A 123,723-nucleotide genomic window follows, 5' to 3' on the forward strand; every position below is an offset into this window, starting at 1 on the left:
TGACTCCTGTCTTTTTCCATTGTGCTGAATGTTTGGGGGGAAGTCTGATGGTTTTGTAATCACGTCCTTTCACCATGACCTCAGCCTCATGTCTGTACATTGCGTAAAACACCGACGTAATGATTAAGAGTTTACTGGGCCATGACTGAGCAGCTTACCACATTAAAAGATGTTGGTTGGCTTCTGGCTTTTTTACACTGCGGTAGCCTCTCGGTGCAGTTACCCTCAGCTCCGCTCTTGTGCTCTTTTGCGTCTGATGGCTCGCTGTAATGGATTCTTTATGTTACTGTGTTTGATTAATAATCCATGGCCCTGAAGCCTGCTGGCTATATCCAAGCAGAGAGGAGGAGAGGGGGGTGGGTGATAATAATGGCCACCAGAGCCTTGTTTGTGAGCGTTTGTGACACAAAGAGATGTAAATGCTTGAGATCTGTCCTCTCTAGTGGTTTCAAATGCACACTGAAACAGACTTTTAACCACAGATTTTTGGAGAATAGCGCAGCCAAAACCGAAGCTTCCATATAACCGCTATTCTTGTTGCTGGGTGAAGTACTTTTGTCTGTTTGTACAGATGTGTACATCACACAGCTTCTAAAACAAGCTCATGCACAAACAGACACCAGCTTTAGCCCTTACCATATTAACCTCAGTCCACGCAGACTTTGCTGCATATACATGTTTTATTCTCTGGCCATTTTTCAAGATCGGTCAGGTGACCAGAAGTTTTGTAACTCTTGTGCACCCCTAATTTCTCATTAATTAACTTTTACCTATCACACAAAGGTCTGACCACATTCATAAGAATAGTTCTGTAATGTGGTCATTTCTGCACAGTGCTGGAAGTAAGAAGTGTTTATAAAGCGGCAAAATCTGCATAAATGTACAAAAATGACTTATCAAATAATATAAGAACTAATAAAGGCTTTTATCTTATTTCTAAGATATTTTTTTACTTCAGCATTTTTATCTTGTTCTAGTGGTACATCATTTTGCTAGTTTTAGCATTCGTAGCATTATGTCCTGTAACTAGCAATCTTATCTTCTTATAGAAAAAGACAAATTCTCTAAATACAACAGCTGAAGCCAAATTAACACCTAGGAATGCGTTGATTAATCCTGTAAAACTCTATCTACAGCCTTATAATGAGAAATATCCTGTACTTGGCACCAGTTTTAACCCCAGCTGAAGGTTCTTGAGGTGGCCTTGTAGTGACATTGACGTAGCTACATTAGCGTCGTAGCCTCAGCAAAAAAGCTAAAGAAGCTTATGCCATGTTTAAGATGGAAATTTAAGGTTTTGCCAAACTATTCCTTTAAACAGTGTCATTTTCTTTAGAGGGCTAATTGGAGCACATGCTCAGAAGTGACGTGTGTTGGTTTGTCTGCAACCTCTTCATCCTCCCACAGTTCAGCGCAGGAATATCATATTGAGTTGTGCAGTTGTTGTGTGCGTGTTTAAAAGCCTAGCGTGGGGGACGCAAGTGTGCGATTTCATAATTGATTTTTTTTCCTCCTCTCTCTCTCTCTCTCTCTCTCTCAGCTCTTTTCTTTTATCCTCTCCAAGCTGAAAGCTTTAGATCTAATCTTCCTGCTGCTGTAATCCAGTTATCTCCCTAACGACACCTGGGTATAGGCTCATCGGTGGCACATCCAGAGCTGTGCAAACGATATAAAGCTTTTATCCAAAGTCCCACTTAGTTGTAGTGGGCCTGAGAGGGGGGAGGATGGGTGGCAGGGGAAGGACGTGAAAATAAATTTCGGAGGCTCAGTTTTATTTTAAATATTCAGTATCCTGCCCATGGCCTTTAGCACTGTTTGCTGTATTATATGAGTTCATGAGAGATATTCTAAAAATATAACTTAACTCAATTAAACAGGATTCATTTTAATGCACCAAATTATGTTTTGTTTTTGTAGAATGCTGGCCTTATAGAATTTATATTTATGTAAAAATGAACATGCGAGACTCGTTATTGTAAACTCCAGATATTTTATCCATGGTCCTGACCACTGTTCGCCAGGTTAATTTAGTTAAATTCAGTTCAGTGTTATCTACAGTTTACCATTGGAATATAGATGAGTTATATAAAGACACCCAAACACACACACACACACACACACACACACACACACACACATACATACACACCCCCTCCACCCTACCACTGTCAGTCATCTCTAGCAGTTTCCTCTCAGTGCAAATCCCAGTCTTGTGGTTTCTCTGTGGTTTTTCGCTTTGAGAAAACCCAGTAGCAAGGTACTTTTTGTGAATTTTCTGAGCCACGTAGAAAGAAACTCTTACCTGCTATGATCTTTTGGAGGTGTTCGTCTCAAGTTTTGCAAAAATTGCTTCGTCGTCTTTCTCAATGCGTCTTTCAGAGAGCTCCTGGATGCTCTCTGTGACGCTCCCCAGGGTTTTTCTTTGCCTAGGTGTAAATGCATTTGCGTTTGCTGTGGAACCACTTCCTCGTTTTCAGCTGGACTTTATTCCCCAACACAAATTCTAAGCATAAAGGAGGATTCAGCTGAATTCTCAGAAAAGTCTGTGTTTCAGTATTCACACTGATTTAAGAACTGGTCACAGACTTTGTTTACATGATGTTTACCTGATGTCTGCCAAAATGTTTTATGATTTTTCTGGAATCTTTGAACCCAGTGGAAATATACATCTATTACCTCTATTTACCATAAAGAATCCATATTCAAATTTCAGAATGGAGAGTACATTTAATGGTAAAACTGATTCCTTTCAGCTTCACTGTGTTGAATTTAATTTGGTAAAGTTACATTAGAAAAGACAATTTCTCAGCACCAGTCCTGAGTGATATGGTTTACACCACAACAAATGAAATATGCAGAAAATCTAAAACCTGGTGTGAGTGATATGTCACTCACTAATCTCTGCCTACTGCAACATTAACATACAGTCGATTACCACTTCAACGGTCAAATCCTTACAGCGTTATTCGGTTTGCCTGTATAAAGAAGCTTCTGGGGAATACACACCAATACATTGCTTTTGTTGTTTGCTTTCATCCTTAAAAGAAAAAAAAAAGGAACAATGCAGTCCACTCTCGGCGTGTGTGAGTCCGTGCTGTCATTTGATTCTTCCGTGTCGTCTGACAAAAAAAAAGATGGCAGTGATAAAAATGCTAACAATACTGATGTGAACAATAATAATAATAATAATAATAATGATAATATAGATGCACAGAACGTGTAAACTCTACATGTACATGCTAAATGTATTCTCCTGCAGATATGATATAAAATCTATACAGTTGATGGTACTCCGATGTGATATTGAAAATATATTTCTTTTTACTGATCTAGACGTCCGATGTTGAGAGTCTGTAAGATGCAACAGGATTGGTGTCTATGGATAAATAAAAATAACTGTTTTTCTACTGTAGTGTGCGATTATTGATTTGTCATTATTGTGTACTTACATTAAACTAAAAAAGGCTTTATTCTGTCGCTGTCCAAAACAGGAACCGTACAACGTACATTTAATGTAAGTTACTGTATAATTTATATAATGTGTATAAAGTGTGTGTGTGTGTGTGTGTGTTTGCATTTGTTGCTGAACAAAGAAAAGTGTGTCTTCAAGATAGTAATAACTTTACAGAAGAAGGTTAAACATAACTTTCAGTAGAAAAAAGTTTATTCCAAGTAAATTTGTAGCATATCTATTGGTCCGTTCATTCATCATGACGTTTTCACACAGTGTGAAGGACAGCGTTCAAATGATGTAGTAAACTAAACATCTACATGAATGGAGCTACATTTTATTCATTGGACAGCAACAATATACATAATTACATTTTTGTTTTGATAGCAATTAATAGCGATACAGCCCCCACCAGGGTGTATTCCCACCTTGCGCCCAATGATTCCAGGTAGGCTCTGGACCCACCGTGACCCTGAATTGGATAAGGGTTACAGATAACGAATGAATGAATTAATTCTATAAGCACACCACAGAACAGATCCAGCTCACCGCCCACTGAATGTCTGCAAGCATTTTGCACTTGTATAAATACAGACCGGGCATCTTTTTCTCCACCCCCTGTTTTTCAAATCCAGGACCGTCAAAATTTGGTTGATTCTAAAGTCCAGCAGTGACACTGAGGAGTTTAAAACTTGTGCAGTACTGCTGTGTCTGATCCACTTGTACCGGCACAACACACACTAACATATTACCACACCGTCAGTGTCACTGCAGCACTGAGAAACGCCACAACCCAAATCATACCTGCTCCATGGGGTCCTGACCATTGAAGAACAGGGTGGAAGAGACATAACAACGTATGCAGAGCAACAGATGGGCTATAGTCTTTAACACAGTAGAACTACAGTGTGCCCCTGTGTGGTCAGTGGAGCTGAGAGAAAGGACAGTGAATGTATAAACAAAGAGGTGGTAGTAATGTTATGGCTGGTTGATGTAAGTTGGGGAAATACTATGAAAAAAGGTATAAATAAATCATATATTTTAAAGCTCCTTATGAAATGATTATGATATGAAGAAGATCAGATTCTGGTTGTCTTCCTGTCTTCCTACAAAATCCAAATGTAACCAGTCCACTTTGGTAAGATTTGAAACAGTGGCTGACTGTGAACATCTCTGGAGCTGGAAGAATGTACTGCACTGAAACACAATGAATTTCTGAGCTATCGATACAGAGAGCGGCACAGAGTGAATTACACAAGCAGCCCTTGCTCCATAATGATGACCAGGCAGATCTCAGCAGGACTGCTCTGCAGAAAATAAAAAGAGTGAGCAGCCCACGCCGTAAACAATGGACTGACCCTTCAGGGGTTTGACTGCAGTGCAGATTTCACAGGAAATAAATAGAAGACCAAACAAGAAAAGTGATGCATTGAATATGCGCGTACGGTCAAATGATTTCCTGATGTGAAAACTAGTTCAAAAAGAACCTCCACCGTAGACACACTGCTGAACTTTTCAACGCACTGCCACTGTTTATTTCCTGAATTACAAATGGAAAAACATCATAGCTCAAATTATTAATTATTATCTGGTGTTCTATTTGTTTTCTTGCACACAGCTGTAAATGTGTGAGTGGTGACATTGCAGTGGAGCCAGCCTCATGGAATTACCCAGGGTTTACCACTTTGGGTGGCCTGTCATTTGGGTGTTGGGCTCTTGGATGGAGGGCTGTGAGGTGACTGTTCCCCACACAACAAGAATGATAAGGGGGCACCGTCATGCAATGTGGCTCCCAGTATGCTCCTGTAGACACCCCTACACATTGCTGTATTTGTTTGGTGGATGGATCGAATATTTGTTGATTAAGGGGGTTATCTTTATGTGTCTGTGAAGTGTTGGTGATTTTCCTTCCATTTCAGGTGAATTCAGTCATACACAGGGTGTGGGTAAGGTGTCCCTAGGCCTTTGTAATGGTTTAAGGTTTAAGCGCAGCGTATTTTAAGGTGGAACGGTGTGTTTGAGGAGAATAACGGCTGTTGTTTGTATGTAGCTGAAGTTTAACTTGTCTGTAAGTTTTTATTTACTGTTAGAATTACCATAGAAACTCATTTGTAACTCAAACTGTTTAGTTTTGTAGCACTTTCCGTAACGCAGATAGCCATCTCCTGAGTTTGGAGATATTTCCACTTTAAGGGATCCGAAACAGCATAATAGAATAGAGCAGTATCCTCATTTCGGTTTGTTCTCTCCGTTGTCTAAAACAACTCCAGATGTCTCTGCCATGAGCAGAGAGAGAGAAAGACTAGTAAAAAAAACAGTTTGTTTTTTTCATTCATTTACAGACACAGGGGCTTCCTAAACACATTAGACTGGTTTCATGCACAAACTGACTGGAGAGCAGCGAATGGTGAGGAAACATCTTCTGAGTTTTGTAAGACGTTTTTTGATTACAATCATGAACTATGCCTTTAACTGGAAAACAAATTTGTATCGCTATTATTCATTCATTCATTATTTGTAACCCTTATCCAGTTCAGGGTCGCAGTGGGTCTGGAGCCTACCCTGGATCAATGGGCACAAGGTATGAACACACACTGGAGGGGGCGCCAGTCCTTCACAGGGCAACACACACTCACAAATTCACTCACACCAATTTATTCAAAGGACAATTACACAATCGTCAACAACTGAGTTCAATATTATTTTAAGTGGTTAATATTCATATATAGTTTATGCTTCACTTTATGCTGTATGTTCACACAATTATTAGCCATTTTGGTTCCATCCTGTTAGCTGTTAGCAGGCACATGCTTCTTTCAATGTACGTCAAATCAACCTCTGCCTCTTTTCACACTGCGACTAAAGCCACTGGACAGTTCAGTGTGCCATAGGTAAGAGTGCCAACTGCCCAGGTCTGTCACATCACCATGCTGTGTGATGAGGGGCGTGAGAGAGCCATACCATCAGAGCCAGCCATCTTGCAATGAGAGCGCCAACGTTTAGACCGCCGGGCCACTGAGGATCCCCATGTGTTCAGTACTTAATGTGCCCAGCCTTTGATTTCATACAGATTACACTCACTTCTGCTTTTCAACAAATTCTGCAGAGGTTTATTTCATTTCCCATATTTTCACCTCTTGAGTTCACTCTTGGAATTGCTAGCGTTATCATCTTTAATGATCCGTGTTCGTGTTCAGTGTTGTAGGGGTCAGGACTCTGGGTTTGTTAGTCTGTTGTTCGGAAAACATCAACAGCTTCTTTGTTTCATTCTTTTGTGTCTATTTCCTGTCCTCATTCACACCTTTTTCAAAGCTCCACTCCATTTCAGATCCATAGTGTTGAGTCTGACACAAACGGTTGTGGACGTGTTCAGATCTGAAGTGAGAGACGAGCTCGAGTTTCTCCTCTTTCTCAAAGACGAACGCTTTAAATGCTGTTCCTCTGATGGTGTCCTATAATGCGTCCTGTCTTATGTTCAGATCTGAAGCGAAGGTGCGGCTTGATTTTCTCCTCTGTCTCAATAATTAAAGTGCTGTTCGTCTAATGGTGTTTTGCACTTTGCAGGGTTCTTGGAAGTCATTTTTTCTTCAAGATTTTTTCAGTGGTTTTTCACCTCCAGATTAGGAAACCATACCATCACACCATATAAACAGTGCATCTTTAAAATGCACTGTGTTAGCTAAACATTGCTGTAGCTATTCATGACATTTGAAATAGCATACAAAGCAGTATAAGGGGTCCGAAAAAACATTCAGGGCCCACGCTTTTTTTACACCACGCAAAAGCGTCAGCTGCCCTTTACACAGTGTGAATATCCCGTGATGAATGGACCAAAAGAAGTGGGACAAAAAAGGCTTAGAATAATGCCGACTGTACATTAGAGCAGTGTTTCCGATATAGGAGTCTTTGATTGTCAGCGGTGTTACTGCTGCGTCAAGCCATTTTCATTTTCCAGTGCATCATCTCAGCCCCTGTTTACTATAATTCTGTTATTTCCAGATCATCCTCCTCATCACCGTGCCAGACTGTTATCTCTTAATCCTCTGTGGCCCCGGGTTGTGGCTGTGGGCCACAGGAGTTTGCTCGATCCTTACAGTGTGTGGTTTAATTAATCTGTAGATGATGATATATTACCCTCTAACCCAGTTGTCTTCATCACATTAAACAATTAGAACAAATGGTCTAATTTGTCAAGGACTTGAATTGTAAATTATGGAATGGCTATCGAAATACAATAAAATAAACAGCAGCACATGATGAACTCACTTCTGCTCTGAAGGCCTTTCTCTCCTCATCTCGGGGTCTAACGCTAATTTTCACATCTGACACAAATGTTGGCTCTTTATTATTAAAAAACAAACGGCACAGAAAAACTGCGTTACTAAAGGAGATTATGACAAATAAGATAATATCAGAGTATGAAAATAAAAACTATTTTATGAGTCATTCAAATATTTTCAAGGTTTCACTTTTAATGCCTTTGCCGTAACCCAACTACATATTTTCCATTACAGGGAATAATGATAAATTAACATAATAAACTCCATCCAACCTCCGCCCCAGCCTTTCTTTTTAATTCTGTATCAAATTATGGCTCCGATAAAGATGTCTTGATAGTAGCTCCACTTCCTTTCAGACAAATAGTGTGTCCTCCTGTGCAGTTCCTCTGGTCTTTTCTCGGTAATTATAACGTTGTTCGTCTGGTGGTGTTCTGTTATGGTTGTTAGCAGCACTGTTTTGTTTTGTTTTTATTCTTATCCAGCTTTGAAATCTCTTCAACCCAATCTTGAAGTGCAGCATCTCTTGAAAATGATTACCACAAACAAAGGGCTGGACGATACGGCCAACATTTATATCACAATATATTTCTTAATTTTGATCACTACAATATAACTCCAATATCGATACGAACTGTGTAAAATACACTGAAATACATCCAAAAACAAACAAGAAACATGACACAACATAAACCTGTTAGCTCTGTAAATATGAATAGATTTAAGCTAAATTTTAAATTGAGTGTTGAACTGATGACAGCGCCGTGTGATAACTGTCAGTCAGTTGATGTTATAAATAATTTATATTGAAATACTGAAATCATTGTGTTTGAGACATTTTTTATTGGGATAAATATTGACCAGCCCTAACGTGAACCGGATCTGTGTCGTGGTCAGATGGTGAATAAATAACCAAAGCTTGTGTGCTACGATTTACACACAGTGTGTAATTTACATAAGAACAGACAGTATATGTAAATGTATGTCAGTTATGTAAGAATAGGCCGTGTTCAATAAAGACGGTAGGGGGGCTACAAAGTCACCATGGTCCAAACGTCAGCTGCCCTTTCCGTCGTGCGAAGACGAAGGCAAAATGTCCCGAAATGAAATCTAGGTTAACGCACAGTAAATCTGTTGGTCTTTTCCTATACGTCCTCACAGCCCCTGTTTACTCTAAATCTGATGTTTTCAGATCATCCCCCTCATCACATTTCCTTCTCCGCCCTCACTGACCCTGGCTTGTGGAGGAGTGTGTTAGAGGTGTGTGAAATTGTGGCTAAACTCAAAGAGCCCTTGATCTCGATGTTAAAAAAGGATGGACTTCCCCCTGATGTGAGGAAACTGTGATGATGGAAAACGTGCAAAAGCCTTTGCAGATTTATGCAAAATAAGCAACAAATTTAGCAAGACCCCAGCTTTCACAATCCTCCTAACTCCCTAGATCCCACACTACAGCGACGGTCGAAGTCACAGCTAAAGCTTATAGACATTTTTCTGTGTGTTTTGGACATTTTAATGTGTCGTAATGTGCAATCAAAACAATTTTCTTAAAACATTACTACATTTTAATGTATTTTACATCTTACGGATGTTAGCATTGTATTAAAACTGATACATTTATTTAATTACAGGTCAATAGGTCTATATTTGATGGCGATGTCTTGTTTCTTGTTTGTTGTTTTTTCAGTGGATTGAATACTGTTATACTATTTTATTTATTTCTCCTTATTGGTTAGCTTTTGTTTTATAACCATCTTTGTACAGCACTTTGTTCCAGCTGTTGTTGTTTTTTAAAGTGGTCTATAAATAAAGTTGAGTTAATATCTATATTGAAATGATATTGTATCAACCAAAAATATTGACAGAAACATATTGTGATATATTTTGCCCATATTGTCCAGCCCTAATCCAGAGTGGTTCCAAATCAGTGAATCAACTGTAGTCACACAATAATAGGTTTCAAGGCTAATACCTGAATAATACACCTAGGGTTCAAAGGGTTAACAGACCAAAAGAAATACTCCAAAACACACTGGGGAATAGTAATGGCTCATAGAATCTAATTTGAGTAAAAACACACTGTGCCCAAAGCAGTGGCAGTCCAGTCAAAGCTATCAGAGTTGTGACATTTTAATATTCATATATATTCATATTTATACTTATATATTTAAATTTAGTCAGAAAAATACATGTATCTCAAGAGTTAAACTTAGAGAATGACACAAAAATGTTTAACTACTTAATGGAAGCTATTGAAAAGGAGTATTATTTATTTTCTTTATTTATTTTTGTTACAGAAAAATGAAATTCTAAGAAAATAAGATAAAAAGTTCCAGCTTTGCAGGTTTATTTGCTCCCTTGTGTTTCCTTAGATACTGTGCAATAAAAACAATGCAACACATCCATCAGCAAAAAGAAAGCAATAGAAAAAAATGACTTATTCATTTTCCTCCTTTGAAAAATAGGTCAAAATAAAGTAGGAGATGTTTCACTGTAGCAATATCCACCTTCAGATCAGCGCACCGCGAGTCATAACCAGAAACACAGAGCAGCTCGGTTTACGCTCTCACGGTGACTAAGGTCACATTTAAATGGGTTTTGTATTTTTTTAGAAATTTGAAATAAATTAGATTTTATTCTTTAATGAATTCGATTACATTTTGCTCAGTTACATTTAAGCCACTGACATTAAATTACAACATCGGTATGTGGATGTGGGACAAACTGTATGAAACCAGTAGTAACCCATATATTATACATTCTTATTTGACCCACAAGCCACAAATCAGACATGGCCTACTTCTGGTGAAGATATGGCTGTGTTGTTGATGCCAAAATTGGTCTCAAAAGACATCTCTGTTGACATGTGGCCCTAATCCTAGTGTTTATGTGTCCTTAAAGGGGACATTCTGCTCAAGCGCAGTTCCTCAATGTGGCTCTGGGGCTATTAAATGTGGGGGACGTTGGGCAGACGAGGGTTGTGTTTAATGTCGTTTTTATTGGATATTGTAGTAATTAAATGGTTTTCACACCTCTCACATTGGAACTATATCAATGATCTTAGCAATTGATAACAGCTTTTACAATTCTGACCTAACACAAAGTCTATTAATAATTTGATGAAGACTAGATTCTGTGTTATTTTGCTCTGCACATTTATTAATGGATTTGTAATTGTAATGCGGCCAAGAAATGAACTTTTTACAATAAAATAACAGCGTTTCTAAATGTACTCTGAAATGGGCAGTAATTAATAATACCTTATTTTGATGGATTTGTATTTAACTGAGTATTTTTAGCTTAATTAGTGACTATATTAACGTCATTCAAATTTCTTTACTCTTCTCTTGTCTGTGTTTAATGTGAAGGTATTTTCTTCTCGCAGCGCTTTTAATTTGTCATTCATTAAATCACTGAAGCAATTTTTTTATTTTTAAACATTTTTTTAAATATAAAACGACACACTGAGTGAACTCAAAAACACACTTTGTGGTTGAAGTGTGTGGTATCATTAAACCCAGAACAAATAAAGTTCTCAGAGGCATTGAGAAGTAAGATATCACATCTCTAGGAGTCAGGCAACACCTGGAATTCCAATTTAAAACATTTTACACTTTAGCCAATTTGTCCAGGTAGGACACACTGTAAGTTCAAGATAAGAGCAGAATGAATGACACTAAAAGAAGTCCCAAGAGTTCATTATGGGTCTGTTATATGTGCCTTAACACGGTTGATGTCAAAGTGCGTGAGACTGTCATTAGAAGGAGGCAAACTTCTGCCAGAAGGAAACCTTTGATGTCAGAGAAACAATGTGCTTTGGCCAGACGTGTCCAGGATTAAAGTTGTCTAGTCACAGCAAAAGAAGACGTATTTTGGCTGTAAAGCATGGTGATGGAAATTTCATGATTTGCATCAGCTTTTCTGCATCGAGGCCGAGTTCATCCTCCATCACAAAATCCACTATGAATTCTTCATTGTACCAGAGGGTGCTTGAGGAAACTTACAGGCCACTAGTCAGACAGTCTAAACGTAGGTAAACATAGACATAGTAACATGAATATGACTCTAAATAACCCAGTAAATCCACCAAGGAATGGCAGAAAAGAAAGAAATGGAGGGCCAAGTCAGAGCCCTGATCTAAATCCCAGCGAGATGCTGAAGGGGATTTGAAGCAGGCTGTGTGCAAGGAACCCCTCGGAGATCTCACGGATAAAGGAAGGCTGTATAGGGGAGTGAGCAGAGGCAGGAAAATAGTTATAAGAAATTTAACAAGGAAAATATCAACTCTATATCCACCAAGGGTGTACGGACTCTGTCCACAAAGAAAAAAAGGAAATAGCATTTCTGTTTATTTTTGTTTTAATTAATAGTTGCAGCTAATTTCTTTATAAATACAGATTAAATTAAACTAATATAAATAGGTCCACATTTGAAAATTGAAAAAAAAAAAAGTGCTGTGGGGCGGCACGGTGGCGCAGCAGGTAGTGTCGCAGTCACACAGCTCCAGGGGCCTGATGGTTGTGGGTTCGATTCCCGCTCCGGGTGACTGTCTGTGAGGAGTGTGGTGTATTCTCCCTGTGTCCACGTGGGTTTCCTCCGGGTGACTGTCTGTGAGGAGTTGGTGTGTTCTCCCTGTGTCTGCGGGTGCTCCGGTTTCCTCCCACAGTCCAAAAACACACGTTGGTAGGTGGATTGGCGACTCAAAAGTGTCCGTAGGTGTGAGTGAATGTGAGCGTGTGTGTGTGTGTCTGTGTTGCCCTGTGAAGGACTGGCGCCCCCTCCAGGGTGTATTCCCACCTTGCGCCCAATAATTCCAGGTAGGCTCTAGACCCACCGCGACCCTGAACTGGATTACAGATAATGAATGAATGAATGAATGAATGAAAAAAGTGCTGTCTGACACAGGACTCCATGAATATCCAGAATGGCTTAGTCCAATAACTGTCTTATGTCTTAATATGTTTTAGACTAAAACCGACTAAAACAGACACAATATAAATATAGAAATGTGATGCGTCACAAAGATATGATGATAGTTTTTCACAAAAGCAACATAAATGTCATGTTTAATTGACACATATTCGTTTAACAGCCATGTAAATCATTACTCCTGTGCCCATAGTGCATTTTTATTGTCATATACGGACAGGAATGTGTTAAATGCATTACACATGTGGGTTTTTTTTGCCTATGTAGTTCACTAGTGTATTAATAGGGCAATAGGCTATCGTCAGTGGAGCAGTGGTTATTGTGGCAGGAAGGAGACGCAGATGGAGATTTTTTGATGTTCACAGAGAATTTTCTGAAAAGAACATCAGAAATAAAGCTGGTCAAATGTGGTTCGTATTTAATCCTCTGCCAGTTATCACAGGACGTTTAATCATCGATAACATCATCATTTCTCAAAAGTATGAAGGCACTGCTGTGTGCAAAAAACAACCAGCACCCTCTTTGAGTCGAGTCCGTCTGCATAAAGCGCTTCAACACCTGCGCTGAGATGTCAGAGACTATAAAGGCGATATATTTTAATGTTAATAAAACCTTATGCATTGGCTGCCTCCCATTTCTACCAAGTAATTAAAATATATAAACTTTATTTAAAACAACACCTTTACAGGGTGTTGTTACTTGACAATAGCCCTGTTTTACAGTTTTCTGTGTTGTTTCTGAATAGGGCTGAGGATGTAATACCCCAAGGTATTTAAAAAGTTTGCACCTAAAGATATTGAAATAAAAAGTTGTAGCAGTCAGAATAAGGGTCCCTGAGGAGTCATCATCCACATCCTGAGGGGTATAATGCAGTATGCTGCTTGATGATTGAACAGCTGTTAAGTTAGAGCATTGAGGGGTGGGAGCTGCTGTAAATGTGGTGGGTGATATTTGATTCCCTGTTGGTGGTCCTGACACAATTACGGAGACTGATAGCATCATTAGTTCCTAGGATATTTTGTGTAAAAACCATACCCTTTCCAGAAGGCTGCATCTTAGCCAAAGACTGATCTCTTATTTATATTGAAACATATTGGAATAACATTGATTATATCATTGCAGTGGCATCTGTGGAAGATATCAGGAAGCAGTTGAACAGTTCTTGAAGTTATGGGCTGAGTGTAAGAATGTAAGCCAGGACAGATCTGGTGGTGTGTTCTTGGAATGCAGTGTGTATTACCAACTCGGGGGAAAGGTCTTGGGTGCCCAAGGCTCATTGATGCACATGGGGAGTTAAGCCTGGCCTTTTTTAAGCACAAACTGCTTAAAGAGTTAATGCCAGCTCTGACAGAAAGGTGTCAGAACACACAGTCCATCAAGACTTGCTGCGTATGGAGTCCCTCACACATCAGTGAGCCTTGGGGACCCATGATGCTTGGACCATTTTGATAGGTAATAACCACTGCCTACTGGGAACATCTCACAAGACCTGCCACTGTGGAGATGCTTTGACCAAAACTATATAATGTGGCCTTAGTCTCTCCTTACTCATTTTTTACAGGTGAATAAACCCTTCATTATGTTAAACCATGTGTCAAAGAGATCAAGGAGAACATCTGGAAACAAACGTTGTCCTTCACACTCACTTACAACACATTAACTACTTTTAGAGGTAAAAAGCCCATTTACTTTCACTGTATTTGTGTTTTTGTATTTATTGTAGCTATATATAGTTTTAAACAGACGCCACACTTATTGAGAAGATCTATTATTTTGCGCTGATACATTTTTGGATCTCTGCAGCCTACCTGGAAGGATTTTGTTGATTGAAGGCAGACACACACACTGTGTCAGTACATCAACATCACACGCACACATTCATTTACACACTCACACCTACTGACACTTTTGAGTAGCCCGTCCACCTACCAATGTGTGTGTTTGGACTTTGGAAGGAAACCGGAGCACCTGGAGGAAACCCACGCAGACACAGGGAGAACACACCACACTCCTCACAGACAGTCACCCGGAGGAAACCCACACGGACACAGGGAGAACACACCACACTCCTCACAGACAGTCACCCGGAGGAAACCCACACGGACACAGGGAGAACACACCACACTCCTCACAGACAGTCACCCGGAGGAAACCCACACGGACACAGGGAGAACACACCACACTCCTCACAGACAGTCACCCAGAGGAAACCCACGCAGACACAGGGAGAAGGCACCACACTCCTCACAGACAGTCATCTGAAGGAAACCCACGCAGACACAGAGAGAACACACCACACTCCTCACAGACAGTCACCCGGAGGAAACGCACTCAGACACAGGGAGAACACACCACACTCCTCACAGACAGTCACCCGGAGGAAACACACTCAGACACAGGGAGAACACACCACACTCCTCACAGACAGTCACCCGGAGGAAACCCACGCAGACACAGGGAGAACACACCACACTCCTCACTCTGGACAGGGTCCTGAGGCCAGGATCTGTGTGTCCAAGGACTGCTGCACCAATGTGCCACACCGAAAAACATTTAAAGGTAAATCTCAATACATTAGAATATCATCAAAAAGATAATTTATTTCAGTAATTCAATTCAAACAGTGAAACTCATATAATCTAAAGATTCATTACAAACAGAGTGATCCATTTCAAGTGTTTTTTTTTTCTTTTAAACGTTGATGATTGTGGCTTACAGCCAATGAACACCCAAAAGTCATTATCTCAGAAAATGAGAATATTGTATAAAACGAGGTCAGGTGAGTTTGCTGGTCAAACAAGCACAGTGTTACTGTGGTCATTGAACCAGGTATTGGTGTTTTTGGCGGTGTGGACAGGTGCCAAGGCCTGCTGGAAAATAAAAACTCGTCAGCAGAGGGAAGCATGGAGTACTCTAAAATTTCCTGGTAGATGGCTGCACTGACTTTGGACTTGATATAACTGTTCCTTATTCTGTGTATATATATTTCACCAGAGTAGGGCTGGCTGCTGTTTGTTTTGGGAGTGGGCTTTGTGTGTGTTTTTGTGTATACCTAGGGAGTGAGGTAGGACATTGTCTTTTGTTTCCTTTTTGTTTCACTTAGGTAAGTTAGAGCTGTCCGAGGGTCAGTTAGGAGGGTGTTTGTTTGTTATTTTTATCGATATAAGGCCATCCTGAAGTTCACTTGTGTTTCCGATTGTGTCCCTTTTGTCCACATTCTCATCTCTGTTACAGTTGTTCATTTCCCACACATTAATCCTAACACACACCTCATTCTGTTACGGCTCAACGCTAGACTGGGTCATAACAGAATACAGTGGACCAACACCAGACTCAAGCAGCTTGGATTGTGTGCCTCTCCACTCTTCCTCCAGACTCTGGGACCTTTATTTCCAAATGAAATGCCAAACTGACTTTCATCTGAAAACAAGACTTTGGACGCTGATCCAGACTAAAGGACCATTTTAAAGGCTTAGGGAACCTTTGCAGGCGTTTTGTGATTATTCTAATGTTCTGAGATAATGACTTTCAGGTTTTCATTGGCTGTAAGCTGTAATTGTCAGGCATTAAAAGAAATAAACACTTGAAATAGAGCACTATGTTTGTTTCACTTTTTGAATTTAATTACTACAATAAATCAAACTTTTTGAGATGCACCAGAACATAAAGTTATAGTGTAAACAGGTCCTGGGTGGCTTTGAATTCTAAACAGAAGTCACGTTTCTTATGTTGTAAACTATTTTGTCTCTTAAAGAATTAATGCCTTTTCCTCTGACATTTTAATAAAAGGCGATTGTGTCACTCCTCCGGCCTGTATCTGGCGAGATATAATATTAATGTGATGTGAAACGTATAATAAAACTTAAAATAGAAAGAATAACATTTTATGTAGTTTAAGTGATGATTAATAACGCTCTACATGTTTTATAACATTTCTTTGGTGCACAATGCATGAAGTTATTAGTAAATAATAAGTGTGAGCACTGTAAGGAGTTCTTCTGGCTCATATTCATAGATAACACATATTTATGCTTTTCCGTATCTTTATTTAATCTTTTCATATAAAACATACAGTCACAAGACAACAAAATAAATATTGGCATGAATTAATAAATAATGGACAAATAAATAATCAATAAATAAGTTACACAATAAATAAATGAATACTTATATGTATGAAAACGTATGAAAAAAGATTAAATATATTATCAGTTTTTGCCCGATCTCGCTCATATCTGGAGCTAAAGGTTTGTCTGTAAACTACCTGTAGATTGTTGTAGTTGTGCGGTGAGTACAGCTCACTTACGAGTTTACATTGATTTAACCTGTTTTAACATAAAACAAATATGTCCGCTTCCCTATGTCCCTCCTGAGTGACATCATCAAGTGTGATATCATCAGGTAATGAAGCAGTCAATGAGACTTACAGAGGGAAAGTAGAACTTCACAGATAACTTAAGCCCAAATGAGATCATAAACACAAATAAATAAAAATAAAAAGTGGTCTAAAGCCAATAAGCTCTACAGCTTAATATCATAAATAATACCAGTATTTTCCAACATAAGGAATTTAATATCCCTCTAATTGGTCAGTGATGTGACTACTGGACTAGGCTCAAAACTTAGACACCTCTGCTAAATAGACAGGCACTGTTGATATTCTAAGTTAATATATGTTGACACAACACATTAGCAGTACATGACTATATAGCAAAGGTGTCTAAATTTAGAGCCTAGTTCTAATTCTAGTTCTGTCTAATTCAGGCTTAAGTAATCCAGCTTACTGAGGTAGGGATCCTATACAGAACCCTTCCCTTCTCCAGAATGCACCACACAAGTGGCGACATTAGGAGTACAGTCCACTAGAAAACATTTTAAATAACGGCACTTGGGTTTGTCCTCTTGATCCCCTCCATCTTTTGTCCAGCTCACAGGGAGAAGACGCCGAAGAAGGTCTTTCCGTTCTGGCCCTCCACCTGCGACAGGTTGGGGTTGTACTTCATTATGGTGTTGAGGCGGTCCCCTGCCTGCAGTTTGAAAACGGCCCCCACGTAGACAGCGCTGAACCAAGGCTGCTCGCTGTCCCCATCAACAGAAGGGCTCTTCTTGCAGGCCGACCTCACAGCGCTCAGCAGTGGCTTATTGTCGCTGTATGATTCTGACCAGCGTGAGACCATGTGACTGAGGTGGATTGGAGTCGCTTCTTCAGCATTTTCATCAGAACTGAAGCTGCAGCTGACCCTGTAGGACACTTGACTGTACACAAAGTACAGGCCGTCCCGAGGGATGTGGATCTCATTATTCTCCAACCTCAGGCCTCCCTCCTTAAATGACTGATCCTCATTGTCCTTCCACTCGACAGAGTCAGACATCTTTTCGTTGTAGCGACCTGTGAAGAGTTAAATTTCAGTCAGCATTGTAAGAAAATAATCTTCTGTAAGTCTTAGCCTGTTAGGGATGAGACGTTTATACCTAGAAAGTCTGAATAGGGTCATCAGGATACATTGGTTATTAAGACTACCTTGTGCTTGGTATAAAGTAGGACTGACATGTATAACAATGTATGAGACATTTATATCTTATAAAATTACCAGTTTCAATTTACAACAGTGAAGCCTAAGCTGTAATTTAATTTTTTAAATGTTCTTGAAATTTTGCTACTCGTCTTTATCTAGACCCTGCTGGATATAATACAGACACTGGATCATTACCTGATAAGTGAATGGCAGCTTTGGCACTGCTGGACACCTGCCTCAGTGTATGTCTGATATCTGGAGGAAGAAAGGGTAGGGTTTATTAGTTTCATGAATTTCAAGCTGGGAAAATTACATACGAATGTTTTGAAGAACTGAAAGAAATCTGGAACTAAACTCACCATCGGTTTCACCAGCTTTGTTTTCCATCTGTCAGAGGAACAAGAAAAGGAAGAAGAAAGGAGAAGCGGGTTATTTTTAATCCAACACAGAAAAAAAAGGTTATTGGTGATTTGAACTCATTCACATTTGTTAGTGTGATAACACACACTCATTCATGTCTCGTTTGGATATTTGGATAAAATTGTGATAAGATTTAATATGAACTCCAAATGCTGGACTGATTTGAAGCCATTCTTGGACCAACTTGGGACCAATTTTATGCAGAATTTGAGAAGATTTGAGACTAATTTTGCACGTATTTCTTTCCTGTTTCGCTCTGTTCATCATGAAACTATCACAGAAAAGCTAGCCAACATTACGAAAACAAATAAGTCAGTAACAGTAAGGTTTTAAAAGGTGAGACTCACTTTGTTGAAGGTAAAGAAGACAGCAGCAGCAGTACACAGAGTCACGGCCATGACCGCCATCAAAATCTTCCAGCTTCCTGACCATCCTGAAGATACCTTCTCCCTGGAGACCATCACCTGCGCCGGCTCCACATCCAAAACCACCTGCTTCTCGCTGCTCATGTTGGGAGAGTTTTGAAATTAGTCCTTGCTAGAAAAGTAGTCCGAGACTAAGCTTCTTCTCAGAGGTTTGTAGAGGTTGTTGAGTTTGAAGGTGGCTGAGGTTGTTAATAAACTCTCCTGATCTCTTCTGAGAGTTAAGCCTGCCTTGCTAAGAGGTGAGTGAGCGCTGCTTGAGGGTGGCTTGTGTCTGTGGGCCTGGAGGCAAGCTCTTTTTAAGCTCTGCTCGAGAGGGGAAACTCCACTGATGTCACACACAAAAGGATGTGAAGGAAGAAACCATGAAGTTTTCTATTTGTGAAAGCCCATCAGACACAGACTCCCACATGCACACACCCACGCACTCGCACAAGAACAACCAATAGTGCAATCATCTACAAGTCCTCGATGGCTACAACAAAGAAAACGCTTTTAAATGTATTTTGTTTGTTTGTTTTTAATGCATTGTATAAAACTCTCTTTAGCAACACTTATTTACATACTGTTAATCTCACATCACACTTTAGAAATTGTTGTTGGACTCTCCTTATATGATATGCCTTTTTTGTCCACACTCACTCTAAATGTTCAGAATTTAAGAAGTAACACCTTAGGACACTTTTCTAATCTTTCTTTTCATTTCTAATCTTTCTTAATCATTCTTAAAAATACATATTGTTTTTTGACATATGTTAAAATTTCCATGATAACATTCTTTACAGTGCAAAAAGACCTATAAATACACGATTATAAATATACATTTTTAAAAAGGTAATTATAAAGTCTGTAAATACATTTTATTTATTTAACTGAATTGGTATCTTCACAGAAAAGAATGCTGTGTTTCCCTGTGATGATTATCCAGATAGATGTATGTATCAGTATTGGAAGATACGTCATATGAAAATGGAAGGTACTGACATAGGCAGAAATTTTTCATGTAAAATAAGATTACATAGAATACAGATAGTATTCAATACTGTATCAACACATATTCCACCTGAACAGACAGAACATCAGTGCTCTGCATGTGTTATACTTTTAATGTGTACTATAATACTTTAATATTTTTATGTTGTGAATTTCAGAAGTACTGCTCTTCTATTTTAGAGCAGGGATGTCCAACATGGGTTCTGTAAGAAACAGAGCCTAAATAATGCGGCCTGTAGGAATCAGAGAACTATTTTTTTAATTTCTGAAAGTACTTTATTCCTTGTTTAATTGGAATTTAAGGATAAAGGAAGTTGTCCTCTTTTTATTTCCAAAGAGATTTTGGTTTTACTACATGTGATTTTTTTTTTTACTGATTCTGATTTATTTATAAAAGGCCAAATGTAAAAGTCAACGGGTTTTCCTCACCTTCACTGATATCTAGGTTTCATGTCCTAAGGGTTTTTCTGATGCTCCAATGCAACCCTTTCTTCCCTTTTCTCTTTCACTACACTGTACATTCTCCTTTCTCCTTTCCTTATTTTCTGTTTTATTTCTGGCTGTTTGTCACTGGAGGTACAGCATATTGTTTATGAGATTATCATTTTACACGCATTGTGTTTTTAGTGAGTAACACTTTATTTTTGAAGAATACTAAAGTACGCTAGTGTCCCTTTAAGCACACCGCAGTAGACCTCTGTTGGAAACATGATTAGACTTGTCAGTAGCCTTGACGAAAGCCTTTATCAAATGATGTAAACGTAAAACCTTTGTTAGAGCTAATGTGGGTTTCCCCATTGAAGTAATGAGCAAGTGTTCTTATTCACGTTATGTAGATTTCTGTGGCTTGTTGTCCTGTGTTAGTTTCAGATATCTACACCTGATACAAACACACTCAAGAAAAGAAGGCCAGGGAGTATACTAGGTTTCTGCCACTTTTTTCTCACTCTCAGTTTCCTTCCTTCACCTAAATATAGAATCCCATGTTAAAAGAACTGCTCCTCACTAGTGCACTGCCGTGGAGTGCAACTGTTTCTCTCCAGTTAAAAATACATCCCTTCTCATGGCACTTCTCACAGCAGTTGACAGCAGCGTTGCTAGCTTTGTGCTCGCGGGGCTAATTTCTATGTGCCTGCTTCAATTTCTATGTGCCCGTAGTGGCACACAGCTGTGAAATGTGTTTGTCACTAGTTAATGCGGAGGCTAATAAAAAAAAAAAGAAAAAGAAAAGATTTGAAATAAGGGTATTCACCCATAACAGGAAAAACAGCATTATTCTTAATGCACACAGTCATCATACGCACAAGCATTATTCATAGCCACAAATGTCCAGGATATGGCTTTTGCTGTCTGCAGTCTTTCCTCCGTCCCAATTTTTGCTCGAGCACTAAGATCTTCCTTGATATGTGCACTTTGATTACGTCTGATGACGTTATTTAAAGCAAATGTGGTGCGAGGGGTCCAGCGTTGAAAGAGTCATGGAACTGAGAATAGAATGTATGTCATTACGCTACAAAGACTATTGTTTATTAATTACATAGTAATATTCATCATAAACACAGCCATATTTAACAATAACAGTAATATTCAGCATACAACAAGACATACAGCCATATTTATCACACAGAAATATTCATTTCACAGCCTTGTTTATCATTTACATAGCAATATTTGTCATACACACAACCACATTCAGCATATACACTATAATATTCATTACACATGCAGCCAAATCTGTTGTATATACTGTAAAATTCATTGTACATTCAGACATATTTAACATATACACTAGAATTCACCCTACACACAGCCACATTCATCATACACAGCCATATTCATGATACTGTGTTTATTAGAATTGGTTGAATATGAAATAGGACTGCTCGATATTAATTAGAAACTGTGTGATTATCAGCGATATATCATTGAAAGTGAACTCTTTCACCCCTGAAGAGCCGTTAGAATAAACAGGCCATGGGACTCTGCCAACACAAGCACAGATAACAGCACAGAGTGATTAATGATAGTCACAGAGTGACTGCACTTCCTTGTATATGGTTTAAATAGCAGCACAGGAAATTATCATATGATGTAAGAGACAGCACCTCAGAGATTCCCACGTAAATCCTAACTCACTGATTAAAACACGTAATGCAACCCTCATGATATCACGAGGCCATTGTTTGATTTCAGACATGTATGTTCAACAAATGCTAGTGTACCAAAGTAGGTTTAAACATTATATGGGATTTCCTAAGCCATATGAAACCATATATAAAACTATATAATATACAATATATAATATATATATATATATATATATATATATATATATATATATATATATATAAGAAACAAGTATTATTGGTATTATTTATTGTATAGGAGTATTTTCAAATCTTTTTCTCAAAATGAATTTGGTTACAGGGGCGACATGGTGGCACAGCAGGTGAGGAGTGTGGTGTGTTCTCCCTGTGTCTGCGTGGGTTTCCTCCGGGTGACTGTCTGTGAGGAGTGTGGTGTGTTCTCCCTGTTTCTGCGTGGGTTTCCTCCGGGTGACTGTCTGTGAGGAGTGTGGTGTGTTCTCCCTGTGTCTCCGTGGGTTTCCTCCGTGTGACTGTCTGTGAGGAGTGTGGTGTGTTCTCCCTGTGTCTGCGTGGGTTTCCTCCGGGTGACTGTCTGTGAGGAGTGTGGTGTGTTCTCCCTGTGTCTGCGTGGGTTTCCTCCGGGTGACTGTCTGTAAGGAGTGTGGTGTGTTCTCCCTGTGTCCGTGTGGGTTTCCTGCGGGTGACTGTCTGTGAGGAGTGTGGTGTGTTCTCCCTGTGTCTGCGTGGGGTACTTCCGGGTCACTGTCTGTGAGGAGTGTGGTGTGTTCTCCCTGTGTCCGCGTGGGTTTCCTCCAGGTGACTGTCTGTGAGGAGTGTGGTGTGCTCTCCCTGTGTGTATGTGGGTTTCCTCCGGGTCACTGTTTGTGAGGCGTGTGGTGTGTTCCCCCTGTGTCCGCGTGGGTTTCCTCCGGGTGACTGTCTGTGAGGAGTGTTGTGTGTTCTCTCTGTGTCTGTGTGGGTTTCCTCCAGGTGCTCCAGTTTCCCGCCTTGCGCCCAATGATTCCAGGTAGACTCTGGAACCACCGCGACCCTGAACTGGATAAGCGTTACAGATAATGGATGGATGGAATTTGGTTACAAATAATTATTAATTTATATTTTGGACACATCAAATATTTCACTTTAGTGCTGTTAATCTAATAATCATTTAAACCATAACAAGTTGTAAAGGACTCCTATATTAAAAATTAATAACCTTGATAACATGGTTCTGAGGTGTAGACCTGTATTTGTTTGAGTACAGTATGTGTATTAAGCACTGACCATGTCCAAAAAAAACAGTTTTTTCTTCACAGAAAATCAAGCGCTATTTATTTTTCCTAGGGAGACAAAGAGCTTAGAACGGACTTTCCTTGTAGACAGTCTAGACCCAGTCTAGACAAAGATGACATGATCTCAGAGGTCTATAAGCTTCAGTGTTAGAAGTGTTTAGATTAAAGTGTTAAAATAAGAGATGAAATTGAATCAAATAAAAAGAAATGAATATATAATTAAAAAGGACAATATGAAAGAACCGCTGGTGATTTGACCGACCTTAACGAGCGAGGAAAAAAGCTGGAGAGCATGACGTGGAAGATGGAAGCTGAAATGACAGCACTGTTTCCACAGGGTTTCTGAGAGGTGAAGTTTACTGCAGTATCTGAAACTGGAACTGGGAAGCTCTGCCACAATTTAATGCAGGGACTGTGGCAGGCCTCTATTGTACTGTATTTACCTACAGATGACACCCTGCAGAGATAACATCAAAGAAAGACTTTACTTCTTTAGTTTTTTTTTTTTTTTTCCTGAGCAGATTTTCATCCACATCATGTGATACATTTAGGGCAACCGCACACAAGATTGTGAGTGTGACTTGTGGGCGGAAAGGGAGGTGTCAGTGTGAAAGAGATGTAGGTTTCAGTAGAAAACCATTGGTCTGAAAGTGGGGCATTTTAAAGTTGTACAGTGGACCTGCAATTCTCCTCAAGCGTGGGTGAACATTTGTAGTGTATTATAAGGGGCTACATGAGGGGCTTCCCCTACTATTTGTCATTATCTAACTCACATTTAGAGTTCTCTCTAAATTAAACCAGTTTGAAGGAAAATAAGTTCACTTTCAATCACAGAGTGGGAGTAATAATCTATTCTTAGAAACATTCGGCGTCTCCCTGGAAACGTGCATCCATGCACTGAAACTACAGATATCTACACAGGTTTAACCAAGAGAAATGCTGACATTTAACACCTTTTCTGCGGAAAACGAAACATTATTTTTCAGTTTAAGTCATAGCTTAAACTAAAGGAGATGCTGTAAACATCTGAATAAGAGTTAAGAGGGTTCTTAAGGCTTTTTAATATTCTTAAGAGTAAACTGAATATGGTGAAATATGTAGAGTTAAACATCACAAACATTACAATTTATTCCAAAATAAAGCTTAATGTAGAAGAACCCACCCCTGCAGGATATATTGAGGTAAAATAATAATATTAGTATTTATTTTTGGAAGACTCTCTAAACAACTTTTTTATTTTTATTAAACTTATTTTTATCAAAGGGGCGGCGCAGCAGGTAGTGTCACAGTCACACAGCTCCAGGGACCTTGTGGGTTCGAGTCCTGCTCCGGGTGACTGTCTGTGAGGAGTGTGGTGTGTTCTCCCTGTGTCTGCATGGGTTTCCTCTGGGTAACTGTCTGTGAGGAGTGTGGTGTGTTCTCCCCGTATTCGCGTGGGTTTCCTCTGTGTGACTGTCTGTGAGGAGCGTGGTGTGTTCTCGCTGTGACTGCGTGGGTTTCCTCCGGATGACTGTCTGTGACGAGTGTGGTGTGTTCTATCTGTGTCTGTGTGGGTTTCCTCCAGGTGACTGTCTGTGAGGAGCGTGGTGTGTTCTCCCTGTGTCTGCATGGGTTTCCTCTGGGTAACTGTCTGTGAGGAGTTTGGTGTGTTCTCCCCGTATTCACGTGGGTTTCCTCCGTGTGACTGTCTGTGAGGAGTGTGGTGTGTTCTCCCTGTGACTGTGTGGGTTTCCTCCGGATGACTGTCTGTGAGGAGTGTGGTGTGTTCTCCCTGTGACTGCGTGGGTTTCCTCCGGATGACTGTCTGTGACGAGTGTGGTGTGTTCTCTCTGTGTCTGTGTGGGTTTCCTCCGGGTGACTGTCTGTGAGGAGCGTGGTGTGTTCTCCCTGTGTCTGCGTGGGTTTCCTCCATGTGACTGTCTGTGAAGAGGGTGGTGTGTTCTCTTTGTGTCTGCGTGGGTTTCCTGAAGGACTGCCTACTGTAGCCCACACCTACTATATTATGAATTAATGAGGTAGTCTTATAAAAGTAAAAGTGCACTTTGTTTATAAAACAAATTAGTCTAAGCTAGCACTGAGCAAACCTGTAATAAAATAATTAAAATTAGTGTTCTCCTGCAAGTGTGTTGAGCTCTCTAGTGACATTGTTTTATAAAAGACGCAGTGGTGCTTCCCAGCCTTTTTCATTCCTTCCTCAATCTACTCTTTATTTGTTTATTGCAAATAATGCTGGATTATCACCTTATTACTCTCGGTTCCTTAATGATCCAGAGATCCGACTGAAGTGGCATATTTAAGCCAAATTTGGAATCACAAAGAGCAGAACAAGTGAAACCCGTTTTTGCCACCTCAGCACAAAGGAAAAATATTAGCGGCACGGGGAAGAGTGCACCCATGAGTCAGAGCATTCAGAAGTGGAATATATTGCTTCATAATCATAAATTAGATATTGATTTAAATAAATGAGTCCCTGAGACAAAAGCATAGGATTTTACACATAAAAAGAGCACAATATGCATCATCTGTAGCCTCCGTTTCCTAGAGCTCTAGCTTCTTATAAAGGTGAACAAATACAAGGAATTCATTTTAATATTCTGTACATAAATAATATTGACCTGTAAAGTCCCCAGAGAGTCCCACCTGTACTTTCACTGCAGTTCATTTATACGACAGTAACCTAAATGCTTAGTTGCACATATCAGTTTCCTTTCTCATTTCCTATTTATGACACCTTCAGTTCTAGTGAAATTCAAGTTTGTTTTGAAGTTTGTAAGATTAAAGATTGGACCCTTACATTATAAGATCAACCTGAGGACTTTTGTTAGTTCACTGTGAGAATCATCAGATTATCACTGTGTAAAAGCCAACGGGCATCATCTGTTTTTGTTGGGGTTTATTTGTGTGTGTGTGTGTGTCAGATTTCATATTTTTATATAATTTCCACACCAGAGATGTCTTTAAAATAACTGACCATTAGAAAATTTAAAAAATGACACGGAATAAAGCCATTTCATGAACTGACATTAAAGGTCAGGTGTGGCATTCTCATAAAGTGGCAGGTTTGGATTTCCTGGTTATATATATATGTGCAGAATTATAGGCTGTTTTTATTAGTTATGGCAGTTGTGTGTGTTACTCGGCTGACTGCTGTGTTTTTTATTCTTAAAGACCTTGTGTCTTTTATACAGTGACTGAGAGATCACAGTAACACACAGTAAACTCAGATTCTACTCAAAACTATTAATATTTTATTGTTTTCCATGTGGAAATTCAGAGAATGTTATCCTTCCTTCAAAATATTTAAGTGAAGATCAGGGACCACTGCTGAATTATAGAAAATGCACTTGGTTTTAAAGTCTTACCGGTGTCTGTTTTTGTGTCTGAGTTTGTAAACCTGCAGTATGTGGAGGATGCTCTCAGTTCTCTTTATGCCCTGGTGAAAACCTACAGTGACGCTAACCCTAAACAGACCGTCCTCTGTGTGTTTTTCCATGTGAGCTTTTTTTCCAGTGCCCAGTGCCCACTGATTCTGGGTTGGCTTCCTATCCACATTGATCAGGATTAATTAATTAATATATATCTGAATATCTCACTCTAATAAATTCAATGTAAATGTAGTATTTAGTGTTTAATACTAATTGTTTGGTTTAGTTTTATGTAGAATAAACTTTAATAACCTTATATATCATGTAGTTATATATCATGTAGTTGCATTAGAACTGAAGTTATGTTGACATGCTGTAGTGGAATTAATGCCCATATAAGGAATACCACGCCTAAGCTGGATTTCTCAATGACAAAAATGAATGGGATTTTCCAAAACTGCTGCGGCAGCCGATGGGACAAGTGCCGTGTCGGCTCACATGTGGGTTTATGTAGGTGTATAATTCATTATAATTCTTTCAATATAATTCTATTTAATCTTATTCCAGAGAATCAAGTGACATTCAACAGGAAATGTCCAATAGGAGGTCCAAAGTGTACATCACCTTCATTTCTGTCACTGAGAAGTTGAGCTTAGTCCTTATTCCTTATACGGGTGTGACACCAAATACAAAAGGATGATTTGACTTGACCTGACTTCTCTTCTATTCTTGGGGTCACCCACATAATGATAAATGAAAAAACAATCACAAGTGGAATTAAGAACCAATGGTTAATGACTAAAACGTGACTAAGCAGACAGTAGATTAATTTCTTCATATGAGTGTATACTGAACAAGGCCTACATCAAATATAATTTTACCTGAATATATCACAGTTCTGGTGACAACACTGACACCTGTATGACGTAATGTGTTCAGTTCTCAGTGATCAGAAAATATGAAAAGGGGCTTGGGTCATAAACGCAAAGGAAAATACAGTGGTATTTTACAGAGGTGAGAGAAGTGCAGACCTGTAAGAATTTGTATAATAATCATGATGACGCTAAAGTGCTGTGGACAGAGTGATGCCATGTGACCGGACACTTCCTCCCCTGTGGTCATTTTCATCATGGGATTGGTGACAGACCGAGTGATGTAACATGTGGTATTGCTGTTGGATTGTGTGATTGACAATGAGTGAGAGAGGAGGGGAATTCAGAGGTCCAACCAATCTAGGTCTACACTCAGTGTTGCTGTAGGGCTGCTACGAATTGCACAGGGCTCAAACTTCCGTTCTGAATTGCTACCTATAAAATAATATATGATCTCATTATAATTTATATAGATCTAAATATAAAGCAAAGCTTTGTTACACTGTGTAAAGCATTATAAATACACTGGTCTTTAAGGACGTGGAGCTGTCCAGAAGCTCTTACTGGGAAAAGATACTTTGTGACTGAAATTTCCTTAAGAATGTATTTTAATACAACATTCATCTCTTAACATTAAATATTCAGCTGTTCCATTTACCAGGCAAACCCACCTGTCTAAGGGGCTTGCCCAGCGATGCTCCTGACTCACTCACTCACACACACACATACCACACACACACACACACACACACACACACACATTCTGTCAATCTTGATTGTGATGTGAGTTGATGTGTAGGAGATAAATTGTGGAGGAGGTTTCTGTATTTACTTATTCCACTGAGAGATACTTCGGTAAACCCCACTCTGCCTTCCCTTCACCCAATACACACATCAATGTGCAGTTTTCAGGTCCAGGAAACCTTTCACAATTTGACTGTAGGCAATAAGCTGGTATTTGCTCATAAAAATAAAATAAAAATAATTTTTAAAAAAATACAGTGAAGGATCACTGGATTAGGAACATCTACCTTGTACCTCATTCATTTTATGAGCTCCACTGACCAAACAGGAGCATTTGAGTACTATAATTACAGACTGTAGTCCACCTGTTGCTCTTCATATTTTCCTATCTCCATTTCACTCTGCCCTTCAGAGTTCAGGACAACCACAGGGCCACCACAGAGCAGGTGGGATCTGGTGGTGGATCATTCTCAGTGCTGCAGTGACATTGACGTGGTGCTGATGCGAGTGGATCAGACACAGCAGTGCTGCGGGAGTTTTTAAACCCTGTGTCCACTCTCTGTCCACTCTGTGAGACACTCCTCCCTCGTTGGTCCACCTTGTAGATGTAAAGTCAGAGACAGTAGCTCATCTGTCGCTGCACAGTGTGTGTCGCTCGTCCTCTAGTCCTTCATCAGTGACACAGGACGCTGTCGGCTGGATGTTTTTGATTGGTGGACTATTCTCCAACACTGAGGACTTTAAAAACTCCAGCAGCACTGCTGTGTCTGATCCACTCTACACCAGCACAACACACAGTAACATATCACCACCACATCCGTGTCACGGCAGCGCGAACTTTCTTTTTCTGTAGAGCGTTAAAGCTCTGTAAGTTCTGAAGTAAAGGAAAGCATGACCCTTTTCCCAGTTGATGCTGTCTTGTCCTTCCTTGGACTACATTTGTTAGGTACTAACTAGGGCTGTGCCATATCGTATCGTTCGCAATAATATTGATATTATATCATTTTTACAATGTTTTTTTTAAAGTGATATTAGTGACATTCAGAGTTGTTTATATAACAATGTCACGTATGCAGAAAGTGGCGCTGTGGTCAAAGAGACGGTTCCCAAAACAGAAGTGAAGTCGTGTGGAGGTGGGGTGTGGTTTTAAAATATCAGATGTACAACAACCACGGTTATATGTAAGAAGTGAAAGAAGACTGTCACAACACAACGGAAACACAACTAATCTGTTTCAGCACTAGCAGAAGTTGGGTAAAAGGAATTTCAAAAACACTGCGAGGAACTGAACAGCCAACAATAGCTCTAACACGAGTGAACAGACCACGCCCACTCAAACCGCTTCACCGAATTCCAATAAATGACTTGGAATAGCATCTATTCTCTAACTGTTTTGTTGTTTTGTTGATAAAATTTGAGTATTTTTATATAAATATTTAAATTTGCTGGTTTTATGCATGCACTAACTTTTCTGCACATTATTTTTGTGGTAGGTTATTTGTTACATATTTTATTGTATACAAAAGTCTTGGTAAATTACTGCTTTTTATAAAATAATTACAGTTCCATTTCTACAAAAAACTAATATTCAACAATTATTTCCTTGCAATAGATTGAATAGTTCAAATGTTTTTTCAAATGTTTCCAGTGTTTTGTCATGTTTCCAAAAATATATTTTTGCAAAAATTCCCTGAAATATAATGATATTATTTTAAGGCCACATCGCCCACCTATAGGTACCAACCATTGGATAACAAAAACAAACCACCACACCTGCTAGTACCCAGTATCTAGTATCTAGTATCTGCTAGTATCTAGACTTCGGTTTAGCACCGCTGTCACGCTTTTGCCTTGTGTTCCTTTGTTTACCATGTGCTAATGGAGCAGACGGTTCTGTTTTTATTTTGTTTTAGTCTCCTTCCTTAGCTCCGCCTTAGCCCCACCTTGTCAGCGTTCCCACCTGTGTCTCCTATGTTGCCCAGCCCTCTTACCTCTCCCAGGTGTTCCTTGTCTTGTTTTGCCTGTATATATACCCCTTTGGTGTCAGTGCTCCCTTGTCTGGTATTGTGTGTAGATGTGTGTTTTCGTCTCTCAGTGGATTATTGATGTTTACTGCTGTTTTGTTTGTTCCTGTCTTAGTCCTGTTCTGTTTTATTAAATTGAGCTTGCAAACATTATAAATTAAATAAACAAATGTTCAAGATCAAAAAATACTGATTTCCTACATTTGTAAATTCAGTACATTTTAAAACAGTGGTGGTTTACAATATAATACGCTTCATATTTTACAAATCCAGTATTCCTGTGTTTTCCTTAAGTATTCAGACTGCAAATGACGTCATAAAAGTAAGCAGTACTTCATAACGTTTCGTCAAGTGAATGTTAACAGCAATAACATTTTTATCCACATGGGTCACTTATCTCCCCGTGATAGATAAATGAGAGAAGTGTTACTTTGAAGTGTGATAGAAGTCTGTGACTGTTCAGTCACGGCTCTGTTCATGCTCTACTGTTGGAGTCTGACTCACACACCTCTCTTTACCTTAAGGTGGGTCTGTAGGAGAAAAGTGACTTGAGATACACGCATACTCTACACCCTCTGAGTTTCCCTGTGTGTGTTTGTGTGTGTGTGTGTGTGTGTGTTGTCATTAGAGACGTATAACTATTTTATTCAGCCAGCGCCCGTCCTCTATCACAACATTTACACGAACTAATAAAAGTCTTCCTTTTACGCCTGGCTGGAAACAGTACCTTCCCTTTAACACCTCTACAGTCTCAGTCTCACTTTGAAAAACTACTGTTTGTGAAACTGTTGTCATAAGTTCCACAAAAATTGACAAATTAATTGACAGCTAAAGTCAGTTTGATAAATATGTGAATATCACTAAGGGCTGATTGTATGATTAAACACACAGCTTTTATCCATGAGTTGTTTTTGTGTATGAACTATGTGACATTCGGTAAAATGTGTTTTAATTCGTATGATGGGAGTCGACGCCTGATTACTCCCTCTTTCTAATAAGCTTCTTCTTGGATCTATAACTATCCTGACTAATTTGATGATGAGCCAGTTTGTGGCCTTCCAGGCAGCTACTTATGACAGCTATTTGGTTCCCAGACCATTTATGGATTTCCTTCCACTTAATAAATACATGCAAATACTCTGCTGAATATTCATATTATAGCTAGTATAACCAATAGGGCCTGAGTTAAACAACCACATGCAACAGCATGTTTTGCAGTTCTGCAGCATTACTGCAGAGACAGAATTGTGACTCTGTGGTTTCAGAGTTTTGAGTTCATTGGGATATTGCAACCACACGTGTCAATCATAACAACCAACATCTACAAACAGATACAACAATTTGTTGTTTACATTATCCTCAAATATTCCTTAAATTTTGTTGCCAAATTTTATAAAATATGGAATCTGACATTTAACTTAGAGTCTTTAGATCTGAACTCTACTAATTGCTATGATTGAATCACAAAGTCTACGTGAGAACATATTCATAAGCTTGTATTTATTCATCCATCTCTTGTGATCAGGCTCACAATTGGTCTGGAGCCTATCTGACATCACTGGGCATGAGGCAGGACTCACCCTGGAAAAAGGTGCAGGATCTTGTGAAGCATCAAAGACTCATTCCATCACGAGGACAATTTCGAACGTCCAGTCAAACTACTACCAACATGGGTTTAGGATTGTGGTAGAAAATTCAAACACCCTCCTGCTCTGTTGTCATTTCATGGTACATTTTGTGAAGTACTAAAATGGACGGTTTTCATTTAATTCAACAAAAATGTACTTAAAAATTAAATATAAAATTGAGGTTGAAAATGGCATTTGACAAGAATTTACTGATAACTAAATTCATTATAAAATCAAGCCACCAAAACCACAATCAAACCTCCTTGATGTGCATCAGTTAGTTCTGTTCTTGGGGATAAAACTGTATCTAAAAGTGTGAGTTTGGGTTTAGGCTTTTTATAAATGGTGATTTCTATGTAATTGATTGTGAACATAGCGTATTAATACTTTACTCAGACAACAGTTGGGGGTTACGTTCTGCTGAAGGGTACCTCAGCTATTGATTGAGGTAGGTGCTGTACTTTCACTCCCCTGGCCCCCAATTTTCCTGCTGGTCAAAGAGGTCAAACTGATGACATTCCAGTACTTTTCTTACTATTAGTCCACAGCTGTCCCCACGAAAACCAGTATTAGTACTGACTGGTGTTATTAATCACTAACTCAGAGTTATGGAGTTCCCCAAGGTTCAGTATTTGACCACCTGCTATTTTTGGAATAAGTAAAATTCCCTCAAGCTAGTCCTAAGAGATCACTGATTCTTATGTCATTGCTACAGGGGCAACAGCAGACTATTAACTTTTCTCCAGTTAGGAATTAATTAGCTCCTGTTTCTTTACATGTCTCAACGGGGTCCATCATTTCTGGACGACAAATCACAAATCACCTGGAGCTTAAACAGAACATCAGAGAATCCATTTATCTGTCAATCAAAACCTCCTCAAATGCTAGGACTTTTTCTTTACCTCTAGGGCTTTCTCAAACTCTTGTTGATCTGTGCTGTTTTTCCTACTGCAATTTATCTTCAATGACAATCAATCAAGATAGAAAGTATTGCTATCTGCTGCAGATTTCCTTTTTTGAATGCACAGCTTTTTCAGTTCATTGAGATCAGATTTTCTGCAATCAAAGCTTGTTTAAAAAATTGATACTCAGTGAGTAAAACAGGACTTTTTAATCAGTTGCAGCTACTATCAGTAACTTGTGTACTGTCCTTGCTTCTAGCAAGACTTTCGCATTATTCATGTGCTGACTATTAATTAAACAACATCATAATTTAGGGGAATCATTATTACTCAATGGGGTAATGTGCACAGTGCCAATTTTATCAGCAGAATCGTTTTTATCAGCTCATCACAAGATGCAAAATTTGTGATTACGAAAATAGTTTTTTCTCATAGAGGAAAGCAGGTCTGAAATGGAGTTCCGCTTATGGGCATTCTACAGAATGATATATGACCTCAGAGATCTACCGAGTGAACCCGCATGATGTGCAGTGGATTATGAGAAAGTTGGCTGTAGACGTCTGCTGAAAAATGCGCATGTATATATATATATATACATATATGTCAGGTCTGCTGTCTTCCTGTCTAGAATCTATCTGCAGTGTCAGTGTCTGAGTTTATTTTTTATCTGAAGTTTCTTCTAAAGGAATTTTATTACAGAGGAGTTGCCAAGCCAGCAATGTCACATCGTTGCCAAGATACTGACAGTGCCAGAGATAACAGAGTGAATATATGCTGTCTGGCCCTCAGTAAAAACACACTTCAGTTTAATGACAAAAACTAAATTGCACTGATGAAGAAACTGATTTCTTGCATTGTGTTGTAGTCACTGCTGTCACTCACCATTTTTATCAACCTACTGCAAAGCAATGCACAGGATTTTGAGATGTCCGGGCATTCTCAAATTAAACATGCCATAAGGGGTTCTTTGAAATGAAAAAAGAGGTTTTTTTTTTGTCAGTTTCTCAAATTATTCTTCTTCATATTATGAAACAGGCAGCACTGTGTCACAGCAGGTAGTGTCACAGTCACGCAGCTCCAGGGACCTGGAAGTTGTGGGTTCGAGCCCTGCTCCAGGTGACAGTCTGTGGAGGGTTTGGTGTGTTCTCTTCGTGTCCGCATGGGTTTCCTCTGGGTGCTCCGGTTTCCTCCCACTGCGACTTAAAGCTATCTGTAGGTGTGAGTGTGAGAGTGAATGTGTGAGTGTGTGTCACCCTGAAAAGGACTCGCGCCCCCTGCAGGGTGTGTTCACGCCTTGTGCCCAGAGACTCCGGCTAGGCTCCGGACTCACCACGAATCTGAATTGGATAAGTGCTTACAGACAATGAATGAATGAATGAATGAATGAATGAATGAATATTATGAAACAGTGGTTGTACTGAAAACTATGATCCTGGAGTTTTCAGTGATTCTGTTTTAAGTTTGTATTCTGTACTGATCTGAGATCAGGCCCAGTTTGTTTCATGTACTGACCTGAGATCAGGCCCATTTTGTGTTGGGTACTGACCTCAGATCATAAAAGGTTTCTATTCTGTACTGACCTGAGATCAGGCCCAGTCTGTATTTTGGACAGACCTCACATTATAAAAAGTTTCTATTCTGTACTGACCTGAGATCAGGCCCCGTTTGTTTTATGTACTGACCTGAGATCAGGCCCATTTTGTGTTGGGTACTGACCTCAGATCATAAAAAGTTTCTATTCTGTACTGACTTGAGATCAGACCCATTTTGTGTTGGGTTCTGACCTCAGATCATAAAAACTTTCTATTCTGCACTGACCTGAGATCAGGCCCAGTCTGTGTTTTGTACTGACCTCACATTATAAAAAGTTTCTATTCTGTACTGACCTGAGATCAGGCCCAGTCTGTGTTGGGTACTGACCTCAGATCATAAAAAGTTTCTATTCTGTACTGACATGATATCATGCCAAGTTTGTTTTATGTACTGACCTGAGATCAGGCCCATTTTGTGTTGGGTACTGAACTCAGATCATAATTGTACAAATGTCCAGTCATCATAAAATAAATATGTATTGCTACTTTTAGGTGTTAAAAAATGACTAATTGTTTTAAATAGTGTTTACTGCATTACATAACCAAACTGTTGGGCAGGGATTTTACATACCAGATCAGAGAGAGCATGTCCTTATTTATCCGTTTACACATCATGACAAATTTTCTGTTTGGTTTGGTGTTACTGCAACTCTTAAGAGTCACAGTTTCACAATTTCAGTAATGTGTTTCATGGTTTATGAAAATATGTAGAAGTGGTGAAATGTGACTAATTGCATCACAAGCAATTCTTGCAAAATAAATACCTTTAAAGTAAAGATTATTCAGTCAAACCCACATACACAGCAACTTAGTGTATATGCTAAAAATACAAGTAATATGTTATCAGTGCTTAACCCACCCACTTTTGTAGGGGAACATCCAATATTAACACACTGCACAAACAGACATGCATTTATTAGTTGGTTTTAAGAAATGTCACTAAAATAACATGTATCTCTTACAGCATTAAAACTGAAAAAGCTGCTGCTTTTTGTTGTTTTATTGAAATGTATTTAAACAATTATTTTGGGGTGGATTTTAGAATACATTATTCATAACTATATTCGTTATAGTATTCAAAACCTTACAAAACCGTACAACAAAATCAAAATGGAACATAATTCATTAAGTCAGACACCTCCTGTAATTGCTTAGTCAGAGTTGTATTTGGTCAAGTGCCAGGAACAACACACCCTATACATTACATTTTGTCCATTGCAGGACATTACATTTACCCAGTCACTGTGGGAGGAGCATCTGGAGAACACCCACACAGACACAGAGAGAACACAACAAACCCTCACAGTCCTTTGAATGAAGTAAAGGTTGAATGTTAATGTGATGCGTAGAAGGAGGCTGATAGCCAATCAGAATGTGACTGGCCAAAATGAGGCCAACTTAATGCACTAAAGACATTAGATGCTCTGTCCAGAATGGACAGTGAATAGAGAGTGTTTAAAAACTCCAGCAGCACTGCTGTGTCTAATCCACCACTCAAACAATACCAGCTTCGTGCAGGTCTTGTGGTGGTCCTGGCCATTGAAGAACAAGGTCAGAGTGGGTTTTTTGAAAGTATGCAGAGTGGACTACACTCTTGCAGAACTACAAAGTGCATCTGCGTGGTCAGTGGAGATGATAAAAACGAAAACGAATGTAGAAACAATAAGGTAATTTTAATGATATGGCTGAGCAAGGGACATATTTTATACCAGCAACACGAGTCCGTTAAGGCGTCAGGTGTGACGTCGTGCTGCGTCATTAGGAGGTCTGTAGAGTGCAGGAAGTGAAGATGGCGACCGCCTACGAGAGATTTAACCTGTGAGTTAGAGCTGAATTTACTCTCATTCATACAGGGACACTTTAATACAGCCTCTTGTTTCCTCCCCGCACCTTCTCCGCTGTCTGTCTCTGACTTGCGCTGTGTCTCGGGGCTGAATCAAGCCCTGTTTCCGCTCCGAGATTGTCCTGAGGCTGAAGTTGGCTTGTCATTTGAATTTTATGTTCCACCTTAAATGCTGCACTGTTTGTACAGTGTGTCATGTCACGAAGCTCCCTTTTCTCTAGCTATTTATTACAGCTTTCAGGTCCACCTTAACATGTACTGCAGTTAGGATTCTACTAAATGGCTGTGGTTGATTCCATATTGTCTAGCTTTATTTAAGAACTGTCCCATTCCACCTTAAATAATGTAGATTGTGTGTAGTTATGGTCTATGCAGTTTGTCCGTCGCCTGTGGCTGGATCTTTGTTTTCCAGCTTGTGACTGGAGTTGTTGTTTCCACCTTAAATGATGCAGCAGTTACAAAAAATGCCTTCGCGATAATCAGCTTTTTATTTGAATGACCTTTTCCACCTCAAATGCTTCATCTTTTAGCTTGTCCAAGGAACGTAGCTGGTTAGAAAACCACTGACTCATTGGAAGTCTTTTTCCACCTGTCTGAAACAGTTGCAGTTTTTACATGAAGCTGATGTCTCTCTGTTCATCAGCTTGTTATAGGAACTGTCATTTTCACCTTAAATGCTGCATAAATAATTATTATTGTTTACAAGGTTAAAACTGACTTGTTTTTGTCTGTTTTTTCGTTGAAAACTTGTGTTCCTTTTTAAATTGTGCTGCAGTTATAATCTGTACAGATTCAAGAGGCTGGAGTTAGCTTTTTATTCAAGTTTTGATTAAAATTTTACATTCCACCTTAAATAGTTTAGCAGTTATAGCTTGTCATGAGGTTAACTGTATGTTAAAATGCTCTGATTCTCCACAGCTCTGATTGTATGGCACAGATACATATCCATACCCAATATATCCAGCAAACCCCAAACACTGGAGCCCCTTACTGTGCTTATGAAACAGCTGATTGTTTTTAATAATGCTGTGTAGACCCCCAAACCCTCCGGGAGCCTGATCAGGATGAAGCAGTTGTGATGGTTCAATGGATTAATGAATGAATGAATAACCGATGAATGATAAATTCTTTTGTAATAGAGGTTTACATTGCAGGATTTAACTTGCTCTCCTCAGACTAATTTAAAGTGCCCATATCATGAAAAAGTGCGCTATCATGTCAACAAAACATGTGCATACATCTGCATACAGCAGTTAAAACCTTCCCGTTCACTTTGAAGTTACAAGGCCTGTTTCAGTCAGCTATTTTAATGATGAACAAATAGGGGAACCGATCTGATCATTTACATATATGAGTCCTATAGGCACAGTAACCAGAACAGCCTGTTTAGTTTTAAGGATTAGAATGGCCATGTAGAGATGCATTCTGACTATTTGGGACACACAAAGAGCACAAATGGACCTCAGGGGAGAAATACAATACAAGAAAATATAGGCTCTGTAGTTCTTACTGGGTAAGGCTCTTGCATTATAAAACATATTGATGGTGACTGCTCAAAGCTGCAAGGCTGCTGAGGCTGTAGGTTAAGGCAAAGTGGAGAATTATTGATCTAAACCCGATCTATTTCACAGTTGCTCAGGTAGAGGCTTCATGTTGTTTCAAGCCGTGTTGCAGTTGATGATGCCAAAAGAAAGACCATTACTACAAGGAGTTAATTTGGCAAATGCCTTTAACTGGAGATACAGATAAATTATTGCAGTGGGCCTGTGTTCATTCGCCTTATAGACCTGTAATATCGTGTAACCTTCCTCCTGTGTTAGCTTTCTGTTACCATCTCTCATGTTAATGGGTCGGTTTTGACCCGTCTCTTAAATCAGCCATAAGACCCCCTAAAACAATTAATTATCAACCAATTTGTTTCTTCCCTCTTGTTGACCTTGTTATTCTTCCTTATCCATGAAAGGATTGGGTTTAATTTTTCATTGTTGCAGACTGTAAACTGGAGATGTACACGCTACAAAACACCAACTCTAAACTGACTGGGCCTTACATGTCTGGACATGTCTGTCTTTCATTGTTTTGTGAAATAGACAAAGATAGAAGCCCCTAACTTAATCTCGAGTGGTTGTAGGAGGAGCCAGCTGTAGGCTGTTGGTGTATAGTGTGCTTATGAGTCCAGATTTGGCACTTGTTTTTTTTGTTTTCTGCTTTAAAATTATACCTGGGTCAAAATTGACCCTAACAGCAGAAAAGCCATAACTTTTAACAAGAGCATTTTATAATTTAGTAAGAGAAATGTATTTTTATTTTGTTTAAATAGAAGTTCCTGACTAAGTCAAAAATTATTGATGCAATAAACAAATTTATGGACTCCTTGTATGCATTTAAAACCTAAAAACGGATCGGTCAGGACCCTAACACAAGAGGAAGGTTAAACAGAGGCTCTTTGTGTGATTACATGACACTGAGTCATAATCTTGTAGAAAAGTACTAGGCCAAGACTGGTGTTCCAAAAAGCAAAGGATTGGCTTCATATTTATGGTGTAGCCTTGTGCTTGAAGGTAGAGGATATGCTTGCACTGCTTGTTGAGTGTTGCTTGTGGTCAAAAGCATGTTTAAGAGCACAGGAAATATGCTCTTCAGCACTTTAGAGAGGAAGACATACTTAACCAGATCTAGCCCCCCGTCACTGCAGTCAGTTTGAAGGAATATGTGGAAGTAAATCAGCAAAGCACTGCTCCAGTCTGTGTTTAAACATGTTTAACATGCCTTTGTCCCTTAGAGATATTGATTTAAAACCTCCATCTGAACTTGCTGAGTCATTCCACAAAGAGTTAATGAACAACCTCAAGAAAGAATGGTTGATAATACAAAAAAATCCAAACTCACACAATACACAGAACTTAAAGACATTATGACATCGATCGAAAAATAAATAATATTTAATGGGGAAATAAATAAATAAATAATGTGTAATGAGCTGACATACACTAATCTGATTGTTACTATGCAGTTAACACAGCTACTGTGCACTTCCACTGTTACTGCTGTTAGTTTGCAGGCCTAAAACACACAGAAAGTAGTACTGTGCACTAATTTATCACAATACTGATAACATACTCTCAAACAGCCCATTTGTGTCTCAGAATTTGTACAATGCCTTTTCAGTTGCAGCTCCTGTTGATTACAGCTGCCTTTGGTTCTGAGCAATCACTGCAGGCAATGCAAGGAAGTTTGGTTTTGCAAGCATTAGGTATAGAATGCAGAGATGTGTTGCAAGGGTTAATTAGCATGAAAATGAAAGGTTATCAGACATCTGTTCTGTGTATGTCTGGTAGACATAATATCTACCCGAATAATACATTCAGTTTAGTTAGAGATTAGTGTTTTACAGGAAACCGTTCTGGGTACTTTCTCATGTCAGATGCAGGATTTCCACATATTCTCTTTCCTTTCCATAGGCACGCAACCCCTGAAAAGTTCTACATTGAGGCCTGTGATGATGGCTCTAATGATGTGCTGGTCATTGACAGGGTCTCCACGGAGATGACCCTCACAGGTAGGTCCTGATTAGAGATAACTAGAAACATTCAGCTGATTATGTTTGTGAGGCAGAGCAGAGAAATGACTCAGTGAAAGAAAACAATGGCACATCTTTTTTTCTTTTAAAGGCATTAAGGACATCCCTCCATCTGGAGTGACCAGACCCATATGTGGGATCATGGGAACCGTTCGCCTCGTGGCAGGTATATCCCCCATGTTAATCCACAAAATATAACCTGGTTATTAAAGGAACACTACATATTTATAATCATACACAGGATAAGATGTAAAATATCCTATAGCAATCAGGTAATTTCACATAGGGCCCACGCCACTCTCTTCCTACCTGCAGCCACAAAATGTCTAAGATGTCTTAACAACTATAGTTACTCATTGACCCAAGCACACAGCCCAGGAAACCACCCACTCCATCACTAGCTCTTCACAGGGGTCGTCTGGCCGGCACGTACCCTCGTCTGTGTTTCGCTGAATTAAGTCCACAACACCTCCGGAATGCTCAAAAGTGAACTCAGGCATCCGAGATCCAACGCTCTCGAAGCCAGCTTTACAGTCTTACCTTACCCTTAACCATAAACAACAGTAAATGCGCACTGGCTTCCCTGGTGAATAAGGCTATACCAAGCCCTACTGGTACCGTTAATGCATTCTCAGTTGCCACCAGTTCCATGTGACCTTTATGTGCTACATCACCAACAACCACAAAAGCACCTCTACAGTGTATTTCCCCAAGAACACTGTTCTCTCCTTATCCACAACCACTGACTAGATCTTTCAGTTGTAATATTTGTATCATTTAAAATTACAGCTTCAAAATCACGATGATGATTGCTCACTGAGTATTTCACTCACTAGTTATGTCCCAACAATGAGCAAGATGTAAACTTGCATAGCACTCTTATCTCTAACCACACTGACTTGTTTTAGCGATAACCGTTAAAACACTGTTTGAATAGTTGTCTGCTGCTGGGTGGCTTCATAACAAACACAACACTTGTGGTAAAGGGGAAATGTATGTAATTAGACTAAATTAATACTGTTGGTGTTATCTTTTGCTGAAGACACATGTAGATATTGATTTGTTTGTGTCTATGCAGGAATGTACCTAATAGTGATCACCAGGAAGAGGAAAGTAGGCAATCTGTTTGGTCACACAGTGTGGAAGGCAGTGGAGTTTGATATGATCTCCTACAAGAAAACCATATTACACCTCACAGACAACCAGGTAACCAGGGAATTCAACCATCCATTTGCTTCCATCCTTGCTGATCCACAGCAGATGCTCTGACTGATGTTGAACGATTAATCATCTGTCTATTAAAATCACTGGTTTAGTGAATATAAAACAAAAATAGCTACTTTAAAGGAGAAGGAAATGACCTTCTTAACTTTCAGTGGATGTCAAAAATATTTTATTCCAAGTAATTTTGGAATATTTCTATCTGTACATTCATCATGAAAATTTTCACTCAACGTGAAGGAGGCCTGCTGTTATTCAAACTATTAGTCAGTGTTATTAGTCTCCAGCTCAGCAGATACAGAGTCTAAGTGTTTCGCTCTTGCGTAATCTGTAGTGGTTCCTGTTTGAGGCGTCTGGTTTGCTGAGCAGAGAAGTCAAGCGTTGTGTGAGGAAGATGAGTCGTCATACTACAGCAGCGGCACCATGCTCTCGTTGGAGCCCATCACAACTATCTCATTACAGTCCTGCAGACGCGCTGCATTATTTATCACAGCTGAAGCTTTAATTGAAAAGCAGTCTAAGGCAGCATCCTCCAATGTGTTGAGTGAAAGGGTGTTTCTCCCTCAGGAGCTGAAGCACTGAAAACTGGGGCCTGGCTCCAGACATACCAGCAAAACCAGAAGGGTCAGTTTTTAGGCATGAAAAAGGAGTGTTGATGTCTTTAGTGTGATGTTGTACTAATCCGTATACTGTGAATTCAGACCTCACAGCAAATGGAAATGATTCAGTGCATATGCTATTGATTCATGAGTGTTTATTTCAAATATTGTGAATATGGTCAAAGTAAAATATCAGATGCCTGATGTCATAACAACGTAAGTTGGAAGCAGCTGTGCTGTGTTTAAAAATCTACTGTCCAAAATTAGTTTGAATTGTAGAGTGAAGTGAGTTTTTGACTCTGTGGCACAACATTAAAATGTACATTTAGTTTGGGTTGTAAAGTGGAGTGAGTGAGGTTGTGTGTTGCATCTTTGTGTGCATCTGTCTGAATGCATGTGTGTTTTATCTCCTTTTATAGCCTTTTTTTTGCCTTTATGTACAAACAACCAACTTAAAAAAAACTATAAAATGCAATGAAACGCAAATTCTGTGAAATGTTGGCACAAAGTCAAAATTTAACAGAATATTTAAGATACGTTTGAATCTTAAAACAGTCGATTTCAAGCAAATTTCCATTGAAGTGGAGGCAAATATTGAGTTTTTAGAGTGACATATGCTTCCTCATATTTTGGGAGGTCCAGGCCTCATTCAACAGCATGGCTACATACACAGAAATTGTTTGTGCTTGCCTGAGAGGCCTGCAGTCCAGATTAGTCCACTGTGGCACATCATTAGAAGAAGAAACAGCCAATGGCAACCATGGACCACTTGCATCAATTTATCAATTGATATTCTCAGTTCCCAAACAAATAAACAGTGTGTTTTAAAAGTAAATTTGATATATCACAGTGGTAAACATGCCTCTGTCAAAACTTTTCAGGAGTGTGTTGCAGGCATTCAATCAAATACAATCAAGTTGTTTAGTGAATACATTGGAAATCTTTTCTTTGTGCTTTTATTGGATACAATAATCCACAAGAGAATTTACAAATCAAAGATTTATGTTTTTATAATGTTTTGCATTTTGTCTATAAGTCTGTGTCCATGTTTGTGTGTCTGTCTGTGTATGTATTACTGTATGACTGATGTATTTGTCTCGCTCTCTCTCTTGCTGTTGATCTCTTATTTTCACTGTCTTTTTCACTCTTTCTCACTGTGTCTCTGGTCTTTCAGAGTTAACTAGCTTAGAGCCAGATCCTCTTATCTCAGACAAAGGAGAGGTCCCCAGGGCCGGCTGCTGTTGGCCGGAGGAATGAACTGTCAGATACTGAATGCATGCACTGGTTCCACTCTGTTTGCCGTGAATTGATTTATTTTGGTGCAGGATTAGCATGTTGAGTGTTGTTTGATTAGATAACATTGTGTGAACAAATTACTCTCACCTTAACATAACCTTTTTATGCCCTGTACCTTTATTTATTTATTTATTTATCTTTTCTAACTGATCCTTCACATTAGTATGTTGTGTATTTGCTTGAAATGATGTGCACATTGTTGATCAACATTTGGGAAACCACCCTGACGACTATATTCATGTGGCAACTGAAATTCTGAGGCCATTGTAGGAGTGGGCGATATAATATCGTTAATGTTAATGCCGGTATGTTTTTTTTTTTTTTAATTTGATAAGACTTTTGCCATATCGCGATACAGCGCGAGCTTCTGACGTAGGCGCGTGCCCGTGACTTCAGCTCAAGCTAAAGCTGGGGGATATATCGATACATTCCATAGTATTTTTTACACGATTTTGAAAATGACCGTATTCATAATATCGAGTATGCCGAGGATACGCAGGTTTCCATCTGAGTACTTAAAACAGTATTTAAAACAGTTCACAAATGTCCTGTTCAGCTGTTTTTCTCTCACATCTACGCATGCGAGTGGACACGCATGAACACACACACCACGCGTCCTGCCATTGTTGTTGTATGACGCTGGAGCAGTTTTCAGCACATTTATCGCGCACACTCAGGTCTACCTCTCTGATAACTGTCAGTAAGTCAACAAAGGACAAAAATGAAACCAGTGGCGAAGCTTTAATTCCAAAAAAAACACCATGCCTTGTTTGAGACACGCTGCTCCCCCTCAGTCAGAGGGAGAGGCAGATACTCCACCGCTCACGAACAGAGAATTCGCCTCTCATTGGTCGTCGTTTTTATTTAGCCAATCAGCAGCCAGACTTAGCTGTCCATCATTAAGTGCAGCAGCCAATGGAGTCACAGTCCCGCCTGGAGGCGTTTGTTGGATTTGTGGCGACGCCGAGAGAAAATAAAAAAAACATTTTTAATAATGAATAAAAATCTTATTTTAGCACTGTGCGACACGGTGGTGCAGCAGGTTAGTGTCGCAGTCACACAGCTCCAGGGACCTGGAGGTTGTGGGTTAGATTCCCGCTCCGGGTGACTGTCTGTGTGAAGTTGGTGTTTTCTCCATGTGTCTGTGTGGGTTTCCTCTGGGTGACTGCCTGTGAGGAGTGTGGTGTGTTCTCTCTGTGTCTGCGTGGGTTTCCTCCGGGTGAATGTCTGTGTGGAGTTGGTGTTCTCTCTGTGTCTGTGTGAGTTTCCTCCGGGTGACTGTCAGTGAGGAGTGTGGTGTTTTCTCCCTGTGTCTGCGTGGGTTTCCTCCGGGTGCTCCGGTTTCCTCCCACAGTTCATAAACACACGTTGGTAGGTGGATTGGTGACTCAAAAGTGTGCGTGTGTGTGTGTCTGTGTTGCCCTGTGAAGGACTGGCGCCCCCTCCAGGGTGTATTCCTGCCTTGCGCCCAATGATTCCAGGTAGGCTCTGGACCCACCGCGACCCTGAACTGGATAAGGGTTACAGATAATGAATGAATGAATTTTAGCACGGTGTCTCAAAGAAACTACTATTAATTTTTCCCTCAACACACCTGTGATGGCAGTAAAACTGACTGACGTTTAGAATCAAAATAATTCTTTATACATAAAAGTCACATTAAATAATAAGATTAAAACTAATATTAAATTATAAATAGTAACTGTTTGTGAAGACAACATCTGTTTACTTTGTTATAAAAATAAATTAGCAGCAGCTTGGATGCAGGCAGTTTGTTTCTTAATGTGAGTTTACTTGAAAAGAGCACTCTGTAAAAGTACTAGATTTTCTAGGAAAATCTAAGTATCAGATCGGGACAGTATCGGGAGATGCTCAATATTTAAAGACTCCTATCGGGATCTGGACAAAAGCACTTGATAGGGACATCACTATTTCTTAGACATGCAGTTTGATAATTATCGTTAGACAATGCAGCATGTTCTTTTTGGTGTTAAAAATAAACACTAATAATTTGACTTTATATTTTGTTATGGTTTTCATAATATCGTCTCGTATATCGCCATTTTTTTAATCGGATATCGTATCGTGATATGAGTTTTTGGGTCATATCGCCCAGCCCTAGGCCATTGTATGTATGTTTCTTTATTACACTCATCTAAGTGTTCATAACCCCTCTGCTACCTCTCCACAGATGCAGGACAATAAGACATTCCTGTCGATGCTCAACAGTGTCATGAACACAGATGGCTTCTACTTCTGCACAGATTACGACCTGACACACACCCAGCAACGACTTGCCAACACTAGCCCGGACTTTCAGGAGATGAGCCTCCTTGAGAGGGTGAGAAACCAAGAGAGTAAGAGAACAAGAAGCAAAAATCTAGGCTTAGGGATGTTTAAGCTGCGATTTTTATTACTGCCCTTATCACCACTCTTATTTTAACACATTTTAATCATGGAAATGTAACTAAATAACAACGATGTGGAGAATTCTCTGTAGTTACCCTAGATCCACTGTCCTATCCGGACCTGGACCTGTAACTGATAAACTATTAAGAGCTGTTTCATTTTGACAGATTCGCTTCTAGTCATTCTGGTTCAGGTTTAGCGGTCCAGGAAACTCAAAGACTAATCGCATGCGTTTCTGCATGTCACACGTGAGGATACTCAGCCAATCAGATCTGCGCATTATGATGAGTGCTGTAACACAAATAATTAACACACACAGGGCAGGGCCCCAGTCACCTGTATCCTGGGCTCAGTAAAAATAGCCCACAGGATGTAATAAAAGCTTTTTTGGGACACTTTCGGGACGACAGTTTTGTGTGTGATAAAACCAGAAACTTTAATAAGAAGGGAACAATAACCATTTGAAATACTCATTACTCTGAATTCTGTTTACGGATAAAGTTCCATCCTCCAGCAATAAGAGCCAATCAGCTTGCTGGTTATGGAAAAGCAGTGAAGTCAACTGCAACTGTAAGACAAGTCGTTAGGGTCTTTATTTAAATTTCAGAATCATTGATTTATTTGTAAATGTTACTTGAAATGGGACTTTTATTCAGAGTATTTGTTATTTATAATGAATTAATGTTGTTGAAAAAAAATTGAAAGGGTAATTTGAAATTCTGTTTAACTAGATCAAACGTTGCTGTAACTACAAGGCTACTTCAGGATGTGGCACTGATCGTGATGCAAGATATACGTTCTACATTATGTTCCGGACGTTGGCTTGAGAAGGGTTTTCTCTAATTGGACTTTGATGAATTTTAATTGATTACGCCTGCTCTAGATGAAGGGTGTTTCTACGAAGACAGGGTGAAGATTTAAAGAAACTCAGACAGTGGTTTGATATCAAAGGCTTCTAGTGAAATTTACAGAGTAAGAATTGTTCACAGTGGAGCTGATAGGGACCAGATATCTGAAGAGATCAATCCTTCTGAAAAAAAAAAAAAAAACCCAAAAAAAACCCAGTCATGTTACAACAATAAACATTACAACACACAGAAACTCAGAGGTGCATTCAGCTTCACAGGAAAGAAAAGAAAACAGTGGAGCTACAAGCTTTGAAATACTGTGGTTTAGATGCTGTTTTATTTAAAATTTAAATGTGTGATGGTTATCAGGCGGGAAATGTGCTTCACAAAACCTCAAACAGTTCTTCAAGTTTATCTCTTCATGTTTTTATCTTCCTTTCCTGAGCACAAACAAACTGGTGAGCAGCCATCCCCAGCGCCCGGTCAACATTTAAGAGTTAGGTGCTTTGCACAAGGGGATTGAAGGAGAAGGACAGTGCTGTTCCTTTCCTCCCACTTCCCCCAGTATTCCTACATGGAAACTCAACCTGTGTCCCTCTGGTCCCTCTTCTCTAAGCCATAGGCCACAGGGACAGTATATTGTGGCAGTGTATTAAAGTAACTCCACTCAAGAGCATTTCTCCCCTTCTGTCAGCAGTTTACTGCTCTATAACTTCTAGTGTATCCAGTAGTAGTTCATCACCCTGACCCATTAACCTTTAACACCTCTATACATCAAGTGTTTTCTCTCATCTTTCTTTAAATCCCCTGCTTGATTTCTCTTTACGCATCTGTCTCTTACTCATCTTTCTTTCTTTTTTTCTTCTCTCCTTTGAATCACATCCCTTTTGGTTTTACCCATGATAACCCCCTCAGTATGTTGGATTGGTTTGATCAAACATCTGTTAAGTTCAACGGTTAAAAACACAAATTAGTCATGCGTTTTAGGTGAACAAACCATTCACTACACAACACAAAATACAGTGTGTTGCAGCACGCCATAGTTTTAAGTACCTTGATACATTAGCATGGTCATCAGATGCTGTACATCCGAAAGTATCCAGCCAGCCCTTCTAATTAATTAAACCATCTACATGCACCAATTGATTAAATGTGTACACACTGATTGATTATTCTTAATAGAAAAGCATTGGTCGATATGAGCCCAAGGTCAGCATGCTCAAAGCCAGGTACTGGCTAGAGAGGCCCTCGGCTCTGGGTTGTGAAGCAGTGGAACCATGTTCTCTGTAGTGATTGAGCTTTATTCTGTTCCAATGTGATGATGTGGAGATGTTTTTATGATCCAGAACTAACCATTTGACCCCAGAACCTGACCTTACTCATGAATCTTGTGAATGAATGCAAACAAAGGCCACCAGATATGTTTCAGTTTCTAGTGTAAAATCTTCTCAAAAGAGTAGAAGCTGTTACTGCCGCAAAATAAGGGACCTAATTAATTCCATAGATTTCAGAAGAAATTCAGTATAAGCAAGTGTCCATTAACGTTCGGACATGCACTGTTTGTGATGGGTAGGTTGCATTGGCTCTAAACATGATTCAGTCAGATTATAGAGCCAGGCCTATGTTATAAACCTTCTGAGGATGATATTGAACTCTTTGTCTTGTTCTCTTTACAGGCAGATCAGAGGTTTGTGTGGAATGGGTATCTTTTGAGGGATTTTGTTGCCCAACCTGAGGTACACACATTCACATCTGAATGTTTACATTAGATTAGACAAATACTCTCCACAGATACCATTATCATTTGTAATAACCTGTGTGTTTTCTCCAATTTAGCTTCAGAAATTTGCTTTCCCCATCATCCATGGCTGTATCCTTTATTTCCCTTATATATTTGATTTACTAGATTTAAGGAGAGCATCAGTCACTGACCTACCTAGCCCGCATACCTGTTCATTAAGGGGCAGTACTGAGACCTTAAACATGTTCCTCAGTCCCAGTTGTCAACACTGTGGATTGTGTGGTTGATCAGATTGGGTGATTATGTCAATTTGATACCATAAACAACATGAACTATATCACTGTAGTCTTTCCTGTGCATGTTGTCGGCATCATCAGGGCGTTAAAGAATACTCCTCTAACTGCTTGTTTAATAAAAGAGTTTGAGCCAGTGGTCTTTAAATGATAGAGATGTTAAAGGGTCATTTTGGGCAGAAATTTGAGTGTGGCCTGATCAACATTAATGTTAATTACGGTGCAGTTCTTGGCACGTCCATGATTGGTGAGGTAGAGTAGGTGAAAAAAAAAACATATAAAAGATCATGACATGTAGATTCCTTGGGAGGTTTTGAGAGCATTTCACTGCTAGTTGTACTGTGTATGACTATGTATGTGAAAATAAACTACTTTGATTTGATGTGAATAGTTGATTACATTTGTGTGACCCCTAATTCTTATCATGACAACTGTAAAGAAATTTGAGTCAGTACATTGCTATGCATACTTTTTTGTCTAAGTAACATTTTAACAGCTCATTCCATTAGTGTTAAATGTGGATGAGGTCCATCTCTGCCACGTCCGGATGTAGTTGGAGGGATCAGATCACAGTCTGATCACAAAGCATCTTGGGGTTGTTCACACTTGGCTTTTTATGTGGACAAGTGTAATCTGAACCTGATCCAATCACGATAAAAACACGTTAATGCCAGGTGGAACAGGCCCTTAGAGCTTCTTCAATTTATTTGTGATTAAAGGCTAAGCACCAGCTCTATGAAAGTGTCAAACAAATAAATACAGTGGAGTTTGAGTTCTTAACTTGTGTTTATTGATAGTCAGAAAACATGTTATTTCTTACTAATTCAAAGAATAAGGTTTAAAAGACCGTTGGTCCCCCCCCCCCCCCCCCCCCAACAGTGTTGGGAAACTCTAATAGGCGTCTTGCCTGTGACGTAGATGGTGGACAACAACTCTAGAAGCTGCACTTAATTTAATGCAAAATGACGAAAAGGTGTGTTGTTTTTGGCTGCAATCATTCAATGTACAGTGGGACATCTGTGAACAAATGGCCCAAAGATCCCAAAATATCCAGAAAATGGACTAAATTTGTCCACTTTAAACGGGCACTTTGGAAAGGACCCTCCGCTCACTCCGTTATCTGTAGCTCATTTCACTGGCGCTTTTCCAACAATATGGGCATGTAAGGACACCAACGAAAGGTGTTCAAGAGCCTCTGTAACATGGAGGTAAACAGGGTGAGGACACTCACTTCGCCTGTTTTAGTTGGTGTTAGTTAACGTTAGCTTGACTCGCTAAACTCGGTGGCTCAGATTATACTCGGCTACGTAGCTGCATTACGGAGGTTTATAGTGTCGGATGAATTCGAGTTCGACTTCGATCACATTTACAAGAATAACGGTACCTCTACATTTGAGTTTAGCTTATTGCTAGGCTATTGTCATGAATAATGTTGGTTATTTAGCTAGATACTGTCATAACAGTCAGTCATAACGGTGTTTTACCGTGACGTTGTTCAGCTGTTGTCCACCAGTGACGTCACGGTTGCGTTCAAGAATTTCCGTAGGGAGCTTGGGTTTTTCCGCAAATTTAATAAAATGGTCAGTTTTAAAGTGAATTAAGCTGCTATTTTCATTTTAGTTCATACTTATATATGTCAGTAACTACAATAATGTGGAATATTCATGAAGGTCCATTAAGTGGTGCTTAGCCTTTAAGAAATACAGCTATTGAGAACTGATAGTCAGGTTAAAGAACATTTGTTATGCCGGAAATTCATGAGAACATTATTGTCCCTGCTTAATTTACCACTGGCTGGGAAATAAGAATGTAATCAGTAGGAAAAATCAATGTGTTCTTTATTTTGATCGCTTCTTTGAAATAGTAAGTGTCTGTTCTGCTGGTGTGTTCTGTCTGTTTCAGTTTATTCAGCTTACAAGTAATATGAATCATTAAATGTGATCAAGTATATTGTAAGTGCATTTGCTGTATTGCCCACCCTTGGTCTTAGAGATTGTAAAAAGTCATACAGATACATCACTAATATACTACATTCACATTACTATAACCCCTTCATCTGTCATCAGTTCACTTTTACTTCTGCTCTGTTCTCTGTTGTGTCTCCGGTGTCGACCCGAGGAGGATGGGTTCCTCGTATGAGTCTTGGTTCCTTCCAAGGTTTCTTCCTCGTGTGCTGAGGGAGTTTTTCCTTGCCACTGTTGCCCCTGGCTCACTCAGCAGCTTTACAGAGATCTGGGTCTAAGCCTCCTTTGTGACGACTTTCCGTTGTGAAAAGCGCTTAATAAATACAATTTGATTGAAATCACTAGCACATAAACTGTGATGAATGTGTTGTACGAAGCCTTTACTTTATCAATAAGTTATTGCGATGAAGCCGTGCTGCATCAATGGGAAAATATTTGAGTGGATCCTCATCTCCAGGAGAAGCTGTTTCAGAGCTGGGGTTCGATACTACGTTCGAGGTAAACTGACATCTGTACTCACAAATATACGCTCACTCTGTGGTGGTGTTTAACGTGTCTTCTCTATTCTTCTCTTAGGAATTGACTCGGAAGGACATGCTGCTAACTTTGTTGAAACAGAACAGATTGTACAGTATAATAACTCCAGAGCCTCCTTTGTGCAGGTTAGTGAAACAGAATAATAATCAATGTCCTGAGGTTGCAGCACTTCTAAAATTGGGTTTTACATAATGTTACAGTTGCTGGTGAAAGTCTTGCGGCTACATGACACCTACATAAAGCTTTCATCACATCAGATATAATCCTATATAAACATCTATTATTCCTTATTCCTACAAGCGTCTATTTTTAACTGCCTTAGTTAGGTTCACGTTATGACAATCAATCATTTTTAAGGAGTAAGCCTTTAAATGTTACTAGAATTGCTTTACCTACAGCAAAAAACTCTTTAAAACTCTTTTATATGAGTTCCCTGGTTTTTATAAACAGTGGAGTAGAGATTCTGCTATTTTACTGTGGAGCTAAATTAAGAGGGGTATATATATTCATTTTTATTTCCAAAATTTTGTGGTTCTGAATGGAAGAAGCCCATTAATAAGCCTGAGGAAACATGTATTTTATCTTGTACGTTATTTGTACACCCAGAAAACTTTATATACTGTGTAGAGGCTGAGAAAGAGCTCATTAAGCTGCAAGAGCATTCACTATAATTTGTCACTGTACATGAAATTGGTTTAAATTCGCAGCCTGGTTTTAATAGTGTGTCCTCTCATTTAAGGTACTTTTTTTCCTCTGTCCTGTAACAGACCCGAGGCTCCATGCCTTTCTTCTGGTCTCAGAGGCCCAACCTGAAGTACAAGCCAAAGCCACAGATCAGCAGCACAACTAATCACGTAAGGTGTATACGTGAACACGTGTATTTGGGCATCATCCTCGTTTAGGAAGCACTGTTCCCTCCTTAGTTCCCACACGTTGTATTGTTTTTCCTTTCTGTGTCAAGCAGCATTTTGTCTGAATTCATTTTGTCTTAGTATCTTAAAATAATGATATAGTTTTGACCGATAAGTCTGTAGCATCTGTGTTAAATATACATACTGACCATTAGGGTCAGAGCAACTAGTCTTTCCAGACTCTTGTAAACTTGTAGGTGTCTATTTTGTATTGATTGTCAAGTACATGTTTGTTAAGCCGCTATCAGAGTCTTTCTTTTGTTGAGTGACAGCACCCTCCACTGGAGAAAGCTGTGCAATGCTTCCTAACTCACTCATTAATGTTAATGAATTCACTGTGAATCTAAAGTGCTTTTGTACTAAAGCTGATTTGCCAACAAAAATATGTTAATGCACAGTAATATTCATATTTATCTCTTTTAGCTGGATGGATTTCAAAGGCATTTTGACTCCCAAGTCCTCATTTATGGGAAGCAAGTGATTCTGAATCTGGTGAGTGTTGTTAGTTTCTGCAAAGCAAAAAATGTTTGTGTACAAAGTTTGGTATATTCATGTGGTCTATTGTTTTTGCTTTTTTAAGGTCAACCAGAAGGGTTCAGAGTTGCCCCTTGAGCAGGCATTTGCCAAATTAGTGAACAGCATGGAGAATGGGATGATCAAGTAAGGATTGATAAAAAGGTTGGTTAATGTATCAGTTGAACATGTGCCTGTAATGACGGCACATAACTAGCACCATATTCTGGTGCTCGATGTCCAGGATCTGACTTACTCCCTGTATTGGCAACTAATCCCTAATGATTACACACCTTGTATATATTATCTATAATGGTTGCTCTTTCTCATTAAAGGTATATAGCTTTTGACTTCCATAAAGAGTGCAGTAAGATGAGATGGCATCGCCTGCAGATTCTGGTGGAAGCTGTGGCAGAAATGCAAGATGAGTTTGGGTAGGTCTTTAACGTATTTCCTTACATTATGGGATGTTGTATATTAGTAATATTATGTGATGTGATGTATTTGATTGATGCCTCAAGATAGAAGCCATTAATCACACTGAGTAAGCAGACTTGCAAAATTACCTAGAGTAGATGTGAAGTCTGTTGTGTTATCACTAATTTGTCATATTATCACTATTATCTATGAGCTATATCATCAGTCATGCCAGTGCAATGACTGGGATCTGACTCACTACGAGCATTACAAGGGTGTTATCTCTCCCTATGCTGAAATGTAGGTGCTAATCCATGATTCCTCTATACCTACACACACACACACGATTCACTAAACACTTGTTCCTGTAGGTACTTCATGCTGAGCTCCGATGGCAGGGTGATATCAGAGCAGTCTGGAACGTTCCGCAGTAACTGTATGGACTGCCTGGACCGCACTAACGTTATTCAGAGTCTTTTAGCCAGGCGTTCGCTCCAGAGCCAGCTCCAGGTGAGAGCCAGAGGCATGATGTCATTACACACATCGCATCAAAACATCTAGAGGTGTTAAATACATTCGAAACACTTTGCTCTAGGTGTTGATGTGACACCTACTTAAGCCCTGCATAATGACTGAGATACGGCTACATGAATGTCTAAGGCTGATTCTAGCAAGCGTCAGATGTCACAACACTGACTGACACAGACTAAAGCTGCACTTATGAAATCTGAGTGTTGGAATAAGCCATAATAGATGTTTGTGCAGGAATTGTTATGAGAGGTTTATGTAGGTTTCCTGTAGCCTACGTATAGAAAACACGTATAGAAGAGTGTTTGCTTAAAACTGAATACACTTGATAATTTGATGTCTGACACTGTGACATACTGTTAACTATAAACAGTGAAAAGTGAAAGCAAGCACACATTTCACACTTCAGGACGGCTTCAAATGAGGTAGTGTCGCAGTGACACAACTCCAGGGGCCTGGAGGTTGTGGGTTTGATTCCCGCTCCGGGTGACTGTCTGTGAGGAGTGTGGTGTGTTCTCCCTGTGTCCGCGTGGGTTTCCTCCGGGTGACTGTCTGTGAGGAGTGTGGTGTGTTCTCCCTGTGTCTGCGTGGGTTTCCTCCGGGTGACTGTCTGTGAGGAGTGTGGTGTGTTCTCCCTGTGTCCGCGTGGGTTTCCTCCGGGTGACTGTCTGTGAGGAGTTTGGTGTGTTCTCCCTGTGTCCGCGTGGGTTTCCTCCGGGTGACTGTCTGTGAGGAGTTTGGTGTGTTCTCCCTGTGTCTGCGTGGGTTTCCTCCGGGTGACTGTCTGTGAGGAGTGTGGTATGTTCTCCCTGTGTCTGCGTGGGTTTCCTCCGGGTGACTGTCTGTTTGGAGTGTGGTGTGTTCTCCCTGTGTCTGCGTGGGTTTCATCCGGGTGACTGTCTGTGAAGAGTGTGGTGTGTTCTCCCTGTGTCTGCGTGGGTTTCCTCCGGGTGACTGTCTGTGAGGAGTGTGGTGTGTTCTCCCTGTGTCTGCGTGGGTTTCATCCGGGTGACTGTCTGTGAAGAGTGTGGTGTGTTCTCCCTGTGTCTGCGTGGGTTTCCTCCGGGTGACTGTCTGTGAGGAGTGTGGTGTGTTCTCCCTGTGTCTGCGTGGGTTTCCTCCGGGTGACTGTCTGTGAGGAGTGTGGTGTGTTCTCCCTGTGTCTGCGTGGGTTTCCTCCGGGTGACTGTCTGTGAGGAGTGTGGTGTGTTCTCCCTGTGTCTGCATGGGTTTCCTCCGGGTGACTGTCTGTGAGGAGTGTGGTGTGTTCTCCCTGTGTCTGTGTGGGTTTCCTCCGGGTGCTCCGGTTTCCTCCCACAGTCCAAAAACACACGTTGGTAGGTGGATTGGCGATTCAAAAGTGTGTGTGTGTGTGTGTGTGTGTGTTGCCCTGTGAAGGACTGGCGCCCCCTCCAGGGTGTGTTCCCGCCTTGCACCCAATGATTCCAGGTAAGCTCTGGACCCACCGCGACCCTGAACTGGATAAGGGTTACAGATAATAAATGTTTGAGGTGTGTGTGATGATTTGTCATGTATTTTGCAGAGTGATAATTGTTGGTTGCTTTCTGAGCCTCATATCCACAGTGCACAACTAAGGATAAAACTTTTCCCCAAATTAATTTTATAAAGACATTTAAATTCAATGTCTCTTTAAAGTTAGTTCTGCAGATATTTTCTCTTATTTCCGCACTGGATGTTTTATTGCTTTCTTTATGTTAAAATTTTAATGTAATACCATATCTTTTTTGCTGTCTGTGCACGTGTGTTGGATTAACACATTAATGATGTGTTTCATTTTAGAGAATGGGTGTCCTCCATGTTGGTCAGAAGATTGAGGAGCAGGCTGATTTTGAAAAGATTTATAAAAATGGTAAGCATCAAATCCATTAGAAGTCTATATAGACCTTAATACTCTGTATGCAGTGTGTGCTGTGGAAAATGAGCTGGATCACTGTAGACACTTCACCATAGTCTCTGGCTTTAGTTAAACTTGTCTTTTATTTATTTATTTATTTTTTTTTTTTTTTTTTTTCCTTGTCTTTTAGCCTGGGCTGACAATGCCAATGCATGCGCTAAACAGTACGCAGGCACAGGAGCCCTAAAGACTGACTTTACCAGGTAAGCACCACTGGCATATTCTCAGTGATGGATGTGGATATTCAAACACTCAAATTATGAGGATTTTTAATGGAAAATAAAATATGATACAGTCATTATATAAATTAATAAAGTGTGTATAATATCTATTATTAAGGACAATTTTAGCAGAGAGGACATTGTCTGAAACACAGAACTGTCAAAAAGCCCATTATGTACAAGTCAGTCGTTTTATCAGACGTCATATTTAAGCAGCCTTTTCAAGGAAGTCAATTAAATAGAATTTTTCAGTCTTAATGTGTTGACATTCAACTTTAATTATACTTTTCACTGTTGTCTGGGGCTCTGCTTTGGTTTTTCTAAAAAGGAAGGCTATGTTTTACACCTCCACAGTTCAGTCTGAGACACTTTTATTTTCATTTTCAGTTTATCATAAAAATAGAGCTTTATTTTTCTCCGGTCTCTCAAAAATGAAACAAAATATTAAGCGCTTTTTGTAGGGGAGAGTTTTGTTGCTCTTCTGGATTTAGGAAACCCCTGTGCATTTTATTTCCACGTAATTTTCAAATCCTCTCAGGAATAGGTCCTGAAACTTGAACATGATGCTTATAATTAAATTAAAAATAAATTCAAATAATGGATGATGCCACAGACTCTTTTCACATTATTACAGTGCTGTAAAACCCTAAAAATGTGGGCACACAAATTGTTGATATTTCATCAAGACCAATCCCATAATCATCTAGACAATATGTTCAGGATTAGAAAAGATTTGTCTCTTATTCTATTCCTCTGAACTTCTCCCTGTCAGGACTGGGAAGAGGACTCATTGGGGTCTGTTAATGGATGGCTGGAACTCCATGATCCGCTACTACAAGAACAACTTCTCTGACGGCTTCAGACAAGTACGTGTGAAGTATCAGTTTGTCATGTTTGTGTGTGTTGTGAGCAGGTTCGCGTTTCTGATTATTCACTGTTGAGATGAATGTATTTACTTTCAGTATGTAAATGTAGATGAGCCATAGATTAAGAGGGAATGATTTAGAGTAAGGCGGCACGGTGGTGCAGTAAGTAGTGTCACAGTCACACAGCTCCAGGGACCTGGAGGTTGTGGGTTCGATTCCCGCTCCGGGTGACTGTCTGTGAGGAGTGTGGTGTGTTCTCTCTGTGTCTGCGTGGGTTTCCTCCGGGTGCTCCGGTTTCCTCCCACAGTCCAAAAACACATGTTGGTAGGTGGATTGGCGACTCAAAAGTGTCCATAGTGAGTGAATGAATGAATGAGTGAATGTGTGTGTATGTCTGTGCTGCCCTGTGAAGGACTGGCGCCCCCTCCAGGGTGTATTCCCGCCTTGCGCCGAATGATTCCAGGTAGGCTCTGGACCCACCGCGACCCTGAACTGGATAAGGGTTACAGACAATGAATGAATGAATGAATGATTTAGAGAAGTATGAAAGGAACAGATAAAGTTTGTGGACAATGTAATGCAATGAAATGAAATAATGGCATTATTTGCATTTTCTTTGAAAAGTGATCTTTGTGAGGGTCCATACTGTATTTATGCTCTAACACTTGCCGTGACCTCTTAACAAAGCATTGTTGGTAATCACATTTCCCTGAGAAAGCTATTCCACAGTCTTTCCTTGAGATCCACCATGCTGAACTCTGTGAATCAGAACCAACATGCTTTGCCTCCTAGGACTCCATCGACCTCTTCCTCGGTAACTTCACTGTGGATGAAAGCGTAGAAGGGCTGACACCTCTTCGGGTGCAGAAGGACTGGAAATTCCTCACGGTCAGTCTATGATTCCTTTTTGTAGTTCTAATTTTACTACGGTACGTTGATCTGTGCTGCTAATTAGGCGTGGGCGATATGGCCCTAAAATCATATCACGATATTTCAGGGTATTTTGGCGATGACGATATACTTGACGATATGGCTACACACCTAAATATACTTTTGTTAATGTCAAGAACACACTACTGCAACAAAATAAATGTTATATTAATTATATACAATTAAATATATTTTATATAATAATAATAATAAATGGTTACATTTTACCTTACATTTTACAACAGTAACGTACCAAGATTCTGATTTTGTATAAAAAATAATGGAACATAAACCTACCACACAACCAAAGTGCAGAAAGTTTAGCGTATAAACAGCAAACGCAAACAATTATATAAAAAGTAACCTTAAAGCTTCAGATTAAATAACAAAACAAACACGTCAGTGTCAGTGGAGTTTATCTGCTGGGGTTAGAGCTCATTGGCTGTTAAACTATTCTCCGTGCATTTTTGATTTTCTACGTTATCACCCAGGTGATTCTGCTTGAGGTGGGGAAAGAGATTATTTATGCCCCCCTCCCCCCTTCTGTTGTTATAGGCTTTTTTAATTTCTTACATAATATCATGGTTTATAATTCACACGACTGAAGAGCCACTTTCCACCGTACTCCATAATTAATGGTATTATGGGTAACTACATGACGACGTTAAGAAAACAAGTCAGAATATCACGATTATCGGGATATTATTTGTTTAGCGTATTAAAAATTATGGCACAGTCGTACTGTTGATAGCTTACACAGCTTAACCCCAGTTCAGGTTTATAAGTGCATAACTGCGTCTTAAATGATAGACCTTTAAAGGAGTAATCATTTTCTTCAATGATTCTTTTTCACATTATAATACAGGAATTGTACTACCACCAAGTGCCCTGAATGTGTAAGCGTTTTTGTATTAAACCAATTTTAAATATGGCCTCCCCCATATAGGGCACCCACTCAGTGATAAATAAACATTTTTCATAATTCAGCAAATGCAAAACAATATGATTCTTCAAATCGTCAGGAAAACAATGTAATATAATACAGTGGAACCTCTACCTATGAACTTGATTCGTTCCGTGACCCAGTTCGTAGGTAGAAAAGTTTGTTTCCCGAGTCAATTTTCTCCATTTAAAATAATGGAAAAGCAATTAATGTGTTCCGGCCCCCACCCTGAAAGTCACCTGATATATGTTTACAACACTCTCAAATTAGTAAAAAAAAATACATGTAGCGTTACTAAAAATAAAAAAGAAATACAGTGGTAACAGTAATAAAAAGAAGTAATAAAGTTTTAAGTGGTTACACATCGCTACCTTGAAGACGTGACGACTGGCTGGAGGAGTAACACAGGCACTGGTTGTATGACGGGAGGTGGGGGGGGGTGGAATAACGGAGAGTAGGTGGTGAATGTGGGGAGTCGAAGCGTAGATACGGCTTAACTTAGCACGAATTTCGATGTCTGCTATTTACACAAATGCTGAATTGCTAAAGCTACAACTTGCTAATCTTAAAAGCTCACTCAAGCCTGGGCGCTGGGAGACTCGCCTATTGGGGTCAGTGGCCACTTCCAGCTGCCGGCTGGAAAAATATTCAAATACCCGGTTCGTATCTTGGAAAGTTCGTTCGTATAGGCGTTCGTTAGTAGAGGTTCCACTGTATATAATAACTGTTGCTGGTAAAAACATCACATTTCTCCTTTTCACCAGAGGATAATGACTGAAATGGTTTATTCCTTCTGTTCTTCTAGCTTCCCATCATTATGTTGGTAGCCTTCTCCATGTGCATCATCTGCCTTCTTATGGCTGGTAAGAAAAATAAATTTGCAGTTTGCCACCACTTCCTCTTGCTGCTTCCTCCACAGACTCTAAATTAAACATTTCACTTTTAGACACTAAACACCTGCCTCACATTTGAATTTGGTTCTTCCTTAACCACAGTTATGGATTTCTCGTTTTGTTTTTTTAACTAATTTCTGATCTAGCTTCTACCAAAAATGATTGGTTAGACTCCCATTGGGTTTTCCGTTCCATTGTTTGCATTGCTATAATTCTATTATTGTTTATTTGGTGCTGACCAGAATGTGGACCTGTTCCCCTTTTTAAATTTTGGTTGCTCTCATTGTTTGTTCCTCTTACTCTTTGGCAGTTTCTCTTTTTGACTATTGGTTCCTCTCATGATCCTCTAATGATGCTAACATGTCATTGAAAGCTTTTATGTTGTATTTCATTGCTATTTAATGCCACATAAGTGCTTTGAAGGTAAGGCAGTTTGCCATGTGCTGATTGGTGGCTATAAGCTTCCATCACCTGTTAGCTTCATTAGATTTGCAGGTCTAGTGCAACAATAAAGCAGCACACTTTAGACACTAGACAAGTTTACTTGAGCTTTCTTTCTCACTCTCATTCTCTCGTTCTTTCTTTCTCAGGCGATACCTGGACAGAGACATTAGCGTATGTGTTGTTCTGGGGCACAGCTAGTGCCCTGACGGCGGCGGTCATCCTCTTCAACGGAAAGGAGTTTGTGGATGCTCCAAAGCTGGTGCAGAAGGAGAAAATGGATTGATTGTGTGTGTGTGGAAAGCAGCTCAGTCCTGCAGCCCTGCACTCCTCTTCTCTCTCTCCTGTCTCCTCCTCCTCTTCCTCCTCCCAGCTGCATCCAGCTCGGAGTCTGTACTGATCTGCTCTCCACACTGTCTTTCTCAGAATGTAGACAACCGCCTTCCAGCAGAAGCTCTCTTCGTGCGGGTTTGACTATCCCACCCTCCTCCTGTGTACAGACGTGTGCGAAGGTTTGAGTCGAGTCCTGGTCGAATTAACGGTTTGATTTTCTAATCACGTTTTAATGCATAATTTTAGTTTGTTTAAATCAACAAATGGAGGGGAACATCAGACATAAAATGGGGCCTCTGCACAAGTTATGGCACAATAATGTTATGATTAAGTTTTCCCATTTATTTAAATCAGAATTATGCATTATAATGTGCAGGAAAATGCAGTTTTAAAATTTAAAGGATGTGTATAATATTTTTCAAAACTTAATTTGATTGGTTTTTGCACAAAATGGTGTACGCAGTCTCTCTCTCCTGCACTGGAGGAAGTCCCTTCTGAAACAAGTGAAACAGTGACCAACCACAAGGAAAAAAGGCACATACGTCACGGAACTCTTACATATGCACTACAGCAGAGTCGTCAAGTGAGTGTGCGCTTCAGTAGAGTTGTCGAGTGTGCACTAGAGTAGTACTTTTCCAGTAAAATCATTTTGGACATTTTGAAAAGTCGCAGAGTAGATTTCCAGAGCAATATTGTTGTTACCAAAGTTATTTTGGATGGCATTCTGCTGCCTAGATGTGTAAATGCTGGTCTGATCCTTCTGGAACGAATGCTTTTCATAGAAGCGTTGTGGTCGTCGTACGTGCTGAGTTTCACTCATATCAGGAGGGATTCTGATTTTATGCACTCTATCGGATTGGAGACAATAGTGTACCATTTCTTCCTTGGTCTGTATTGATTCCTGGATCTGTTTTGTTAGCTGCTCTCACTCTCTATTAGTTCTGTACTGTACGTTCTCTTGTAGTTAGCATCTTATTTGACCATGTTTGTAGGTTGGAGTTCTCACGGGTTTGAGGAATGGTTCACGTAAAAAAATAAATAAATAAATAACATTTACAAAAATTTTCCTATATTTCACAAACATAGTTGAGTTGCTTTCAAAGTGTGCTTCTTTAGTTTTGTACTCAGTACAAGCATAATGTACACCGATCAACCTGAACATGTCTTTTTTTTTCTAAGCTCACTGTCTATTCTGAGTTCCGTTGACCATACAGGAGCTCTTTTGAATTTTTAGAATTTTTAAACACTGTCCGCTCTGTCCAAAAAACACACGTTGGAAGGTGGATTAGCGACTCAAAAGTGTTCGTAGGTGTGTGTGTGTGTTGCCCTGTGAAGGACTGGCGCCCCCTCCAGGGTGTATTCCCGCCTTGTGCCCAATGATTCCAGGTAGGCTCTGGACCCACCGCGACCCTGAACTGGATAAGGGTTACAGGCAATGAATGAATGAATGTCCACTCTGTGAGACACCTTGTAGATGTAAAGTCAGAGACAGTAGCTCTGATCTGTAGCTGCACAGTGTGTGTTGGTCACCCTCTAGTCCTTCATCAGTGACACAGGAAGCTGTCGGCTGGTTATTTTTGGTCGGTGGACTATTCTCAGTTCAACAGGGACACAGCTGGGTTTAAAAAGTCCAGCAGTCACTGCTGTGTCTGATCCACTCGTACCAGCACAACACACACTAACACACCATCACCACATTTCTCTGGGGTTCCTGACCTTTGAAGAGCAGGATGACAGTATACAGAGCAACAGATGGACTCCAGCTTGTAGTTGTAGAGCTATAAACTGCTCCTGTGTGGTCAGTGGAGCTGGGGGAATGGGCAGTGAGTGTAGAAACAAGGAGGTGGTCATACTGTTATGGTTGATCAGTGTATATAAGAAGTAGTTACAGTCAGTGGCTAAACGCTTTTGGCTGCTTTGATGTCTGTTAGATCATTCTTGCATCTCAAGTGCAGATATAAAGATGTGATGTCTGGTATAAATAGTTTGTTCTGATCCATTCCTTTTTGAGTTTCTGCTGTGGAGGGGCAGAGGTTTTTACGCACTGTTTGGGTAATGGTTTACGCAGATTCCTTTTGTCAGCACTTTACTAATGATTTCCATTCGTGGACCACAACACTAAAAGATTCCAGGAGCACACCCCCTTAGTTGATAGTTTTTTGTGGTTGCAGTGTTGTTCTTCTCTTGCCTGTAGGACACTGAGAGCAGATTTGCACTTCACATGATATAAATGAGCGGCGTTGAAGTTTAACTATGTATCATGTTACATTTTTCTCGTCCTTTTCCGTAATTCAGTGACACAGGAAAAGCAGTGTCCAGTAATCTAAGTTTGAATGATCCCTTGAGGGGCAGTGATTCAGAAACGATGTCTGTTGAGGTGTTATTGGGCGTCTTAAAATTGAATATGAAGGAATATTTTAAACATCTGAAGCTGGGGGTCGTCTTGTGTTTTCCCGTGTTTTTCTTAAAATAATGAAAGGCAGTAAAGTGCACCCACAGCTACAAGGATGCTCCAATTTAATAACACTGACATTTTAAAAATAAATAAATAAATGTCCCACTCTGAACACATTCTCTGCTAGAAAACTGCACAGTGATGAAGCTGATTGCCACTGGGCAGATCCGTGTGCTGGTGGCACAGCTGCTTTATTCAAGCTGATCTCAGACAGTGTGAAACATGGAAAATATACATCTGTTATCAATATCGCATTGTAATTATGTACTGTATAGTGTACAATAACACAATGGGCACCTGAGATTTGTACTGGGTTAAAGGGGAACTCCACACAGTCTTCAGAGTTTCTACTTAATTAAATAAATACATGGTAATCCCAAGTCTTTCTGGATTCATATGTGAACGGCTGTTCAAAGTGGTGGCGGTGGGAACCAGGCGTTTGAAGTTATTACATTAAATGTTTATGAATATGAACATTATCGTTTTGGTAGTGGATTTGAGCATGGATTAGATCTATTTAAATACATTGATTGTTAACTATGAGCAGCATTTAATAGAAATGTGTAGTTCACTGCTGGCTGTGAATAGTACATTTACTGTTTGAAACTGCGATGTCATAGCCTCTGATTGTTATCACCACCACTTTAAATTTCATCAATTTTATCTCTCTCTCTCTCTCTCTCTCTCTCTCTTGCTCTCTCTCTCGCTCTCTCTCGCTCTCTCCTTCCCTCCCCCTCAACCAAACACTCCGAGTCACTGGAGTATAACACGTTTTGAAATGACTGTGGAGCTCCCCTTTGGCCAAAGGGAGCAAGGCTTCCCTAATCGACTAGTTTCTTACGTTTCTGAACGGCAGCTGGTGTGGACTCTTCTCAGAGCAGTGAGGATGAACGTAGTGGAAGATGGCAACATGTTACAACTTGACCCGTTGTCCTGAAAGTGAACTTTAGAGAGGTTGTGTGTGCCTCAACTTTGTAATAAAGTGTTAGGTTGTGTGTATGTGTGTGTAATCTAGACTCAACACACCTCCATGGTTCAGTCCTCGCCTCCTGTTCAAAACCACACAATGCTGATCAATCTGAACACAAAAGGCACAGTCGTTAACTCCCATCTAAGGCATAATTTATAAATATGAAGTGTTTCTGTGGTTCATAAATGAAGTCGTCATAAATCTGTCTTAACGATTTTTATTCCTTGAACTTCGGAAAGAAAAAGGACATTTATATTTATACGGTTTTACCTTTCCCAATAATAACTGCTCGGTGTGGTGTCGGTGAAGTCGCCCTTTCATACTGAAGTTCTCTCATTGTTTTTGGATTTGTGTGGATTGTTCCACAGCAGTGTAACGAGGACAACTATTCTGCTGTACTTTGTGTTAATCTTTTACCCTTCTTTTCGAAGTGTGCAAAAAATTACAATAAATTAAAAGAATTAATTGCTTGTTCGTTCCTTTATTTATTCCCAAACTACTAATGGAGCAGACACAGCAGTGCTGCTAGAGTTTTAAAAGCCCTCTGTGTCTGCTGAACTGAGAACAGTCCACCAACTGTGCAGGAACAGATGAGCTATATACACTAACAGATATCCCACAGATCACCCATAATGTGTCTGAAACCATTCAGTTCTCTATAATAGTGAACTATGTAGTGAATAGTATAGGGAATAGTGAATAGGGAGCCATTAAGCACCGCTGTGTGTGATCCGCTCAGACCAGCACAACACACACTCCCTTGTTCTAAGAATCTAAGTGGTTTCTTTTGTGCCTATTCCCTTTTCTCAGTGCGGGCTTCTTTCTAGCTGAACGTCATTTAAACCCATTGTGTGGAGTTGTCTTCCCACAGTGGAAAGATGGCTGTGAAAGTGGAGGTTTGTTTCTTTCAAAGAAAAAAGAGCTGTTTGTCTGACATGGACATATTTGGTGGGATACATGGTCTTGTGTGGCCTTTAGGGGTCCTGTTTCCTCTTTTAATAACTTGTTAAACTTTTAAACAGCTTCAAATAAACTCCAGCTGATGCAGAAAGCCGTAGCTAAATTATATTGTGTTGGTTCTGTCCTTGGTTATAATTGTGTTCTTTATTTAAACTCATCCACTCTCTCTCACTTTACTGACCTATTTACCTGTTCATACATGTCCTCATAGTCTTCATACAGCGAATCCTCATTACCTTTAAAGAGGCATTAGTAATCTGAACATTTCTGCCCTTTGAATAGACCCTGTATTCTGTTTTGTATGTTTATTATTCATTTGTTCATTCTCTTATCTCTCATGGCTCTTGTTGAGCCATCAACAAAACAGGAAGACAGGTTCCTGTTTTGAGTCTTGGTTCCTCTCCAGTGTTTCTTCCTCTTGCTCTGAGCAGCTTTTCTGTACAGATTTCTGAACAGCTGCAAATGCCTGGGTAGACATTTGGCAAGTCTGGATTCACTGGACACTGGATTATCCACTATTCTGGAAAAATTAAATGTCCATTTTTGCAAGCATCCACAGGATATAAAAAATCCCTGCTTCCCCAAAAAGTCCAAGTTAAGATTCTATAAAAATATTTCACTTTTAAAAGAGGATTCTGAAAGACTTTGCAACTCTGGGGGTGTAATTATGCAGAAATAATTAAAGTTCTAAGGGGAATTCTAAAAACGTTCCTTGTAATTTTTTTTTAAACGTCTTTCAAGTATCAGCCTACCACGAGGAAATTTCAAATAAAGGTTTTAAAAACAAATGAGTTTTCAGTTTTTTTAGCTTTATTTAATTGGAAAATACACAAAATATTTCCTATGTTGTCACTGACTAACTTGATTTTTCATTCGTTGTCTGTAAGCGAACTGTCTGTATCCAGTTCAGGGTTACAGTGGGGCACCAGTCCTTAAAAACATGACACCCACTCACACTTAAGGACACTTTTGAGTCACCAATCCAACTACCAATGTGTGTTTTTGGACTGTGGGAGGAAACCCACACAGACACGGGGAGAACACACCACACTCCTCACAGACAGTCACCCGGAGGAAACCCACACAGACACAGAGAGAACACACCACACTCCTCACAGACAGTCACCCGGAGGAAACCCACACAGACACAGAGAGAACACACCACACTCCTCACAGACAGTCACCCGGAGGAAACCCACGCAGACACAGAGAGAACACACCACACTCCTCACAGACAGTCACCTGGAGGAAACCCACGCAGACACAGGGAGAACACACCACACTCCTCACAGACAGTCACCCGGAGGAAACCCACACAGACACAGAGAGAACACACCACACTCCTCACAGACAGTCACCTGGAGGAAACCCACGCAGACACAGGGAGAACACACCACACTCCTCACAGACAGTCACCCGGAGGAAACCCACACAGACACAGGGAGAACACACCACACTCCTCACAGACAGTCACCCGGAGGAAACCCACACAGACACAGGGAGAACACACCACACTCCTCACAGACAGTCACCCGGAGGAAACCCACGCAGACACAATGAGAACACACCACACTGCTCACAGTCAGTCACCCGGAGGAAACCCACGCAGACACAGAGAGAACACACCACACTCCTCACAGACAGTCACCCGGAGGAAACCTACGCAGACACGGGGAGAACACACCACACTCCTCACAGACAGTCACCCGGAGGAAACCTACGCAGACACAGGGAGAACACACCACACTCCTCACAGACAGTCACCCGGAGGAAACCCACGCAGACACAGAGAGAACACACCACACTCCTCACCGACAGTCACCCGGAGGAAACCTACGCAGACACAGGGAGAACACACCACACTCCTCACAGACAGTCACCTGGTGCAGAACTCAAGCCCACAACCTCCAGGTCCCTGGAGCTGTGACAGTGACACCACCTGTTCCCCATTAACTTGATGTCTGCTTTGAACACGCTTCAAATTAAAGTTGAGATGGAGATGTTTACCATGTTTTAATAATTTAGAAATCGAGGATACTAATTGTTTCAGTTTTTCAAGTGAATTTTTTTTGCCTGTTTTCGCTGCTCAACAGTCAGGACTAGACGGCAGGAAGGTCAGTCACGCTCTGTGTGTCAGTAATACCACGCTGTTGTAAAAGATACAGAATGAGGCCTTGCTGAAATAACCATACACTTCCCAGGAATAGATGACACCATGATGGCTCTCTAAAATCCAAGTACACCTACAAAACATAAAGACACGGTTCTGCACAGATGTATGGCTTTCTCTTGGGAAAACAGTTTCAGGTTGCATTTCTTGATGCAGTGGCAGACTCTTCTAAGTGTTTTCCTAAGTACTCCTGAGCATTATTGTGACCGTTTTTTCATGCCCAAAGGTTAAGTACATTCAGCAGTGGTATCTGGCCTTGTCCTACAATAATCACTCTTATTTTGCTTGTCCCACCTTTTTTGAGTGTGATGCAGGCATCAAATAATAAATCTGTATATATGTACAATATAAACTCAAGTTGTTCAGTGAAAATAAATAATGTTTTTTTTTTATTTGTTTTAGAAGATGAACAAATCACACTTTCTTGTTTTTACTGCATTTTATATAATGTCCTAACATTTTATGGAAATTGGTTTGTAATTCTTTCAACATTGAACTCTGCAGACATCAAGTTTCCATCAACAACTTCCCTAGTTTCACATCAACATTCTGATTTAATGTTTTGGTGATTTAATGTTAGTTATCCAGGAAATTTGCGAAGGCGGTGGAGTTTCCCTTTGCAACAGCTGTCGGAATTGAGTCCTAGTCCCAGTCTCAACCCGGCCGCCGTAGTGCTGCGATGGGGAAGTAAACAGTGGCGCGGCGGAGGGAATTCAGCTTTGTGTCGGAGATTGGTTTTGTTTTCGGAGTCTGAGAGGTTATTCGAGCGCCTGAGGTGAGTTACAAAAAACGGAGGGTCGAAAAACCAAACAGCTACAGCAGCGCCTGGGGAGAGCCTACATGGGTAACACAGGGACAATGGACCCTGCCGTTAGCTGCAGACTCAAGCTAGCAGCTCCTCACTTTCATCTTTAATTTATAAGCTTTTAGGACTCCGTTTAGAGTAAAGTTTCTATTTCTATACGGTTTAGTTTGATCCAAACTCCAGCTGCACTGTCAGCCTTAAAGCAGACCCTTGGCGAGAAAAACCAGCCGCTAACCTCATCTTAACCCTGTTCTGATTGTTATTACTGAGGGGCTGAAGTTGGCTTTTTATTGGAATTTTACGCTCCACCTTAAACGGCTTTAACCGATGCAGCGGTTACGAGGCGCCAGTGTGGAGCAGCCGCGTTATTTAAGGTGGAACTGAATATTCCGTAGAGCACTGAATCCGCCTGAAGTTTAGTTTCTAATATTTGCTTAATATCAAACACTCTACAAGCTTCTGAATCCGTGTCCACGAGGTTTTCGTGGGAAGGAGATATTTAGTGTGGTTTTAAATGTCTTATTCCTAAACGTATTTAAGCTGTTCATAAATCATATTTTTGAATTGATGTCACTAGCAGTAACAAAAAATTAAAAAGAATTGACGCTACTTTAAATTGCATAGGAACAAGAAGTTTAATGCAGGGGAACTACTTATGTTGTGGGAACCTGATGTTTATATATCTTGTTCCCACACCTTAACTCACTCCCATTCCTTATTGTATTGGAGGGATGTCACCAGTCCATAGCTCTTACTTCTGCGTGTGAAAAGAAGAAAAATGCCTGAATTTCCAAGGACATGTGGCTGAGACTGTATCTGCAGTATTAATTCAGTCTGCGCCAATGTGAACACTATGAGGCTCTGATCCTGATGATCCAACCTTGATTATTTCCTAATGTGTGATTCTTTAAAGTAGAGCCCTGTTCTGAAACTCTGGGAGAAGTATTAACATCATATGATCATGTAGCACTGTTATTTAACAGCGGTTCCTGTATTTACTGTCACTGATGACCAGATGTTGCATTTCAGTTTCTGTGGCTTAAACCCGGTGTTTAGTTCTGTAGAAACAGTGTATCGCTCATCAGTGTTCAGTACCCAACTTGTATCAGGAATGTGTATGGGAGTAAGGGATTTTGAGCTTTGGCTGGTGTCTGAAATGTATTTACGTGGGTTATATGTCAGCGCTGATGTCGAAGCCAGTACACGCAGTTTCTAAAATATTAAATCTATTAAAAGAGGTAGAGATAGTGAGACTCCTAACTACTGTGTCCTGTTAGACCTGTTGGAGCACAAAGCTGTTGTTGCAGAGAGACACATTATTATTATGACATGATTATTACATCTTGTCTATTATTTAGCCTGCGGTCATAACCTGCTGTATAGATTTGATCATAAATAAATTTTAAGGCTACACCCAGCTCCACTATTAACAACTCGGTCAAGAATTACTGCACCTTCGATGCACGCACCTTTGCTGATATTCTAAACACTGAGGATCCCTGAACCCTCTACTGTGCTGCTGGAGTTCGTTACTGACTTTGTTTCCTGTTGCTCAGAGATGGATATGGTGTGTTTCCGTTTACCGGGGCATGGCGACATTGCCCTGAGGAACATGAACTCTCTACGAGAGCAGCTGCACTTCTGCGACATCACCATCATGGCAGGAGGCAAGAGGATGTTCCGTGGTCATAAAGTGGTGCTGGCAGCCTGCTCCTCCTTTCTCAGGGACCAGTTCCTGTTGAATCCCTCAGCAGAATTACAGGTACTACGATGGGTGATACTATTGTAGTTTTCCAGTTCTTGTTATTTATTGAGGTAATCTATTATCTGTGGTTTTCATTGTCATTAAAAATAGAAAAAACAGGGATGTCCCCAGTCATGCCACAGCCGTCTTCGGTTGTGAATTCAAGAAGGCGTCCGTCCTTCTGTGTTCTTAGTATGGCACTCCAACACGTCACTCAGCGTAGTTTACTTAACAAAATTGGACTAATACTCTTCCCCGCTAAGTGTGTTGAGCTCTTTATTTTGTTGTATTTGAAACAGGCGATGACTGGATTGTGGAGCATTGGTTATATTGGAGAGAGAGAGAGAGAGAGAGAAAAAAACATAGATAAACTTTCTTCCTTGCTGTCTTTGTTCTTTGCCCTTTAATCTATCCAGCAGGTGTCAGTGCTGCACAGCTCTACAGTGATGCGAGAGCTCCTGCAGTCCTGTTACACAGGCATTCTGCAGTTTAGCGCCAAAGAGATTGTAAATTACCTGACTGCAGCCAGCTACCTCCAAATGGAGCACGTGGTGGAGAAATGCAGGGGAGCGCTGAGCCGGTATCTGCAACCCAAGAACGACAATCCACTAGGAGTGAGTGTGCGCTTCATTTTACATACAATAAGGTTAGACGATACTTCAATTGTCCCTCAGTGTTACAGCAGCAAAGGGTTAACAAGGCACTCAGTAGTGAAAGAGGTAACAAAGCTATACAGTATTGTAACTCCATCCATCCATCCATCCATCCATTATCCACTGCTTATCCGGGTCCAGGTCATGGAGGAAGCATTCGGAACAAAGAAACCCAGACCTCCCTCTCCCCAGCCACCGCCTCCCGCTCCTCCGTGGGTATACCGAGGTGTTCCCAGGCCAGTCGAGACATGTAGTCTCTCCAGCGTGTTCTTGGTCTGCCCCGGGGCCTCCTCCCCGTTGGACATGCCCGGAACACCTCCAATATTACAACTGATAATGATAAATATTAAAAAATCTGTACACCAAAGTGCACACAAAATCTGTATTTTAGGTGAGCTCTTATTAATACCTCTGAGCTCAAAACAAAATGCCCTTGTGTGTTCTCACTCTGGAAGCATCCTCCATCCTCTGTTCCTCTGACTGCTTATGAAGAACTGATGCACCTTTTAAGGATGTCTCATTTTCATTTCAGAACCTCTGACTCTAGAAACCAGGAGTTGGCCTGTCACATTGAGATCTGTTATCAACGTTATTGAATTAGCATTTTTCCCTGATCTCATGAAAGCCATGATAATTAGCCGATGATTAGAAGTAGTCATGCTCAGTGAGGCAGGATGCTAAACTGCTTTGGTTTGCTAGGACTGGAGATGGGCATAGGACATGTGATGGCAGTACTGTGATGGGGCATTCGCTTCAGCCCAGAGTGTAAAAATATTTTTAAAAAAACTACATTGACTTGTTGTATAGAATTTCTTCTGTCAGTTTGTCACTTCTTAATTTGTCATCTTCTGTCTTTATTCATCAATTTGCACTCCCTCAGACAATGAAAGGAGAGGATTCCCAGTCCATTCCAGTGATTGTGAGTGGAAGTGCCTCAGCTTCTTCTGAGCACGCCTCATCGCTGCAGCCTCACAGCTCAGAGGAGGAACCCCAGGTGGCTGGTTTGGAAGGCCAGGTCATGCATCACGGAGATGATGAGGATTTGTCCATGCGGCAGGTAAATTCATTTGCATTTAATGTTCACCACACTTTAATAATGCCTTAATGATCCAGCGACAAGGGCTGGGGACTGAAATTTAACACTTAAATTAAATTAATTTTATTGTCATTGCACGAGGAAGTTGTGCTTCTGCATTTAACCCATCCATGCCACACACACACACACACACACTAGTGAATTTGGGGGCAGTGAGTACACACACCCCCAGAGTGTTGGGCAGCCACCCCAGAGCCCAGGAAGACAGCCCTGTTCCTTCACTCCCTTCGCCACATCCTGCAGCCAACAAATTTACTCCTGTGCTAATGTTTGTTTAACTTATTTCTGAAGGGTTTGGTTCAGTCGTGTACGCCACAGATTGGAGAAGCCATGCCCCATTTGAAGGGAGTGTGGATAGAAGTACAGTTTAGGATTTTGTGTTCAGGTTTTTATAAGCGATTGACTTATTTTAATGTGTTTACAGGTCAGAGCGCCGGACCCCTCTGGATGTATTCAGGATGAAGAGGCTAGGAATGACTTCAACATCTTCCACCAGGTGCACATCAAAGATGACCACCGAGACCCTGAGGAAGATGCTGATATCCGGGAGCAGGCCAGGGAGGCAATGGATTTGATGGGGCTGCAGGTGAGAGGAGAGGAGCAGGGCAGGGACGACGGCGGGGCGGCGGGAAGCAGCCAGAGGCCTGGAGTACGCTACTGGAGGCGGAGGTACGGGGAGCCGAGGAGAGGCAGGGGGCGGGGCTTTAAACACAGAAGGCGCTACACCTTCCACGACCGAAGGCCTATGGGGAACTTTCAGCAGGCCTGGCGTTTCCCCACTTCCGATGAAATTATGGGGAATTTCGCAGCGAGCATTGCTTCAGAATACCTCACAGCCCAGGCTCTTACAGACGGGACACTGCCAGTAGAGTACCAGCACCCAGAAGGTGCGGAAAACATCCCAGGAACGGACTCGGCCCCGGGAGACTTTCACATGGACGGCTCTGGCACAGATGAAGACATAGGAGTCGTGGGGCTACCCACAGACGAGGAAGGCAGAGGAGACGACTCTGTGGCCGTGGTAGGGTCCACGTCCTGCGTCACGGGGACTGTAGCCTGCGAGCACTGCGGCCTGGCCTTCTCCTCCGTGCAGGACCTCGCCGTCCACTCGCGCTCCACGCATCTGCTGTACGTGTGTCCGTGCTGCGGAAAGCACTTCAGCCACTCCTCCAACCTCAGCCGCCACATGGTGGTCCACCGCACGGCCAAGCTCCACACCTGCCCACTGTGCCACAAGACCTTCACGCAGAAGTCCACGCTGTGCGACCACATGAACATGCACAGTGGAGAGCGACCGCACGTCTGCGCCTTCTGCCACGTATGCTTCGCGCACAAACCCGCACTCCGGCGCCACCTGAAGGAGCAGCATGGCAAGACCACCGCTCAGAACTACATGGAGATCCAGAGGGAGACTGGGCAAGGTGTGGTAGGAGAGGTTTAAGGTGACTTAGAGCTTAGCTGGAAATATAAAGTAGCCTTAGAGAGGGACTGATAGATTTCTGAGGTCTCTTGTGCCTCCTTGTGTTGAGGTTTAAAGGGAAGATCCTGACACAAAGTGCTTAGACAATTCCTTTTTATTAGGACTGCACAATATGGTCACAGGTGCGTGTGTGTTACAATAAATTGTAAAGGAATGTTACTATGTCGTGTGCAAAGTGTTAGGGACCCCATTTTGTTGATTTTCTAATTGAAAACCCAACACATTTTTATGGAGAACACTGCGCTACAAAGAGCAGCCTTGTTACTGTGTGTGCTGAACGGCAGCTGAATTTAAATTTTAAAAAATGTGGCTGGTGCAAATGTTACAGCAGGTTTTTATATATTTTTTTATTATTTAACTCCACAAATAAATAGGAAAGTCCGTAATTAGATCGTATTCAAACATTTGCACACGTCTGTATAGACGCACTGGGAAAGTTTATTAATAAAGCCTGGCTTTTGCGGAAGGCCTGTACATGACGACAATATTGTGCAGCCCTCATGCACTTGCCAAATGTAATCCACACCTCGGCTTTATCAGTCGTAAGAGACACACTGTGCTGAACGATAAACGCTAAATCACACTCATGTAAACAGTTTGTAGTACCACAGCAGAACAATTAGAACTTTTTCTACCTTTCTCAAGACCGAAATCACATGCATGCCAGGTCAGGATCTGCTCAACCTGTATCTCTGAGGCATGCCCTAGTCCTGAACCAACTGCTTCAAGTCCACATGTATACTTAAGTGGAACGTCTCGCTCTCACAGGTCTGAAGTTTGCATGGGACAGGCATTTGGGTGTCAGGATCTGACCCTGGCTCCGTAGGTCAGTTCAGTGATGTTGATGAGGCCATGCTCTCACTATTTAGGGAGCTGGTCATGTAAATCTGTGCCTCATCGCTGAACTATTTAGGAAACACTATGTAAACAGACCTCACTGTGGGGGGAAAAACAAGAACAAATTCTGTGTCAGTTTAATTGCTGTGTATGTTTATGTATTCAGTAACTAGCCACTGTGGCAAATCAATAAACAAGTTAATAACTCACCAGGAACTTTGTAGTGATGAGTTTGTTCCTTGTTGTCTGTTTTTTTAAAACGTGAAGTATATGATCCACAGACACAATCATCTCCTCTGGTGACGCTCTGATTTTAGTTCCTGCTTGAAACATTTTGTAGCAAATGAAATGCTGCTCCATGGGGTTCCAGTCGGGGTAATAGACTTTTGTGGTAATTCAATTATTTGTTGGCCAGAGTACGCTCACCATGTTGTGATTTTTCATGTCTCTAAGGAATTGACAATGGTCATATGTGCTCTTTTGCAAGAAGTCTGTCGTCTCTGCCCAGACACATCTACACCCTAGTTTTTCCTCCACCGGTTATAGAAGAACGTCCAATTTTTTCTTTTTTAAATTGTTCAGCTGCCAGTCTCCGGCTGTGAATGCCATATGTAAAACCATTAGCGCTCTTGTACCAAATTATGGCCAGACACCACTGATGCCAAACGTTGTAATGACAAATTTTAATTGAGTGCCATGAAGCAAAGGAGAGATGAGCTGATCAGCTACATTAAGGAGTGGAAAAAGCTTGGACCCAAGTCAAAAAGACTTGGACTCAATTGAAAAATGTGATACATAACAAAAAAAAATTCAAACACTTCACACAGAGTCCAAACATTTAGTCTTCATCTCCAAATAAACTCCTCAGAGGAAATCTTCGCTGTAAACGACTTGATTCCGTTTATCTCTGTACGAACCCTTGGCGCTGTTTTGAACGGCTGAAAGATAGACAAGGAACAAAGTTGAACAGCTTAATCCAAGAATAAACAGTAAGTTGCATGTCCATGTCTTTGCTCGGTGCTGTAACTCACCCAGGGAAGCCCACACAGATTTTCCTGTAGCTGCATCCAACATTGGCTGCTTCCTGGCGATACTGACTTTGATAGTAACGTCTCCCACTGTGACACCATTAAGCTGTACGAGGAATACAAATATATTACAAGCTCATTTACAAACCACAGCATCTAAACCTTGTCAGCATGTTTAACTAAAATGAATCCAATTGTTTAGTGAAGTAACCTAAGTGATATTATAACAGCCTTTCATACAAAAAGCTCAAAGTGCTTTAGAGCCAAGCCACATAACAGGCTCTGGAATATTTTTACTAATCTTCACTGATTTTAAAAAGGTTAACTAAGTTGAATATAACGACTCGTGTCGTTGCAAAAACCTAATAATTATGAATTGAGGTATTTTAAATCTGACGGGCGGCACGGTGGTGCAGCAGGTAGTGTAGCAGTCACACAGCTCCAGGTGACTGTCTGTGAGGAGTGTGGTGTGTTCTCCCTGTGTCTGCGTGGGTTTCCTCCGGGTGACTGTCTGTGAGGAGTGTGGTGTGTTCTCCCTGTGTCTGCGTGGGTTTCCTCCGGGTGACTGTCTGTGAGGAGTTTGGTGTGTTCTCCCAGCGGACTCACCTCTGCTACAGCCTGATCTGCTGACTCCATCTTCTCAAATGTGACAAAGGCACAGCTTGAAAGAGAAAAGGAGGAGATAGAAAAAGAATTTTCACATGTTTATTTGGTAACTGTATAACTCTTAAACAAGCACAGAGGGGACTTGTTCTGTTGAGCACAGAAACTGAACAGTAGATGAAGAACAGCTGCGGTTTGTGCGGTTACAGTCAATAAATCGTAAAAAGAATTCAACGTTTTTCCTTTTTTCTTTAAGCAATTTTGTGGACATGAAAAAAAAAATGTATCCATGGAAAACTAGCCCTAAAAACTGTTTTCAACCTTGGTGAAAGTTTATCTGTGTCTTAAACTTGCCCTAAGAGCTTGGTAATTAATTTATAAATGGATGTAGTGATGAAAACATGCAGTGATTCCTGGACTAGAATCTGACACTGCCATTCTGGGATAAACTTAGGCTCAGCCCTGAGGCACTGTACTTATGAATACTATTATTTAATAACTGCAGTGTTTCTACAATTTAATTATTCACAGGCTAACAGTAAAACTCAGACTCCTACTTGCGCGGTGAATCCATGGAGAGGTCGATGATGGTGCCGTGCTGAGAGAAAGCCGTCCGCAGACTGTCTTCCACCAGCCCTGCACCGTACACATACACCGTGTTTCCCTTCCTCACGCTCCGCCGCTCCGGGTACGAGTCTGAACCTGAGCATCCACACAGGAGACAGACAATCAGCAGTGTATCATCTAAATACGTAGAAAGCAAACCATTAGGAATTTGAAACCTGGGTTGACCCCCCTGTAACTACACCTGGTGGAGACTGTCACTGTCCTTGTTTCTACACTCACTACCCATTTTCTCAGCTCCACTGATCATACAGGAGCAACTTGTAGTTGTACAATTAAAGACTGCAGTACATCCGTTGCTCTGCATACTTTGTTAGCCTCCTTTCAACCTGGGTAGGGTAGGTATTATTATTTGGCTGGGGAATCATTCTCAGCATCCTGTGGGCACTGGAAGCCAAGTATGCAGAGCAACAGACGGACTACAGTTTATAACAGTAGTCCTACAAATGCTTCTGCATGGTCAGTGGAGCTGTTCAAACAGAACTGTAGTCAGTACAGAAACGAGGACATATAAATGTCATCACTGATCAGTGTATAGGACAGGTGTTTCTGATAAAACGGCTAGTGAGTTTAGACAGTATTTACGCCTGAAAGTTCCCTCTCTTTCTCGGTCCCTCTCTCGGTCCCTCTCTCTGTCTCTCTCTCGGTCCCGGCTCCTATCTCTGTCTCTCTCCCGTTCTCGGTCTCTCTCTCTGTCGCGGCTCCATTCACGGTCGCGGTCCCTCTCCCTCTCCCGATCTCGCTCTCTGTCTCTTTCATGGTCTCGCTCTCTCTCTCGCTCTCGGTCTCTGTCCTGCTCTCTTTCACGATCGCGGTCAAATTCACGGCTGGGCGGCAACCCTCCTCCATCCTCTTCATCTCGAGAGCGCTCTCCAGAGCTGACAAAACTGCAGAGGGAAGAGAGCAGGTGGATTATAGCACACAAGTCCTGACGCATGTGTAAGTTTCCCCACTGATCCGGTTTCCCTGGAGCTTACCTCTCATACAGAGACTTTCGGTGAGATCGTTTAGCAGACTGTAAAAGGAGAATGAACATTTTACTAAGCTTTGGGGGCACAGATAAAAGCATGTTATGGGTTAACACAGACAGTGTAACTTTTATCTGCGGTGATCAGCAGTACCTCAGCAGGCTCCTCGTCTGTGGATACACTTCTCTGGAACGGAAGGAATGCTGGAACCGGGCCTTTCTCTGGATCCTGACATAAAATAAAATATGGAGTATTTAATTATGATTTTATTCGGTCAGTTTACGAAATCATTATACACCACATTATAAGCGCGGTGGCAGTGAATAGTAGGGACAAACGTTGGCTGTTAGAAGCTAATGTGAAGGCTTACCTTTAACTTCCCCTCAAGTGTTCTGGACCTCTTGAAGCCGGAGTTCTTGTTCTCTGATTTGATGGCACTAATCGCTCCGGATTTGATGAGCATTTTGGCCTGTTCAGTGGCCGTCGCTGTGTCCACCACAGGCTGATCTGACAAGGCTTTTCAAAAACAAAACCCAATCAGACATTCTTCAAACACTTAGTTCCTTTTTGGCCCACAGACCTCACTTGCTGATACTCCATCTGATGATGTTTATTCAATGAAAAACTATGTGTTTTTAATTATCACTGCGTTATTAAACACGCAGCTGCTTTAGAGAGAATTCCACCAATGTTTCTCAACATTTCTGAATACGTAAATTGTTCAGTGCTGACAACAGGATTGTGACAGACATCTGAAGAGTTTTATTAAATAGTTAGAAGAATGCTTTTATAAGTTTATTTTTGTACACATTCTTGGAGACAGGAACAGTGCTCAAAGAGAAAGTATTCTCTCAAATTAATATCCTATTTATTATTACTATGTTTCTGAGTATTGTTGCTGTCCAAATAAAAACACGCATCTCCCAAAATATTAACTTTACAGGAGAAGGAAAAAAAAAATCCTAAATTTCAATGGAGGTCAACGTATCATTTCCAGTCAATGTTGGAGCATTTCTATTGGTTCATTTATTATGCCATTTTCACACAATGTGAAGGACAGCCACTGTGTTCGAATTATGTATTCATTCATTCATTCATTCATTATCTGTAACCCTTATCCAGTTCAGGGTCGCGGTGGGTCCAGAGCCTACCTGGAATCATTGGGTGCAAGGCGGGAATACACCCAGGAGGGGGCGCCAGTCCTTCACAGGGCAACACACACACACACATTCACTCACACACCTACGGACATTTTTGAGTTGCCAATCCACCTACCAGCGTGTGTTTTTGGACTGTGGGAGGAAACCGGAGCACCCGGAGGAAACCCACGCGGACACAGGGAGAACACACCACACTCCTCACAGACAGTCACCCGGAGGAAACCCACGCAGACACAGGGAGAACACACCACACTCCTCACAGACAGTCACCCGGAGGAAACCCACGCAGACACAGGGAGAACACACCACACTCCTCACAGACAGTCACCCGGAGGAAACCCACGCAGACACAGGGAGAACACACCACACTCCTCACAGACAGATAGTCACCCGGAGGAAACCCACGCAGACACAGGGAGAACACACCACACTCCTCACAGACAGTCACCCGGAGGAAACCCACGCAGACACAGGGAGAACACACCACACTCCTCACAGACAGTCACCCGGAGCGGGAATTGAACCCACAACCTCCAGGCCCCTGGAGCTGTGTGAATGCAACACTACCTGCTGCACCACCGTAAACTGAAAATCGAGAAACATGTTTTTAATTAGACAGCGACGATAGGTTCCATACAAAAACTCATAAGGATGTATTGGTTCCTTGGTCCATTTGGATACTAATTAAAATGACTACATTTGTGCTGCAGACATTGTGACCCCTGGTTCCTATCACTGTCTATCTAATGATTTAAACACTGCCCTGTGCACATGCTGAAAATGGACTGAATCCCCTTTTAAAACACGTCAAATAGTGAAGGGGAGAGAAACATACTGCGTTTAAGTCCAGCCTGGCTGGTCTGATTGCTGGAGCTCTGCTTCTTAAGTGCCAACAGGGCCTTTTTCTGTCATAAAGGGAGAAACACAGAAGATCTGCATTAGTTCTTTATGAATTAGGATAGAAGATAATACAGCTCAGTTTTTCTAAAGTAAACATTCTTGTCTGGACAATGCTTGAATATTAAAAGCCAGTGCTTGAGCATCGTCTCCTGCAGTGAAACTGCTCTGCCTTCAGGCACCAGAGATACAGACACAACTGGCAATCAGTCAAAAACTATATTTCACTGTTAAATCTGTGCTGCAATTATTCATTACGTTAATGTAGCTCTTTATTTGAGTAATCTCATTTAGATATACAACAGATACAACATTAGAAAATTTAGAAAGCCGGTCTTCCAGTTACTAAATAGTAGCCGAAATACGGGAAATGTATGACCCTGCCTCAGTCTCTGCATCATTTATCTAAAGTGTCCCACTAAGTGCTACTCGTATGTTTTACCTTTTTCTTTAACTTTGCATATTTCTTCTGCAGTGATTCCTCTTCCTCGGTCAAAGAGCTTGGGAACACGGCCATCGCTGTGGAGCTGCAGCGGAGAGTTGAGAAATCACAGACACCAGAGTTAACATTTGTTTGAAATGTGCTTTTTAACATCACTGAAGCAGCGAACACTGCAACAGAATCAAGACTCTGCTTTTAACCCATAGGTAGCAGTGAACACAAACACTCAAACACAGTGTTTGTGGGCAGTGAGGGCGCATAGGCACACACACACACACAGCTTTGGGCAACCATTAATAGTGCCCAGAGAACAATTGGGGCTATAGGCCTTGCTCAAAGGCAATTCAGCATTGATTACAGATGGAAAAGAAAGCGCTGTTCCTTTACTCCCCCAGCCCCATTTTTCCTGCCAGTCAAGGAGATCAACCCAGCAACATTTCAGTCCCAAAATCCACTTCTTTAATATTTAGGACTTGGCTCCTCTCCACTTCAACTTCTAATGCTGCACTGCAGATATTATACTGTCCTGTACTAACGGCCCTCCAGCAGGAGTAGATCAGTAACTAATACTCAGAAGTGTGTGTAGCCTAAATACACACTGCAGTATATTTACTGTTATCCAAATAAAAAGACAAGTTACAAAAAAAATGTACCCTTAGACGAACAAAAGCAGAATAACAAAAACTGTATCAGTACAGAGTAACATACGAACAAGGATCTAACACAGCGTCTGTCCACAGAGGACCTTAGGTTTGTATGACTCTCTCTCATACTATTCTTGTCTTTGTGTTTTTATTTAAATAAACTGAGGAATGTCAAAATCAGTGGCATGTCCCAGTCACAAACAGCTCAGAAACCAAGGACATGTAAATTAACATGACAAAAAATAAACAAGGGATGGAATATGAACGGCTGAAACCTAACACAAGTAAAAAAGTAGGTTCCTATCCTGATGCCCTGCGGTTTAAGTTGGAATAATTTAGTGACGTGCGGGAATAACTTAAAATGAGGGAAAATTTTAATAAGTCGTGGGAATGACTTACAAGACAGAAGAACGGCTTAAAGGGACAAGAGGTAAGATTTGGGTGTTTTGCTCCTGGGGCTCCCCTTGTTGTAATTCATTATTACACACTGTACACTGCACTGAACACTCTGAGGCAGAGGAGAGACAGGGGGGTGATTCCCTACCCTCCTCCTAAAGGTACATTCTCCCAGTTACAGCTCAGTGAAGCGTCACAAAGATTTTGAAGCTGTTATTTCAAGGTAAAAATATTACAGTGTTCCTTCAAAGACGTGGTTACAATTTAAATTTAAAATGTGTGAATGGCCTACAAAAGACAACTTAATAAGAAGAGAGGATGTCTTATTCTCACGCTTTGTTAATCCTTTTAAGACATTAAATATATAGTTCCCACGCCTTATTTTTTGTTGTTACCCTGCATTTAATTATTCCTATTATTATTATTATGTTTCTCGCCCGCCATGGTTTACTTTGAGAGCGCTACTCTTAGGAATTCTCCGTTCCACCTTAAACGGTGCATTAGTTGCAGCACACTGCATTACCATTTAAGGTGGAACGGATAATTTCAAGACGACGCAAGCGAATACGAACTTGAGTTTGTTCGGAGGAGATAAACACGGCTTTACTGGAGTATAAACACTATTAAAACAACGGGCAGATCTCCATAACCGCCTCCGACCTGTGATTAATTCGCTATTTGGCAAATGTAGATATGTATACAAAGTCAGCACCGTAAAATAGCTATATATAACCGTCCGATTTAGCTGCAGAGTGAATCTACAACTCCGTGACCGTTCATTACTTCACATAAAAGCGTGACTTTACCTCAAATATCTCCTAAATGTTTCACAAAGCAAATAAATCTGTTTTTGTTGTTGGGTCTTCTTCCTCACTCTCAATCACAAGCCCCAAACGCCGCTTGACTGCCCCCTGGAGGACACATCCGCCTCGACATTTAAGCCACCTCGTTCATAAACACACGTCCGTTTTACATAGATGAGCGAGTGGATCAGATACAGCACTGCTGCTCCGAGTTTTTAAGCAGTGTCCACTCCCTGTCCACTTTGTTAGAGACACCTACCTCGTTGGTCTACTTTGTAATGTCCTTGAGGGTGGAACAGGTTATTTAATGCAAGCAGGACTACTTAATAAGGAATGAAAAGATAAGATTGTTTCACGCAAGAGAATTTTTATTCTCAAGCATTATGTTTTTAAGGTACTACATATATAGTTCCCACACCTTTTTTTACCCTGATATTTTGTTTGTTAACTATTCTTGGCCCAGTTCAATATAATATATAAACCTTGTGTGCGGTTAGTTTTGACACTAAACATTGAGGGTGCTCAGTTGAATCCTGGAATGTAACGCATAACCGATTTTTATAAACCAACAGAGTTTGTATACAGTTAGAATATCATTTATAAAAGTGTCTGCCTGTGTACTTTATTACAGTTTAATTCCTACTTCCTATTTTCTCTTTAAATTTCTTAAAACTTCATTTCCTCTTTGGTAATGTTTTCAAAATGAGCTTTGATTTTATTTAAATATTTTGCATTACGACAAATTAATATTCATTCTTTTCGGTCCCTTGTTTTGTTTAATGCTTAGCTACACTTTAAGAGGGTAACCACCTCAAAACAGATGGAGAATAAAAGATCCAGCTTTATATTTTCTCTTTAAAAACAAAACATTCTCACAGAAACAAAATGCACCTCTCCCTACTGCTCTCCGTAACTTGTAATAAATGCCAATTTCATTATATTTCAGTACAAAATAATGGTGATGACCTGACCTCACATTTTGGGGTCCAAAAATTCAGAATTATTTTTCCTTCCAGGTGAAATTATAGAGAATAGGATAATTCTTCATCAAAAAAAATACAATGAACTGCATTAAAAGGTTTTCATCAAATGGACACATTTTCATCCACTAAAATAAGAAGCGAGCACATCACGCCGTAGAGTAAAGGAACAGGACTGAGTCCTGAATATATAGGAAAAGAAAAGTTTATTGTGACTTCTGAACCCTGGCTCCTCAACAGCTTTAAAAGGAAAAACTCAAAGATCAACAAAAGAGAGAAAGAAAACACAAACCACAAACATCAACAATAATTACAATCGTAACCAATGTATCTGATTGATCTGTATCCTGCAGCCACCTTTAAACAAAATCAGTGATGCCTGGGTAAGAGGATTACAGGGAAAATAAAACCTCCTTTTGAAGTCTCACATAAATAATGATACCAGAAAAAAAATAAAAATAAACTGTGGAGGAACTTGGCAGGAATCAATGAACATGTATTTTCTGAGGGGAATATATGAGCAATACCGAGAATGTCACTGTAGACTGATGGAGACAGAGACCCTGCATTCAGTTCTTAGTACGATCAGCTAAAACAAGCAAAACAGCATGTCAAATATGAAAAGGCGGTTGTTATACCACGCTTAAATACAGCTCGTCTGGAATTGTTGCTTGACTGTTTTAAGGCAATCAAAGTGTGTTTGAATTAAGCCAATAAGAACGATGAAGAGCAACAAGCACCAACTGGTGAATTTTATTGTTCCAACAGCTTGTTCTGCTTCCAGCAGTGTCTCTGTCAGCCATAGTCACTAATGATGAGGGGACACAGAGCCACTACTGTTTAACTTGTACTCTATACCACCTCTGTGACCAAAGAACAGACATGATTTTCTCTAGACACATTTAGTGAATAATGCCATTTCACAAGATTCATTTAATCAATTATAGCTTCATTTCCTACATTGGCAAAGGGAGAATTTTTACAAGGTAAACACCAATGACTGCATGGTATCCCCATGCTGTATGTGTGTGTGTGTGTGTGTGTGTCTGTGTGTATTAGAGGAAAGGTTGTTTAAAGAATTAACAAACTGTGCATGTTTATATTCCCACTCTCTCAATATCTGAACATCTCTCAATCAAACCTAAATCTAAAACAAAATGGCCTCTGGGAGGAGAGGGAGGCTATGTATAGACAAACACAGATCTTCCCCTCTCCTCCTCCGTCCGTCTCTCCAACCCTCCTTCCCTCCGCTTCGCCCTCCTCCATCTCTGATTCTTAGCGGATGGCCTTGACGGGGCTCTTGAAGCTGGAGGCTGCCTGGAGCTGGAGCTGGTATGCCATGGGGTGGATCTTGAAACCATAGAGCCTGAATTATAAAGAACAAACATCACAGAGCCAAAGAGGTCAATATGCCATTAAATACATCAATGATGCCTTGTAATGCAACGTAACTTATCACCACTATGATAAACGTCACCATCATCATCTCCAACCGTGCATTTAATCCATTTATATTTATTAGGCATCTAGCATTAGCAATTAAAATATACATCTGAAATAATTTAGTTAATGCACTATTTTTTATGGTTCTTTTAATATTTATTTCTCTGTTTAATTATTCTTTTCCCCTTTTATTAATTGTATTTTAATATTCCTGTCTGTAGAGTTTCTTACCGTTACCTTAAAGGCCATATGTTATATCCCTGTGTATACTCATGCACAGGATATGTAAAATATCCTATGCCAATCTGTTAGAGCTTCACATAGGGCTCACTCCACTCTCTTCCGACCTGTAGCCACAACTATGTTATCACCCTTTGTTCAAGTCCTACACCTGACCACTAAGGTTGCTGTGGCGTTTTAAGATCTGATCAGCAACCAGCTATCAGAATGCTTCAACTAATGCATCCTCAAATGGAACTGTTAACTCTATGAAATAAACTGTTTACTTCCAGAGTACAGCACTATGTCTACCCTCAGTGTAGTTAACACAGCGCACTTTGGGACCTGCAGCCTTTTACGTACGTCCACCTGCAATTTCCAAAGTCGTGCTTCATCCCATCTACCAATATTTGTAGCCTCAAATACATTCCCCCTTATGCACAAACATAACCACTTTATTACTACAGGCACTCATCAATGCGTTTACCTCCAAGCGTTTGCTGTCCAACAAACTTGATAAAACCCTTAGCACCTGATTGTCTCCATGTTTACTGACCCTGCGCCAAAATAACTTTACAAGCTGATAGAGTATACAGCATGCCAACCTCGGAGAACCTCTTAAGTTGCTCCCAGCAAAGCCTTAATTTGACTTGCCTGCTTCGCCCACAACTCTTGCCAAGTGATCCATTTCTTCTCTAGATTCTCCCAACAAAGCCACTGGCCTTGTTTCGCCTGTGACGCTGCTGTTGCACACAGTGCCTCCTATTCCTCCTCATGAATAAAACTAGTCATCATCTGCCTTCTCTCTGGTGATGTTGCTTTACTAAAAACTTTCCATGAATTACCTGAGCCAAGACATACTCTTCCACATTGCAATTGGCCAAAAACATTCCTTAGCTCTAATGAGCTCCTGGCTACTTATGCTGCCACTTGCGGATTCCACTTCTGTGACTGGTGCTGCATCCTTAGATCCTGACAAAATCATCTCGTGACTCACTTTTACACTTATGTCCCATTTAAATACACTGCGATGCAGTTTTTTTTTTACATATGAAATTAACTATTTTGTTATTAAAAATATTCATAACGCTTTGCTTGTGTACAAACCTGGGCACAAACTGGTTGGCTGGCCTCTTTGGCCGATACTCAGGGTGCACCATGAAAAGCATGTGGGGGAAACCTGTTCCAAAGTATGCTCCATCAGTGTGGTGGTGCCTGGACGACTTTGGCGTGTACACATCCATACATTTAGGACAGTAGAGTTTGACCATAGCCTCTCCGGGGATATCAGACAGACCTAGAGGTAATAAACAGAGTTTATACATAGGATGAAAAAAGGTGAGAGGGTCTCATTTTTACATCTTAATGTTCCACATAAATACACAGGAGAACCAAGCCGGCTGCATTTTACCTCAGTCGTGTACAATATTGTGGTAACATCCATGAAAATAAAAGCTCAATTACAATCACTCACCAATGGGCAGCATAGGCTGGTTCTCACAGTAAACTCGAGGGCAATAGCCAAAGTCTCCCTGCTGGTACTTCTCCAACTAAAACAACAACACATCACATGAAAACATGCTCCCAACCATGTACATGATATACATCCATTCTGTATGTTGACTAAAAGTCCATTATTATAGAAATATAAAATGTCAACATTTATTCTCATCATATCTCTTTATATAAAAACTTTTAACAACTAGCACTGGAATGAAACTGTTAACTAATTAATACTTTGCATTCATATTTCAGACACTCAGTGCAGGTCTTCAAAAACACACCTTTTGGAAATGCTACTTTAAATAATAAAACAAGAGAGTGAAAACTTGGAGGTACCATCTGAGCAATGCCACGGTTGGTAAGGATGTATCGTGCATGAATCAGACCATAGAGCATCTCAGCCGCCTGCTCAATCAAGTCACTCTGGTTTGGGTTGTCTTCCAACTCTTCATCTGGTAAGATAAAGACACAAACGGAATCTGTTAAGAGCGCCACACTAGAACAAGTACATTCTCAACCCTAAATTTATGTATATATTTTCGTTATAATATTTAAATTATAACGTACTAAAGTAATCACAAAGTTACACCAATTGTTGTACCATCACTTCAGCTGACCGTAAATGTCTCTATGTTTCATTTTTTGCAAGACGTCTAGTCAGAATTTAGCCTTTTTAGTCTTAATAACATGCTGATGTGACACTGACCAGGCTCCAGATCCAAAATCATGTCCAGGGCTTGTCTGTAATGTGGAACCTGTTCATTGAGTCCAGTGAGATTGAACTTATCCTGGATGTAGTCTTCATCCACCTTGGAAGAGTAAAAACAGCAAGCATAGAATTTTAAAATGTGTTTAAGGGAACCCTTACAGTTTAGACAGCCTAAAACACTGCCTTGGTTTGGTTTATTTTTAATACATGACAAGGCACAACCCCTCTAGTAACATGCTGCTACATACAAACTGTACTGCTATTAAAAATTAAGACGACAAACAGGTATTCTCTTCGTGTAGATAAATTCGAAAGGCTCATGATATATTACTCAAGTAAGAGTCCAGTCCAGAGCAAAAGAACTCATCGGCTGCTTGTTCTTCACACAGCAGAGAAAAGTGGAAGAAATCATATGATGCCTCAAAAAAGGCAGTGTAGTAGAAGAGGGATTCTGTTCTTAATAATCAATAAATATTGTGTTTGGTTCCCACAACACATTTCAATAGTTCTGGGCAAGATACACTTTACAGAGGTGCTCATCTCTTTACCTTTAACTATGGACATGAAAGGGCTTGGGCTTTATTTTCTGGGAATTTCTATATTGATCTTTGGGTGAAGAAATATTTTAGGTCAGCACAACTTACCTCGCAAAAGAACTCATTCCCTCGAAGACCGCAAAACCAAGAAATCCACGAAACCTCCTCCGAACTGCTCATTTTGAGGAACCTAGGGGTGAAAACGTATCAAGTAATAAGAGCAGTCTATGAAAGGCAAAGATTGAGGCATGTTATGATATTTAAGACTCTCACAGACTGCTTCCAAAGGTTTCAAGCTTTACAGGCAGTTTCAGTGTGATTCTGAAGTGTTTGTGCTCATCTGATTGCTTTATGTGGATTCCAGCACAATTTTGTTCAATAGCTAGTCCTATTTTATAAATCCATAAGACAATTAAAACAGGACTAGTTACCCACTGAACTGATTGGTGCGTGAGACCACATAAAGCACTCTGACGAATTACAAATACTTCAGATTCACAAGGAAATCAACTTAAAAGCTTAATATGATGTTTAAGAACAGTCTTGGAGACCTAGGATATCGTATCTTACTTTTCCACAAAGGTTTGAAGCTATTGTGGGTACTATATAAGCAATCTATACGCTTAAGCTTCACGTAAACAACCCGAGATCGAATACAGTTACATAATAACGCATTACGACAGTGTTAAATATACATAAACGGTAACTGTAACACCATTTAAAACGCCTAACTTGGCGACTTTTACATGGATTAAGGCATTCCGTGGAGATATTGCCAATTTCTAATCCGAATTTTCCGGTCCACCTTAAATGCTGCAGCGGTCCCACAGAAACCGATCGTTTATTTAAGGTGGAACTGATGATTCTAAAGAGCAGCTTCACTCAACATGGCGCAGCTCCAGGCAAACCAGGCCGCATTACTGAAATAACGACTACAACACCCCCAACTACAACCAGAACCACAGCGGAGCTACATCCCCAACTCATAAATACCACCACACCGACTTAAACACACGACTCCCGCGAATAAAACCAAGTATTATAGCCTTATTAGCGTTTTACCTCCCGGACTCAGGGCGAAAGCTGCAGCAGAAGAGAGTCGCTGATTGGCGTGTTCCGTCTTAGCCGACGTCACGACAAACCGGTCGCATGTGCTCATGGGAAGTGTATTTTTTTTTATGGCTTTTTTTTTTTTTGGTGGGGTGAGGACTGACAAAATGGACTCGGGTCAGTTTAGTTTACTTCTTTTCTACTCCTCCAGTAAAATCAAAGTAAGACCTCATCCAGTAAAAATAAAAAAAAAATCGAAAAGGGCAAAAGCATGTCAGTAATTCACTAATAAATATGTCCATGTTGTGTTGTTTATACGCTAGAAGAAGTAGGCCCATCATGACTGAAATAAGCAGTCAATGCCATGGCCAAGCATTTCCGTGTTGTAGTTTCAACCAGGAGGATTCAGACTACTGGTGTTTCTAACATCACAAACCTTATAAACCAATCCCATCAACTTTTGAGCAGAATGGTAGAGGGGTTTGTGGGTGGGGACTATTAGCGTATGCACAGATCAGGGCTGGATTTCCTAAAAGCTTCTTAGTACAAAGTTGATTCTTTAGTGGTAGAGTGAGCATCACACTGCACACCCTCTCCCTGTTAATATTAAGATGTTTTTGGGAATCTCAGCCCTGTTGGTATTGAAGATGATGCACCATTCAATGTAGAGTCACCGTGGGCCTGGAGCTACCTGTATTCACTGGGCACAAGGTAGGAACACACCACGGACAGGTCTCTGTTCCATCAGTGCATTATCCACTCACCCAGTCACTCACACGCACCTGTGGACACTTGCACAGCCACCTTCCAACGTGTGTTTGGACTGTGGGATTAAAATGAAGCATCCAGAGGAAACGGTCACAGACACAGGGAGAACACACCACGACCCAAAGCTGGAATTGAGGCCACGTTTTATTTTTCTCAATATGTTAATGTAACAAACAGTACACATGCACTTAAATATTTATACGTTTACTTAGGACATGGACTATTCCAATGTGTTCATCCATCCATCTGATCTCTTCATTAAAGTGATTTCACAGTGCTTAGGCTCATTGTCAATACTAATGTTAAATTGATTGAAGTTGCTGGACTGTGGTAAGGACATTTCCATACAGGAGGACCTTGACTGCTTCAGTATCACCTCCAGGTGTCAGTTACTGTCGTGCTGTGCTGGAAAGGCCTTGTCTGAATATAAAGTATGTCAGCTGTTGCATTCTCACTTCTAATCAGGTTGGGAGTAGTAACAAGTTTGATTATAGCCAACAGGTGCATGAACACCTAGTGCCTTCTCCAATGCTTCTCATATAGAACTCCAGATCTATCACTGAAGCTTCCTTCATGAGACTACTTGAGTGGAATTAATATTTTAAAGTGTTAAGACTGACCTAAGTTTAGACTGTCAGTACAGCGATACTATAAATTCCTTGCACAAACTAAATTAACTGCTAAAGATTCATATGTAAAACATCATCAGTAAAGTTTTGAAAATGCAGCTTCCTGCAAAAGACGCTTAGGGCTACACATTATTTGTAACCACTTTTCCAATTCAGGGTCACGGAGGGTCCGGAGCCTACCCGGAATCACTGGGCGCAAGGCAGGAACTTATCCTGGAGGGGGCGCCAGTCCTTCACAGGGCAACACACACTCACACCTATGGACACTTTTGAGTCACCAATCCACCTACCAACGTGCTTTTGGATCATGGGAGGAAACCCACACGGACACAGGGAGAACACACCAAACTCCTGATAGACAGTCCCTGGAGCTGTGTGACTGCGACACACCCTGCTGCCCCCTACATTACTTTGTGACACTGCGACCACGTTTTAAGAAGGGAACCAAACACAATGTCCATTAAAACAAAAGGTTTTTATTTAACTCTTCTCTCTGTATACTTTATTATAATAAGACACTTCTCTGCTTGTACATTGCTCCCTTGAACTTAAAAATGGCAACATTTGTTGGTGGGAATGTAAGTTGGGGTAGACAAACTTAGATACATACCAATATACATACATGTGTGTATATCAAGGCTCCAATAATAAACCATAAATGCTATAACAGCTGGAACCACTTCAGGTACCTTGGTAAAAGCTAAAAGTATAATACAATCTTTTGAGTATTCCAGGAAAACACTTTTAATGCTTATTTGTTTACTCATTAAACATGGGTACATACAACATGACCACACCAGTAGATAGTTAAGAGTGGAGGAGGGATAAGGGAACGAGCCGAGAGCCTGGGTGGGGGGGGAGTATATGGCTACTGATGGAAAGGCTCATCGAGCTGCAGCGGAAGATGTGTTCATGCGTGGGGCAGGGGGAGAATGTCAGTGGAAGGGAGTTAAGTAAAAAAAAAATAATTATTATATATATATATATATCCACTGCATTTCTTTCTCTTAATATAAAGGGAGGGGAGAATAGAGCGTTTAATGATTCTCACTGTAAGTACTTCATTTGGATAAACATACACACACTTGAATGCATATCCGCGAATGTATATAAGGAACACAGTAAAAACATCCTAGTATTGTCCACAGGAAAAAAAAAAAAAAAAAAAAAAAAAAGTCGATTATCTCAGCCTTCAATACCCATTCTCCCAGCCCCCCACAAAAGAACATTACACACACATTAGAGAGAATTCACACACACTTTTGAAATGCCCTATTCACTCATACACATTTCATTCAGAAGCACCTACTGAACATCCCAAATCTATTGTCCAGAAAAAAGGCATTCCCAAAAAACAAACCCCAACTTACAGCAGTAAAAATATAGATGCTGGTCAGAATAGAGAAGGGAACTTTGACCTTTTTAACTCAGGTTTTTTCAAAATGTACTTGCTGTAATCTGGACCTAAACCTTTGTCAGTAGACAGTGTTAGAGAGGGTACAAGTGACTCTTGTGACTTCCTAGGTGTATTGCACATCCATAACACAAACCAACTCCTTGGCAAAGACTTAAATATTTCAGAGAGACGAATGAGACTTGTGAAAGGCCTGTCATTTAATATTGTTGCCGATATTCGAGACAGACGGCGACCAACGTGATCATCTGCAGAGATTAGGTTTTGTCCACTTTATGATGCAAGATGTTTGAGAGAGAGAACGCCTCTCTAAATTCACTAAAACCTGCGAGAAAATGCATCAAAAGCAATATTTCTACCGCCCATGTTGATTTCAATGAAACGGACGCCTAATAGATGAAGACTACACAGCAGTAATGGGAATAATATATAAAAAAAAAAAGGGGGAGGGAAAAAGTCTAGGAGTGTCTGAGTTTACAAATTCCATGTGGTGGAGTACTTTGTATTGTTCTAAATGTCAAGGCTAGGATTTATTTGCTTTAGGAGTTATCAAAAAAGAAAAATAATAAATAAAAAATAAAATCGTCTTCAGTCTTCTTAGGATCAGAACACTCGGCGCAGTATTTCCTGAACAAGTTATTTGTTCTAAGAACCAACACGTGTTTTCAAGTAATGAAACTAATATTCGCAGCAAAGTCAAGTGAACTACAGGGAAACACAAAAGACTAGAGCAGAGAAGACAATCTCAGATTTATATATTTAAAGAAAGAAAAATGAAAAATAAAAAAAAGGAGGGGGGTGGGGTCTCACTAGTTTTCCGCAAGCAGCTACAACAGTGATATCAGAAACAGTAAATGTGAACATTAGTATCTCATGGGTGGAGCAAGCACAAATTAGTGAACTCAAAAATGGAGAAAAAAAAATAATCAAGAAGGGTGTTTATTAAAAAAATGCATTTTAATGACCTGCTTTGCAGAGGAAAAAAAAGTATTACAACCCTAACTTTTTAAAGGGAGGGAATATGAAACAAACCGAACAATGAGGTAAAAGGGAAAAAAAAGTAACACAAAAGTAGGAAAAAGTAAATCTATGGTACATCTGCACTTATTAAAAAGCACCTCCACACTCCGGACCCAAACTTGAAGAATAAGCAGAACTGCTTGAATGAACACACCAAGCTTAATCACCAGTGTGGTATAAATACACAGGGACATGACATAAACATCAGCCTTCCAGGTATGTTTCTAGCAACTATGCTGTCAAATGTATGACCGCCACACACACTGCAGTCACATTGTAGAGTGTCTATGTGTCAGCTTGATGCCATATTGTGCTTGTTTATGCAAACGTATAAATTTTATATCTGTATGTAATTTCAGTCAAAAGGTAATTACATTTTTTAAAAAATGGGGTCAAGTAATCGGAGTTGAACTTCGTTGCTGTGGGTGTATGAAAGGAAGGATACAGAGAAGGTGTGCATAGACAAAAATAAGGGACAAGAGACAAAGCAATAAACCAAGGGAGCTAGAATGAGTGTGTACACCATCTTCATAACTATATCTTGTACAATAATAATAATATCTTTAATATTAATAATAATAATAATAATAATAATATGGTAATATGTTAGGGGGAGAACAGATGAGTGGGCAGAGAAAAAGAGGGATTCTTTTGAAATGTTTTCCAAATTAAAACAGGGAAGGGATTTATTTCCTGTTCTTAGGAGAGGGCCAGTTACCACGCCTCTCACCACGGTTGGCCCCACTATTACCAGCTACAGCTCCTGGCCCGCCACCACTACCTGGAGGCCCTCTGGAGCCTTTGCCGCCACCGCCACCAGCACTGACCCTGCGATTCTGCCTCTCCATTCCAGGACGCTGGCTGGAGAAGCTCCTCTTGTTGGCGGCTGATTCTTTAGAAGTCATCTCTCTCTCACCACCTCCGCCTCCTCCACCTCCTCTGCCCGAAGGATGGTGGTGGTGATAGGAGGAGAAGGATTTGCCGCCTCCTCCGCCCTCCCGCTCTCGGAACTCTGTGAAGTCACTGCTTTCCGAGGCAGTCTCCCACTCCTCGTTGGCCTGGTCAGAGTTCTGGTTGGAGACGTCGGGAGACTTGGCCCCTCCCGCTGGGTTGTGGTTGTGGTGGTGTGGAGGGTGGGACAGGCCAGAGTTGCCATGGTTGCCATGGTAGTGATGATGGTGGTTGTGGTGGCTGTTCAGATTCAGGTTTGCGCTCCCAAGGTGGCTTATGTTGTTATTGTTATTGGTGGTAGCCGCGGCACTGTGGTTCGCGTTTGCGACAACAGTGGCAGTGGGGGGGACGTTGGTTGTGCCATCCGTTTCCTGCATGGAGTTTTGGGACGGCAAAGCAGACTGCTGCTGCTGTCCACCGACAGCTTCAATGATCCCACTGCTTCCATTGATGCGAGCTGCGTTCTCTCGCTCCTGCTTCAGTCGACGAAATCTGGGAGGCTTATCCTGCTGATGCTGGGACCGTCCATGTCGCCTACGGCGAGGAGGCCTCTCAGAACCTCTATTTGGGAAACCTCGCCCATCTGCGTTAGGCAGAAGAACTGGTTTGTTTGTGGGACCAGTGGAATTGGAAGTGTTGTGGCCTGAGGACATTTGGGTCAGTCCTCCGTTTTCAGTGCCTTGTTGAGTTGTTGTGGGCACAGAGGGAGCAGATGATACAGAGGAGTTTAGACCTTGATTCTGAGCCTGACCCTGCTCTACAGCTTTCTCCTTCTTTTCCCCAATAGGTCCACGTGTCACTTCTTTTGGTGGGATAGGTTGAGAGGGAGCGTGTTGTTTTCGGACCATTGCAGAGGATTTAGAAGGCAGACCTTGAGAAGGACCACCAGACCCACCAGCACGGTGTCCGCCAGGTGGCCCTCCTGCACTGCCTGAGCTTCTGTATACACTTCCTCCAGCACCACCTCCACCCCTACCACGTCTAGAAGGAACACCCCTAGGTGTGAACACTCTGGCTTGAGTATTTCTAGGAGGGGCTGAGGAGTTAGAAGAATTGGTCATAGCTGGGTTCTCTCCAACCGATCCTTTCTTGGAGTTTGCTTTGCGATCCTCCTTATCAGAGTGAGCAAGATCACTAGCAGCACTCTCACTGCCTGTTTCAGAGCCCCTCTGCCTCCTCCGTTTTGGCACCTCTTCATATTCAGATCCCTCGCTTCGGGTCTCGCTGTGGTTTCTGGCACGTCCAGGATGTGGCTGAGGGCCTCCCTGACCATGTCTGCCAGATGACACCTCCCGCTTGTAATCTTGGTTGGAAGAGGCATGCTGATAACCACTGTTGGCAGTTGACCTATAGTCCCGGCCGCTTCTACCCCCTGCTCTGCCACGTGCACTACCTGTATAAGTGCCTCTATAGCCCCTGCCCCGGCCATAGAACTCTCCTCGACCACGGTTGGCTCGGCTACCTCGGGAAGAGCCCGCATGGTAAGTGGAACCACCTCCGCTGCCACTTCTTTCAAAAGACCGATCCCTGTCCCTTCTAGACAGTGGAGGTGGACAGCCTGCGGTGTGGACTGAGTTGTCTCCATCTTTGGACCCTTTATTTTGTCCCCCTCCTGCACCTCGATCCTTTCCACTATTTCTTGGCTTTCCAGATTGCGTGGGCTCATCTTTTGCAGATGAGGACTGAGGACCAGAGATCAAATCTTGCTTGACTGCTATCTGACCCGAATCTTGTTCTTTATCTTTCCCAGAGCTTCCTGTGTTTTTATCTCCTTCACCTTCACCACCCTCTCTCTTCATTTCCTTCAACACAGGCCTCTTAATAGGACCTGCCCGCTTATTGGGGTTACCACCTCCTGACTGAACTGCAGGCTTATCAATCTGATTGCTGGGGTCTTCTCCTGTGTGTCCGGAGCCTGCCTTTCTATGTGCAGGGCCACCACTCACACTGCTGCTTCCAGGCCTCGGACCCCACTGTGTTTCAGTCTTTTGCTCACGACCACGCGAGTTAGGTTTTGGGTGGTGCTGCTGGTGGGAGGGCTGTGTGTGAGTGTACACATTTCCAGTTTTGTCCTGCTTCCGGCCACCAATGTTTCCATGTCCAGCGTCGTGCTCATGACGGGGTGGTGGGTGATGTAGTGACTGCTTTCCACTGTTGTCCTCCCTCGCTGAAGAGGAGGATGAAGAGGAAGAACAGGAAGAGGAAGGGGACGGCTGGTGGAGTGGAGGTGAGGTTTCGCTCTTTTTGGGCTCCCCTCCTCGCTCTCTTCCATTCTCCTGTTTTTGAGGATGAAGAGAGAAATGAGAGGGATGAGAGTGATGGGCATGTTGGTGCTGTAAATGAGGGTTGTTCTCCAAGGACGAGAGATCAGCCCGACCGTTGCGATCAAAATGGGCATGTTGAGCCCCCCAAATCTGACTCTGCTGGTTAGCCTGTGGACCTTCATCCTGATGGCCAAAGCCACGATGCTCTCCACCACTGTTCCCCCTCTGCTGTGGATGAGTGGCCATCCTGGACCCACCATCAGCAAAGCTGCTGTAATTTCCTCGCCCTGCCAAAAAGTGTTGGTGATGGCTGCCTCCCTGGCAACCAACTTGAGTCCCCAAAGGTGCTGTAGTTTGATCAGAGGAGCCAGAAGGAGAATTGGGGGCTAGAACAGGAGGCTGAATGGGGTCTGTCCCACCTTCTCGAACGCGCACTGGAGGAGTGTCCGACCTAGAACAGATGCAAAACACAAAAGTGAGATGCTGACGGACTATACTTTTCCTAAAACGGCAACACGGTCTATAATAACACAATGTATGAGATCTGAGAAACATTACACTATCACTACTAACTTCATACAAGAATTATTTGGTGTGTCTTGCATTCAGATTAAGGTTTGACCAGTTAAAGGGTATCAAACATGGGATTTCATTCCTCCCCCCCCCCCACAATTCTAAGCATTATCTTTTATTATATACAGCAACATAATATGAAAAGACTGAGGGCACTGCTGACTGGCTCCTGCCTAGATTCATTTTCTTTTAGGCTTTACAGCACATTTTCTCACATGTAATACAAAATTTGTGTCTAAATAGATGCAACACCACAAATATAAGTATACCGGAGGTAAACCCGCCACATCAGACAACCATGAGCCACCTGCTAGGCTTCAACTACAGCCCACCACTGGAAAAGAAAAACCAGTTAAGAGTTAGAAGTTGGTAAATAAGAAGTCAACCAGCTATTCAAGGCCTGTATGTACATGATCTTTCATTTTCCACAAACAAGTGCTTAGTCGCCAGCTTCTTACTCTTAAGCTGCTTTCACCAGGAATGTGGTACGCACTGTGCCTCCCACTCAAGTAGGTGCAGGCTGCTTTACAAACTATGTGCTGTGCTCACTGGTCAAATATAAGACCCTGCACGTCTGCTGTGGTGAATCTGATGTTGTGTATCTCGGTTGTGAATGCTGCTGAAAAAGTGTTGCAATGCAAAATGGTCAATTTTCCATGCTGTGTGTGAAATCTTTATTCGAGTTTTTCTCCTCGCATGCATGTAGTTACTTAAATGCAATTCTAAATCTTTTACATATATTTTACAAGAATAATACCTGTACTTTTTTTTTTGGATAGCTAAAGGATGAATTTTGCAATGATTAAAAGACAAACTGTTTAAGACTTCACCTTGGGCCTTTACCAATGTCCTCCTCTTCCAGAGTCTGTTTCTGCCTTAGTGGAGAACTCAGAGCCCGACCTTCACTTCCACCTGGAAATACATCTGGTCCCCAGGCCAGTTTAGGATCCATGGGGGGTGTACCACGATGGGGATGAGGGGGACCTCCATGCTGTTGCCTGTCGAAGGGGTCTGAACCAGAGCCACCAGAGTCAGACCGCTCTCGATTAATCATCCCTATAACCCCAGCAAAGCAGGAGGGAATTTGGTATACTTGTTTTACACAATAACTTACAGTAAAATAGGCACTAATACTAGTTAAGAATGCATTCTGAAGTTGTGACTTTACAAATGCTGTCAAAATATAGCAAAATATTTTTGAAAATGGGCATTAAAAACAATATTGCCTTACAACAGAACTCTAATATTAGCAAACACTCAGTATTTCTTTTGGATTCCAGTATTACTTAATACTCATATTATTTAATCCTATAAAATTTTGCACAGAGTGTATTGTTAAACTCCTAAATAAGCTTGATATTTAACAAACCAGAAGGGTGCATGCTGGCTGGGTAGTAGTCCATGGGAGGAGGACGAGACTGCATCATACGAGGGTCCATGTAGGACATCATCATCCAACGTGGGTCAAAATTCATGGGCAGAGGAGGTGGTCTTCCCATGGAGCCAGGTGGGTACAGTGCAGGTTGTTTAGGGCCTGACTGTGGTGCGGCACCAGGAGAGGGGCCCTGTGGGGTCGGCTGAGACTGGAGCTGGGCTTGGGCTGCCTGGCTGTGCTGCTGTTGCTGCTGCTGCTGCCACTGTTGCTGCTGTTTGAGGAGCTGTTCCTGAACAGAGTTTAGATGTAATTTTTTTATTTTATTTTAATTTTGTTTTAAATCAAATCATATATTTAAAACAACAATAATGTACTGGCCCAAAACTGAAAGCATGTGATGTAACCACTGACATACATTCTTCAGTAAAATGACATCAGAATATCATGGTAGAATAGAATGGTAGTGCGTTTGCCAAATTAGTAGTTTTAATAATATGAAAATGCCCTTACCACACATACCTTTACATTCATCATATTAAAAATGTGTTACTAAAAACACAGGGGAATTTAATTCTGCCCTTTTATAAGAATCACATGGCTTTACCAGCAATAAACATAGCAAAATGTGTAATACATGAAGAATAGAGACCAGATACTAACCTGTTGTTGTCTCTGAAAACGAGGTGGCAGAGATTTCTGGTATTTAGAAAAGCCCTGGCTGGGCATTCCACTCCCCTGCCGTCCTACTCCTCCAGGAACAGATTCAGTCTTCACAGATTCATCTGCGTTTCTGCTGCTGCGGATGTGTGCACCACTTGCAATGGGCTCCTCCTTGCTTTCCCCTGGTACTGTAACATCCAGGGGCTGCTGATGCGGAGGGACTAGAGGCTGAGCAACTTGCGGGGACTCTATATGAGGAAAAAGAATGCAAGAAATCAACTAACTCCATTTGCTAGACCTGGGAACGAACTGATAATTAAACATCTTTTAAAAGCATAACACGTTATGTTTAAAATATCTTTTGCCTTTACTTTGTTTGTAAACATAACATCAAACACAAATAGGACTTTATGATTCAGATATATTATACACACACACACTAAAATAATTATTGTCCAGCCCTAATTTAGAACTCCATAGAGAGAGTGATGAAGACTAACCTGTGTTTGAGTCATAGCTGCTGTTGCTGCCAGCTCTTTGCCTATTATTAGCATTTGCATTAGCAGTTAGACCCAGTGTTGGGACAGCCGTGTGAGCGGATGCAAGAGGAGGCTCTTCTATGTCCACGCAGGGTGATGGGGGCTGGCTGGCACTGGAGGAGGACACAGACTGTGGGAGGGAAGGGCTCGGGCTGCTTGCAGGAGCATCCCCTACGACACTAGGCTTGATGCTCTGCTGCTGGGGCGGTGGAGGCTGCTGCTGCTGTTGCTGCTGCTTCTCATCCAACCTTTTCAGCTTCTCAGCACAAGCAGCACGCCTCTCTTCTTCCATCCTGCGCTCTTCCTCTTCACGCCGGCGCCGTGCTCGCTCCACTGCTGCAGAGATCTCGGATGATGACTGCTTTCTCCTCTGACGCCAGGTCTCATCCTCGTCCTCACCCTGCTGCCGGGGATGCAGGGTGTTCGAGGCTGGAGGGGCCGGACCACCTGCCTGAGCCTGATTCGGGGGCTTCTGGGGGGCCGACTGGCTTGGGGGTCTCTCCTGTCAAGACAAAAATAAGAGATTCACTTTGCTGGCCTGGAAAAAAGTTTATAGTTACCTCCAACAGCAGGAATATGCTCTTGTTCATGGGATTGATGTTACAATCATGTTGTCCTTCTTTTTGTAACATGGACCCCAACCCAATGTACCTGGCGGTAGTAGGAGAAGGGACCCTGCCCCAGAAGCGGCCCTGGTGGGGGGGGAGGGCTGCTCCCGAGGATATGCCCCTGTATACAGGCACAAGCACCTGTCAGTGAGTCCTCCTGGAAGCAGGGATGCATCAATTCGATATATTGGACCGGTATCAGCACCATTGCTGACTTTATTGGAAATGGGTAGTGGTCATCCATCCTAGATACCATTTGCAAGTAATGATTGCAGTGTAATGCTGCATCGTCCAGACCTCTATGCATTACACATGAATTCATACATAGTAAAGTATTTACAAAGTAATTCTGTTTAAAGAAAAATGGAGAAACTGGGAATCAGTATCTGATTTCGGGTCTCTGTTTCAAGAGAGGAAAAAGAGTGATCTGTGCATCCCTTTGAGGAAGCACAACATGTGATTGAGATATTTTTTTCCCTATCCTCCTCACAGTGACTTCTAAGAAGAAGCAAGAAGTGACATTAACAAACTTGAAGATAGTCTACATGAGTTTAGGAAGGTCATACCTGGTAGGGTCCAGTGCTTGTCTGACCACCCCAACTACTGCCTCCCTCCTCGGCCCAGTTTGGCTTGCTGGAGGGTACTGGCGGGGCCTCATCAGAACTGGATGGAGGGGTGCGCCTCAAGTCCCCTCCACTGTCAGACGTTCGAGAACGTAAACTTGGGGCAGGTCCGTCTGGGGATTTCTGCTGCTCCCTAGAAGGTTACCATTGAGAAGGAGAAATTTAAGAAAAAAAAAAATGCATCTACACAGCAGTAGATAAACCACCTGGGCACCTCATGACAAATGTGAGCAACAGGACCAAGCATACCGAGCTCCGTTCAGGCATTCAGTCTTCTCCTCCTCCCCTTCTTCATCTCCTTCATCATCACTGAACTTCAATTTGGCGGAGTAGTCAATTTCCTCCTGTGCCCCTGAGCATAAGGAAGGGTGAGGAAGAAGAGAGACCAAAACTTTCAGGGAAGATGCCAAGGAAAATATCCAGACCACAAAAAAGTAGTTTTAGGCCTGTGACAAAAAGGCCCGCAAACATTCTCCTTACCAGCCCACCCTTCATCTCCATCATGATCTAGCTCGTCCAGCTCCTTGAGGTCATCCTGTTTGAGGATGGAGGGACGTCGTACCACCTCACCACGTGGACCAACTGGTCTCCCATCTGGTGCAGGACCCCCCTGAGAACGAGGGAATCTGAAGATAAAACAGGGAAAGAAAATAAGACAGAGCTGTAAGGCGACATTTATTTAAAAAAAAATAAAATAAATAAAAAAAATAAATAAATAAAAAAAGAATTGAAGGTAAAATGAAGGAGGTAATAATTAACTATAACTTGTTATCTAAAGACTTTTAATGAAAGAAATTAAAGATTAAGAGCGTCTGCCTGCCTTACCTAGCAGCCTCATTGGGTGTCGGAAACCTGTAAGGCCCCTGGGGTCCATAAGGGGGTGGAAAGGGCAGGTATGGTGGGTACATCTGGAACACAAACAAAGAAGCAGCACAAGATTTGTTTTTTTTTTTTTTGTTTTTTTTTTTTTTTTTTTAAGTTTTTGGCACACATGTTCCTGTTTACAGTCTAAAAGTCACTCAATATTTAGTGGAAAGATCCTATAAAACAAAAAAACAGGTCATTTATATGCTATTAACAGGTTATATAACCATATATCTTGATCTTATTATTGGGTTCATTTGTTTTCATGCAAATGAACAGATTTTACCAAACTGAGCTGAATGCGAAAACACTGCACTGTATTTCAAAAATCTAACACTACCTCGTCTCAATGTAAAAAAGACTGGATCAAACAACATTTTTTCCCCATTTAAAAAAAGGTCAGAGTGAGAATTGTGGAGTACTCATGTGTGACCAAATATATATTAAATAACGAAAACTTTAGTTCATTAAAATTAATATTTGGGGAAAAATGAATGAAAAAGCTAAACTGGGCAGTTCAAGGAAACGTGTGAAAGCACTGAATTTTTCTTGGATAAGGTTTTACCAGAGAAAGCTGACAAAAAAATAAATAAAAAATGACAGCACTTACGAAAGGAGGCATGATTCCTCTGTACGCAGGGAATTGTGGGCCTACAGGAGGCTGGGGGAGGGGAAGGGTGGGGCTGCCGGCAGGAGGGTTTCTAGGCGGCCCAAGGGAGGATGGATTTTGTTGGAGAGGAGGGGCCCCGGCAGCCCCCTCCATCATCAATGCCCCTCCAACACCACCCTCCACAACCCCCTCCCCAGTTATGGTGGGCGCCAAAGCACGGCCCCCACCATCCCGCCAACTCGTCACATCTGGATTAGAAAGAGAGTGTGATCATATCAATTACTGCATAGCCATAAAAACACAAAACCTAGGCGTATATTAAGGGGTAAACTATGTCAAACAGGGCAACAAATTAATAACAGCTTAAAAACACACTCAGATTTCTCAATGATAAGGGTTTTCTTGTGTAAGGAGCTTCTTTTTTGTATGTATAGAGAGATAGAGAGATAGATGATTTCTCAAAAATTAAAGTACAGTGGTGCACTCACTCTGGGGGCGGAGGCTTGGTCCTGGCCCATACCACTGATCGGCAGTGGCCTGTTCTTTGCCAGCTTTGTCCTGGTCTCCCGCCGCCTGCAGGGTGGGAAATTCCTCTCGAGAGAATGGCGACGGTTGGTTTGATCCCTTTCCACCTGAACAGAGCCAGGAGCAAGAGGTGATGAAACATGTCTAATATTCATGTCATCACTGAACTGCTCTTTAACTTAAAACCCATTAAACCAGTGAGAAGCAAATCACTGCCTGAGTTTCATCTATGAATGAAGCACAGTCACATTCAAATCTGATGTCTCACCATCTCCTTGTACTCCATGCGTAACACTGGCCTGAGCCCAGGACCTTGTCCCTGCGGCTAGAGTTGTAGGTTGAGCCTAAAAAAGGGCACAGTTCTCCAGTTAGAAATTCTATCACAACAGCTTTTCTCCACGTGTATGCTGCGTCACACTGGGGTGCCATCAAATACATTGACATGGCTGACATAAAGACAACAAAAACTGTTACAAAACTATATCATGAAAATGCAGCTACATCATCCGAACAGTAACATGGCCAGAAATAAAACTGCAGCCAGGCCTGAGTAATTTCTGCTTCACAGCATTTACAACCAGTGGCATAGGTAAAAGTGCATGTCCAATTTAATGTTTTGACAGCTGGGTGCAGTTAACTTTCACCATGTTGATCAAGTGAAAGTTGGTCGTGCGTCTTGCGCTATCACCAAATAGGAACCAACGTTCACTTGCGCAAGCTACAAGTTTAACAAACAGTGGCTGACTGGGTGGACACCAATCTTGTCTGAACCAGTGGCCATGCTCTTGACTCATAAACGTCCCAAGAACAAAGTCATAATGTTTAGAGAATAAAAGTAAGAATATTCTGAGTATAAAGTGAGAATATAAAGATAATTATATATAGATAATATAAAGACAAAATTATCAATGAGAGATTTAGTGAGTATTTTCCAATTGAGTTTTTTGCTCACTATCAGCGGAGCTGGAGGGCGGGGTTGTGTTGTGACACAGCATACACAATCAAACAATTTTTTTCCCCATATTCAGAACCACTGGTAGACCACATGGAACAATGACTGAACAAACTGCTTATTATTATCATCATTATTATTATTAGAGATTCATGAGGTATGACGTATAATTACTCTAAGCAATCAGAATTTGTCAATTTTCGATATCCAAAAGTCTAAAACTAGTATTAAACCAATATCAGCAGATAGACAGGCAGAAATTCTGCAAGCTGAAATGAAATCGGAGGAAAATCTGATTCCAAAAAGTAGGGAAAACATGCACAGTTGAAGAAAGGCAGTACCTCTTGAGCTGGAGGTGTTCTCGGCAGGCTCTGTGCAGGCGTCTGTGAAGCCACAGGCTGCTGCGACTCCGGCTGCGGTGCTGACGATACATCGGTACTGCAGAAGACAGAAGTGAGGAAACATAAGCTCAACTTGGAGATCAGATCATCAAGAGACCCAGCCTTACAGTAAACAAGAAATAAAAGGTCTCACCATGAACCAAGTAGATATGGAAGCATTTACATATCACTGATGAGGGACAACATGTCTAAATGCTCCCAGCTACCACTTTCACTGACCAACTGGCTATGTTCACACATTTTTTGTGCAGCTTCTAATGTAAACTACTTATGCTTTACTTGAATGATAAAATAATCACTGACAGTGTTAAAAGATCTGCCATCTGTATCTGATCTGCCATATAGTTAGCAATATTTTAATTGTTTTCGTTCATAGAAAATACCCACATAGAAACGTCTAATATCTCAAGGATTGTTCTATTTACAGTCATTAATGTCATAACTTTACAGTGATTTATGAATAGCTTGGAGAAACTATGGTAGAAAATATTCTTAATATAATTCTCTGTAAATACTTTGAGGTGGAGAGTTATAACCAAAGGATATAACCACAGCCTATTAAGTAACATATTGAACTGCCAATAGCTTCTGATTTAACAACGGAGCTACTTTAAGACTACACATATGCGAGTCAAATTCAAAAAGTCGTATAATAGTCATGTAATAGCCAGAAAAAAGGACTCAAATAGGGTCAAATAATTTCAGTTTTGTTTGACAGGAAACTGAACAGACAGGAAACTAGGGCTCACCTCTTTGGGTCTGCTGACTCCTGCTTGCTTGCCCATCCTGTGCCGTCTTTGGGAACGAGCGAGACGTTGGGGTCGTTGCCTTTGTTCTCCGCCTTCAGACTGGGCAGGCTGGCTGGGGGGGGCATACGCCGTGCAGAGGCAACTTTACCAAGAGACTGCAAGCCATGACGAGGGGCAACTAAAAAGAGAGAGAGACAGAAGGGAGAGAAGAGAGTAGATCAGCACATTACAAACACAGAAACATGACACCATCTTGAAAAAATGATCCGGAGAAGAAGAGGCAGAGGCATGCCAGTAAATGTCAGTTACAGAGGCATACCTGTGAGAGCTAAAGAGAAACACGGACAAGGCAATTTGCTTTAATATTTTTTTTTTTTTGGGTGGTTGAGAATTCACAGAAGCACACAGCTACTACAAATCCATTTAGAACAGACTTAGCGCGCACACACTTAGAGGGGAGGAAAAGAGAAAAAAAATAATAAAAAGGTACGGTAGAGGTACATTATTGGTTACTAAAGGTACAAACAGTTTAAACGTACCTCTAAAGTTATAACAGTGTTTAAAAGTCCAGGTGTGTTCCCTAAAGGTACGTCAATACGATTAATATTTAAGATTTCATTACAGAACTGTGTAAAATAAATGACTATTATAAAAGTCCCAGAGATGAAATGGAGTGTATGAAATCAACACAATTTTAAAATCTACAATAAAATAAAGTACAATTATGTTCTTTGATTAAAAGTAAAAATATGTACCCTTGAGGGTACCACCAGAGAAACAGCAAAAGGTACCAACATAGTGACAAATATTCTGACTGTGCAAGTAAATACAAGCCATTTAGTGCCACAGTAGGGTCTGTGCCATTGCAGTTAAAGCTATACTTTCAATCTTGGCTCTGAACAGTGTTTAGCACAAACACTTTTTCGCCAGTGTTCCTGAGATCTGAGATGATGACTGTGTACACTAAAGAGTCTAACTCTGAGCAAATAACTCAAAGCAACGTTCTAAGCGTCTCTTATTGCCAGATTTTACCAGCTCTCATGTTCACTTTTTCCAGGACTTCCATAATATTTTTTCCCCAATTTTAATAATGTCCTGCTATTGTTAAAGACTGGATAAAAAAACCTATAAATTTTCATGTCTTAATCTACAAGTTTTTTCATGTTTTCCAGGATGTGGGGAATAATAATCAGATATTCATGCCTGACGTCAACAAGAATATTTGGGGTAACCTAGATGAGCTGGCAAGAATTCTAAGCATTTCCAAGCTTTACCTACTCTGGCTCAGAATTTGACGCACGGCCAAGTGAAACTGTGCTGGTAACATGCACACTTAGTGCTGCCAGCGATGTTGTTAAAGAGACTACTGTTGTTTAACACTTAACTCTAATCGATTGAACAGCTACAACAGGCCTGCTACTGCAGTGCTCAAAACTGTTAAGACTGCAATTCAGCTAATTATTTGGAGCGACAGCCTTTAATACACAAAAAACCTCACAGAGTAGTAATGAGCTAGACAGGTAGAATTACAAGAATGTTAAGAGCTTTCAGCCACAAGAAGTTGCTTTATTCTCAGACACAGGCTGCAAAGGGAGACACAACCCAAGATGAACCAACGTGCAAATACCAAACATGTCTGCAAGAAGCTTAAATTATAGAATTGTGAAATAAACAGCAATATCTAAGAAAATGTCTGTTTTTTTTTTATTTTTGAACAAAGCAAAACAGCAGCAGCCAATGAGAGAAGTAGTAATATATTTATATTAATTTATAAAATTATCAAAGCGTAGTATTAATAGTAAAACAGTCAATTAAAAAAAAAAAAAAAAAAAAAAAAAAAACACCAGGTAAGTCTTGGTATATTGAGCTCTCCCTACAGTTTCAGAGTCTATTCCACTTATAAAGCACTGTCCTAAAATCAAGGGGAAGGGAGATGGAGGGAGCGGGTGGTTTCCTACCTTCCTCCAACAGTTACATAATGCAGTTTCTTAAGTGCTGAGCCTAGAGTAGCAACAGCAGACTCTCTACTCTCCCAATTACAGGTCAGTGAAGCATCACAATGATTTTTAAGTTTGAAGCTGTTTTTATGATAAAAAAAATATTATGCAGGGTTGCTTTAAAAAGGGATAAAAGTTTGGAAGCAAACAATTGTTCATAAAATATACAACAAGTAAAACCTACACATCAAATAATCTGTGGCACATATACTTAGGACCAGCAAAGACAGAATACCAAGAAAACATTTAAAGTCAAGATTAATTTGGAAGGAAAATGTTGAGATATGAATGCTGAATGCTTGGTGCCTGAGCATCTATCAGTTAGTTGTAGTTGTGTTATGTTCAGAGAACGTTAATATTTGGTTGATTGTGATCAGCCTGACCTGATATTGTTCATAATGCTACAAGTGGTGGCTTTTTAAAAAAGTCACCATGTCAAATTAGTTTTATATTTTATTTTTAATCAAACACTTACAATCAGATGTAACGCCAATAAAAAAGCCTTTTAAATATTATTAATCGTACTCTAAACTATACTTTTCTCCTAATTTATATTAAAGCAAAATATCAGCAATGTAACACTTACCAACAGGCTTCTGTGCTTCAAGGCTCTTTCCTTTGTAAGTATCAAACAGGTTGAGAGATGCATACTTGGTTTTGCCATCCTTCCCCTTTGCTGTTTGCCCAGAGCGCTCTGACATTGCGCTGTACGCTCATTGAGTATGGTGAGTCCTGAGACTGAGAGCGAAAGTGAAGAATGAGTGACGGCATGGGAAGAGAAAGAGGAGAGAAAAAAACAAATTAATTAAATAAATAAATATATAAATAAATAAAAGAAATACAAGGTTAAAAGAAAACGTAAGGGTACCAAAAAATTTACAGCACAGTAACTTTGTAGAATACATTACCCTACTGGCTAAGGTGATACTGTGCCTGAATGAATTATATATGGAAAATACAGCCATTCATACTCCACCAGAGACTACATAGGTCTAATCATAGCAACACAGCCAATAAGTCCCACACAATCCATTAGAACGTAGCAAACATTGACATTAAATAATCACAAATGTGCTTGCTCTCTAAAGACAGGACCCAAACCACTACTGGTTCATGTTCCACTAGGCTTTAAAAGGTTACTAATCACAATTACTTTATTTACAAATGCAAATCTATTCCTGCCTTTGGAATATCATAAAAACGTAACTATAATTTACTCCACATCCATTCAGACCTTAGACCATCACCAATCCACAACCCAAGCCAACAGATTGTGGTGTTTGTTATTTATTTATTAATTTATAACTCATTTTCTTAAATAGGTCTAGAATAGAAAACACCCAACTGTGAATTTTTGGACCAATATTGTTGCTGTTGTGATGGACTGGCGCCCAGTCCAGGGTAAGTTTCCTGCTTTGCACCCAATGTTTCTGAGTAGGCTCGGGAACTACATTGACCCTGAACTGAATGAAGCAGTTAAAGAAGGACTATGACTAAAACTGCAGGTTTTTTAAATAACAAAAAAAACTCCACAATGTATGTTTTAACCCAGAACAACAGTACCATTTTTTTAAAACAGTGTAACAAACTGCTACAAAATTATGGATTTGTTTGTAACACAGACTCTGCTTGTTCTAACTCGTCTAACTCGTCGTTCCAACTCGTGCTCTTACCACTTCGTTTAGTGTAAACATAAAGGTTACAATAAAGCTGTAGCTCCTGATATGTGGAAACTGCCCTCCTGCATATCATGAATTTTGTTTAAAAAAATGCATTTCATCCATACAATGATAAAAATCTTAAGCAAATTAGTTAGCGCAACTAGAGGTATAATTTAGCAGGTTCCCGTTATTGAGCAGCCTTGCGCCCACTGATTCTAGGTAGGATCTGGACCCACCACGACCGTGAACTGGATATGCGGTTAAATATAATGAATGACTGTTATTGAGCAAATATCAGCAGAAAATAGTGGATCGTATATCAGAGAAAACAATAATGAATGCAATCCAAGCAGTATTCATTCACAATATGCTATCTTGTTGTCTGTAAGTATATATATGTCATATATATATGACAGTTATATATATATATATATATATATATATATATATATATATATATATATATATATATATATATATATATATATATATATAAAAAAACACCACACACACACACACACACACACACATTTGCACTATACACACATATGAAGCATATTCCTGGCATGTTTAAATACCAGTTTCCTAAGAATTGCTTGAAAAATTGCAGACAAAAACTATTCTAAAGATGGCTGTAATTTTAAACTCTTCCAGTGCAGTCAATGGAGTGAAAGGTGTTATAACAGAATAGCAATGTTCATTTTACTTGTAAAGAAGTGTTGATGGCTTTCAGGAGAGGAAAAACATCAGAAGTGGTTTGAACTGTGGTTGCCATGGTGACACATTATAAATGATGCTGCACAGTTTTGAGAGGCTGCATCCATAGCAACAGTGGGCCGAGTGTGTTTCACCATTCGCCAATAAGATCCAGGGCTGACAGTGGTTCAGGGTGTATACTGAGGTGTATACAGCTATAAAGGCATCCAGTTCATCCAGTGACAGTTTTAAAACTTGCTGTGCCAAAACAGCTCCCTGACAGTACTTACTTCTGCATACATATATAAATGTGCAAAACTTGCACACCTGTGTGGGAGCATCTGCACACCTCTGAATACAGATGTTCACGTAGTACTACATAGATCTAAAGTACGACATATATATATATATACACACACACACACACACACACGTCTGTTACATCTTTTTTTTTTTTTTTTTTTTTTTATAAATCAGAACACTGAATTAGTTCACCTAAAAAGTCATTAAAGGAGACTTTAAATAATACTGCGACATTTCCTGCTGAAGTCATTAAGAGAGAAAAATGTGTAAAATAATCTAAATTAGTTAATATGAAATGCACAGTTCTAGAGAAACGTAGTTAAATCTGTTCACATTGGCAGTGACAGAAATTTGGTCTCTAAAAGGTCTGTCTCAAAAAGCTACAGAAATATTTAAACACAAATAATGACTATAAATACATTACCTGATGACTGAGACATTACAATTTTATCACAACGCCTAAATCAAATTACATATTCTACATCCATGGGGGAAAGGTTCATACAGGTTGCTGCCCAACAAAATGGTTCCCAAAAAATATTAAATTAGGTTTTACATGTTAGGATTCATCACTACCATTAACGACATACACACACATGCAAAATCAGGAGACACGTGTGGATTCACAAATTGTTGTGGACAATAAATTATCATTATGTCATTCATTCATTGTCTGTAACTGCTTATCCAGTTCAGGTTTGCTGTGGGCTCAGATCATACCTGGAATCACTGGACGCAAGGTGTGAATACACCCGGGAGGGGGCGCCAGTCCATTGCAGGGTGACAAATTCACTCATGTTTTTGGTCCATGGGAGGGAACCCGACCACTCAAAGGAAATCCACGCGGACACAAATGAGCACACCAAGCTCCTCATGGACAGTCATAGAGAGCTGCCTATTATTAATAATGTTTTAATTATTTTGTGTTGTGACATTCTGATCCCCAGTTAGCAATTTCTCCAACATAAAGAAAATGTACCATTCTACAGCAAACCAACATCAGTAGGTTTGGGACTGAAAGGTTGCTGGTTTGATTCCCAAGACCAGCAGGAGAATTGATGGTGGTGGGAGTGAATAAACAGTGCTGCCCTCGTTCGTTAATCCATAGCTGATTTGCCCTTAATCAAGACACATAACCCCAAACTGCTCCCCAAGTGCCAGGGATGGCTGCCTGCCGCTCTGGGTGTATGTTCACTGTCCCTAGTGCACATGCCTGTTCACTGCCACTGATGGGTTAAATTTGGAAAACACATTGTTGTAAAATGATAAATAACCACACATTGAATTTCCTTTCAAACACCAAAACTTCAGAGCTTGATGCTTTTGTTTGAGAATCTAACCTCGTGTGACAATACTGAGACCATACTTAATCTACGCCAGTACTCAGACCTTTAAGAAGAATAAAAGAAGAAAAAAAGAAAAACAAAGCATAAAGACTGAAGTGTAACCAGTTTTGCTTGTACTTGCAATTATGTAATTATCGTAGCTTATAAGGGCAGATTACTCACAGGTACACATGACCACATGCATCTACAGTCAAACATTTGCTCACACAAGTAGAAGTGCGTACGGTCCTTTAACTAAATGTGATTAGTTAGCACAGCACTCTTTGAAACATTTGTTTCATGTGTTTGGAAAAAATGATGATCAATGATTTCTATAATTATGTATCTAGAGCCTATTATCAATCAAGAAGGCTACTGAAAAAAAAAAAACAAAAAAAAAAAACAAATCTTAAATCTTAAGTGAGCTATGAAAATATCTGTTCACGTAACGCTTAAATAGACCGTGAAAAAAATTACATATACATATATATAAACCTTTATTCATTCAGCCTCAAATCTTCTATTCTTAGTTTTAGAGTTTACTAGATTTTTCCTCATCGAGCACTTCACTACTGAAATTTGATTTAGGTTGACTTTGCTACTTTGACCTGCAGTAACTTACTTCACACAATTCGGTAGTGAAACGCCTGCTTTATTTATGCCCGGCGTTTAAAATAATAAAATGTAATTTCACTGTCGTAGAGCAGAATGTATGTTAACCTGGAGGCTTATGTGTTGCTATTTTCCCTCCCTTGTACCAGCTGCACTTAAGGTGGCACAAAAAGCCCCAGCAGACCAAAATCGAGATTAATAAAATGAGGTCGTGGGATGATGGCCGGCGAACTCGGCCAATTGCGCAGAGATTAGCAAACATGAGGCTGGTGAGCAGAGACATGCAGCATTAAAACTACACAACTAGACGATACTTGAGGAGGTCAGAGTAGAGAACCGTAAAGGCTTCATGTGCTTAAATTTGAGTGTGAAACGTTAATTTAGATTTAAACACTTCGCGCGTTCAAATAGTTCCAACGCGTGTTAGCTTTAGCATTGGCCTCCATATTTCAGGATGGGGCGGGGGACGAGGGGGAGGGACAAACGACTCAGAGTCGAACTCAAAAGAATCTATTCATTAATTCCAAGCATTAGGGACTCGAGAGTCGACTCTGAATCTTTGAACACTATTCTCTACAGAGACTTTCACACCCGAGTAAGAGCACTCTACATGAGAACTATGAGGGGTATTTTTTACATACATAATACATAAATATTGAATGTCCAGTATATAACCGAATCCAACAATAAAATATGCATTTTTTCAATTAAAACCTATATACTGAACTAAACAGAGTACAGGTTTTTAAACAAAAAAAGACAATACTCCAGGACCAGGGCTATGTAAACCTGCCACAATAGGTAGCCATTTGAGATTCAGCCAGGGACTATATTCAGTGCCTAGATCTGAGGAGTCCTCACATCCAGCTTCCAGTCCCAGATTTAGTCATCAATAATAGGATGCAAAAACTTGGCCAAACAATTGAGGACCAGACACTGGACTCACGGTCCAGCTTTAAAGATCTCCAATCTTGACTGTCTGAGAAACTTGTCTCTTTACAGCTCACACATCTACAACTGTATTTTACCTCAGACAACAAAAATCAAATATATAAATTATCAATATTATTGGCAACCCCAAACTGCTACCACCCAGAACCTAAAAATGTATAAATAAATTAGGCACAATGTAGTCATACAATTAGCTAAAGACCAGCAAAAGGCTGAGAAGTTAACTTAGAGGGAAAAAAATTGTAACAATTTTTATTTACAGCTTCTAAAATGTGACACTACCAGTGCAGCTAAAACCATTAAAATAGTTTAACGCATATTGCGTATTGTAAAAATGACTTTAAAACACTGTCAGCAATTAAACAGCTCTGTTAAACAAAAATAACATATTTAGAGTTATGAAGGATGAGGAGGAAGGAAAAAACAACTTCATGCCGTAAAGTGGATATGGTGTAACTCTAGACCTTCGCATTTACAGCATTTAGCAGACGCCTTCATTCAGTGTGGATCTATGAATGTGAGATCAGCCCCGGGCTCCAAACCCAACCACCACTCACCTGCAGCTCAAAAAGCCCCACGAGTGTACGGGGTTGGCGCTTTAGGTTTATGCCATAATCAACACTGGATGTCTGAATCGTCCTGTTCGAGACTGAGCTAAAACGTTACACTTGCTGCTTATTTTACTCATGTTTCATGTCCTAGCGTTAGCAAAAAAAAAAAAAAAAAGCCACGGACACGTTAACAACGTAAACACGAAATTTCCATTAAAGGGTGCCTTTAAGCATTTATTTATCACCATATTGCACATCTCTGCTATACGGTTCACTCTATGAATATAGGTTATAGGAAGAAGCCATTTGAAATTCAAGCATCTTATATCTTGGGGTTTGGAATCGAGATCATCGTTACGTGGAATCTATTCATGGAGTCGATTCCCGTCTCTAGGGCTCTGAATCAGACTCGACTCCCAAGTGTCTGGAGTCAAACAGAGCTCATGTTTCATAATACAAAAGCTGCGATGTACACGCCAAAATACACTTAATATAACCGAAGAAAATAATGCAATGTGTCACAGTCGTGAACTGGATTCACAGAACCTAGATAAATATGATACCTGGGGAGATAAAGGGACGCGGCTGATGTTAACGTTTACGAGAACAACACAAAATGGCGGCGATTCGGCTTAGGCCGTTAGCCCAGGCCTAAATGAGCCTCCTTATACACAGAAATACATCGATGGAGTTCAATAATGTAATGCGTATCGATAGTAGACACTGAAATATGATGGTGGGTGGTATATTATGGTGGTATAAGCGTGTAGATACTTGAACTAAGGGTCAAAGAGTAGCCGAGCTTAACGCTTACTAACGCTGGCTACGTCGAGCTGTGCGAGGAATACAGACCGTAAAAACGAATTTAGGACGGGTTTATAGCCCCGAGCGACGTATAGATGCCTAAAGGCCCTCTACATTTAAACAGTGCCGTTTAAAGTGGCCACACGCATCGTTAACACCAGGGAACGAGTAGCGCTGGGCACCGACACGGGGGAGAAAATATATTAACGCCATTAATATTCAACATATTTACTGACCTGGTCTTGTTCCGACTCGTCTCGAGGTAGTATCGCTGGGGTATGAATATTATTAACAAGTCAAATCCCTCGGTTTCTAGCCAGCTACTCGTGTATCTGCGCTTAAAGCCCTCGCTGTTGTTGTTCGGCTGTGGCTGTTGTTAGCTGGCAGAAAAAAATCTCAAGTCTAAACACAACCCAAACCCCCGCCTGAATAAAGCCAAATATCTGATCTGAGATGCAATACTGCAGAGAGTGAGGTGTGCAAGGAAGCTTACTTGTACTCCTTTTCTCCTTTTTTCCACAAAAAAAATAAATGAAAAAAGGGAAAAATAAAAATATGATACAGAAGAACGGTTACGCTCCTTCTCTACTAGAGCCGTCAACGGCTACTAAGGGCTGCAGCGAGGGGCGGGGCGAAACAATATCAGGGCGGGCTCTAATTAACATAACGCTCTTCTACACCAATCAGACACGTTCTACTTACCTATTAAAGATTTTCTGGACGTTAAATTATATTTTGGATGGAAAACACGATTCAAAGTCCACTGCGTGAATAAATAAATGCTTCTTATCGAAATCATAACAGGAAAATGGTGCCATGCATGTCTAAATAAGACTGTACTGCTGAACAGTTTTTATTTTCCAGTAGCAAGAACTGCTGTTTGCATTATAGCCTACATTGTTCAACAATGTCTGAACAAGTTTTAACTGGAGACATGTAATAAAGACTCTAAAAAATATAGTCTAAGAAAAGTTTGCTTTGTTTGCAGATGATAAAAGCACCCTGGATTTGAATGTTATAGAAAATAATTTAAAATCATTACCGCAGATCATTTTGTTTTTTGTTCTCTCTAATGGAGCAAAAGTGTAACAGTTTTGTACCAAGGGTTTTGAAAAATGTCAATATAACACAATGCTTGGGAGTGTAAGCTGCTGCTTTACAACTTCTGCAGCCAGACCTTGGCCAAATCACCATCAAAGCACAATCATTAATGCAGTGAAGTTGTCAAGGTCACTTTTTTAAAAGCTTGTCTAGCTCTTGCAGCATCTCCCCCTTAAGTGCCAAGCAGAGCCGGTGGCCGTTATATCATCTGGCCATTCATGGTAGTGTGCTATCATGGAGTAGCTGGTTGTAGTAAAGCTCACAAGCAGTGTTGCCATTGTAACAGGGAGGCCAAGACTCTTGTCCGTCCTCAATCTCAGCGTTCTGCCACTGTGTTGCAGGTGCCATTGAGCTGGTGATGTTGTCCTCAGCCACCTGTCAGACTCTGAGTTCCTGGCCACTGTCACCTTCAGCTGTCTGCTGAGTTTGCCCCTCTGGACTGCTGTTCACCTTCGGCCATCCACTGGATTCACTGCTCCAGTGTTTAACAGGCACACAGAAGTTGTTACGCAGAAGGCATAACACAACATGGGGGCAATACAAATAACGCCTGCCTCATACACAAACAACATCATAAATGTGACACTAAAATAACTACATCAACAACAAGACAATAAACAATACGACGTAACACAGCATCTCTTTAACCGGAGGTGTAGGGCATGTGGGGTTTGGCTCTATATAGCCATGAGTTCTCTAAGGCATCACACCTCCAGAAGTGCCACCATAGTGTCATCATCTTAAAGTACTCCATAAAGTTAAAATAAAATGGTACTAGATATAAGAAAATGCATTTGGTTACTGCTGATCCATGATCCATGTGGAAATTTTATATAAATATTTAGGAATGAACGTGTTAAAGATCCAGAAATCCATGAGCTGAGGCTAATGGGCTCCTCTGCTTTAGTTTGTATATGGTATCAGAGGATCTTGGTGTCAGTTTGATAGGAAGGAGGCTCTCTGCTGTGTGGTAAGTGCACTGAGGCTTTTGATGCATCATTAACTCTGAAACAGTTCCTGTAAATATCAGTGTATGACTACGCTTCAGAAGAACAACAGGAGAACACTGGCAAGTGGTCAGCATCATGAGAGGAAATTTAAAGCTATAATTCACTGCAGTACAGATGAGTGAATGCTGCAGTGGATTTGGATAATGCCTGGCATTATGAACGGTTAGACTAGAGTGACATATCTCTGTGAAATTTGTAAACATCTATTTGCTGAATTAAAACTAACTGCAAGTTAATCTAATGTACAAGCTTTTTCTTAAAGTTATTATTTTTCTGTGAGATCTCCTTGAAGAATTTTTGTGGGATTGTATACCAAAAGCATTCATAACTTATTGTGACATGACACATTTTCAGTCTCTTTTTATCCATGAGAATTACACAGGCTGTGTTAGTCAGTGTGTATTTAAAGGGGACATACCCCTTTTCAAAAAGCAAACCCAGTTCCCTGGGGACTTAAAAAATGAGAGTGAAATGCACTCTCAATATATCATAAGATCCAACACCACAGCAGTGTCCTCTCTAACGCAGCCCACAAAAAACTTTCTGAACAGTCTGGATGGTGGGCTCCAGAACCCTATATTAATGTGCAAATGCAGTGAATCCTCAGATTTTTTCACATGTCCCTTTTAAGACTGATATATCTTAATGACCTATGTTTTTACATGGCACCTGGTACCTAAACCCCAACTGCTACCCGAGTGCTTGGCCTCTTCACTGCCCCAAGTATGTTTGTGTGCATGTGTGTGTGTGTGTGTGTGTGTGTGTGTGTTCACTGATACAGATGGGTCAAGCACAGAAACACATTTCATTGTACATTGTACAATGACAAATAAATTCACGTTCGCAGGTTTGAATGGAGTTGTAATTTGAAAAGAAACTCTGTCTGCAACACAATGTGAATGGGCGGAGCTAAAATTCTGTAGACTGAAAAGGTTGATGTATGTAGATCTGTTGGTTTTCACATTGTATCAAAAAAACTAATTCAAAACAATGTGTCTTTGCCCAGGGCAGCTTAGCACATGTTGAAGTATTTAAGTCTGGACTGATTTTTAAATGTCTCAGAATACCAAGCAGAATGCCGTTAGCAGAGAGATAAAGCCTAGCATACTGGACCCAGACACTTTGTTTTTTTTTTACCCATGTACAGACATTGGGAGTTCATAAACACATTAGACCATTTTTGAGCATGGAAACAGACTAGAGAGCAACAAATGGTGAGGAAACATCCTCAGTATTTTAAAAATTCATTCATTCATTCATTATCTGTAACCCTTATCCAGTTCAGGGTCGCGGTGGGTCCAGAGCCTACCTGGAATCATTGGGCGCAAGGCGGAATACACCCTGGAGGGAGCGCCAGTCCTTCACAGGGCAAAACAGACACACTCACACACACATTCATACCTATGGACACTTTTGAGTCACCAATCCACATACCAACGTGTGTTTTTGGACTGTGGGAGGAAACCGGAGCACCCGGAGGACACCCACGCAGACACAGGGAGAACACACCACACTCCTCACAGACAGTCACCCAGAGCGGGACTTGAACCCACAACCTCCAGGTCCCTGGAGCTGTGAACATCTGGAGCTTTTACCAACCCCCAAAAACTGTGCATTAGACAAACCAGTCATTTTATTTGTGGAATAAAACAAACCATTATGACTGTGCCTTACTTCAGAAGTCAGGAGGAGTCATTAGGGTTGTGCCACCACCTCAGCTGAGGATCTCCACTGGGCTCATTTTCAGGAGAAAGCACATATTTAGTGCAAGAAAAAGTAAGAGCAGAGAAGTTTTCCAAACAAAAATGTAAAAATAAAATAAAATAGCAGAGCAGAGAAATAAGACAACTGAGCAAAAAGTCTGAAAACAGGAGCTGAGAAATAAGAAACTGAAGAACTTCTATGTGCCTTACTTCTCACCACTGCACTCTCAGGTTTGTGTCAACCTGTGTGTAGCTAATTACCATTTAAAAGAACACATGCTGATAATTTCAGTTCTGAACAGGGCTTTTTAGACAGAGCGAGAATGGTGAAGTGGCGCTTGATCCGTGTGCTTTTTTGAACAAAGCATTTCACAGGCATTTCATTAAGACCCCAGGGAACTTGTGAAAAAGGAGTAGAATATGTCACTTTAAAGCTGGAGTATGTGATTTTGTATGCACTAGTGTGTACGCCAGGTTTGAAAAAAATCCTACCAAAAAAGTCCTACCCCATATTCAACCCTTTTTCCAAAGCCACTTCTCTAAAACGTGAATTCACAAGACTTGATATAACTGCTTATCCATTTCAGGGTCACAGTGGGTTCAGAACCTTCCCAGAATCACTGGGTGTAAGGCAGGAACACACCTTGGAACACACCTTCGCCGTCCAATCATTTACTTTGATCAGAGTGAAGTGATTGGATGGTGTTTTTACAGTCCTGCTGCCAACACAGAAAATAAATCTTTTTATTTAAGTCGTCTGAGCATTTTATTTACTGATTATTCTCAGGATGTTGAGTATTTCCAGAAATATAACAAAAACTGCTTTTAAGGCAAATTAAAGACACGATTACAAAACACAAAACAACTGTTTAATCCAGGGTGACCAAACCTTAGATGGTGAAAAAGAGGACACGTCCGGGGGTGGTTCATAGCTGAACCCATGTGTGCTTTTAGGTCCTTTACACCTTTATTTGCTACACATGGGAAAACATAGGAATTTTAATTCATCCGAGAACTTACCGTTACGTTTCGGCATAGCTGCTCGAGATGAGGGTGGGTACATGAGCTTTGCCTGACGTAAACAAGGACTACTGACCAATTAAATATTTACAGAGAAGGTTATCGACCAATAACGGTAGCTCTACAGTCAGACCGTCCAATCCGAAGATTTTAGACTACTTCACCACGCCCCCTTCTCACTCAATCGAACCAATCGGAGTAGGGGAGGGCGGGACTAGTTTGTGAACGAAACTTCTCGAAGTTCTATGTAAGCTCTAGAAAAACAAAATCCCGGACGTTTGTGAAATTCCGCCCGGACATTTTTTAAGTCTAAAAAAGAGGACATGTCCGGGTAAAAGAGGACGTCTGGTCACCCTAGTTTAATCCCAAACTATAAGAAGTGGTTGAGAAACGAAAAACGCCAAACCCTTATTATTAGTTTGATAAATTTATCATTACCCCTGTAATAACTGTCATTTGTTATTATTACATATTTCTTAGGTAGCTCTGCTTGGCTTCAGGTTTCCTATGCCCTAAAACTGTTCCTATGACTGTTCTTAGCATTAGTCCAAACAAGGTAACACAAGTAACATTCTCATCTTTCACGTTCTTCAAACCTTTAGTGGATGATACACTCTACCACGAGACTCACCATTATCACTTTTAATTTGTGTTCTGATTCGCACTAAAATAATACTGTTTCAGTGCAACATCCCAAAAACTCTGTCATCAGGAGTTTGCAAGTTAGACTGACGTAACGCGTAAGCCTTCTAACTCCAGAGGCTACCCACACTATATCACACTATATATCACATGAAATTTATCAGCGGTGACCTGTTGTTTGTGCACAGTGCACACACAAGAGCAGTCACAGACAAGACTCTCACACTGCATTATGTGTAAATCCCCTACAAGGATGACCTGTCTCAGAAATTACATTCTCTCACCTAAACACCTGTGTGGATCAGTCTCACTGGTTGCTGTAGAGGAGCACACACTATAAAATACAACACACAAAACATGTTTGAAAGTCACCTTTCTGATAAATTCACCACACACGAGTAGACATTACGGGCATGTGCAGAAACACTAAGCCTAAAATTGTGTAGTGTACACTTGGTTTTAGTGGCAGTTCAAATAGATGCAGTCCTATCACCATGGTAGCATATCAGGATGTTTCAGCCAATTGTATGGTTACAACTTTGTGGGACTAGTTTGAGGAAGGTCCATTTCTGTTCCAGTCTGTGTTACTGCCCAGTTTAAGGATGAACCGTAGCAGAATGAGGTGTGTGACCGATGAGCCCTGACCTCAACCCCATCAAACACCTTTGGTATGATTTAGAGTGGAGACTCTGGGCCAGGCCCTTTCCTCCAACACCAGAGTCTGACCTCACCAATGTTCTTCTGGATGGATGGGCAAAAACTCCTACAGACACACTCTAAAAAGAGGGATGAGATGTGACTGGACAAGCAGGTCATGTGAGCAGGGTGTGTGGTCTGTGTGGAGCTGCTACACTGTGGTCAAGGTGGTTAAGAGAAAGAAACCGAACAAACTGATCTCCATTATGAATCATGACGGTCAGACGCTACACACCATCATCATGGAATAGAGGTGTAAGTTCAGTGGCAGGTTACAGTTACAGAGCTGCTCAGCTGACAGACTTTATGAGCTCCTTTGTCCCTAGAACAACCAAGCTCTTCACCTCTTCTGAGAGGGGCTAGACGACGGAGGAGGACTGAAACCTATCTTATATACATATGTTTATTTAGCTGCACATCTGAACAATTTATTGAATAATGAATATATTTCATATCTGGGCGCTTTTCATATATTCATATATTTATTCACTATCTTCTGTTTTGCAGAAGGCTCTTTGCACTAGTTCCCACTTCATATATATATTTACAGATATCTATTTGTATATATTATTATAGCTAAGTTTGTGTAGCATTTGTAGTCTGAGCATATTTATGCAGATATTAAGTATTGCATTTATTGTACAGGGGGGCACGGTGTGTCGCAGTCACACAGCTCCAGGGACCTGGAGGTTGTGGGTTCGATTCCCGCTCCGGGTGACTGTCTGTGAGGAGTGTGGTGTGTTCTCCCTGTGTCTGTGTGGGTTTCCTCCGGGTGACTGTCTGTGAGGAGTGTGGTGTGTTCTCCCTGTGTCTGTGTGGGTTTCCTCCGGGTGACTGTCTGTGAGGAGTTGGTGTGTTCTCCCCGTGTCCGCGTGGGTTTCCTCCGGGTGCTCCGGTTTCCTCCCACAGTCCAAAAAACACACATTGGTAGGTGGATTGGCGACTCAAAAGTGTCCGTAGGTGTGAGAGTGTGAGTGAGTGTGTGTGTGTGTCTGTGTTGCCCTGTGAAGGACTGGCGCCCCCTCCAGGGTGTATTCCCACCTTGTGCCCAATGATTCCAGGTAGGCTCTGGACCCACCGTGACCCTGAACTGGATAAGCACTTACAGATAATGAATGAATGAATGAATTTATTGTACAGGGGGTGGCACGGTGGCCCAGCAGATGTCACACAGCTCCAGGGTCCTGGGGTTATGGGTTTGAGCCCCACTTTCAGGTGACTGTCTGTAAGGAGCTTGGTGTGTTCTCCCCAGTTTCCTTCCACGGTCCAAAAACACACAGTGGTGGGTGGATTGGTGAAGTGTCCATAGGTCTGAGTGTGTGAGGGAATATGTGAGTGTGTGTCACCCTGTGAAGGACTGGCGTCCCCTCCAGGATGTGATCCTGTCTTGCACCCAGTGATTCCGGGTAGGCTCTGGACCCACCGCGACCCTGAACTGGATTTTTGCTACTGGCTGCTAAATTTCTATCTATCTATCAAAATCGTGTAGAAAGCCTTCCCAGAAGAGTGCAAGTTGTTACAGTTGCAATGGGGCAACCATCTTCAAACGCCTCTGGGTTTAGTATTCGATCGTCATGAATCTCCTGTTAGGTGTAATACTTTTGTTCATATAGTGTACCTTTGGTTTAACTTTCTAGCGAGAAGGTCAAACATGACACTGCTCCAACACCAGATGGCAGCATTGTGCAACATTCAGACCAGAGGGACACCAATCGGGCTCAGACTGAGGCAGTATATTTTCACTACTCTCTGATCTGCTCATCATCTGTGATATGTCTTTTTAATACCTGTATTAGAGTGTTTATAGGGCAATGTTCACAGGGTTGTAAACAGGTGGGTACCGTAGCTCATACTAAAGTAACAGAATTGTTACTTCTTTGAGTAACTTCTACTGATAAAAGCACAAAAGTATTTACAAACTACAACAGAATTTCATTATAAACGAGTGGAAAATTCAGCTTTCCATGTTATGAGCTGTTTAAGGAACCGAGCACATGACCCAAAAAATAAAAATCAAAACTACTCATTCTCTAATAAGAGATTAAAAACAGTTTAGTTGAGAATAACCTTATTTCATATTTGTAACTAATGCTAATACCATAGCCATGCTTAGTGTGACAGAGAAGCAGAAGAGATGGTTTCTGTGGTCAACATGGAGGATCACAACACTGAAAACTAACAGGAAAAATGAGTTTCATACCAACAACACATTGGAACATTATTTAATACTGAGAACAAGCATTTATAATGTGTACTTCAGTTCAAATTCAACACATTGGAGAGAGCTCTGCAAAGCAAGGTCATAGCTAAATGTGAGCGTGTCATAATCAACCTATTTACAATGAAAAGTACATAATTTCACTAAATAATCTCCCTATGCTGGAGAAAGTCAAACGGTAAACAAGCTGCTGCAGTTTTCTTGGATTTACCCGCTTCACATATGACTCCATTTTTACATTATAAGGTTTGACTAGACAAGGCTGATGGTATCTTCCTTATTTATTTTCCCCTTCCACCTTAAACATCATTTTAGGAGACTGTTGCTTCTTAATCACAATTTTTTCATATTCAAACATTTAGTTCCACCTTAAATGAGTCAGTTTACATGACTAATATTGACTTTATTCACCAGTTTCTTATTTGAAGCTTCTGTTTCACCTTAAATAGCTGACAATGCAAGGCATTCCTCACTTTCTTCATTTAAAACACACCTGTCTCTTAAGGTGTCCCCATCTGTCAAGTACACCACCAATATTTACTCTTGTTTAACTGGTAGAACCTAACATTTTCTCTGTTCCCTTGCTTGCTTCAAGGCTGCAGCACGCTTTAATTGTCTGCTACTGATTTTCATACCTGGAAACCCAGGTTTTTGAAACTGTACTGTGATTAGACAGTGCGTATAATCCCAGGCTGAAACACCCGTAGAGCTCCGCTCCGGAGTGGACACTCCTCACAGAGGAATATACCGGCTGCATGTTTCCTTAATCCCTGATGACACATCCGGATCATTTTAATATTTAATTCTGTAAATATACATATTACAGACTGCTGCTTTAAAAGAGATATTTGCGAGTTTATACATGTAAATATAATATATTTTATAAAATTCAGAGATTATTTCCTCACCATTTGCTAGTTCTTTGGTCTGAGTGCTGGAAAAAGGACCAGTGTTTGTACATGGCCCTAGCTCTGTAAATGGGGAAAATACTCAGGAAATGGTTGAAATCACTGACTGAGCCACAGCTGAGAAATAACATCTGGAGGCGTTTGGAGAAATGGAGAGACTTCCAAATTGAAAAGCATGAAAAAATATGAGGATGTTGCTCTATTTCTGGGTAACATTGACTTATTGCTAGTACAGATTAGGTATGTGTGTGTGTGTGTGGGGGGGGGTGTTTTACTGAAGTAAAACAGTAGTAGAATCGCCTACGTTGAAGAGAACAGTAGTAGAATTGTTTTGTTTCAGAGTGTTGGTGATAGGAACCAAAGGTCACAATGCCTACAAAATAAAATGTAAATAAAAATGTATTTATAAGTGAACCTTCAGTAACAATTTGGAAACTATTTGGCCTTGAGAAATGAATGTACCTCTCTAGTGCACACATCCTATCAGACATTAGCCATAAACAGGGGTGGTGACAGGAATCAGGAGTCATAATAGTTACAACAAAAATATAGCCATTTAATTTACTACCCACTGAGAACCTACATGTGTCTTGTGAATGTAGTGTCGATTAAGGGTAAAGTGGGGCTTGATCTGAGAAGGCTTTCAAACATTAGGCATTCTGTGAACAGGTCTGTTAGTTTCTCTAGAAGAGCATGTTACACCAAACCACTCTCAATGACTTTGTCATTAGTTAGCTGTATACAGTACTATAGCTGAAATTCAGGAAAAAGAAACGGACTTCCCCTTGAAAGAAAACCTCTGAGATTTTGCAGAAGGAAGTGTATAAGACAAAACACCAACCACATGAGCGACATGAAACACACACCTTCAGCCAAAATCAGAAGTACAACTTGGAGAGAGAATTAGAATATAGTCTGAATTAGACAGAAAGAGTTTATGTGCTTGTACTGATGCTTCAGATGCAGACATAATAATATCAGTGATGACAGATTCAATTATTTAGAGTTATAAAGAGTTATAAAGTAATAAAGAGAGATTTTTAAATATATATATATATTTGAGAAAGTGTAATTATTTGTGTGGTGCAGCAGGTAGTGTCGCAGTCACACAGCTCCAGGGACCTGGAGGTTGTGGGTTCGATTCCCGCTTCGGGTGACTGTCTGTGAGGAGTTGGTGTGTTCTCCCTGTGTCTGCGTGGGTTTCCTCCGGGTGACTGTCTGTGAGGAGTTGGTGTGTTCTCCCTGTGTCTGTGTAGGTTTCCTCCGGGTGACTGTCTGTGAGGAGTTGGTGTGTTCTCCCTGTGTCTGCGTGGGTTTCCTCCGGGTGACTGTCTGTGAGGAGTGTGGTGTGTTCTCCCTGTGTCTGTGTAGGTTTCCTCCGGGTGACTGTCTGTGAGGAGTTGGTGTGTTCTCACTGTGTCTGCGTGGGTTTCCTCCGGGTGACTGTCTGTGAGGAGTTGGTGTGTTCTCCCTGTGTCTGTGTGGGTTTCCTCCGGGTGACTGTCTGTGAGGAGTTGGTGTGTTCTCCCTGTGTCCGCGTGGGTTTCCTCTGGGTGCTCCGGTTTCCTCCCACAGTCCAAAAACACACGTTGGTAGGTGGATTGGCGACTCAAAAGTGTCCGTAGGTGTGAGTGTGTGAGTGAATGTGTGAGTGTGTGTGTCGCACTGTGGAGGATTGGCGCCCCCTCCAGGGTGCATTCCCACCTTGCGCCCAATGATTCCAGGTAGGCTCTGGACCCACCGCGACCCTGAATGAGATAAGCGTTTACAGATAATGAATGAATGAATGAATGAATAATTATTTGTGTGTTCTTGTATTTTGACCATTTGTCCATTATGTGATTAATATGGAAGTTTTACTTTTTTTTTGTTATTCATTCATTCATTCACTTTTTCAAAAATCAGGGTCAAACTGGGCCCTACGCAGATTAATTTTGCACAAAACCAGTCCATTGCAGGGTTTCACACTCTCATGTAGTCACTCACACTCACAACCATGGACAGTTTCACACACTCACACTTGTTAACACTTGTTTCATGCAGTAATCCAGTTATCAACATGTGGTTTTGGACTTTGGGAGGGAAATGGGCGCACCCAGAGGGACCCCACACTGACACAGGGAGAACACGCCGCACAGACGCGGTGAGACGCAGAAGCACTGATGCAGGATTGATCCCAGGGCCCAGAGCTGTGTGTAAATGACGTCACCTCCAGTGTGAATTCCAGGGGCGTCGCTAAGAAATAAATTGTGTACCGTTGGTCGGAAGACATCTTGACTTTCAAAACGTCTTTGCTTTCTCCCACCCTCTGCTACGGATCGACAGGGGTGAAGGCACAGGCTTGCTTCTTTCTCAGCAGTGGCACTCCACAGACTTTTCACAACTTTACATTTCTTCATTCGAATTCCATGCCATTTAGTGTCTCTGATGAGGGGAACCTTCTATCAGAGAAACTGCAGCCATCCTGCATTCTCCAACTGCGCTCATCTATTGATCTCACCTTCAGCCAGTTTACTCCAGTTTACACAGAGCAAGAAACACTCTGACCCTGATCTTCAGAAGACCTGTCCCCGCTTTTATTCTGAGGGTGACTCATTCTGACTCCTCTGATCATCAATTCATATCCTTCACACTCTCCTTCCCTGCTTTTCCTACACACACTACCTCCACTACTCACCGTGATCTCGGCTCTGTCTCTCCCTCTTGCCTGTACTACTACAACCACGCTTCCACACCTTGAATCCTTCTACCTCCCACTGGAAATTTCTGCTACATGCTCTTTCCTTTCATCTATCTCCTACTCAGTCAACATTCTCTGTCCTTTCTTTTTTAAGGTCAGCAAGATCTTTTCCACCTGCCCCATGGTTGATGGATGTTTAGTTCAACAAATGGCCAAAAGAAAGTGGAAATCGCAAGACTCTGACCTCTGCTAATACCAATCTCTCCTTTCTAGTCTGTCGGTGGAAGTAACTGCTGCAAAATCGTTCTTCTACAAAGAGAAACTGGAAGCAGCAGCATATGTTTCTCTTCAAAGCAGGTGACAAAATCGTCCATGGATCAGATGCTGAT

The 123,723-nt window shown here is 40.9% G+C and overlaps 7 protein-coding genes across 12 annotated transcripts in view; 3 read left to right on the plus strand and 4 right to left on the minus strand.

Moving 5' to 3' along the window:
- Positions 1-2,987, plus strand: part of gabbr1b (gamma-aminobutyric acid (GABA) B receptor, 1b) — a 209,313-nt gene extending 206,326 nt beyond the window's left edge. For both annotated transcript variants that reach the window (XM_066673693.1, XM_066673695.1), the window contains exon 24: positions 1-2,987. This exon is cut by the window's left edge and continues 1,559 nt beyond it. The gene's annotated coding sequence lies outside the window, so the exon portion shown is untranslated.
- Positions 2,988-16,764: 13,777 nt separating this feature from the next.
- On the minus strand, positions 16,765-19,347 carry tnfa (tumor necrosis factor a (TNF superfamily, member 2)). The gene is made up of 4 exons (XM_066674356.1): positions 18,941-19,347; positions 18,533-18,560; positions 18,369-18,428; positions 16,765-18,046 (listed from the first exon to the last, which is right to left on the minus strand). Exons 1-4 carry the CDS (start codon positions 19,100-19,102, stop codon positions 17,586-17,588), a joined length of 711 nt encoding a protein of 236 aa, XP_066530453.1. The 5' UTR covers positions 19,103-19,347; the 3' UTR covers positions 16,765-17,585.
- Positions 19,348-36,246: 16,899 nt separating this feature from the next.
- On the plus strand, positions 36,247-63,646 carry sacm1la (SAC1 like phosphatidylinositide phosphatase a). Its single transcript, XM_066674342.1, has 20 exons — positions 36,247-36,332; positions 39,819-39,916; positions 40,029-40,103; positions 41,016-41,143; positions 45,245-45,394; positions 47,987-48,046; positions 48,147-48,180; positions 50,705-50,806; positions 50,885-50,970; positions 51,613-51,699; positions 52,180-52,248; positions 52,337-52,416; positions 52,605-52,703; positions 53,058-53,196; positions 55,015-55,084; positions 55,260-55,332; positions 56,123-56,216; positions 57,009-57,104; positions 58,895-58,952; positions 59,573-63,646. The coding sequence occupies exons 1-20, from the start codon at positions 36,304-36,306 to the stop codon at positions 59,707-59,709; spliced, it is 1,764 nt and encodes a 587-aa protein (XP_066530439.1). The 5' UTR covers positions 36,247-36,303; the 3' UTR covers positions 59,710-63,646.
- A 3,282-nt stretch (positions 63,647-66,928) lies between these two features.
- Positions 66,929-72,696, plus strand: LOC136699470 (zinc finger and BTB domain-containing protein 12-like). 2 transcript variants are annotated; one of them, XM_066674199.1, is made up of 5 exons: positions 66,929-67,086; positions 68,673-68,878; positions 69,277-69,474; positions 70,394-70,570; positions 71,034-72,696. In XM_066674199.1, exons 2-5 carry the CDS (start codon positions 68,675-68,677, stop codon positions 72,048-72,050), a joined length of 1,596 nt encoding a protein of 531 aa, XP_066530296.1. In that variant the 5' UTR covers positions 66,929-67,086; positions 68,673-68,674; the 3' UTR covers positions 72,051-72,696. The 2 variants fall into 2 exon arrangements, with proteins under 2 accessions (XP_066530296.1, XP_066530297.1); XM_066674200.1 differs by having other exon boundaries at positions 69,280-69,474.
- A 193-nt stretch (positions 72,697-72,889) lies between these two features.
- nelfe (negative elongation factor complex member E) lies at positions 72,890-80,646 on the minus strand. Its single transcript, XM_066674201.1, has 12 exons — positions 80,495-80,646; positions 78,649-78,733; positions 78,145-78,214; positions 76,520-76,665; positions 76,303-76,377; positions 76,159-76,196; positions 75,767-76,068; positions 75,115-75,259; positions 74,561-74,615; positions 73,958-74,060; positions 73,137-73,864; positions 72,890-73,026 (listed from the first exon to the last, which is right to left on the minus strand). Exons 2-11 carry the CDS (start codon positions 78,721-78,723, stop codon positions 73,791-73,793), a joined length of 1,083 nt encoding a protein of 360 aa, XP_066530298.1. The 5' UTR covers positions 78,724-78,733; positions 80,495-80,646; the 3' UTR covers positions 72,890-73,026; positions 73,137-73,790.
- Positions 80,647-81,658: 1,012 nt separating this feature from the next.
- On the minus strand, positions 81,659-87,056 carry csnk2b (casein kinase 2, beta polypeptide). 3 transcript variants are annotated; one of them, XM_066674202.1, is made up of 7 exons: positions 86,944-87,056; positions 85,990-86,071; positions 85,343-85,445; positions 84,973-85,088; positions 84,608-84,683; positions 84,241-84,430; positions 81,659-82,837 (listed from the first exon to the last, which is right to left on the minus strand). In XM_066674202.1, exons 2-7 carry the CDS (start codon positions 86,059-86,061, stop codon positions 82,747-82,749), a joined length of 648 nt encoding a protein of 215 aa, XP_066530299.1. In that variant the 5' UTR covers positions 86,062-86,071; positions 86,944-87,056; the 3' UTR covers positions 81,659-82,746. The 3 variants fall into 3 exon arrangements, with proteins under 3 accessions (XP_066530299.1, XP_066530301.1, XP_066530300.1); XM_066674204.1 differs by lacking the exon at positions 86,944-87,056 and adding an exon at positions 86,687-86,898; XM_066674203.1 differs by lacking the exon at positions 86,944-87,056 and adding an exon at positions 86,452-86,668.
- A 1,734-nt stretch (positions 87,057-88,790) lies between these two features.
- prrc2a (proline-rich coiled-coil 2A) lies at positions 88,791-111,959 on the minus strand. Of its 2 annotated transcripts, none has more exons than XM_066674196.1 (16): positions 111,850-111,959; positions 105,040-105,191; positions 102,457-102,634; positions 101,648-101,744; positions 100,623-100,698; positions 100,318-100,461; positions 99,830-100,077; positions 99,181-99,263; positions 98,836-98,981; positions 98,605-98,707; positions 98,299-98,488; positions 97,086-97,626; positions 96,586-96,833; positions 95,920-96,214; positions 95,381-95,606; positions 88,791-94,428 (listed from the first exon to the last, which is right to left on the minus strand). In XM_066674196.1, the coding sequence occupies exons 2-16, from the start codon at positions 105,152-105,154 to the stop codon at positions 91,449-91,451; spliced, it is 5,670 nt and encodes a 1,889-aa protein (XP_066530293.1). In that variant the 5' UTR covers positions 105,155-105,191; positions 111,850-111,959; the 3' UTR covers positions 88,791-91,448. The 2 variants fall into 2 exon arrangements, with proteins under 2 accessions (XP_066530293.1, XP_066530294.1); XM_066674197.1 differs by lacking the exon at positions 111,850-111,959 and adding an exon at positions 111,593-111,807.
- Positions 111,960-123,723: the final 11,764 nt, after the last annotated feature.

The sequence above is a fragment of the Hoplias malabaricus genome, chromosome 6, assembly GCF_029633855.1.
Source record: "Hoplias malabaricus isolate fHopMal1 chromosome 6, fHopMal1.hap1, whole genome shotgun sequence".
NCBI lineage: Eukaryota > Metazoa > Chordata > Actinopteri > Characiformes > Erythrinidae > Hoplias > Hoplias malabaricus.

Coding starts and splice junctions, on each gene's coding strand:
- nelfe (XM_066674201.1), bottom strand. CDS start 78,723: ATGGCCGTGTTCCCAAGCTCTTTGACCGAGGAAGAGGAATCACTGCAG. Junction 78,215..78,648: donor ATGCAAAGTTAAAGAAAAAG/GTAAAACATACG, acceptor CCTTTATGACAG/AAAAAGGCCCTGTTGGCACT. Junction 74,061..74,560: donor CAGATCAGGCTGTAGCAGAG/GTGAGTCCGCTG, acceptor TTCCTCGTACAG/CTTAATGGTGTCACAGTGGG.
- tnfa (XM_066674356.1), bottom strand. CDS start 19,102: ATGAGCAGCGAGAAGCAGGTGGTTTTGGATGTGGAGCCGGCGCAGGTG. Junction 18,561..18,940: donor TCTTCTTTACCTTCAACAAA/GTGAGTCTCACC, acceptor TTCCTCTGACAG/ATGGAAAACAAAGCTGGTGA. Junction 18,047..18,368: donor AGCTGCCATTCACTTATCAG/GTAATGATCCAG, acceptor AACTCTTCACAG/GTCGCTACAACGAAAAGATG.
- LOC136699470 (XM_066674199.1), top strand. CDS start 68,675: ATGGATATGGTGTGTTTCCGTTTACCGGGGCATGGCGACATTGCCCTG. Junction 68,879..69,276: donor ATCCCTCAGCAGAATTACAG/GTACTACGATGG, acceptor TAATCTATCCAG/CAGGTGTCAGTGCTGCACAG. Junction 70,571..71,033: donor AGGATTTGTCCATGCGGCAG/GTAAATTCATTT, acceptor ATGTGTTTACAG/GTCAGAGCGCCGGACCCCTC.
- sacm1la (XM_066674342.1), top strand. CDS start 36,304: ATGGCGACCGCCTACGAGAGATTTAACCT. Junction 45,395..47,986: donor AGATGAGCCTCCTTGAGAGG/GTGAGAAACCAA, acceptor TTCTCTTTACAG/GCAGATCAGAGGTTTGTGTG. Junction 52,704..53,057: donor GAAATGCAAGATGAGTTTGG/GTAGGTCTTTAA, acceptor TTGTTCCTGTAG/GTACTTCATGCTGAGCTCCG.
- prrc2a (XM_066674196.1), bottom strand. CDS start 105,154: ATGTCAGAGCGCTCTGGGCAAACAGCAAAGGGGAAGGATGGCAAAACC. Junction 100,078..100,317: donor ACCAAGCCTCCGCCCCCAGA/GTGAGTGCACCA, acceptor TTTCTAATCCAG/ATGTGACGAGTTGGCGGGAT. Junction 97,627..98,298: donor CAAGCACTGGACCCTACCAG/GTATGACCTTCC, acceptor TTGTCTTGACAG/GAGAGACCCCCAAGCCAGTC.
- csnk2b (XM_066674202.1), bottom strand. CDS start 86,061: ATGAGCAGTTCGGAGGAGGTTTCGTGGATTTCTTGGTTTTGCGGTCTT. Junction 84,684..84,972: donor ACCGTGGCATTGCTCAGATG/GTACCTCCAAGT, acceptor TTGTTGTTTTAG/TTGGAGAAGTACCAGCAGGG. Junction 84,431..84,607: donor CCAGCCTATGCTGCCCATTG/GTGAGTGATTGT, acceptor TATTACCTCTAG/GTCTGTCTGATATCCCCGGA.